Source organism: Amia ocellicauda, chromosome 2, assembly GCF_036373705.1.
Source record: "Amia ocellicauda isolate fAmiCal2 chromosome 2, fAmiCal2.hap1, whole genome shotgun sequence".
In the NCBI taxonomy this organism is placed as follows: Eukaryota; Metazoa; Chordata; class Actinopteri; order Amiiformes; family Amiidae; genus Amia; species Amia ocellicauda.
Genome location: NC_089851.1, coordinates 50,850,459 through 50,955,180, shown reverse-complemented (window position 1 = coordinate 50,955,180; position 104,722 = coordinate 50,850,459). Strand labels below are relative to the sequence as shown.

The 104,722-nt window shown below is 38.9% G+C and overlaps 1 protein-coding gene across 1 annotated transcript; it reads right to left on the bottom strand.

The window, feature by feature from the left end:
• Positions 1-17,255: 17,255 nt before the first annotated feature.
• On the bottom strand, positions 17,256-104,306 carry LOC136711466 (epidermal growth factor receptor). The gene is made up of 28 exons (XM_066687763.1): positions 104,022-104,306; positions 42,279-42,430; positions 41,508-41,718; positions 40,704-40,838; positions 39,220-39,288; positions 38,187-38,305; positions 36,255-36,396; positions 35,818-35,934; positions 35,430-35,556; positions 34,874-34,947; positions 33,956-34,046; positions 33,311-33,510; positions 32,371-32,503; positions 30,819-30,909; positions 30,501-30,658; positions 30,266-30,304; positions 29,395-29,536; positions 28,937-29,059; positions 28,239-28,337; positions 27,273-27,458; positions 25,290-25,445; positions 25,108-25,183; positions 22,370-22,516; positions 22,154-22,251; positions 21,855-22,022; positions 20,350-20,391; positions 19,913-20,006; positions 17,256-19,609 (listed from the first exon to the last, which is right to left on the bottom strand). Exons 1-28 carry the CDS (start codon positions 104,122-104,124, stop codon positions 19,257-19,259), a joined length of 3,645 nt encoding a protein of 1,214 aa, XP_066543860.1. The 5' UTR covers positions 104,125-104,306; the 3' UTR covers positions 17,256-19,256.
• Between the last annotated feature and the right edge of the window lie 416 nt (positions 104,307-104,722).

The following is a 104,722-nucleotide window of genomic DNA, read 5'->3' as shown; positions in this document are numbered from 1 at the left end:
TGCCCAATCCCACCAAATAAAGTCAAGGTAATTGGTATCGTAAATCTAAGGTGCGATTATTGATTTCTACTTTGTTCCTGCAAAATGGTTTCCCAGGTGCTCTGGCAGCGAAGGCAACGTAGACTATATCCTGAAAATAGAATTTACAGGATACGTGAAACTTTATGGATGCTACTGAGCAGCAAATATTATGAAAATACCGATTCAATAAACAGACCATTTTACAAGTATTTGACTTTGTGCACAATGATCTAGAATCACCACCAGAAGTAATCATGCAATTCCTGAATTGGTTATGGACACAACACTACAGTTTTATGCCTATGGGCTGTCACAGACATCTAACCAACAATGTATTTCATAGTCCTCAATATCAAAATATATCAAGATGTATCGTGGAAGTCATGGATACTTTGATTAACCGATTCTGAAATCGGAAAGCAAATGTATGTGTCATTCGGTTCAATAAATTCACTTTCCGATTTCAGACAGATGAAGTAAAGACCCAACGTGAGTTTTACAACATCTGGAATCCCAAAGGTTATAGGATGTACAAACGGGTGACAAATTAAATGAAAAGACAACATAAAGTGTCTCAGTAAGGTGTTGTGCCACCACAAGCCACCAGAACAGCTTCTATGCTCTTGGTACAGAGTCTCTGAACTCTACTGGAGGGATGGAACACCATTCTTCCCAAAGATATTCCCTCATTTGGTGTTTTGATGATGGTGGTGGAGAGCGCTGTCTAACACGTCAGTCCAAAATCTCCCATAGGTTTCCAAATGGGTTGAGATCTGGTGACCGCGAAGGCCATAGCATATGATTCACATCATTTTCATACTCATCAAACCATTCAGTGAGCCCTCGTGCCCTGTGGATGGGGGCATTTTCATCCTGAAAGAGACCACTAAAAGTGGACCCAAACCATGACAGGAAAATGCCCCCCCCCCCCCACAACATAACAGAGCCTCCAGACCCCCTCACTGTAGAGGTCAAGCAGTCAGGCCTATAACGTTCTCTTGGTGTCGCCACACTCGCCCACTTTGTCGAGAACACTAGCCAGTTGAGCAGTCTTTGTGACTGAAACTCCTGTCATTCATGTATCAATAATGCCTCTTTGAAAGTCACTTAGATACTTTCCTCTTGCCATCTTGATCCAAAATCCAGGTCAGCTGGGCTTGCTCTGCATTTTTATACATGCCACAGTATGATAGGATGTTAATTGTATCATGCAGTACACCTGTTTGGAGGCATCTGCATTCATTATGTTCCTCCACTCATTTATTCAGGTTTTTCCTTTAATTTGTCACCATCTGTAAAGTGCCTTGTAAAAGTATTCATCCCCCTTGGCGTTTTTCCAATTTTGTTGCATTACAACCTGTAATTTAAATGGATTTTATTTGGATTTCATGTAATGGACATACACAAAATAGTACAAATTGGTGAAGTGAAATGAAAAAAATTACTTGTTTAAAGAAATTCTAAAAAAAAAAGTAAAAGTGGTGCATGCATATGTATTCACCCCCTTAGCTATGAAGCCCCTAAATAAGATCTGGTGGAACCAATTACCTTCAGAAGTCACATAATTAGTTAAATAAAATCCACCTGTGTGCAATCTAAGTGTCACATGATCTGTCACATGATCTCAGTATATATACACCTGTTCTGAAAGGCTCTAGAGTCTGCAACACCACCAAGCAAGTGGCACCATGAAGACCAAGGAGCTCTCCAAACAGGTCAGGGTCAGGTTATTTAAAAAATAAATAAATAAATAAAAAAATATCCAAAACTTTGAACATCCCACGGAGCACCATTAAATCCATTATTTAAAAATGGAAGGAATATGGTACCACAACAAACCTGCCAAGAGAGGGCCGCCCACCAAAACTCACGGACCAGGCAATGAGAGCATTAATCAGAGAGACAACAAAGAGACCAAAGATAACCCTGAAGGAGCTACAAAGATTGTAGCAAAGAGATTGGAGTATCTGTCCATAGGACCATATTAAGCTGTACATTCCACAGAGCTGGGCTTTATAGAAGAGTGCCAAGAAAAAAAAAACAATGCTTAAAGAAAGTTTGCTGTTCGCCAAAAGGCATGTGGGAGACATATGAAAGAAGGTACTCTGGTCAGATGAGACTAAAGTTGAGCTTTTTAGTCATCAAGGAAAATGCTATGTCTGGTGCAAACCCAACACCTCATCACCCTGAGAACACCATGATGTTTTTCAGGGGTAGGGAGTGGGAAACTGGTCAGAATTCAAGGAATAATAGATGGCGCTAAATACAGGAATATTCTTGAGGGAAACCCGTTTCAGTCTTCCAGAGATTTGAGACTGGGATGGAGGTTCACCTTCACTTTTTCCACATTTTGTTATGTTACAGCCTTATTCCAAAATTGATTAAATTCATTATTTTCCTCAACATTCTACAAAAATACCCCATCATGACAATGTGAAAGAAGTTTGTTTGAAATCTTTGTAAATTTATTAATAAAAAAATAAAAAGGCACATGTACATAAGTATTCACAGCCTTTGCTCAATACTTTGTTGAAGCACCAATTACAGCCTCAAGTCTTTTTGAGTATGATGCTACAAGCTTGGCACTATTTTTGGGCAGTTTCTCCCATTCTTCTTTGCAGGACCTTTCAAGCTCCATCAGGTTGAATGGGGAGCGTCGCTGCACAGCCATTTTCAGATCTCTCCAGAGATGTTCAATCGGGTTCAAGTCTGGGCTCTGGCTGGGCCACTCAAGGATATTCACAGAGTTGTCCTGTAGCCACTCCTTTGTTATCTTGGCTGTGTGCTTAGGGTCATTGTCCTGTTGGAAGGTGAACCTTCGCCCCAGTCTGAGGTCCAGAGCGCTCTGGAGCAGGTTTTCATCAAGGATGTCTCTGTACATTGCTGCATTCATCTTTCCCTCAATCCTGACTAGTCTCCCAGTTCCTGCAGCTGAAAAACATCCCCACAGCATGATGCTGCCACCGCCATGCTTCACTGTAGGGATGGTATTGGCCAGGTGATGAGCGGTGCCTGGTTTCCTCCAGACATGAGTTCAATCTTTGTTTCATCAGACCAGAGAATTTTGTTTCTCATGGTCTGAGAGTCCTTTAGGTACCTTTTGGCAAACTCCAGGTGGACTGTCATGTGCCTTTTACTGAGGAGTGGCTTCCGTCTGGCCACTCTACCATACAGGCCTGATTGGTGGAGTGCTGCAGAGATGGTTGTTCTCCTGGAAGGTTCTCCTCTCTCCACAGAGACACACTGGAGCTCTGTCAGAGTGACCATCGGGTTCTTGGTCACCTCCCTGATTAAGGCCCTTCTCCCCCAATCGCTTAGTTTGGCCGGGCGGCCAGCTCTAGGAAGAGTCCTGGTGGTTCCAAACTTCTTCCATTTACGGATGATGGAGGCCACTGTGCTCATTGGGACCTTCAATGCTGCAGAAATTCTTCTGTACCCTACCCCAAATCTGTGCCTCGATACAATCCTGTCTCGGAGGTCTACAGACAATTCCTTTGACTTCATGGCTTGGTTTGTGCTCTGACATGCACTGTTAACTGTGGGACCTTCCAAATCATGTCCAATCAACTGAATTTACCACAGGTGGACTCCAATCAAGTTGTAGAAACATCTCAAGGATGATCAGTGGAAACAGGATGCACCTGAGCTAAATTTTGAGTGTCATGGCAAAGTCTGTGAATACTTATGTACATGTGCTTTTTTTGTTTTTTATTATTAATAAATTTGCAAAGATTTCAAACAAACTTCTTTCACATTGTCATTATGGGGTATTGTTTGTAGAATTTTGAGGAAAATAATTAATTGAATCCATTTTGGAATAAGGCTGTAAAATAACAAAATGTGGAAAAAGTGAAGCACTGTGAATATTTTCCGGATGCACTATACACTCACCTAAAGGATTATTAGGAACACCTGTTAAATTTCTCATTAATGCAATTATCTAACCAACCAATCACATGGCAGTTGCTTCAATGCATTTAGGGGTGTGGTCCTGGTCAAGACAATCTCCTGAACTCCAAACTGAATGTCTGAATGGGAAGGAAAGGTGATTTAAGCAATTTTGAGCGTGGCATGGTTGTTGGTGCCAGACGGGCTGGTCTGAGTATTTCACAATCTGCTCAGTTACTGGGATTTTCACGCACAACCTTTTCTAGGGTTTACAAAGAATGTTGTGAAAAGGGAAAAACATCCAGTATGCGGCAGTCCTGTGGGCGAAAATGCCTTGTTGATGCTAGAGGTCAGAGGTATGCAGCAAAGCATTTGTGAAGCCACAACACGTACAACCTTGAGGCGGATGGGCTACAACAGCACCGGGTACCACTCTTCTCCACTACAAATAGGAAAAAGAGGCTACAATTTGCACAAGCTCACCAAAATTGGACAGTTGAAGACTGGAAAAATGTTGCCTGGTCTGATGAGTCTCGATTTCTGTTGAGACATTCAGATGGTAGAGTCAGAATTTGGCGTAAACAGAATGAGAACATGGATCCATCATGCCTTGTTACCACTGTGCAGGCTGGTGGTGGTGGTGTAATGGTGTGGGGGATGTTTTCTTGGCACACTTTAGGACCCTTAGTGCCACGGCCTAGCTGAGCATTGTTTCTGACCATGTCCATCCCTTTATGACCACCATGTACCCATCCTCTGATGGCTACTTCCAGCAGGATAATGCACCATGTCACAAAGGTCGAATCATTTCAGATTGGTTTCTTGAACATGACAATGAGTTCACTGTACTAAACTGGCCCCCACAGTCAACAGATCTCAACCCAATAGAGCATCTTTGGGATGTGGAGGAACGGGAGCTTCGTGCCCTGGATGTGCATCCCACAAATCTCCATCAACTGCAAGATGCTATCCTATCAATATGGGCCAACATTTCTAAAGAATGCTTTCAGCACCTTGTTGAATCAATGCCTCGTAGAATTAAGGCAGTTCTGAAGGCGAAAGTGGGTCAAACACAGTATTAGTATGGTGTTCCTAATAATCCTTTAGGTGAGTGTATATATATATATATATATATATATATATAATATATTAATTCCCATCATTAACAGGGTACATTTCCATCATGTTTATCTTGTTACTCATCAATTTTTGATGAGGAGGAGAGGGGGGAGTGTGGTGCTGCATACCCCCTTTAAATCTTGGTTTAAAAAATGCTGACTGAGCATATCTGCATATAATTGCCAATCAGGTGAGAGATGGAGAGCGATTAAGTATATTTGTAATCTCAAGTGTCAGGTTTTTTTCGTTTTTTTATCTTCTCTCCCTTGTGTCACATAAAGTTCTTGGAGATTATAACTGCACTTCTTACTGGGTCCAGCTGATGGAGACAAACACCACAAAATGACATTACCTGTGTTCAAGCACTTCAATGGTATTTAACATTTATCTATGATTTCTTGGTCATACTTATTTTTATTATTTTTATTATTACTAGACTAGAGTCTTTCATTATTATAAGCAATGCTCTCCATTAGAAACACAAAGAAAAATAAATTAGTCTCGAACACAACCACTTATATCTTGAAACTCAAGATATATAATAATAGAATACAAATAAAAAAGTAAAATATAGGTGCTTTTAGCTGTAGTTTGATTAAAGTAATTTCTTTCAGGCTGAATTTATAAGAAAACATTGAATGTTCAACTGTTAATATCATACAAGAAAATGTTATTGTACCACAGGTTGTTAGTCAGTTATATGGTGGAAACATGGAAGAAAAGACCAAGCTTACTGAGTAAGTATCAGAATCTGTGTGAGGTAGTCAAGAGTCTCCTACAATGTGTTTAATTTGTATTAACAGGAAGTAGCTCTGCAACCAGTGTAAACATTTCCACACAACTTTGAATGTGAAAATATCTTTGTTTATAGTAGGTGCATTAGAAAAGTCACATCGAACTCCGTCTCACAAAAACACCACACAGACCAGATCCAGACTAGATCCAGAACCCAGAACAGCTCTTCACAAACTCTTTGACACATAACCACCCATTAAGATCCGTAGCTAGAGCTATATATATAGTACAAGAAATATATCGGTCTCTTCACCTTTGTTTGCTTATGCCCTCATTAAGCTATTATTAGGAGTTCAGTGAAGATCTGATCACATCTGAGGTCAATTCAATGCAGGAATGTAGATCATTCTAAAGCAGGGGTTCCCAAACTGCGTCCCGGGGGCCAAATACAGCCCGCAAGGCTGTTTGGTGTGGCCCCCCAAAGCCAACCTTCAACCCCCCCTTTTCTGAATCTTTACTATATTTTTACACTTTCTGAAAATGTTCTGTTACAAATTGCACATGTAATTTGGGGGAAAGTAATAATACAACAATTAAAGTGCATAAATGTTCCCTAAATGTATAAGAAATAAGAAGGTATGATTTGGGACATATTTCATTTTCATAGATTCATTTTCTACTGTGGCCCCCCATCCCATGCAACCTCCGGAAATTGGCCCTCCTTCACCAGACATTGGGAACCCCTGTTATAAAGGGTTCACAAACTCTTTCACCACTGTAGCTTTACAATATCAGTTTGGCTAATACTATTGTTACCAATTATGTTTAAGTTTAATTAAACATACAGTGCTTGGCAAAAGTATTCGCCCCCAAAGTTTCCACATTGTTTGCGATCATGAAACTCTCCAATAGGATTTCATGTTTAGAATCTACGCAATCTACACCAAACTGATCAAGCTAAAAAAATGCTGACATTATGTAAATAAGTTAGATAAAATTCTTCATAAGTGTTCAACCCCTTTTCTATGGCAAGACTAAATCAGTTCAGGTGCAAAAGATTAGTTTGAAAAAATAAAGTGGTTAAAAGTGGTAGAGAAGAACAGATCAGGAGAAGGTTACAAGAACATTTGAAAGTCAGTGAATATGGTGAAGAACATCATCAAGAAGTGCAATGTGCTTCATACCACCCTGTCACCACCCAGATCAGGCCTCCCGGGAATCAGTGTTCACACATAAACAACATGCCAGTCCCTACACAAATCTCATATGGGGCTTGCAATTTAGCATGTAAATGATACTGCAGTTGTGGCAGAAGGTTTTGTGGTCAGATTAAACAAATTCAAAGCATTCCATTTGGCACAGCACAGAACATCATCCAGTCTCCACACCATCCCAATTGTCAAGCATGGAATCAACAACATGTTATGGGGATGTTTTTCATCAGCAGGGACTAGGAAGCTTGTCAGGATTATGGGGGAAAATGATGGTACAACGTACAGGTGAATCCTAGAGGAAAACCTGCTTGAGTCAGCCAAGAATATAAAACTGGGGAAATTACATTTCAGCACGACAATAACTCGATATACAAGGTCAAAACCACACTGGAATGGTTTTAAAAAGGAGACGGTCAATGTCCTTGACCAATCAAAGTTGAAACTGGAATCCAATAGAACATTTATGGCGAGTTACTTGAAGATTGCAGTACATCAACCATCCCCAAACGAACTTGTCAGAACTGGAACAATTTTGCAAGAACAAAAGGTCAATAATTTCATCATTCCACTGTGCAAAGCTGGTAGAAACCTTTCCAAATTGTTAATATATTTACATTTTTTAATACTTTATTAATATTGTCAATTACCTATTTCATTTGTTTCTGCTTTTCTGGTTCACCCCCCTTATTATGTGTGATAAACTGTTATGTCAGAATTTGAAAGTTTTTCATCCCAGTGCATCAGATGCCAGTGAATTGAAGACATAGATGAAGATTTATTTTTAATAAATTTGTTGTAGGATGTGGATTTTGTTTTTAAGCCATACTTCATAGGCCAGGTCTGAAACCCCTGCAGTGAAGTCTCTTTCTCAGATGATAAGTTATTTAGAGCTTCACAGGAGATCAGGAGTCCACAGAGGAGATTTGTACCTCACACCTGACTTGGATATCTTGATGCTTTTAATTATCAGTTTTATTTTATTTATTTTTTTATTGTATTCTGCTCCTCTACATTCATTTTCCATGTATGCACCTCCATTCTCTATTATCTGAAATCACATTATTTAATAAATCGATTCTGTCGAGTGTAAGCAGTGATTTGACACAGTAATAATGCATGAGGATATTCAGTATTCAATATATTACAGGGTTGGCTAAACCTGGTCCTGGAGGGCTGCAATCCTGCAGGATTTCCAGGTCTCTCTTAATTACCAATCATTGGATACCTTGAACACAGGGACATTTTGCCTAATTAAGACACACAATTGGTTCAATTAAGCAGTTAACGATCTCGATAGAACAAAAGCCTGTAGACCCTGCGGCTCTCCAGGACCAGGGTTAGCCACCCCTGATATATTAGTTTGTCAAGGGTATACACATTTTATGAAGGTAAACTATGTTGCAAGTAAAAAATGAAACAAAAGTAATTCTAGCCTGTTCATTTGTGTTTTAGGTAATTTATTTGCGATTTCCCTCAGAAAAGCATATCACCATTAACCACCACTGATCCTGCTATGTCAACAGCCAGCGCAGCTTCTGGGAGACGTCATCAAGCAGGCAAGGTGGCAGAGTGTGGCAGGGATATATAAGGGAGTGGTGATTTGCAGCTCTGAGAGTTGTAGGAGAGCCGAGTACTAAACGAAACCTGTGTGCAGAGATTGAGAGCCAGCGTGACAAAGGGGGAAAGTGGATGTACCTCTTGTGCTGTTCAATAAAGCCCAGTTTTGATTTTGGAAATCCTCATTTATTTTTGTATTATTTCAACCACAACCTCAAAAGTGGAGGTTGTTACAATATCAAGTATAAAGAAGACATCATCATTTATTTTTTGTGTGCATATGACTATTACTATTGCTCTTATTATGAGTAGTAATAGTAGTAGCATTTAAGCAAAGAAACAGAAAATAAAAACCTCACCCCCATGGGCACAGTTGACTGACTAAGAACTCAACACTGAAAGGGTTAATAGGCCTATCTGCCCCTTTGACGGTATGCAGAGGTGGTGTACTGGCAGAGTGAACTTGAAGCTCTGAATTAGAAACTTGAAACACATTTGTAGACTTTTGATTTTGCAGGAGCGATAAAGGTTTTGATTAGATCTAGTCATGCCAGGTCTAGCTAGCCTGTGACGGGACAGGGCCTGGTGATGATGGCAGGCACTACCAGCTCATTTGCTGCAGCTGTGTCCTCAGCTGACCCACAGCAGCAGGCTGCAGGTTCACGGCTGTTGGGAATGAGCTCTGCTGGTAAGTATGACATCATGACCAGCTGTGCTTCAGTTATTTAACTTATTTTCTCCTTCTGTAGTCGTAGCTATTCTGCAACCCTGACCCCCAGAAGCACCCCTGTTATTCTCCCTACATCCATAAAGAACACTTTTCTACATTGATTATATTAGTTAATTATTTATCATGCAGGTATGATGGTGTGGTATGCTGGGATAAATAAAGGTAGTACTTAATGCAAGTACCCCGATATCTGAGTGGCTCTTCTTTCCTTCTTGTCAGCCATCCACAGGGCTGCACACAGGTTACCAGGTTACTGTTCCTTCCATGCAGTTCAGTTTCCTCCTTGTGGAACATTTACTTCATGTCACAATATCTCTGGGCCCATAAAAGTATTTTGCCTTTGCCGAGTCAAACAGGGATACCAATTAGTAAATCACTCTACGGTCACTTCATATGCAAATAATTACTTTTCCATGTATGCTCCCCAGCTCTCTTTAGATGCAATTTACAATCTTAATGGGGCCTCTTTGAACAGCAAAATGTGGCATTCCAGATAAGGACAAATGTTTGCCCAGTATTTGCATACTTCTTCTAACATGACTAATGCCATACACTATTAACTGAAATATAAATATATATTATAAAAGAAACTTCGAAGGTCCATCCTTAAATAACCAGTGGTTATAACTACACTGACCACACCCTTTTTAAACATTCAATCCCATTCTCTTAGCACAAAGATAACTTTTTATAGTTATAAATTCCTCAAGTTTATATTTCAATAGATCAAAAGCTTCTTATGTGGTATGTATGGTAGTGTGTATACTTGAGGCTGTAACTGACTGGTTGTGCTTGAAGCAAGAGTGATGCTCGATTGAGGTTTCTCTTCCTGATCTGTAGGTTAAAACTCCAAAGTGTTATTTCAGCAGGCTGTACGATAGTGATACACTGTGCTGCTTTACTCATGTCTGCCTGTTGTGTGTCTTCATAAATGTTCTGCTCTGCTTAGTCACAGCTGGCAATATAACAAAAAGTAATGGGAACCCTATTCAGTGATTGATTGGTGGAGAGGTAGGAGATGACTATACTCAATAAAAAAATATAGATTTTTACATTGATATTTGGAAGAAGGGTGTTACTTTACCACATTTAAACATGCAGTAAAATACCTTTTCTTCCAGACGCTGAATAGCCCATGCACCCTTCAGAGGGTAGCCACGCTTTATAGATGTAATATAAAAAAACAAATAAACAAACAAATAAATAAATAAATATGAATAATGCAATAAAATAAACAATTAGAGGCACAGAGGAGAGAAAAACAAAATCTCCTATAGGGTGGCAGAATGTTATTGGAGAAAATTAATCTTTGGGGGTCCATGGCTTAAGGCCGAGGCCTAATTGTTGCCTCCCCTCCAGGCAGTGTAATATAAACACAACCAAGGATCCATTCAATGACCAAGTTATAAGCCATCATTCACCATTTCTACGGATTCCAAGACCTTCTACATTCACAATCAAATTCCCCCAGATGACGGATATCATGGAATTGAAATCCACCTGCTTGTATATACATTTTTCACTGCTGAATAAAGTGTACCAGTGTATTTGGTACTGACTTTAAGAATTTAAATCAGTGTTATACCATAATGAATACACCACAACTTCTGGCCATTCTGCAGATTGTAGTCTCCTCTTTGCAGTTATAGTACACAATAACCAGATGTAACCACAGAAGTAAGGAGAACTAAAATGCAGTAGCTAGCTTCTTTTTTATTTGTATTTGTACACAGCATGCAGAATGACAGTATTTCTCAAATATGGTAGGAAAACATAATGGTTTTCATTTCAAACATGATGTGTATAATATATATATATATATATATATATATATATATATATATATATATATATATATATATATATATATATATATATATATACACACACACACATGAAACAGAATTGACTGAATATGTGCAGCATATGACAGTACAAAAACACTGCACTGGTAGAAGAAAGTCAAGGAAAGGTGCTGGCTTATTGCTAAAAGTTTACTTTCACAAACATATTTTTTAAAACATTACAACAGCTATAGTGAGCCACATGTGTACAGCTCAGACATCAGAGCCTTTCCATTATTTTCTATATTTTACATCTCCCTGTAGACATTCAAATTATCTTCACATATGGTACAGTTAATAAAAACTCCAAACACGTCAGTGTTTACCTAAGTAACAAAGCATTGCTTTTTTTTGATTGCAGACACAATATACAAACACTCTTTTATACGATCTATAAACATTTTGTAAGACTATAATAAACTGTACGTATTTACAAATAGATATTTAGCATTTCATTTTTGAGAAAGTATAAACATCTAATCAATAAACCTTTATCTGCATACTTAAAAAGGCATTATTCCCAAGCTTGCCTGAGGACTTAATGTTTACATTGAATGGACTCAATCTTCAAGAGATCTACAAATTAACTTTAATTTTATCTTGATTCGGCACTTACTTTAGCAGATTTTGGAAGATTTTAATTATACCAAATTCACATAAATGTATCCCAGTTAATATATTTTGGGAGAGCAGAAACTACACTAGAGTGTTCTACATTTTATAATCTTTGGCCAACAATATCTAATTCTGGAAAGTTAAAAAAAAACTTGAGAAAATAGATTGGAATTCAAATTCTGGTGGCAAACAGGCAATTCTGAGATATTGCTGATATCACAAACAGATTGGACATGATGAGTCCAAACATCAAACTAATTAACCCAATCAATAGTGTGTAAATGGTTTAGATATACATCTGTGTATGAAAAGAAAAAAACACAATGCCCAAAAGGTGTTTTTTTTTCCATTAATTGTGAGGTCTGTAATGTCAGGTATAATTTTAGTACAACCAAAAACAGATTCTGAACAACTTTGGTCAAAACTAGCCCAAGAAAAGGGGTTGCATGTATTTAAAGTTATACAATATTTTATAACAAGCAATATAGTTTGTTTGTATATCATACAGATTTGCAAGTAAATGGAAGTAATGACAGTACCTTTACATAAGGATAGATAGAATAGAATAATAGAATAACGGTAGGATAGAATAATAATAATAATAATAATAATAATAATAATAATAATAATAATAATAATAATAATAATTATCTATAACACAACTTTACAGCCTATCCTGTGAATGAGACGCCTAGAACTCATCCACAGTGACCAAACCGTCAGTGGGAGTATTTAACCTTAAGGAAGACTATCCATGCCAGGGACATAATTGCCTGTTTGTTCACTTCAATACAGTAGACTCACCAGAACAAAGGACATATACAACATAACAAGATACATTGTAAGATTATTTTTTTTAGGAATGTAAACAGTAAACAACACAACCATTCTTGCAGGGTAAGAGAGTAGCAAATCTTTCCAATAGTGCTCATAATATGTTCAGGTTAAGGGTCCCTCCCTAAGCTTTTCTGAATGGCTATTCCTAAAACTCAGGACACCAAGACAGGGATGTTTCCTATTCAGTAAAAGGAGTCATTGTACTGTTAAACAAATTATTGTGCATTATTTACAAACCATTAAGCAAATAGCACTCTTTAGTAATTCATGGGTAAGCTGCAGAATATAAACAGTTGGTTTCATAATAATTAGAATTATTTTATTCTACTTAATGACAATTTAATTAAATCATATGAAGTTTTGAAAGCATTCAACTGTACTTGAAAGTTTTGAACCAAACAAGCTATTTACATGTGTCCTTGGGAAAAATGCCTTTTAAGGAATTAGCTAACATTGCTAATAGAAAATGTAATTTTATACAGCTATGGCTAGGTTACAATATTTCACATGTTACTTTACTCTCAGAAACCACAGTTCAGTCTTTAGTTATTTTTTATTAGAATAAAGTCTTTATCCAAATACTATCAGGACATGTGAAGAAGAGGTGGACTGTGAAGATAGGCAGGATGAAAGCGCCACATCAATGGACTGCAGTAATATAGTATCACTGTATTACTATAGAGCAGTATTACATAATCATTGCTGTACAGTATCACTATAGACCAGCAGTCCATATTCATTGTATAATAATATCACTGTATTACTGAATTCCTGGGGTACATTAGTACTGTATACACCAGAACAATATTCTGAGACAGTTAAAGCAATATCAGAGTGGTAAAAGTGTTAGGGGGAAGTATATGCTAGACGAAAAGTTGAACAAAAGATTGTATTGTAAACGGTCTCATTCACAATTACATGGGGGACAGTGGGAAAGTTACATTGCCATTTTTAAATGGCTTTTTGGCTGGTTTGACTATTTAAGTGAAGTTCTAGAAACTGTTTGTGGGTGTGAGATTCATACCATATGTACAGTTATGTAGACACTTTCAGTTATTTAGACCTTTATGTCTGACATTGATTGTATTAGAAATGAAAATATTGTTCATGTAAAACCCCCATGACAAACACTTTTGGGGGGAAATGTGGGTAGCATAAATAAGATTTTTGTTTTTTTTGTTGTACAAACAAGCTGATCAAGAAATATGACAGAATAAACTGTGGATTGCATCACCCAGAAGCTCTCAGATAAAACCAACTTTTTTATTTATGGAAAAAGTGCAAAAACAGGACAGCGCTAACGGGTTTATGTATGTATCTCACAACACATTTTGGATGCAGTTGTAGAGTGTTGTTTGTCTTTGTTTCATTGGTGACTTTTAAGGATCTGAATCTGTAGCAGAAAAGGGGTGCACCTGAAGGAAAATAACTTCTATTGGAATATCTTCTGGTGCAGGAATTGCTCCTTGTTTATAGGTAATGAACGGCAGTCGCAAATAGGGCAAATCCTGGACAAGCCTGCCTACAAAATCAACGTCTAACTCCAGTGGTCCACAGAAAGAGTGGTATCAAAGATGTTTAAAAGTTATGTTACTGCAAAGGAAGTCATATTATTCATAGAGGGGGCTAATACTTGGAATAGAACACTCTGAAAGGATTTTGTTGACATATTTGTAATTTACATTCAATCCACTGTCAGCTAAACAGTGGGCAGCTGGAGCTGAAGATCTCCAAGAGTATACACAAGAGACAGGACAACTTGAGCCAAGATCCGGACAAGACACAGACAAAGAGAACCCCTGCACTTCCCCCCCCACACACACACGTACACGTACACACACGCATACACACGCATACACACACATACAACAAGTTGGGAAATTCAGTACAGTTTTGTGACTGTGATCTACAAAGTCTTTGGTTTATACAGAATTTTTAAAAATGAGGTACATTAATGTCTGCTACTGTGTATTTACAGGAATAACTTTGAACACAAAAAACAAAATAAAGCACATATATTTATCAGACCATTTAAACTTACTGCAATAAAATGTGTGAATAATTAAATTAGAGTATTTACTCGTGTTCAGACTACAAACAGGATTGTTGCTCATTTCAAATTGGTCTCTACTGGGTGTTTTACTGCTTTTGGTGTCTTGATGCCATGGCATCATCGCTTGACATTGTGCAATCTTGCCTTACAAACAGCAAGAACACCTTCTGAATGGTACCTCCCCAGGATCCATAGCTATCAACTATCCAGAATTCCCTTTATTCTTGGGTGAACCTCACTTAGGTAAAGAAAGACCCAGATCCACGGAATCCCCAGACATTGGTAAGTATGAATCCCATGCATGACACTCAAGCCCTGACAGCACAGCAGTATTCAATATGTGCCAACGTAATCATTTGTAAGATCTCTCAGCTTATGCCACTGAACCTGTGGATAATTAACCTCGCCTGTGGAACACACTGTCCAGTGTCAGCAATCCTGGTCAGACACTGGTCTCTGTTGTCACTGAGCTCTCAGTAAAATAATTGACCTTTTAAACAAATAACTGTATCTTACTATTTTGCAATGCTTTTCGGGCTTTAAAAATTAAAACAAATGTTAAGATACTTAATTATTATTATTATTATTATGGATGGATGGATTGAATAATAATAATACATTAATACTACTGTTACTACTACTACTACTAAAAAGAAGAAAGGTTTAAGATGTACGGCACCATGTATGGCACAACAGTATAGTTTATAATTGAGTGTTTGAATTTTTTCTTAATTTTCTTTCCCCTAAAGAAATCGTTCTCATCATTTAAATTTAACTTTCATTTTACAGTAAAGAAACCTAATAAAGATAGAACTTGTATGCTAAATGTTTTTTATTGTAACTGTAGTGATGTTAAATTAATTGATGCCCTTTATTGTAAAGTGTTACATATAAAGTAATACAAATACACCTAGAGCTGGAAGGTTTTTAGGCAGTAGTTTGTTTCTTCATGCAAATTATCATGATCAGCATTTAATTACATATTCACCAGAATGTACTAATGTGTTTCTCCAACAAAACAAAACTTAACTGATTGAGGTGCTACTGTGCTATAGTGAAAGCAGCACAAATACAGCCTAATAATATCTAAGTATCAACCCATTTAAAACACAGAGAGAACAGGAATCAGAGATTCCAGAGACACAGCATATCTGTTCCTTGTGAAGTGAAAGACAGGATGCATGCTCTCATTCTACAGTAAGCTGCCAATTTCACACTCATTTTAACTTCTGCGGGAACGGCCCACTCCTTCCTTGAACACTGCCCCTTCTGTGTTTAATCACTCCTGCGTTGTCATATTGATGCTGCCTAAATGCAAATTGTTAAAAGAAAGCTACTAGTCTGCACAAAATTAAAACACTGCTGTGCTAGATCGTGTTTAATAGATCAGAGATTTAAACATATAACATCCCACAGGATCATGAGTTGAAACTTCCTGCAATATTAATATATGAGTAACCTTAGCTGACACTACAATAAACACAACAAACTCATTTAAAAATAAAATACTACATAAAAAATATATTTTTTAGAAAGCTTTCCATCTTGATGCTCTTGTTCTGCATCTATATACAGTGTGTTTGTACTAGTATAAATTACAAAGGTTCTGGCTTGCATGATGGCAATTTTTCTGAATACTCTTAAAACCATCTTGCCCTGGAGACACAAAAATAATAGAAAAGGAAAATAAACAATACAGAGAAATCTGTGGGTCCATCTCTCCCATTAGCCACAAGTACAAGGGAGATTTGGCAGAGACTATCAACGGTCTAACCAAAAACCAAGTTTATATAGTTCAGTTACCTTAGAAGGCAATTTCATAGTCAGTGCTGTCCAACTGAAATGAATTATTCTTGGAGGACAATGCACACATCCAAGCAAAAAAAAAAAAACACAATAGTACCTACAGTGAGGGAAAAAAGTATTTGATCCCCTGCTGATTTTGTACGTTTGCCCACTGACAAAGAAATGATCAGTCTATAATTTTAATGGTAGGTGTATTTTAACAGTGAGAGACAGAATAACAACAAACAAATCCAGAAAAAGGCATTTCAAAAAAGTTATAAATTGATTTGCATGTTAATGAGGGAAATAAGTATTTGATCCCCTATCAATCAGCAAGATTTCTGGCTCCCAGGTGTCTTTTATACAGGTAACGAGCTGAGATTAGGAGCACTCTCTTAAAGGGAGTGCTCCTAATCTCAGCTCGTTACCTGTATAAAAGACACCTGTCCACAGAAACAATCAATCAATCAGATTCCAAACTCTCCACCATGGCCAAGAGCAAAGAGCTGTCCAAGGATGTCAGAGACAAGATTGTAGACCTACACAAGGCTGGAATGGGCTACAAGACCATCGCCAAGCAGCTTGGTGAGAAGGTGACAACAGTTGGTGCGATTATTCGCAAATGGAATAAACACAAAATAACTGTCAGTCTCCCTCGGTCTGGGGCTCCAAGCAAGATTCCCTCGGTCTGGGGCTCCAAGCAAGATCTCACCTCGTGGAGTTTCAATGATCATGAGAACGGTGAGGAATCAGCCCAGAACTACACGGGAGGATCTTGTTAATGATCTCAAGGCAGCTGGGACCATAGTCACCAAGAAAACAATTGGTAACACACTATGCCGTGAAGGACTGAAATCCTGCAGCGCCCGCAAGGCCCCCCTGCTCAAGAAAGCACATGTACAGGCCCGTCTGAAGTTTGCCATCATCTGAATGATTCAGAGGAGAACTGGGTGAAAGTGTTGTGGTCAGATGAGACCAAAATCAAGCTCTTTGGCATCAACTCAACTCGCCGTGTTTGGAGGAGGAGGAATGACCCCAAGAACACCATCCCCACCGTCAAACATGGAGGTGGAAACATTAGGCTTTGGTGGTGTTTTTCTGCTAAGGGGACAGGACAACAGCACCGCATCAAAGGGATGATGGACGGGGCCATGTACCATCAAATCTTAGGTGAGAACCTCCTTCCCTCAGCCAGGGCATTGAAAATGGGTCGTGGATGGGTATGACAATGACCCAAAACACACAGCCAAGGCAACAAAGGAGTGGCTCAAGAAGAAGCACATTAAGGTCCTGGAGTGGCCTAGCCAGTCTCCAGACCTTAATCCCATAGAAAATCTGTGGAGGGAGCTGAAGGTTCGAGTTGCCAAACAGCCTCGAAACCTTAATGACTTGGAGAGGATCTGCAAAGAGGAGTGGGACAAAATCCCTCCTGAGATGTGTGCAAACCTGGTGGCCAACTACAAGAAACGTCTGACCTCTGTGATTGCCAACAAGGGTTTTGCCACCAAGTACTAAGTCGAAGGGGTCAAATACGTATTTCCCTCATTAACAAGCAAATCAATTTATAACTTTTTTGAAATGCGTTTTTCTGGATTGTTTTGTTGTTATTCTGTCTCTCACTGTTAAAATACACCTACCATTAAAATTATAGACTGATCATTTCTTTGTCGTGGGCAAACATACAAAATCAGCAGGGGATCAAATACTTTTTTCACTCACTGTATGTGATAAATAAATACACATAAAATCGGTTCACAACCATTATCATCAACCAGCTTAAAAGCTTGTCCACCACAGGGCTTCTGAAACCACATTCTATCAAGCTTTCCAGTCAGTTCACCAAAAACCAAAAGCTCAAGGTCTTAAGCGCTTCCTGGACTGAACGGCATTCAACCTCAGAGATAAGATCCAAAATAAATTATAATGGCAGCCCCAGTGTAATATCCCAGAAGCATGTCTGAGACGGCGTTACTGCAGGGCGGAATGTGGTAGCTCCAAATTGCACTCTTCGGATAGATTTGGTCTAAAAATCAAAAAATACAAACAAATGACCCTGTATGTCTTTAAAAACAGAAATGAACATCTGTAAATAAACAAACGCAATTAACAATGTTGCTGTACCATTAGACAAATACAAGAGCAGCCTTTTGCCTTTGTTGCCCGCCATATCTTCCTTTACAAAAACTTTAATCTTGCACTGGCAGGAAATTTTCAGGACAAGCCTCCTTCGATTGCTTCTTCTTATGTCATGATCTGCACTTTCACATTATGTGGTAATACGTCTCCAGTGACAGAAAGGGTCCTGTCTTCAACTGAAGCCTGTTTTTCAGGTCACACAGGATGAATATGAAAACATAAAACAAACATCTGGGTTCTGATCAATACTGTACTGTGAGCATTGAAGAGAAAAAGAGTATTCCCGGAACTGAATGCTTCATATTGTTGAAATACCTGGTCTGAATCTTAACATGCTGAAATCTCCCTTCAATGTCCCAATAATTATGGCTTAAAGAAGGATTCAAAATGAGTTGCAATGCTCTGTTATTCCTACGAATCTCAGTCTTTCATGCTTTCTTTATTTTCGGTCCATGAATAATGAGGGGGGGCGGAGGGGGGGGCATTGGTCTTAAGACATTGTAGTGGAATACATTTAGGGAAAGAGGATAAGCTCCTTTTTTGTTATGTTTTGTGTTGCAGCCCTCATGTCACTCCATGCCGCTCAGTCAGGAAAGAAAGCTAAAGCTGCTTTTGGCACTGCTTTCATTCTCTTGCCAGTTTCATTAGCAATACCACAATGTCAGGGCCGCAGCTCAGAGAGCCCTGAGGAGCAGGACTCTGCATTTTCAATAAAGTGGTGACTAGTGAACCTCAGCTTGTGCTGCCAGACCCAAGTACTCTGTGTTCTCGGCCGCTGGAAAGTATCCGTTGGACTTTGACTTGATAGGAAAGAAGTCCTGCTGGTAGTCAGGATTGTCCAGGCTGGTGTGCTGGCTGAATTTTTGGTCGCAGTAACGCGGATTGTCAAACCGGGGCCGAGGCAGGCCTGGCTGGCTGGTGTTGAGGTACTCTGGGTCGTCCGCAGGGCTGCAGAAGGAGTTCAAGTACTGAGAGTCTGAGTCCGGAGCACTGGCTGCCTCTCTGCGACGGGGGGGGTCCTGGTACACAGGGTTCATCACATCCGATACTGTGCTCCCGATTTGGTTCATGTACTCTGCAAGATGCAATCACAGTATTAAAAAGGAATATATTACGACTAAGTGACAGATGTATGGTGAAAATCAGTAACCAAAAAACAAATATTGTGACACAATAAAGTCATATTTATCATTGTTTGAAGAGTACTTTGCCCCCACATTATGGGGTAAGAGGACATAATCTAACTAGTCTCTGTTAGTCACTATAATAATGTATACTATATTGGTAAAGGCTGCAAATATTAGCTCAATCCAGCTTTGATATGAAACACTTTATATGCTTTGCTATGGGTGGAGTGTGGCCATGCAGAGGGTCTTGCCTGGTGCAGGCTGGAAGTCCTTCTCCAAAGTCCCATCTGTGGGGTCTGTGATGTAGCGCAGGATTAAGCTGTCTTCCCTCATCGGATGTCCCACCTGAGCAGGACACAAACACGTAGGTAGGGTTTACAAACAAACCAACTTGCACTACATATTAATAACATATTGATGTAATAGGGGGTTTATTCTAATGTGTTTTAACAGTTGATCAATCAAATGGAAATAATCTCTTCCCCACATGAATGCCACTGCTGCTCCACCACAGAGCTCGGAGTCTGTAGCTCTGTGTCAGCGGCTCCATGGTGGGGCTCTCAGGCCGTGGCACTGGGAGGCGCCGGCCTGCTGGGCAGCTTGCCATGCTCGGCACTGAGTAAGGGGTAAAGCATGATCAGGGAATTGTTCAAGCACGAGAGAGAGTCCTGAAATTAGTACCACTTACCCCATTTCTGTTGCTGCAGGTCCCCATGGAGCTAGTATTGCTCTGCAACATAACAAAGACACAGGAAAACTAACATTAGGCTTCATCTAACAGATACTGCAGTGAGAAGCTTCATTCTCTACTGACTTGACTAAAGAGATATGTCAGACGCTTATCCTGCTGAGCCCTTTGATGCCCCACTACTTCCTATTTGAAAAAAGTCCTGCAAAATATATATTATACTCTACTGCCATCTGCTGCTCAAAATGTATATTTCTGTCAATTGTGGTGGAGTTTTGAGTCTGTGTATTCTAGTCATATTGTGAATAACAACGCACTGCAGTGAGGAGGTAAGTAGTTGCACAATAAAAAGGGAATAACGTTTAGATAGAACGGAAAAGCTCTGTACGCATATGAAGTAATATCAGGCTTCTGTATAAGGACTAGCCTGCTGAGTTGCCAGATATGTTGTATTAGTCAAGGCTGCTAATTTTAATACTCAATTTATTTAAATGCTCTTAGAAATCTTGGGTTGTTCTTGCTCATTCAACGACTGAATGATGAAGGAAATGGCTTATTACGGCTTATTGCCACTGCAGGAAGCATGCTAAAATGATGGACTGTATTAACAATTAACAAAAAAGCTACAATAAATATTCTATGGCAGGTCCTATGACAACCAGTGGTATTTGCTTTAATCTCTGACACACGCAGAGCTGTATTTTCCTTGCAACATGGAAAAGAGTTTGGGGTTGTCTCTGGAGTCCAGTTAGTAACCGTTCAGACACCGACACTCAGGAAGAGGGCTCACCGCCCACAGGCAAGTCTCTCAGCTGTTTGGCAGCCAGGTAAACACAAGTCCAGATATCCTCTTTCAGTCATGTTTAAAACCTAATGTACTTTCCCTTCACCTCATTTCCCCCATGCCTGCCTACATCGCGATTCTCCAGCCTTGTCTCCTTGGCAAAGAAGCTGCTCATCAGCCAAGTAGGAGAGAGCCAAAACACAGTACTGCCTCTCCAGCAAACCTCTGATTTACACACACAACCCTGGTGCAGGGCTGCATGAGCCTCTGTTACATCTGCACACAAACACAGCCTTCCAGCACCCTGCTGATTACATCAGGAACTAGGAAGCAGATACGGAGGGTTCATGATAAAGTATTAAATAACAGATGTTCTATTAATCTGTAATGTTCGCATCTTGACTGATGTTTAATTATCATTCTGATACCAAAGTTTGCATAGCCTCAGCAAAGGAGAGAACGCAAAAAGTGACAAACAATGATTCTGATTATTGGGTGATGAAGATAGATGTTAAGCAAATGTACACAGCTCTGTGTTGGTGTTGAAAGCGCAAAGGACTGTACACCTGGTGTTCATAGTTATATATGAGAGGGTGTTCGGAGAAAAAGACTTTCACAGAGAGGTGGTTATAATGTCGCTAAGCCAAGATTGCATCAGAAACAAAACTAGCATTTTGTAATCCTCCCTTTCTAGCCCCACATGAGCGGTTAATTTCCTTACCATGGAGTGGAGAAGCTGTGTGCGGGAAGTGCTAGGGCTGTGAAAGAAGCCTTGGTAGGGAACCAGGTACTCTTCCGCATCCACCACATCCACCATGTCGTCTCCGTCGATCAACGTTCGGTAGAACTTGGAGTCCGTCGGGCTTGGCAAGTGCATCCGCTCATCTCCCTGTTCAACAGAAGGGCGGCTCAGTGTCCACATTCTCTCATAGATAGAGGAATGAAAAACAAGATAAGAGCAAGGATATTCTATGCTGAAGGTTTGCTTTAGGAAGAATCCATGCTGTGTTTTTTTTTTACCTGAATGACAAGATAGCGAGAGGGATCTCGAGCCATTTTTGAGAACTCGGCAATAAGCTCCCGGAAGCGGGGTCTGCTGTCTGCATCAATCATCCAGCCTGATTGAGACACATCAAGGATAGAGAGTTAACGCTTCAATGTCAATTCAGCTGGAAAAACAGTTCATTGTAACTGAAAATGCCACACACGGACGCCTTAAACATGATGAGCACCTACACTTGACCATGATCATGTAGACGTCTATGGTGCAGATTGGCGGCTGGGGGAGTCGCTCCCCTTTCTCCAGCACCCCTGCGATCTCACTGGCAGGAATCCCATCGTACGGCTTCGATCCAAATGTCATCAGCTCCCAGACTGTCACACCTGTGAAGATCATCAGGATTTAGGAAAAACTGGTGAAACTCAGAACATCTGCCCCGGATCACATAAACGTGATAAGTCTTTTAAATTATTCATAAAATAACCAAAAAGAACAAGTTATAGCCAACAAGAAACTTCTCAAATGACATAGGATTGTGTTGTGACAATGGCATGGTGAATAATATGATAATATAAAATGTGCTCTGAGTGTGTGCGCTTCGGCCGTTATTCCGGAAAGCCGAGAAGTGAATGAGTAATTTTATAAAAGGGTCTGTTAACAGTTCCAAACAAAAAAAAGGGTATAGGGCAGAACGATATTCTTTCTGACATGATTTAATATAATACAACACTTTCTGTATAAAAAAGCATGCAAATACTGCCCAGAAGAGATATCAGTTAATTAAGTTGGCCCATGTGTTTTCCATTCCAGATAATTTGTGACTTTTACTTACCCATGATCCTCAGTCTGGGATTAAGAAGAGTGAAGTGTTTATTTATTTATTTATTTTAATATACAGCTTTTCATTGTGACACTCTTACATCTTATTAAACTTTCTCCCAGGAGATTTGTTTTGATCTGATATTTCAGCTACCACAACGAATACTTTCCCCCATTATTCACCAAGTAGGTAGAAACCTATTATCTGTGCAATCGCAACATGTACGGTGTCCATTTTAGGACATCCTCATGCATCGGTCGTCCTTGAGTCAAGTATCAAACATCACCCACTCAAGTCTCCAGTATCAGGATCATTACTCACCCCTCCCTCAGTCAATCGCCATTTGCTCCTCCTCACACCTCCTTATCCTCAGCCTCAGTACTCCGACCTCCTCCTCAGGCATCTGGCATCGGGCATCGTGCATCAGGTATCAAGGATCACTTCTCCTCCTCACACCTCACTGCTGTTTTTTTTTTGTCTTTGTTTGCTTGTTTTTATGTTACGAAATTACACATCACCCACTGAGCCAATCAATCTTCACTTAAATAAGGAACAGGTCTTAGTGATGCAGGTGGGTCACTGCACTGTTGTGTGGGAGACCCGCGTTCAAATCCTACTTTAGGAATCTTTGATACAATACAATGGTTTTTACCTTTCTTAATTAATAGAAACGAATCTTTACGACAATTAAATGTGCTGTGTTTATGTAACAACCTTGTGATCTGTTTAAATTACTGTATTGATTATTCCTTCAAATATTTTGAAGAATAGGGGATGGAAATCCAAGACAAATAGTAATTGCTCATTTAACAGAAATAATGTTATATGTCAACATATGTATACGTGTATACCCCCCCCTTCTACACTACTGCGTGCGTTTTTATTACAAAATTTCTTTGCACAGTTACTATTTGTCTTTCAAAGATAGTCTTAGATTTCCAGTAATTGCTCATTCATCCTAGGAATTTGAAAACCTTTACTGTTATGTATTGCTATATTTTAAATCAAAATTTGTGTCAGTACTGATGGTTAAACTGAGACTTGTTCACCCTTCTATTATTACGTAAATGCAACCGGATGATAATTATGTTAAATATAATTTAAACTTGACTCATTATGTCCAGGTGGCAAATATAAGTATATTGAAAGTAAATCACATTTGTTTGTGTTAATTAAGAAAGGTAAAAAACTATGTATTGTATCAAAGATTCCTACAGCAGGATTTTAATGCGGGTCTCCCACACTACAGTGCAGTGACCCACCCGCACCAATAAGACCTGCTCCTTATGTGTGATTTCGTAATATAAAAACAAACAAACAAAGAAAAAAAAAAAAAAAAAAAAAAGAAGTGAGGCGTGAGAAGGAGATATAATGTCCGATGCCTGATGCCCGATGCCTGAGGAGGAGGCGTGATGTCGGAGCACTGAGGCTGAGGAGGAGCAATGATGATTGACTGAGGGAGGGGTGAGTAATGATCCTGATACCGGAGACTTGAGTGGGTGATGCTTGAAACTTGACTCGAGGTCGACCGATGCGTGAGGATGTCCTAAAATGGACACTGTAAACATGGAAAAGTGACAGCCTCACAGCAGCTCTGGGGATCTCCCCTGGATATTATTGTACACCAGGGAATGTATCAACCAAAGAGAACCAACAACTGCTCTATCTGATTGTTAGGCCCTCATTCGCAGGAACCACCGCCTGCTGCTGTACGGGGCTGGAAACATCTGCCTAGGCACTCACAGGTTACTTAAAGAGCAGACTGTTTGAGAAAAAGAAGGATCTATTTCTTCAGCCACAGTCTGGTAATCTATTTTCCAGTAAAAGAAAGGCTGTGATTACCTCTGGGAGCTTTGCAGATATACAGTAAGGGGCTTGTTATTGCAAGTAGATGCAGAAGCGGAGCCACGAGGCCTGCCTCTGCAAAGAATTACTCTCCAAGTCCAAGTCAAGGCTTCACAGAAAAGTATTTTATGTCTTACAAGTGTTGAGTGCTCTTTATCCCTTGTAAGCGTGAACTGGAGATATACTTCCCACCTGTAATCCAGGCTTTTTGAGAAGTGTTCTGAATTATTCTAATTGGAACCTACAAATAACATGATCCCTGCGCCTCCGACATGCGACAGTGACATACTGAATTTGCCATTGACTTACCGTAGCTCCAGACATCGCTCTGGTGTGTATAGATTCTATGCAGAATTGATTCCAATGCCATCCATTTGATTGGCACCTAGTAACAAAGGACCAAATGTAAAGAACTTTTAAAGCATTTCTCTGTCACTATGCCTGTTTGAAATTCTGAACTACAGTGAGTTTTGTGAGAAGCTTTCAGGTACCTTCCCTCCATCAGCATGGTATTCCTTTTCGTCTGCATTGAGGAGCTTGGCCAGGCCGAAGTCTGTAATCTTGACATGTTGAGGGGTCTTCACCAGGACGTTCCGGGCTGCCAGGTCACGGTGAACCAGGTGTCTCTCCTCCAAATAGCTCATCCCCTGCAAAGGACCAACACAGCTCTATTAAACTGGACCACTGTGGGACAATGCAGGAAGAAAAGCAGGAGGAGAAAAATAATACCATGTGAAGCTTTAGGAAGAAATGCTTAGCAGTTTGCCGGATCCAGGGATATCCTGAGACACACTGGACCTGGCCATGGGAAATACTGTAATTTGATTGGTTTTGTTGCTTTTAGTTTAAACTACATACACATTTCTGTAGTTCAGAGTGTTTTAGCAGATTTGAGCAAATGGTTGACCTTGATCAAGAAGTAGTTATAAAGAGAGATGTTGTCAGTACATTTATTGTTGAACTATTATTTGAACAGCAGAGTATGTAAGACACACCCTTAGCACATTTAATAAAAAAATACTGTACCACTGTACTGAACTGTACTTCAAGTTATGTAAATACTATAAGTTAATTATGTCATACTTAGCTGGAGGCCAGCCATAAAAGTCTACACGTTGTGCAGCAGATAAGAATGATTAAGCCTACCTAAACCTAGCCCACTACAGAATAAATACAATTGGTGCACAATGCTTCTAAAATCAACAGCATTTAACTTTAACAGCATTTTACCCCAAATCTTTATCACATCTCTATCTCTGTTCTCTGTAACGGGAAATGTCCATGAGTCTATTGGTATGAACAAACTCTTTTGCTCTGCACACACTTGTTTAACTTGGCAGTTGTCATCTAAGACATTCCTTAACCAAGTCACTTCCTGACTTCACTGCCTTCTTTCATTACTTCACAGTGTCCTGCTGGCTTTTTGTCCCAGTGAAATCAATTCTGCTCCCTGACTTAAATATTAACTCTCTCAGGTTCATTTACTCAAGACTGAAGATGAATACAGTACATTGGACAGTTCTAACATCTCTAATTCTCTAGATCCACAAACCAACTTTATTTTCTTGTAGTTTTCATTGTTACATGTTATTGTATTTAAGTGCATTATATGGGTACCTATCGGTCTTAAACAAGTGATCTGCGGAATGAAAAAATAAAATATAAAATTCCTGGGGAGGAATTCATTAACTTTTGTTTTGTAACATATAGCAATTTTCTGGAATATTTGCCAAATATTTGCTTTCTACAAATAAAATACCCTCAGAGCTTTTCAAATCAACACACACATTTCTGTTAATACATGACAACGAACTTTACACAACCTTCATTTTAACAAGAGGTGAAAGCCTCTAGAAAGACAATAGATATCAGTGTATGCATCTCTTAAAAAATCAAGCCAGGAGCACTAAGGGGATAAAGCAGCTCATCTTTTTATGTACAATGTATTGTATAATCAATCTCTAATCCCTTTGAAGCTTGTATCATTCATATCTGCTGAGAATAGCCTAAGGCAAGGTCAAAGCAGACAAGACTGAAAAGTGTGAAGCGCTGCAAAAATAACAATAAAAATCCTCCTTTACTTTCCGGCTAACAGGAACAAAGAAGAAGGTGGGTACTTTTGTCCTTGGCCGTCTGCTTTACTTAGCAAAGACACAGCGTAGAAACATTCTTACATAATTAAATATCAGCCATCTGATTTGACTGTCAGATGATCTACCTTTGAGTCAGGGGCTCCAAGAACAGGACTGACCATGCTAAGCACTCTTCATGCTGATAAAGAATGTGAGCCAGCCCAAGCCAGTCTCCACAACAAAGTCCAATATCCAGTTCATTGTGCCCCAGATGTCTCCTCCTTGCTTCACGCAGTAGGCACTGCTGATGGTTCTGTTTTGGTGATTACTCTAAAGATTGATGCATTAGACAAAGACAGAATCTGGATGTATTAGTTATTGATGTAACCATGTGTTAATTACCTTGGCTATCTGGACACACCAGTTAAGGAGGTATTGGGAGCCAATGTTGTCCTTGTTTTCTTTGACGTAGTCTAGAAGGCAGCCATAGGGCATGAGTTGGGTGATCAGCTGAACTGTAGAGGTCAGGCAGATTCCCAACAGGCGGCACACATGAGGGTTGTCAACACTGGCCATCACATATGCTTCCTGCATCAGGAAATTAGAAGAGAACCTTTATTTCAAATCGCTATAATTAAACTAAACTAAACACAAAAAACACAAGGTGTTTATTCCCCTGTCCATAGTGCCTGTTTTCTGTTCCCACACAAAAAGCTCTCTCTAAATATCATCGTTCAATGTGAAGTAATCATGGTGTCAAATGTCTCGGTCAATTAGGAAGAAGAGTGTGCACTGGAACATCCCTGTACTTGACTTACAGAAATGTGTTGAAATTGTCTTGCTGTTGAAACCACAGATACTGAATTTGTGGTTATGAGATGCACACAGTGGCATCACAATCAAGAACACAGCTTCCTGTGACTTTGGAGACGGTGAAAGCGCTGGTAAGCTTCAAACTCTGATGTTTTCCTGTACAGTCTACATTTTTGTATATTGTGCATTTCTCCTGTAGACAGGGATTTAATCATCTCCTGCAGGACTCCGTGACCTCAAAGCTCAGCTTTCTGTGGCGCCATATTCCCCTGAGTGTGCAGTGGATATCCAACAGACCAACACAGGCTGCACTGTGTATCTATGTCAAACAACTGAAGTCTAGATAACACAGACACCACAAGTAACTTATATGCACACTTGATAACATATAAAAGGGTAAAACATTCATAAGGTAAAGGCTGTATCAAACAGAAGACACAACTCTGTCCTCCCTTCATAAACAAAATCTTAAAGTATTTAGTTGAACAAAATTGAAAGTGCAGTGTTGTGCTTTTGCTTATATCTTCTGTTTGGGGAAAAAAAAAAAAATCTTACATCCAAGATCTCTTTGTTGGCTTTTGGAGATGTTGCTTCTCTCAAGACTTTAATGGCAACAGGAATCTTCACATCCTCTCCTTCAGGGATCCATAGGCCCTGTCAGAGGAACACTCATGAAAACACACGTTTCTACTGCAGGTAACAGACTTGCTGCTAGAGACAAGTGGTGGGATTATGCAGTAGCTTGTGTGTATCTTTTGTTATGAAAGTCCAGTCACTCAAGTATGGAAATCTGAACAGCTAAAACAATAACTTTTACTGATCTATGGCCAAAGCTTTAACCATACAGAACAAATATATACACATATATATATATATATATATATATATATATATATATATATATATATATATATATATATATATATTTTTTTTTTTAAAAAATAAGGTAGAAATTGTCCTCTTTTTCCTATATTAAAAATATATGGGAGGTATGTGAAAAATATTTTAGTTATAATCCATATTTATTTTAAAGGTTGAAATTCTATGGTGAGGTTAATTAAAAAAAAAGTCAAATATATCCCACATATTTTGAATATACAAGTATTTCTTTATGTGACTTCTTACAAAAAAAAGAATGACCTTGAAAATGGGCTAATGTTGTAGTGAGGTAAAAAGGCAGTAACTTGAAACAGGGAGTTCATGGGAGTTTTTCATCTATAATCATCATGTCCTGCACTCCTGTGAGTGTTTACCTTATAGACGGTGCCAAATGCCCCCGAGCCCAGGACCTTGATCTTCTTAAACTCGGTCTCTTTCAGGATGCGTAGCAGGGCCTGGTTTGGGGCCTCACCACTAGGGGTCAGAGGCTCAACCAGCTACAAGGAGAAACACAGGGAGTTTACAGATGCATCTAGAAAGACCAACACAAGGATCTCACCCGCACTGAGACATCTCTGTGGCATCTATAGGTGGTGGCGGTGAAATATCTGCTTCATCCCATGAGTTCAGCACATCAATTACAAATTTAAAAAGGCAAGAACTACGATGGTTGTTCATAGAGAACGATTTCATGATCACTTTACAAGAACTCTACAGTATCTATTTGCTTTACCTGAGATAGACCAAAGTATACATCTCCGTTCAGAGTTCGGCAGTGTCTAGTGTAACTAGAATGTTCTGGATGCAATTCAGAATCACGGGCTGCACACACCTCTCTTTCCTGCAGCAGCCTGCGAAGCGTCCTCTTTCTCTTGATGTAGCGCCTGCGTGTGAAGATGAATATGCCCAGGGCAATGATGACAAAGACCAGCAGACCACCAACCACACCAGCAGCTATTGAGGACAGGCGAGAGCTGGAAAGCAAACACGACATTTGGATAACTTCACTTTGCCATTAAACAGTTTTCATTATGAATCAGTACATAATATGTGAGTCTGTATACATACACATACACATACATATACATATATTGCCAAGTGCTGTATTTTAAAAAACAAAAAACAAAATAAACAAATAAACAAATATGTACAACTGTATTTTCTATCTAAGCGATGGAAATTGTTCTTAAAGCGACATCGCTCACCTGCAGTGTGGAAACTCTTATTGAAAACTGGCCAGGTCTAAAATTAGATTTTTAGATTCTTACGTAGGAAGTGCAGATACAATCTTACTCAACCTCCCATGGTGCTCACAATAAACATGTTACCTATTGATAGTATTCACTGTGCTGTACCTGTTAATAAATTGTTAATGCAGATGGGTATACCCAATCCAAGAATTACATTACACTTTCTGAATATATAAAAGTGTTCAGAACCATCTAAACATTCCAGAAAGTGAATGGTGGAAACAGATAATCTTCATAGATGTTGTATTAAGCCATGGTATATATGGTACAGTCAAATCAACAAATGTCAATTAAAATATGAGAACAATTATGACTATGTATGATTACATATTTTGCGAGTATTTGGACAATCTAGGTTCAAACATAATAACAAACAAAATGAACGAAGGAAAAAACTATGAATAAAGCACTCAATAAATCTTTATTTAATATAGCAAATTATAACTGCCTTACATCTTATGATCACAGCCATCCAGACCAGGCCCGGTACACCTGCACAGAAGAAGAATCATCACTACAAGCTGGTCCTTTCTGAACTTTACAAAGCACAATTAAATGTATTGGTGTGTGAAAATAGTATGAAGTCAAAGACATCTCCGCATGCATTCACTGCAAAGAATTGGCAACTATACCCTTGACAATGCTTCAGATGGGTAGTGTGGATAATGTGTCAGACAGATTGACTCACCCTTGGGTACAGTTGGGATGGCACAGCTGGCACACTTTCTTATCATCTGCGTATTTCCAGACAAAGGTGTCATTCTCTCCTGGGACTCCATGGGGGCACTTATGCACGCAATGTGGGCCATCCATGAAATTGGCACACATAACACACTTATCTGGACCCTGGGGCCAGAAAACAGTACACCAAAATAATTTTCCAGAGGAAGAATAACTGAAAATTTCATTGAAGAATGTGGTGCTAATGATCAAGGATGTACACTAGTGACACCAGACAGATACAATCAAACAGATTTAGAGGACAGGAGAAGGCAAGTGCACATACCGGGCCTGAGCAGGTCTGGCTCTTGTTCTGTGGCTGGCACTCAGAGTCACACTGCAGACACCTATTCTCCTCCACAAATTCTCTGGGCTCCCTACGGACATTAGGAAGGGTACACAATATGTTGCGTTGCTATAACAATAACTCAATTCAGACCTCACAGTTTTTTCTGTAAAATGCATTTACTGATGTCAACATGCACAATTTCATCTTCACTTTTCCCTCTGTGTTTTATAGACCTAGACTGTTTCACTTCACACCAGAGGAATCGAACCTCAGGATGTTGCCAAGTCAAAGTTTAGCATCAAGGTGCTTTCCTGCCATTGTGATTCTTTCTGTGGGCGTTCAGTACGATTCTATGTTGTTGTTTTTGGGGGATTACTGTGTGCCACACTAAATAATTATTTTCAAATCTGGAAGAAAGGAAATTACACTGAAAAATGATACATTCATGAACAATAGCTCTTTAGCAACTGGGGAACAAAACTCACTATCACTAATTGCTTCTTTTGTATTCTACTTGGCATTAAGCTTGAGGAACTGTTCTGAGAAGTTATTTTTGGAAAATTTTGTTGGAATATCATCCAGCAAGAAACACACAACACCTTTAATATGGCCTGCTTCAGTTAAGAATAGAAGTCTCTTCAAAACATTGTGTGAAATACATGACTCCTGTGAAAGGCCTCCGGTGGGCTTCAGACAGTGCCCTACTCAGTCTCTGGTAAAGTGAGATTAGATTACCACTTGACTTTCTATCTGTATAAACCTGGAATCATTAGGTTTGTTTATGCTCTCTGAGGGTCCTACGTGTTTTGTTTCTCCTAATACTTTCATTGCAAAAATACCTTTATTCAGAAAATGAGTTTGTGCAATTTATACTTCCACTGTGATTCACTGCACTGTTGAAAAACAGCACTCCATTGTCCCCGTAACATGTTAATGTAAACTATCTTGCTCTTTGATATAATCCAGGAGGCTTTATTTTATGAAAAGAGACCAGTGAGAGAGAAGAGACCTTTTCCTTTAATAAAAGATGGACAAATAAAATAAGTATGGTGCTGGAAATTTGCTTTTCTATAAATCACACTGTTAATTCTGTTTTTAACGGTCTTGACAGTGTCAGGAGCCATTGGACCTTCTCTTTACTGTTGAAGGTTTCTCTCAGAATGTGAGCACACATGAGCTGAGTTCACAGTTAACTGACCACAACCATAGCTCAGGGGGTTGTAATTAATAAGAGTTCAAGCCAACAACTTTTAATTGTTAAGTCATTTATAACATTTGAGATAAGGACAGGAACCTAGCAAGGTTGTTTCTCATTTAATTTGTTTGTTTCAGCTCTTTCTCCAGCATTGCTAAAGCTGTAGTGATCTTAAAATGAAGTCCTGCCCAGTGGGTTGCTAAACTTGGGATACAGTATTATCAGCTGGGGAACATTCAGATATATGTATATTTTCTCAGAGTGATAATTATCCTCAGACCCCAAAAGAAACTCTCCCCTGGGTAAATGGCAACCCCACACAGACCAATTAGTGTGAAATAATGTTGGACTCACCCCTCCAAGACATTGCAGGCTTTTACACACTGCTGCTGCCGAATAAAGAACTGACAGGAGAAGCACATGTTGGGTCCAGGGCCCCAACAGCCTTCATGAGTACATAGAGCATCACAAATCTGGTTCCTGGCAGCTACAAAACAAAGCAAAAAAAAACCAAAATAAACACAGAAGACATCCTTTATTCACCTCTTATGCATTTGCTCTCTATTCAGTTTTCTAGTTTGTTTAAAATTGTGTAGTTTCTTTCATTACATTTTCACTCGCTTTTTCCATCTTTTGGAAAAAGTGTCTGCATTAATTTACTTGGGGTATTGTTATAAAGGCATATCGCAACAGGAACACACAAACACACTGTTTGAAGGTAACAGAACTGCATTATTCCAGGGATTTGAAGTTTTACTGCCTGCGTCTGCGCCCAATGTAGGCATGCACACATAACGTAAATAATTAACCCCTGAGGTTACCACAGGTATAAAAACAAGAAATGATCCAAAGAAAAGGTGTGAATGGTATTGGGTTAATTGACTTGAGATGCTGCAAAGATTTTGTTCTTGAGCTCTGCAAAATAGTCAGCAAACTGTATTACACACATTACTGCAATGTATTGAGCTGACAATTATAATTTTGTTGTGCTTCTTAGTTAATTTCACTTGACTATAAGAAATAAGAAACAATACAACATATTTACTAGAATAAGCAAATACCTCACTAGTCACAATAAAATGAAGTGGGTTTGACTGGATTCCTCTGAAAGTTAATTTGAAATTGAAGATTCTACCCTCTCTGTTTGGTAATGTTTTTATTTTTGTATTACAGGGCAATACTTTTTGTTTGTTTGTTTCTAAGTAGATACTTGGTCATACATTTTTCCTCAAATCATGGCACCAAATTCCAGTGTTATACCTGTGACCCTCAGACAGGAGGCAACTGTACTCACCGCACTGACTAGGGACTTCATTGTCAGAAACCCGAGCATTCTGCTTGCTGGACTTGAAGAACATCTTCCACTGCTCCTGGTTGGTGTAGCACAGGTTTTGGTTGTTCTTGATGACCACATCGCCATCGCTGATCTCTCGCAGAGAGTGCAGCCCCAGTGAAGTGATTTTAAGGTTCACAGCAGCCAGCGTCACTGTCCCGCTGCGGCAACGAGAGAGAGATAAAGAGATCACAGCCTGGGCATTGAAACTAGCTGCCACAAAAACTGTGTGGATCCCAAACAAAATAAGCCGAGGCTGTCACTGTAACCTGGGAGATGTCAAACTGTTCCTGTAAATTTGAAGAGGGAAGAGGGTGTATAGGATTAGGGAGGGAAAGCAAGGGATTTAAGGGAGTGTCCTCTGGTGCTTTAAAATGTGGTTTAAAATGTCTCCTAAAAATATATTGTTGCAAAGCTTTTAAGAAAACACAAAAGTGGAACCAATAGATTTGTCTTCAGATTTGTTCCATATTAAAACAGATTTTTTTTTTTCCATGATTAATATCTCTGACTGACATATGCTGTTGTTAGCATAGGCAGAATTATTACATTGAAGATGTCTCTCAACCTTCATAGACTCTAGCAAAGCTACTCTTATCCACTTACTGTTGTTTTGTCCTTCCACGAATTATTTCCAAATTTTCAAATGGACTTAGGGAACTCATGTTTGCAGGCCACTCCTGTATCAGCAAAAAACCTGAATAAGAAAGAAATAAGGAGCATTGGACACAACGGCAGAGTTTTCTCCCGTGAGAGCGTGGGGAGGGTTGGGTGCGGCAGAGGTTTCTCCCGTGAGAGCGGGGGGGGTGGGGTGTGCGGCGGAACTTTTCCAATTTGGGGGGCCCCCCCAGCCCGGGGCCCCAGGCAATTGCCTGGGATGCCTACCCTCCTGCGACGCCCCTGATTGGACAACAACTCCACACCTTAGCACATCTACTGATGTTGAATAGCATTAAAGATGGCATTAAAGCATGTATTCAAGTCCCTGGAGTTCAGGGGCTTTTGACCCTTTCTGAAAATTTCAGCCTTATAGATTCAACAGAACAGGACTTGCTGGATAAAGATATGAACATGGGTGTGAACCATTACTCTATCCTGTCTTTCCCATGTACTGAAAAATATGATAAATTTGATTCTCAGTTTTCGTTTTTTATATCGTGATTCGTATGCCTGTTATAGAACCAGACCTTTTGTCTGTTTTCTCCATATGTTATACATTAATTGAAATTCAGGAGATTGGACAATCCAAATATGCATATTGTAGAAGATGAATAGAGTCGATTTCAGACTAGACTTGCCTGACTGAAGGAATGAAAACTTGGCCGTGAGGATGAGGCGATCAGAACACCCCCCACTAATCTGAATGAGTCAGGATGTTGCTGCAAAGGTGGTGTTTGGAGTCGGAGGAGGGATGCAAAGCAATTCATGTTTGTTACCAGTTACTTTTGCTTGGGTAGGTGGAAGTCAAACATGTGATTTGGGTTGACCTCTTCCCTTAAAACACCTTTTACTCATTTGCCTTACCAGTAATTTCTTTAACGGTCTTAAAGATATCCAACTGAGAGGGATGCAGAGCAGGGGTCTTTGTGAACCGGTCCCTGAAACAGAGCAGCACAAACAACACTTATACGTTTACATGGGAGCAATTGTGTCAGCACATCTATATTTAGTGGGGCAGTTGCACAATAACATATTGAGTAAGAAGAGCTTGTTAAGAAACACTTATCTTTATAAATATGAAAGACACTCTGAAGCAGAATGATGCTCTATTGTCCTTATTAGATGACTTGACATATTAATGAGGTATATCACCTACTGTAGGGTATGGGAAGAGCTGCCCACACACAGTCCTGGAAGGATACCTATTAAACAAGGGGCTGGGCTCAGCCGATTGCCACACATGAACTCCACTGAGCATGTGTGAGATGTCTTCCACCAATCCCTGAGAAAGTGTTATAGTAAACACGGTTCTCTTCCACAAACAGATTAATTTGTGTTTAACTTTGAAGGACTATTGGGACAGGTCCAATGAAAGCATCTACAGTCCATATGAATGAAGGTAATGAACCTCATAACTTACCCCCGAAAAGTCACAGGGAGGATAGAAACGTCCCCATTGATTTTGGTACAGTCTCTGAAGGACTCGATGTTTGAGCCATTGATAGACAAAGTATGTAAGAGATTCCCCATGCCTAATCCATTGCAAGCTAGATAAAACAAGACACATTATTCAAATAATACAGAAATATCTTTTCACTAATTTGATGATAATGATACAATAATTTAAGGCACTGTGATATTTTCTATATTATCTCAGTAGTAATAAACATTGAAAAGTCATTTAAATATTCTTCCTACACAAAGGCAAAATCTAAAAGAGACTCTAGGACTTGAAGTTCACTAGGCCCTGATTTGAATTGATCACAGGAATATCTTTAACAGTTGAGTAATGTACAGTATGTAGCTACCTTTTGGACAGACTCCTTCACACTTCTTGCACTTCCGGACTCCACTCTCATCCACTTCAAAGGTGTTGGCGCTGCATGTTCGCACGCAAGAGCCATAATCTGTCACTACATAGTTATCTGGAGGAGACAGGAGGCATGTGTTCACACAGAGCAACACCCAGCACTCCTGCTAAGGTGCAAATGCAGGCAGGTATTAGTTCACCTCAGTTAATGTGACCCAGTCAGAAAAAACAAGGAGGGGCCTTTTCTGTAACTTCTGCTCACAATACTGTAAAGGTAAAGGTCACAGTCACTTAATTATATTTGTTTTTACACTGATCCCTCTGGCTGCTTAAACTCATCACCCCACCCATCCCCAGCCTACTCTACTGCACTGTCACCTAAAATATTCATTAAGGTTAGTTCAGGCTATGCAAGAACTATGAAGGCAGGCTTACGGGGACAGGTTTTCACGCAGGTGGCTCCAAAGTTGTACTTTCCGTCGGGATTCGTCTCCAGCTGGTGGGTGTTGGGGTTATACAGCATCAGCTGTGGACAAGAATGTTTGCAAGTCCCCTCATCCTGAAAAGACCGACAGGCCTGCGCAGGAAAATACATTACAAAATAAGTAGACAAAATTATGAAGCACTTCCTATACAGTGAGGGAAAAAAGTATTTGATCCCCTGCTGATTTTGTACGTTTGCCCACTGACAAAGTGACATCAGTCTATAATTTTAATGGTAGGTGTATTTTAATCAGCAAGATTTCTGGCTCCCAGGTGTCTTTTATACAGGTAACGAGCTGAAATTAGGAGCAGGGAGTGCTCCTAATCTCAGCTAGTTACCTGTATAAAAGACACCTGTCCACAGAAACAATCAATCAATCAGATTCCAAACTCTCCACCATGGCCAAAACCAAACCAAAAGGATGTCAGGGACAAGATTGTAGACCTACACAAGGCTGGAATGTGCTACAAGTCCATTGCCAAGCAGCTTGGTGAGAAGGTGACAACAGTTGGTGCGATTATTCGCAAATGGAAGAAACACAAAATAACTGTCAGTCTCCCTCGGTCTGGGGCTCCATGCAAGATCTCACCTCGTGGAGTTTCAATGATCAAGAGAACGGTGAGGAATCAGCCCAGAACTACAAGGGAGAATCTTGTTAATGATCTCAAGGCAGCTGGGACCATCGTCACCAAGAAAACAATTGGTAACACACTACACCGTGAAGGACTGAAGTCCTGCAGCGCCCGCAAGGTCCCCCTGCTCAAGAAAGCACATGTACAGGCCCGTCTGAAGTTTGCCAATGAACATCTGAATGATTCAGAGGAGAACTGTGTGAAAGTGTTGTGGTCAGATGAGACCAAAATCGAGCTCTTTGGCATCAACTCAACTCGCCGTGTTTGGAGGAGGAGGAATGACCCCAAGAACACCATCCCCACCATCAAACATGGAGGTGGAAACATTATGCTTTGGGGGTGTTTTTCTGCTAAGGGGACAGGACAACTGCACCGCATCAAAGGGACGATGGACGGGGGCCATATACCGTCAAATCTTGTGTGAGAACCTCCTTCCCTCAGCCAGGGCATTGAAAATGGGTCGTGGATGGGTATTCCAGCACGACAATGACCCAAAACACACAGCAATGGCAACAAAGAAGTGGCTCAAGAAGAAGCACATTAAGGTCCTGGAGTGGCCTAGCCAGTCTCCAGACCTTAATCCCATAGAAAATCTGTGGAGGGAGCTGAAGGTTGGAGTTGCCAAACGTCAGCCTTTAAACCTTAATGACTTGGAGAGGATCTGCAAAGAGGAGTGGGATAAAATCCCTCCTGAGATGTGTGCAAACCTGGTGGCCAACTACAAGAAACGTCTGACCTCTGTGATTGCCAACAAGGGTTTTGCTAAGTACTAAGTCGAAGGGGTCAAATACGTATTTCCCTCATTAACAAGCAAATCAATTTATAACTTTTTTGAAATGCGTTTTTCTGGATTGTTTTGTTGTTATTCTGTCTCTCACTGTTAAAATACACCTACCATTAAAATTATAGACTGATCATTTCTTTGTCAGTGGGCAAACGTACAAAATCAGCAGGGGATCAAATACTTTTTTCCTTCACTGTAAATGACATAAGAAGTTCATAGTTGGAATGATAACAGTACATTTCTGGTATTACTACTGAGGTTATCATCATAGCTTCATGTACAGTTCTTCCACAGTTAAGATTCTAATTTAATAATATAATAATTGTTGTTCATTGGATTGGAATGGTTCTATTTAGCTGAAATGATCCTTTCTGACAGAATTAAAGTGGGTGATTTCCTTAGTGGGACACGTGTGAGAGGACACTGTGGGCTTTCCTCCGTCTGCCGTGAGAGTCACTCTTTCTTACCAAACAGTCAGTGGGTCTGGGTCCTGTGCAGCCAGCGGCACAGTGTTCATTGCAACAGTCGCTGGGCTTGGGTCCCTTACATCGCTGGGAGCACTGCTCAGCACAGTTCAGCTTGGTCACTTCAGAAAAGGGAGAAATACTTGACGCATTACCTCATGCAAAGTCCAGGCAGTCCCCCACTCTTGACAGTATACAAAATTATATTTAATGTAAGTCACAGCTACATCAAAGCCTAGCCACAACACAGTCTACAAAAGTATGTGTTCTGCACATCGATCACAGTAATAACACATACACTCAAGCACTCTTGCCCCCAGAACAGTCTGTACACTCTATTCTCAGCCTGTCCAGTGGAAGCCCTGTTATTCATGCACTGCCAGAAAAAGGAGGCAGGTTTAAAACATACCTTAAACCTGACAAGCACAGCATTGGATTGAATGAGTGACCTGTGTGGTGCACATTAGTAATACTTGGAAAAGTATCATCAAGTGGGTGAGTAGCAGTGGAATAATCCTGGAGGTGGTGATTGTGTATTGCATGAGGTTGACTTTGTGTAATTTGTTAGCTTCAAAAGTGGTATCAGAATGAAAACTAACATCAAAGAGACATGCCCAGAAGATAATCACTGATAATAAAACCTTTTTACTAGTGAACACTTTAATACTGACTGAGCTCTAGCTGCCTTGTCTGTTGTCTTCCAAATGACAGCTGGTTTAAATGGTACTTAGGAAGTACAAATCAGGATATTGAAATAAATACCATCCCTTAGCTCTATTAGGATTCATAATAATTGGAAATCAGGGTGTACCCACACTTTTAGGAATTAAAATATGAACTTAGACTTTCTAACCACCTGGGAATTCAACATTTCAACTGCAACTACAGAGGCAGGAAAACTGAACTGAACTGAGCATAGGCAGGAGATGCAAATTGTTATAATTGTCCTATTATTCTTTATGAACTAAGGTTGCCCAGTGTGTTTAATGTCTAGTTTGGGATTAATATTAGAAAAGATGGATTGCTTTGCACGTACAGGTTTGACAGTTCTTCGGACCTGGTCCCCAGCATGATCCATTGGAGCAAGATGGATCACATTTCTTACCTTAAAAGATTAAATAAAAAATAAAAACACAAATCAGTTTATAACAATGCACCCTACTGTCTGTATGCCCCTAATCTTCCCGTTATGTACTGTATATAATATAATGAAGGCACATTCTATGAACTGTGATCCCATCTTTTCATCATGCACTTTTCATCACCAGTGAAAATTCATCACCAGCGACACATCGACAATTTGTATATTCCTCATACATTTGCATACTCACTTACAAATTACATATAAACTGTCTCTTTTGATTTAGACTGAATATTTCTTAATGTCCTACCATTCCAAAACAGCCTTTTATTAAATCCTTCAGTTCTTCGTGGCAGTTGTAGTCGGTTTAGTCATCCTTGCATCTGCACTTTGCTACTTTGATATTGGACAGTTGCCTTGTTGTATGTAAATTACGATCTTGTATCCTACCAACCCAGTGTTTTTGTTAAATTGTTTTTAATGTTACTGTCTGCTCGTTTTATCTGCTCCATTTATTCATTGTATTATATTGTGCGAATAAACTGCTCTTTGGGGCAGATTTTTGAATTACACATCAATATTATTCCTTTAAGCAAAGGTGACTTTGTGGGGTAGTTTCAGAATGTGTTAAGTGCTCTATTTCCCTTATATACAACATTGAATATGGGTTGCGTAGTCTACTTATACTCTGGGCTATTAGATCAGATAACACAGTCTGATATAGATTGACAGAGCCTTGGCCCGGGTTACATTTGGCTTTCAAGTCAGTGACCAGGTTTTATTTACTAAATTGAATACATACTTCTAAAAAACTACTACAACTGCCATGGGTAACTGTAGGATTTAAAAGGCTGGTGAGGAAAAGTGCGTGATGAAATGTCGTAGACCTATAAGTTTGCAATAGCTATGTGGATTCACTGGTTACCAAAACAACAAATAATAAGAGAGAATCGGGGGTGCAAACAATAGTTTTAATTCATAGACAGCTTTACAGGAAGAGCACTGTTATCAATCTAAACTATTTCTCTCCCCGCAGGAACCAGGGCACCCTATATATCTCCTTGCCCCCATGATCAGCTCCTACCAAATCACCGTGCCCCTGCTGTTCCTGCGTGGGGCTAACCTTTGACCCTGGAAACTACAACAATTTCCCTCAATACATCAAATACCCAAATGATCTGCCCCACCCCCAACACAGATACTGACAATACAAACACACACACTGGAGTCCCTCCATCCCACATAATAATAGTCCCAGATCACTACAACATATGTATGTATGTATGTATCATTGTATCATTGTATCATGCATGATTACTGAAGACCTTGGTTGGAGTCTTTTTATCTACCAAAAAGTCCATTGCACTCTCATAGTGTCCTGTCATACTTTAGTAGAGAAATAAATTCACAGAAACAGTTGTTGTAGGTGTGATACTCACATTTAAAGTTCTTGCTTGGCGGCATCAGATTAATGGCTGGGCTAGTGGTCTTGTCCACGATATCATACCACTGTATGGTCTCCACATTACAAAGCAGTGGGTTGTTGGCGAATTTCACACCCCCTTTAAGAATTTCTGTTAAAAGGAGAGAGGAGCCATTAATCTCACACTACCTATAATACCTACCTCCCTGTATCAGGTGAAATACCCTTCTTTCAGGCTACTCCACAAATGTCAGTTTGAACACAGCAACAATGCCTTCTTGAGAGAACAACTGTAAACAGCGGCTGTGAGATATGTTTTTTACTGCAGTGTTTGGGCTTAGAATAATAGAATTAAGCACACGCATGCAGCTGAAGAGGGTAAGGGTTTAATCCATACTGTGTGTGTGGGCGTGTGCATTGCGTACAGGACCAAGGAACTAAACTGCTGTCTCAGCTTCATCTCTGAGCACCTGAGCATCAAACAATCAATAAACTGGCTGCACAACAGGCTGCTAAAACCTTATGTTCCTTTCAAGGTACACATACACAAAAAATGTATCATCTAACGGACCTAATTATAGTAAACCTAAAACTGATAGGAACGAATGTAGGTAACTAGGGCTAGTCATGCTTCATGCTTGAATCGAGAGATTCTCAAAAACAGGCTGATCCAGTCACCTTCATATATATATATATATATATATATATATATAGTAAAGGGGGTGGGCTGTGCTTTACATTTAAAGTAAGACATTCAAACATGAGGTTTATATTTTCATGTCAGTTATGTGACATTACAGCAATAATGCAGTTGTCTCACCTGTGAGACTCCTCAGAGACATCTCATTCACTCCAAAGGTTGAGTTTAGATTTTTCTTGTGAGTGGAGTTAGTGTCGTAGTTGGACAAGACAGCCAGAGCGAATTTGCCATCGTAAAGCGAGTGGCCTCTGATAATCCGTAGGTTCTCCAGGGGGACAGTGGCTACCTTGTTGAAGGCAATCAGCACATACCCCCCAACCTCATGGATAGACTGTGGAGACAGGGAGCAAAAGTCTGATTATAGGATAAAACTTTCAAACAAAACTCGTGGTTACCCATTGCGTTCACACCGAATGTGTATCAATTAAGTAATGGAAGTGTTATGGATGCTGGTTACAAAATAAGTTTACAAACAAACAGTTTAACCTTTGTAAAAAAAAAAACATAATATTTTGTAAGTATAAGTATTCCTTATTCTGCCTGTACAATCCTGTAACCTCAAAACAACAAGAAGTTGTGCTCCAATATCTATATATCATTATCTATAAGACATCTACCTAGATGTTTAAACTTAGGATGTATTATCAGCAAAAGTCATTAAACATGAAATTATCCAAGGAATGTTACTACTAGTGTCTCTCACCTGTTGTCGCTTTAAATATATGGAGGTATTCAATTAACAATGCAATCAGCATTTCTTATTTAGCAGTTCATAAGTCCATTCAGGTAAATGATATTGACATAAATGGCAGGCTAAATCTACCATTCACTAATTGTGAAGTGGGCCCCCTGTAAGTGGGGATACACCCGCCCTAGATACCAGTTAGTTACCTTCAGGAAAGAAAGGTCATGATACTCTTCTGCATAGGTGATTTCCAGGTTTTCCAGCACCACAGTACAGTTACTGTACATCCTCACAAGATTTGTGTAATGGTTGTCAGGTGATCCCAGAAGTGTCAGCTTGTTGCTTATTCCTTGACAGACTTTAAATAAGAAAGAAGAGAACTGTGAGAACAAACAAAAGAGTGTGACAACCCTCACAAACTGCGGCTTTTGTCAATTTGTCAACCACCTATATTTTAACGAGCTACAGATTTTTGCATCAATATTTAGAAACCACACAGAAGAGAAACTAAATTACATTATGAATTCACAGTAACACATATGTTGCATGTCTCTTTTTAAAAATAAACTAATTTAAAAAAAAAACAGATTTAAGTCACAAAAATACACTACATGGCCAAAAGTATATTGGCACCCCTTCTAATTCGTGGATTTGGCTATTTCAGCCACACCTATTGCTGACAGGTATATACAATCAAGCACACAGCCATGCAATCTCCATAGACAAACATTGGCAGTAAAATAGACCATACTGAAGAGCTCAGTGACTTTCAACGTGGCTCCATCATAGGATGCCACCTTTCCAACAAGTCAGTTCGTCAAATTTCTGCTCTGCTAGAGCTGCCCCTGTCAACTGTAAGTGCTGTTATTGTGTAGTGGAAACGTCTAGTAGTAACAGCAGCTCAGCCGCGGAGTGGACGGCCACACAAGCTCACAGAATGGGACTGCCGAGTGCTAATGGACGTAGCGCGTAGCATGTAGTACGTAAAAATCATCTGTCCTCGGTTGCAACAATCACTCCGAGTTCCAAACTGCCTCTGGAAGCAACGTCAGCACAAGAACTGTTTGTCTGGAGCTTCATGAAATGGGTTTCCATGGCCAAGCAGCTGCACACAAGCCTAAGATCACCATGCATAATGTCAAGCATCAGCTGGAGTGGTGTAAAGCTCTACGCTATTGGACTCTGGAGCAGTGGAAATACGTTTCCACTAGAATAAGTGCATAAGTAACTAATTAATAAATGTATTTATTTATCACTTATCTTATAGCTATATGATGTGACGATCTGCTTTCAATAGGTGCTTCATTCCAGTCATAAGCATGCCTTAAACAGTGTTCACAGATTCACTCAAATAAACATGTAAAATGGAGAAGGAAAGAGCAGACAAGAGCAGAAAGAAACCTGCATTGGTTTCTCAAGATGGTTTTATTATTTGCAATTAGAAAGATATAAAACTATCATTGAACACGTCCACCCCGATTCCACATACGCAGACAAATACAAAATATAGATAGTGACTAATGCTTTTAACTGGTAACCCTCTATTGACCAATACAGAAACATTAAGGCAAGCAGGTACAAGTCATAATGGATTAACCAAACCTTTGTGAATTAATGTTTTTAAATATCCCCCCTCCACCCCAAAAAAATATGTTTATATACAAATATGTTTTAAACAGCCTGGGAATATTTAATGATTACTGGGAGCTTGTTAACAATTACATGTATTCTCTAAATCTTTACACCCAAGTTGTGACACTTATTGAATACAATTCTAACTGCATTGTACAAAATGTTTTTTGTTTTGTTTTTTTACTTTCTATCAGTAACTCATTTATCACTACTATCTCTGCCACTAAGCTAATGAACTACAATAACTTCCAGTCAGTAATTATACATGGCTAAACTTGCCCTGCAAAGGACCCCTGCAGCACTGATATACAGCGCACAGTTCCTGGGATGCATTGATATAATATATTAAAGACAAAGAGAAAGGTTAAGAAAGAAAGCTATATATCTTCATTAGCAAGGCTGACGTTGTAATTTAGACATTATCCAAAAGCCTTTTTCTGTAATAAATGTCAGAAATAGAAAGTATTTAAATATTGCTGTAACAGCTCCCCAGAGATATTCTACAAATGCTTTGCTGCATTCTATAGAACTTTGCAATTTACATTATTCAAGGTTTTATGGATATGTTTTCATAAAACATTGTGCATCATCACTAAGATATTAGCATCTGAGTAGATGTACTTTAAAGTAGGTGTACTTTTCCACATGCTCAAACTCTAAATAATATTTATTAATTCATATTTCTCAGCCTCAGCACTTCAGACCTGCTTCTGAGAGATCTGACATGCTCTTTAACAGGCGATTTGTATTGCTTATAACCTTGATGTATTCTTGATAAGTGAAGAAGAAGAAGAAGAAGAATTGGTATTAAAAAATCTAATCATATATGTAATGCTTAATGCTGGAGTTCTTCAGCTGAATATAGAATGAACATTATACAGGGATATAATAATAATAATAATAATAATAATAATAATAATAATAATAATAATAATAATAATATTCTTGAAGAGACACACATAGCCTGCTGTCAAAGCAAAGGAGTAATGTGACATATTCCAGCTTGTATATTTGTGCTTGTCTAAAAAAGAGCAAGATCACGTGACCAATGAAGAGTCATGCATAATTTCATATAGCTGTAATGTTAAATATGTAATCTAATTTAAAGTTTATTTGGAAAATGTCCACCTCATAAATGCCCATTTGTCTAATACTGCATCTAATACAGTGTTTCAGGAGTCTGGAAGAGGAAGGGATATGTGAGGTTTTGCAAAAAGCATTACACAATAATCCAGCCCTGCCCTTTCTTGAAAGCATGTAGTCATCCTTTGCCACAAGTTGATCAATCAGGTGTTTGGCTTCCGGAGACACGAGTTATGAAAAAAGAAAACCAGGCTTGCCTTGCTTTGACTTGATCTCTGAAGTGTGACTAGCACTAAACACATTCATAAATGGAAAGATTGAGAATTCCATTGAATGTACATGACCAAAATTATATTTGCTAAAAATTGAATCCCTCATCTCATCACAATATAGTTAAGACAATGCCACCTTTGTAAGATAGTAAAAAAAAAAAAAAACTTTTTTAACACCCATGCAATGCTCATGTGTGAATTAATTAATAAAATGCATGTCAGTAAACAACTTCAACCCATCAATCAATCTGTACAGCTCTTTATTGCTAATTATTATATTATAAATGTGTTAATCCACAGAAAATCCATCAATATATTTCCAGTAGAAGGAGAATTATTCTGCCTGGGACACCTATTCTGTGATGACATCACCCTCTATGAAGAAGACATCCATGTTGTTCAGTTCAGCACAGCTCTACTTCTACAATCTACTGACATCCCACAGAGGGGCAAAGGTGTTCCTGAATTTCATAACCTGTTCTTTAAAAGCTGGATGAAGACAAATAAGGGGTTAGCATGTCAAGACTGCTTCTCCCTATCTCTGACAGTCAATCCGAGAATGACAGTCTTACTTTCCGACAGTGCTTTGGCAAAAACTCATCGCTGTTCATTCATTTTGGTACTGTTTGCCTGTGGGAAGAAAATACCTTAGAGACATGCTTTTTAACTCTCAGTAGGTTATATTTCATAAACTGGCTGGCCCAAATTAGGTTCTAAGATAGACCAATAACTTGTGAGTAAATATTTGTGGTCTCCCTTGCTTTGTTAATTTCTTTAGAAACGATGTTGAAGTGGCCAGCATGAAGGAAAGAGAGGTTTTGGAAACAATTTAGCAGTAGCTCAAATCTCCCTCATTGTGTATCTGTTCCTATTTACAGAGAGGAGCTGCCCACACTTGCTGGCTGCGTCACTCACTTTGCTGTGCTTTAACTGCCTCCAGCGTAGCACCAGCAATACACTTAGGAACATCCTTCATCGAGTCACAGGGCAGGACCCTACTTAGCAGTCACACATTAACCCTTTACTCACCATGGGATTCTAGAGTTATCCCTCTAGAGAAATGAAATCAAACTCCAGTCCTGGAGGACCAGAGTTTCTTCAGTGTCTAGCTGCCTAATTCAACAAATTATTAATTTAACTGCAATCATTACACATTTCCCAGTTTTTAAGGTGGTGATGATTCAGAAAAATCTATCAAATTTGCTGGACTGTGCCACCCAAGACTGGAATGTATGTACTATTGTTGTAGAGTGAATATTATGCTTGAAATATAATGGTGTATCATTAATGTTGTCCTTAAAGCTCAATACTAGTATAGCTCAATAATACATTACCTGCATTATTTTTTTTATAGTATTTTTTGTTCATGTTTATCAAGGGTGTGAACAATTTTGGTGGGTACTGTATATTAAAGTAATAAAGAGATCTAAAGATCGGTGTATATAATTACCGCCTGAGCTGCTTAATTATGAGGATCCTTCTTCCTAAATGTCAGGCAGTGATACTGTGTCTTTACTGACCAGGTACAGACTGCACAACATTTCACACACTTCTGTAAAGTAACAAAAGGTTCTACTTCACATGGAAACCACTGGCAAAGGCAACTAAAGCATGCAGAAATGTCGAGTGCCACAACCAAACAAGTACTTTTGGTTGGACCAGCTCAGCTCACATTTCTAACAGGTTGGACAGGTTGTGAGTGAGATAGATCAGAATGTTCAGAGACGTAAAAACTCTGGTGAAGACAAGCGTTCTGTTTCACGATTAGAGGCTGCAGGCTACAGAATTTCCTCAGAATCATCAGGCAAGATCCCTTGCAGCTTGAGGGCAAGTGGTTTCCAAATAATCCCATTTGACTTGCAAAATGCATATTAACTTGATGGAATGCAAACAGCCCGACTTTCATTGGGTGCGTACTGCCATCAGAATCTTCTAAGCTCAATCACTTCAAGGCTTTGAGACAAACACAATACACTTTCTTAAAAGTAGATGGTATACATTGCCCTCAGTCTGCACACAAGAAATACACATCTCTCCAAAGAACATCAAAGTGAAGAAACATTTGGGAATTTGGGTTATTGTAAAATGGGTCACACTTTATAATAAGGGGCTGTGTTTCCTCATAAATTATGAATACCACAGGGTAAACAAATGAAAATGCCTAGCACTTAATCTGAGATCTTATGTTAATCATATGTATAACACGGTTAGGGTTAGGTTTTAGGGTTAGACTTAAGGATAGGGTTCATGTGCTCAACATCAGAACTCAGATGATGTTCATGAGGTATTGATGTTTAAATCCTGTGGTATTAATATATTAATTAATTAGGAATCACACCACCTTATTATAAAGCATTACCATAAAATGCATACCTCTGTGATAATGTTACAAAAGCAATGCAGGACACTCAAACATATTTATTTTCCATTCATAATTATTTTCTACTGAAAGTTCTAATGTATTAATTAGCCATTAATTCGTATTTGAACAGCCACATTAATTGCAATCCATCTTATGTCAGGGTGACATTCTGTAGGCTATGTTCTGTAGGTGTTCTGTAAATGTGATTGCTTAAGATGATTCTTGGTAAGAACTATTATGGGTTTTTGCATGTTTTGTGGGTTTTCAAAGCAATATGGTTGTTTTTAGAATTTAAAAATAAGAAAATGATTCAGTGTTTCAAAATTGGTATAGTAGAGTATTTAACACATTCATGGTTAACATCACTGAAACATTGTCAAGACCGGAATGGAAAAACAATGGAAACTGTTGTTTGTTATGGAGCTCACAACAATATTTCTGTCATGAGCTTTAACCTTTAATGTAATTGACACTGTGCAAATCAATCAATGAAAATACTGAAGGAAAACTTCACAAGTGAATGAAAGACAAAGAGAAACTAATAAATATCAGCTGAGGTCTGTAGTAAGACTATGAGTTTCTTCAATGAAACTGCTAATCTTGGTGCACAAATGTGATTGAAAACTGTCAGAAATGGTTACATCAAAGAAAGGAATGTCAATGGGAAAATATTTGTCATATTAAGTGAAAGAATACAAACCCTGGTCTCCATGGTAGAATTTGAATTAACTGGAAAAAAATGTGGACATGATGTGCCTGCAAATTGCAGAGACATTTCTGTTTATAACAAGCTCAATAGTTTATTAGTAGTTTTGGTTTTGACAGAATGCAATCTACATTTCAACGGACCAGCAATTCTAAATTTTTCCCAAAACAGACTTAAGCCTTGTTATTAATTCTGGAGTAAATAGAAGCCCTTACATCCATATGGCTGGACATTCACACTTTGAGCTCTTCCGAATCTCTGGAGGATTTCTCTATCAGAAACAGCAGATTAAGAGGGAAGGCCAGCAGACTCATTTCAATTAGCTGCTCAGAGCACAATCGTTAAGATTCACCAGCTTTTATTTTAACCCTTTTTGACATGTAGCACTGTTGAATCTCTGCTGACCAAAGATTAATAATCAACCCAGGGCAACTTGTTCTACACATCCCCCTAGTCAGAGTGACTGTTCAGAGCCGACGTGCAAAATATCTTAGTTAATCCAATCTTTTGTAAAGGTGTACGGCACAAGGAAGGTGAAACTAGGGTAATTTCAAATATTTAAGAAAACAAAGCAAAAATGTACATCCTGTTTGTCTTTTAAAAACAAATTTAGCAGCAAGTGGGCACATTGACCTCTTGTTTCTGTTCACATTAACTGGCAAAGCAGAACTCATCAAAATGAATGAAAAATTGAACTACAATTCATAAACATTTCAGAACATTTTGGATTACAATGACCACACTATATTGCCTGCCACAGATATAAAAAGAAGTAGCTGCCAAAGCATAATATAAAATATGAATCATCATAAAACCTCCACATTCATACACATTTTAAGACACTCAAAACCAAACCAGAATAAAGGATATGGGTACAGCGTGAGGGACTATATGTTAACTAGTGCCTGTGGAGAGCCACACGGTTATTAAAAAAGGATTGCACTCAATCTGCCTGTCAGACTGCTAGATCCCCTGCTGACTGAACCCATTAAGCCAGCAACTTGGCTGAACCAGACAGGGCTAGCAGCCAGCACAGTCACCACAGAGACCATGACAAGTGCCACAGCTCAGCCTAACTGGTCACCACTAGAATGGATGTGCCCATACCAACTCAACGTACTGCCGGTCACCCAACAAGAGTGTGATTCAAGCTCCTCAAATATACAAAGAAAACAATGGGAAGAAAAAAACAAAACGTGTCTTGATGTATTGCAAGATGTAGCGTGTGAAGCACGATGGGCGATTATGTTGATTTACTCACGGTAGAACATCTCGAGATGCACAATGTGAAGGGTAAAGATGCGCCATCTGTTATGCCGCATATGGAGAAATTACCATCCGTGTGCAATGGTTAGCAGTCATTTTGTTTACATATACATCCAACTCATGAGAAATAATATAAAACTCAAATACAAGAAAGAAGTGAGTGAATTTTTAAAAATAATTCAAAAGGTCCTTCTTCAGAAATTAGCTGACGTGTAAGGCAGAGAGTCAAAAACAAAAACAAAAATCGCAGACAGCTATATACAGTGAGGGAAAAAAGTATTTGATCCCCTGCTGATTTTGTACGTTTGCCCACTGACAAAGAAATGATCAGTCTATAATTGTAATGGTAGGTGTATTTTAACAGTGAGAGACAGAATAACAGCAAAAAATCCAGAAAAACTCATTTCAAAAAAGTTATAAATTGATTTGCATGTTAATGAGGGAAATAAGTATTTGATCCCCTATCAATCAGCAAGATTTCTGGCTCCCAGGTGTCTTTTTTTATACAGGTAACGAGCTGAGATTAGGAGCACTCTCTTAAAGGGAGTGCTCCTAATCTCAGCTCGTTACCTGTATAAAAGACACCTGTCCACAGAAGCAATCAATCAATCAGATTCCAAACTCTCCAACACGGCCAAGACCAAACCAAAAGGATGTCAGGGACAAGATTGTAGACCTACACAAGGCTGGAATGTGCTACAAGTCCATTGCCAAGCAGCTTGGTGAGAAGGTGACAACAGTTGGTGCGATTATTTGCAAATGGAAGAAACACAAAATAACTGTCAGTCTCCCTCGGTCTGGGGCTCCATGCAAGATCTCACCTCGTGGAGTTTCAATGATCATGAGAACGGTGAGGAATCAGCCCAGAACTACATGGGAGGATCTTGTTAATGATCTCAAGGCAGCTGGGACCATAGTCACCAAGAAAACAATTGGTAACACACTACGCCGTGAAGGACTGAAATCCTGCAGCGCCCGCAAGGTCCCCCTGCTCAAGATAGCACATGTACAGGCCCGTCTGAAGTTTGCCAATGAACATCTGAATGATTCAGAGGAGAACTGGGTAATAGTGTTGTGGTCAGATGAGACCAGAATCGAGCTCTTTGGCATCAACTCAACTCGCCGTGTTTGGAGGAGGAGGAATGACCCCAAGAATACCATCCCCACCATCAAACATGGAGGTGGAAACATTATGCTTTGGGGGTGTTTTTCTGCTAAGAGGACAGGACAACTGCACCGTATCAAAGGGACGATGGACGGGGCCATGTACCATCAAATCTTGGGTGAGAAACTCCTTCCCTCAGCCAGGGCATTGAAAATGGGTCGTGGATGGGTATTCCAGCATGACAATGACCCAAAACACAAAGCCAAGGCAACAAAGGAGTGGCTCAAGAAGAAGCACATTAAGGTCCTGGAGTGGCCTAGCCAGTCTCCAGACCTTAATCCCATAGAAAATCTGTGGAGGGAGCTGAAGGTTGGAGTTGCCAAACGTCAGCCTTGAAACCTTAATGACTTGGAGAGGATCTGCAAAGAGGAGTGGGACAAAATCCCTCCTGAGATGTGTGCAAACCTGATGGCCAACTACAAGAAACGTCTGACCTCTGTGATTGCCAACAAGGGTTTTGCCACCAAGTACTAAGTCGAAGGGGTCAAATACTTATTTCCCTCATTAACATGCAAATCAATTTATAACTTTTTTGAAATGCATTTTTCTGGATTTTTTTGTTGTTATTCTGTCTCTCACTGTTAAAATACACCTACCATTAAAATTATAGACTGATCATTTCTTTGTCAGTGGGCAAACGTACAAAATCAGCAGGGGATCAAATACTTTTTTCCCCCACTGTATATGAACATGATACAATAACAAGGTTACCTATTGACAGAGTTAAATTCACTGCTACATGGCTCATTGTTTCTGCAACTGCTTGGAAAGTTATTTCCAGATAATTGATAATAGTCACATTATTATGTTGTATTAATTGACTAAGAGGGTGTGCCTAAGGGCAAACCTCTATTAAACAGTTACCCATGTGAAAATAATGATATTCAGAATTTGTATGATGAACCACCAGAGCAGAGTGGCAGCTTCTCGCTTTTGTATTGTAAAGGCAGATGCTGTTGCCCACACAAAGTGAGAAGAGAATGGCATAAAGCAGCAGGCAGGGGAATAGTCGGTGTCCCGGCCTAATTTATCATGGGAGGTACTACAGACTCCCCACCCTGCGCACCTGTGTTAAGATATCCACACTGAACAAAGACCCATACCCAAGGCAGACAAATTATTGTTTCAAACATACCTTTATGCTTAGCAATGCATTTTGACATCACAATACTTTTCCTTTGCACCTTGCTGAAGTCTAAAAAAACTATCTAAAAAAATGACTCTAATCAAACACTTATTGTTAGTGTATTACAGGAAATCGGCTGCTAAAACCAAAATGTAAGCTTTTGCCTTCATGACAATATTAAAACACGCACACACCTGCTTATGAACCACAATTGATCATTGTTTCTAATGAAGTCATAAATAAATGGTAACAATAAATAAGACTTAACAGGCAAACAGTTGAACAATATTATTACAAAATAATGCACTACTTTATTGTGTCTCATGGAAGTGGTTAAAAAAAAGATCATAATGTAAAACACAGTAGCTGAAAAATGTAAGCAGCAGCGACTTCAAAGACTGAAGATCAATGAGGTACTGAAGGAGAAACAGAATATAAACTCTGTCTGGTGTCACTTTTCTCCCAGACTACGTGCACAAAAGAGAATGAGTGCTGTCATGTTATCGTAACATGACTGCAATATCCTCACTTTTCATTTGGCACAAACCATGGATGGCAGACAATAGCTCACTGACATCACATAGTAAACGCAGTTCAAATTGTACAGGGACTCAATAGATGGGCAAAAGGCTGTATGTACATTTGGGAATGGCAAGCAAACACAAAAACAAAAACAACATGACATGGTTCAGGTTTTTTTAAAATTTATATTTCAAATTCAGTTATTTATAAAACAAATTGTTTGCAGAAGTATAATTAACATATTTACCAGTCTAAATCTAATTTGGTTTTAATTAACTGGATTCTAACTAATTTGACTTGAATGCATACAGCAGGACCTAAAGGCAATGACTGGCAGTGAAGCTGATTGCAGACAGGATTTAATTAGGTTTTATTAGCACCCAGAGAACATTTTGGCTGTAAGGCAAGATACACAATAGGATTCATATTGGTTCAGTTTCTGTATTTTTTAACAAAAATATAGACAATAAAGCCAATTTGAGAGATATAAGTTTCTCTGAATTGTATTATTATACATGTGTCTGTTAACTAAAAGTAGATTGAGTGCAAGGTTTACTCTTGATACAGCAGTAGGCCTAATGAATACTATCTCTTTTTTATTATATAATGTTCTCTTTCTATGACATGTTGTAAATGAATCACCAGAAGTCTCAATGATTATGATGTGTTACTCAGCACACTAGGACACTTGGTAAAACAGGATCAAATCAAAGTATGCAAACACCCCAAGTGTGCCATCGCTTTTCAGTCAGTAATATCCAGCCTTCATACATAATGTCAGATTTTATACCAATCTACCTCTTTCTTTCACTTTTCCTTAATTCCCCCCCCTCAGAATTATAGTGCTAGAAAAGTTCCTTTGAAGAAAAGATAACTATTGGCAGGAAAGTATATTATTTTCTATGATCCTTTACACAAAGGCTGTAATGAAGCTGCTAACCTGGCAAGACAAGAAATATAATTCAGTTCAGATGCTAAAATGAATGGTTCCTGTGACAGGGTTAACATGTCAGGATTGTATTTGTAGGTTTCTCCTTATCTTAAGTAAATATAGTTAAGATGTTATTCATTTCTGGTCTTGATTTTATGGAGGTTAAGTACGGGGCTTCCAGTGTAGTGTAATATCCTGCTGAAACAAAGCAGGAGCACGCCCTCTGAGTATGGCTTTACATGCACAATCGGCTCAGCAATTACGCTAGGCAGTGTGCAAACACTGTAAACCCTGGTAGCTATCTGTATGTGCCGTAATTACAACACTGGGGATTTGGCCGCTGAAAATAATACATGACTGATTTGATCATGCTGAAGAGGTCGATTCTGAAGAAAACACTAGTTTTATCTTGTTTCATTATTAATTATACCCAGAACAGCTTAGTGTTAAGAAAACAATAATTAACCATCTTCCCTTAAAAGTGGATACTGCAAACAAGGGGGTAAAAATGATGGGATTTCATAGTCAGAGTAGATTATTGTGCCATTTGATAATAGAATGGAATAAGGAATATGGAGGAATATAGAATCAGGATTTAAATGTATTAATTAGGATTTATAAATCATTATCATACAGCTGTAAAGTACATTGGTTTAGGAGGGTTAGGTTTCAGGTGCAGAGTGGGATTCTTCTTACATATTATGTAGCCCTAGTGCTCGTGCTCCTGGGGGAAGTTCTGGGAGGTTAGAGGCAAAGAGGGGTCATCTCATGCTAATCGTAATGTCATGATATGTACACTAGGCATCACCAGACAGATACAAAAACTCTGATAATGAGTTTAAACAAATACAGTGTTAATCTCAGTAGGTCAGTCTAATTAAAATGGATTGCATGTCAAAGGTATTTGTAAGGAAGTGGAATGCATATGTAAATAACTGTGTAGCAGAAATAGTATGATAATATTGTAGTGTTTCACCTTAACCATTAAAAATAGTGACAATATACTTATTATTGGACAGAGTATCCTTTCAGAAATACAAATGCAATTTGCAAGAAAAAGGTACAGTACATTATGAAAACTCCCACTCCCAAATAATCTTCAGTGTAATGAAATGAACGATTGTATGTGTGCTGATGGAGTGTGAGTACTTGACAATTGTTTTTAATACAATGGTAATTGGTGAGTTGTAAAGGATACAACTAACACATTTATCAAATGGCTTAAATAAGTAAAAAAATAAGAATAAATAACTATAAATGTTTATATTTTATAAAATATGTAATTATCCTACATTCTGAATATATCAAATATCCATTGCTTTAATGAAGAATTAATAAACTTAAAACATGCATTTTCTACACACTAAGAAATAATGTTTTGAGCAACAGAAATGTGCCCTTTGATAACAGTTAGCTCTGGATCACACACACACACATTCACACAAACTATAATCAAGCAAGACTAGCACTACTTAAATCAGCTGTATCAAATTCAATACTCTATTGAGTAAGAAAGACATCCAAGTATAGATTAAAAATAAGCCCAGAAAATGTGCTGCATGTTAACATTTGATTAGATTTTTCTGGACTTGCCGGTATGAATGTTGTATGAATGCCATGCTTAAAGTATTGTATGTGTGGTGCACATATCTATGTGATATAACTGATTTATTTTTATATTATTTTCTTCCTCCTACACATGGTTATTATATATGTTTGCACAAACAGCCTTTGTCGGTAATTAACTACCACTTTCTTGTGCTGTGCTATGGGAATACAACATAACTCTTCAGAACAGAAGTGTTGCTGCTTTATCCTAATAAAGATTTGGAACAGGTTTTGGAACAGAAACAGTGAAAATGAAAAGCTCTACATATCAAATGCATAGCAGTAGTCAATACTTAAGTTGCAGCAGCTCGTTCAATGTTCATTCTCATACTATTTTCACAGAAACTATGAAAAACAGAGTGACACTGTTGACGTTTTTCCTGAGGAATAATTTAATTAGAAGGTACTGAATAACCGTATGCTTCCAAAGTGCTTGTTGGAGTCATTACATTGATTCTTTATTACCCCTGTGCTTTTGCTTCCTTGCTGTAATGGCTCTCATTTAAACACTTTTTCCACATATTTCACTCCCTGTGTTCTGGAGTCAAGGATGTGAATGGAAATCTTCCCTATCTGACAACTGCTCAGGCATGAAGAAAAATTCAGTTTGAACACTCCTGGTGCTTTTCCAGCTCAGTGAAGATCGGTCTGCTTCAATTAAGCTAACATTTGGTTTTATTAACAGCACTTAAGTCATTTTATTTGTATATTTATCAAAAAGGGTTTTGGTGCATTTGGTTTTATTTTTATGGATCTGCTTTTAAAAATATGCAGTACTACTGATATATTTGCCCTATACAGTATGAACGTGAATATGTTTTGGGATTTTTAACATAACTGTTCCAGTCCTCTTTTGGAGACTGAGAGTTATATTGACTTTTTTTCTACAGGCTGGAAAAGGATCATATTGGTACTTCTCAACATCATGCACAACGTCATGCACCGGTACAAAGAAACTATACAATAAGTGAAAACGATCTTCACTTTGCATTCATGTTGGCTGACTAGGGCCAAGCATTGAGCAAGAGGACAGTCCATGAGAACTGTGAAAGTGAAACAGACTAAAAACATATCATATAACTATATCAAATGCATAGATATGTAGCAAAGAGGTTTCCTGGAAAAAATGTAATTCATAGTTTAAATTCTCTTGTGATTCAGGACAATTAATATCAGGTATGAACGCTCTGCAAATAAGTCATGGAAACTCGAATATCTCACAATGTCGGAAATTAGATTTGACACAAAAACATCTGCCTGTCAGTGTTTGTTTAAAAAGGGTTGTGGGTGCATGAGCATGGAGTAACATCACGTTCATTTAAAGTTTATTCAGAAATTAGAACTTCATTTTATTAAGTTCCCTGTAGACCATGCTTCATAGTTTTCTTAGAGACTGACATGTTCATCTTTCAAAGGCCACGGAGAGTAAACGAGGAAAAACATTTCTAAAAAGGGCCTATTGTTGAATCTCTATCGTCATCGACTGAACTCAACAGATTGTTGATTTGTGCCCCCTGAAGAGACGTGAGAGCTCTGGCTTTATTCTACAGCTGTGCAGCATGTGTGGCAATGCATTCTCACCTCCCAGAGACTGTAGGTGCACTTTGACCATGTGTTGACCTGGAGTCGGTTCTGAGGTAAATATGAATAGACAGTTGTGGAATCTTCTACAAAAAACTCTGTTCCCACTGTGAGAGAGTCTGGGGCCCGAGTTGTACAGTGTCAATATATCTACAGCTCTGGCTTTGCTGCATGAAACAATTTCCTCAGCAGTTGCAGGGCATGTAAATATGAATTAAGTTGATCTCCAACTCAAACCAAGTTTAATGATATAACCGAGAAAAACTGTGCTTCTCTACTGAATAGCCTAGCATGGTAGATAAAGTGTTAAAAGGTAGCAACATGTTCAATTCTAAAAGAAACTGTTCTTTGGATCTCATCCAAACTAAACTGGGAGACTAAACACTGAACACTAAACATTAAACACACACAGCACAATGAAAACAATTCTAAGAAAATTAAATAATGTCCCTCCTTGTTCCGAAGGCTTAGCACATACAGTATTACCCTTAATATGAGTAGAAAACTAATAATTTCCATTAAAAGCAGTCCATACCAAGTGTATGGCACCACAGAGATGGTCAAAAGTAACCTGATATGCTGTTGTGCAATGTCTTCAGTTATGCTGGTCATAAAGAATAATAGTGCTGTGCAGGTCTGGTTCCTCTCACTCAGTAACTCCAATGCAATTACTGCTTGGCCGGATTGGACTAATTGTATAATTGGAATATGATTCAAAATGTATAGAGGAAAGCTTCTCCCTGCATCTGATTCATACTCACTGCTTTATATGCTAATATAAACCATACCATTATTATTTATTTTCTGTTCTGTTCAACCTGTAGTAAACTTAATTGAACTACACAGTGTAATTAGTATTCCTATATTGACTTAATTGATTTAAAATGAAGAATTTCTCATGTACAGCGATGATGAAACACAGCTGTAGCTACTGAAACTAAAGTGTTCCACTGGAACCACGAGCACCTGAAGGAGAGGAATGAGGGTTTTTCTCTTGACCCAGCGTGTCAGACACCAGCCTGTGACTGCTGACTTACGCAAAGCTGCCCAATGTCTGTTTAACTTTCCTAAATGCCGCTGCCCTGCTTTGTGAAATTCCCTCGAGACAGGAGAAAGTCTAAACTCTGCTTGAATCTGGCACCATTCATTCTGCTTCTCCTGCAGCTGTAAATCTAGTCTGAGATGACTACAACTTGGATGTCAACAGCATTTTATTCCAATGTGGCTGGCTTTAATTAGGCTTTGATTTCTTTTAATAATGCCTCATATCCATTTCACTTATTCAGCTTCTTGGATAATGGTGCTTTTAGTTGACATTATTAAAAAAATGCTTACTCCTCAACCAAAAATGAACAGGTTTATCAGGGCAGATTAATTTCACACAGTGATATATCCTGATTCCTGTTACATGCAAGTGATACACTCTCAAGAACTGACTACTAAATGTTGTAGTCTATATGTTCATTGTATGCAGAACTGAAGTCTTCCTTTCGTTTGCAACTCAAAGAACGGCTATTATTAAAGTCTGCTAGTGAGAGGCTATCTGCTATGTGCCTGGAGATCAGAAAAATCTCCAGGGTCCTTGTCAGTCAACAGGGGAACTCAAATATTTCCTATATACATCCGCTGATTGGACTGCTGCTTCCTCACTTTCCGTTCCAGTGCATCAACTGTGATCTTACAGTTACTACTTCTGGACAGCCAACAGTCACAGAGCACAGGCACACAGGATGCCAGCGTTCAAAAATGCATTTGAACTCCCATTTGCATTGCTAGCATAAACAAACACTTATTTGAAGCTGTCGTGCAAATAGGCAGTGAAAGGGGAATCATTTTGAAATGTAGTTATTCAGAGAAATATGGCCCACATTCCCCCCTTTGTATGAAAGATATGCAAAAAAAAACATTTTTTTTCAAAACTTGGCAATTCAAACACCTCCATTTCTAGAGTATCTTATATTCCTGCAAACTGGGTAAAGAAACATGTTGTGACAAAGGAACACTGTCATGGCCACATTCTGTCCCATCTGTCTCTCTGCATACACCTGCACTCAGGTGATACAGCAGCAGGAAACAAACTGCAGGATTTTGAAAGACAGGGTTATTCCTAACTAGATGCATAGGCTATAGAAAAACTAAAATGAAGGGCCTTTTGCACTTGTGATATTCCCCTCGTCAATCGTTCCTCCCCTGCTGTTCCCACGGGGTGTTAATCTGTGACCCCGGAAGCCACCATGATTCCCCTCAATAACGGGGGGGAGGAGTCTCCAAAATGCCCTCCCACAAATACACAGAACTGACGGACACAGACAGACATACACAGAAAGACTGCAGCCCTTCCAATTAGCATAATGCACTCCTGAAGGGTCCCAGATTACATTATTATTATATTATTAGAAGAATTATTAAATAAGACTAAAATTCCTGGGAGCCCAATAAACTGGTTTGAACCAGTGTTTTACTATTTCTCCCATATATAACTGCAAATAAAGTGAAATGAATAGGCCTTCAGGCAGTTGCTCTAACAACAGTGTCTCATCAGAGGTAATGACCTCTGTTCATATGTTATTGAAACAAACAACCCTAAAGTCCACTGGGTCAGATAAGGCAATCAGGCTCTTTCCTTTTCTTGTATCTGTGCAACACCCCCACCCCTCCCCAAAAAAAAAAGATTTTCACTGTGCTTTCCAAGATCAACTCGTCAACTCAAAGGTCTTCCTTTGTTCGGTGAACTTTAGAGCTCGTTCTGAGTTTGGGGTAGGAGGGGGAGGGGTGGTGTGGATTGGGAGGGGGGTTCGGCTGGTAGATGTATTAAGGAAGCAAGAGTCATCCAGTTTCAGGAAGTTACTTGTACAGAGTCCAACACTGTGGGAAAAGCTAACATATTAACCCAGATGTTTTATCCCCTAGGCACTACAGAGAAAAAAAGAAAATGAAAGCAGGGTTGCAGTAGTGAGACACAGTGTAGCCAGTTACAGATGTTGAAGCATTTCTTATCCCTCTGAGCCTGATGTGCTTTCAAGGCCCAATTTAATTATATTATTACGTCTCCAGAACAGAGGCTGCCAGCATACACCCTGACAGAAAGGAAAAGAGGAAAGAAAACAACAACTGGCAGCTGTGTCCGTGGCTGGTATCTCAGTAAGAGGCAAAGATATATGCATTGGAACCTTGGTAAAGTTCTTTGGTACATTGCTGAAACTCAAGAAAATAGTATTACTTGTCCTTAATTGTCCCCTGCAGTCGTTTTTTTTTTTTTTTTTCCATCCAGAACAATACTACTAATCCAAACACTTACACTGAACTAAACAGGCACAAAACAATCCATTATGATATGCCCCCATTTACTAGAAAGTTAAACATTTCAAGTTCAAGTTAACTCTCTTAGACAAGGCTGTGTCTCCCTGTTTGATCTCACTAGAATGAAGCACAAGTGTTTAAACCTAGAATCTCAAAATACAATTTGCATAATTTAATCAACCTGTTACAAAGATTAATAGCAAAGTGATAATGTTTAACTTGAGCAGCGACACAGACCAAGTACAGTAACTTTTAATGAAGACTATCTTACTGCTACACAATAAACGTCCCTTTTAAACTTAAAACAAGATGGGTCAATTGTGTTCATATCTATTTCTTTGACCATGTTAAAACTATAGCAGAGCAACATCCGTAAAGGGAAGGAACATTAACAATAAAACATCAGGGCAGAAGTTGCAAGTCTGCTTTATTCATCACATAACAGTTCTCACAGATTTCCTCCCACAAATCATTGCATTTCAGGAGTAGTAGTTCTTCCTTGCAGCAAAGGAAACAATTTTGCCATTATAGGAGATTGCAGATGATTCAATGAATCCTCAATCAGGTGTTCAGACAGTGAGGCAATGAGTAAGCCGGATGCTTGCCGTTATAGCATGTGCTAGAGATCTTGAATAAATACCCCACTGAGCAGAGGCTGGCAACAGCTGGACATTCAAAAGACTACTAGGCAGGAATTGAAGGTTCCCTAATGTGCTTTTACAGACTGAGTGAGAGTAATTTGAATAGGAAAATGCCAATTTATTGTATTCCCTGTAAGAATGGAAGTGGATGTCGATATCTGAGAACACAATCCTCACCTGTTTGCAATTTGTAAATTAATCCACACTTCTGGGTGAGAGATCTCACACCAAGACTTGGGTGACTTAGTTTATGAGGATGTGCTGTCTGGTATGTGCTGGGTGGACATGGTAGGTTATCTGAGGTTAAGATAAGTTATCCTGTTGATAAAAACTATCAGCCCTGCAAGTACAACATAAATAAATAAGAGACCACTAAAGTGCCAGGTACATTTTTCTAAAAGACTGTTAAATCCAGTTTAGTCTCAGGGTTATTAATATCTGGCCATGTTTTATTCTGCATGGTCGAATACAGCCGTACTTCTTTACTTGTAAAAAGCATTTCTGGAAAGACTTGTTTGTACTATCTTGGTTAAACATCCCTCAACAAACAAAGACAGCTCGAACATCAAATAAATGTGCTTTTGGTATCCAAGAAGTATATTGCACTAGACCAAAATTTGGGATACTGGGGTTTTTCCACAAAGGCCCACCAAGCTTTAGGAGAGCATGGCAAACTAAAATGGCAGCCGCCTCCTCCAACTTCATAAATCCATCATCTAGGTCCCATGATATTAACATTTTGGAACTATTGAGATTTGTTTTCACAGGCTTCTGTTATGATTTGGATGTGGAACACAAAAATAATTATTTTTTAATTAGAATGTGTCCTTGTCTTTTGAGTTCAGTATTAAATAGCATGAAATAATGATTTTCTAGATGCTTTCTCTTAGTTAGAAAGCAACAGAAAATGCAGGGTTTATCTTTACATACTAATTATGATTTGTTTTAGTATTCTGAAACAAATCAATTGTGTCTGGATATTTGTACTCTTGGGAGGGCTGATTCAGACAGCAAGTGGTATAATGTTACAGCAGTGGACACACACAATTACATAACAAGTATCTACCAGTCTGCAGGGGGTACTACTATAATCTAACTCATATCAGCTCGCATTTGTGTGTATTAGGTGTCAGATCCGGAGTTAATAGTAAACGGTGGTTAATATACAAACACCCACAATCACAGATGTATTCTTTTAAAGCATTCCATACAAAATGCACAGAGAGCTGTTCTAGCCGCTGCAATCTAACCCTCCTTTTTCTTTGCAATATGTCCTTCTCAATTAACACCCTACTGAACAGGCCAGGCTTCTACAACACAAACCAGCAATACTATCAAAAACATTTGATTGCTCTCATGTCTGCGTGTGTCATGTTTTTCAGTTGCATTTTTCAGCACCTGAACGGTTATGTGTGAAATACATCCCACTGCGGATGTCTAGAGCAACTGTCTACAGCTAGGATGAGACTCCAAATGACAAAATAGTTTTGACATTATCACTGTACATGTACATATTATATTATTATATAGTCTAATATTATACTTGATTTTATAGCACCATCTTCTTCAGGGTCCAGTATTTGTAACTCAACATACATTGGATTGTTGATAGTGTTGATACTGATAGGTACTGATTTTCCTATAAAGATCAGCATGTTCTACTAACACCCCCACCACAACACACACACCCCCGCCATTAGCATTGTGTGAAATGTCATGTGTACATGCTGAGGGGAGCATTCTCCCCACAACTCCAAACCAGCAAGGCAAGTTCACTCTACACGCTCTGACCCAAGATAAGGGCCCCTTTATTGTCCAGTAGGATACCCTGAATGGTCTGTCAGACAAGAGGTATACATTTATTTTCAGAAACCGAGCCATCCGCCCCCATAGACTAAAAAAAAAAACACCACACACACACACCTACACGCGCACACACACACACACACACATACACACACAGGCCTCTGTCTCATTCTCACAGGAAAGGCAAAGCAGGATGAACTGAAAGTGCGTGGGCAGGCTAACACACTGATGAGTTTTAAAAAAAGATATATTTTTGAAAGCTGCCGTTCTATCCAGCCAGTTGAAGAAAAATAAAAAACTCAATTGTGAGCGGAATAACCCACACATTTCACACATCATTCCCTCGCAGGCCGCCAGCTGCGCCCAAAATCCCCCGCTGCACAGCACATTCCTGCATCCTTCCCAGCTCAGCCCTAGCAGCCACTTACACACGGCAAACAGTGAAACTGCAGCAGCGAATGCAGCACACAAGAGCTCGTCTCTCAGGGTATTAATAGACTCACCAAAGCATGGCTGTAATGTTTGTTTACTTGATATGTGTGGGTTAAAAACAAGAAAACGGTTTCCTTGTCTAAACAATGAACTTTGGGAGTAAGGGGGGGGGTTAGTCAACCACTTAGTGAGAACAATTAAGCCATTTATAAGGACCGTAAGCCATTCTGATTACCTTTCAGACAATATTGCCAAGCAGAGGGATAAGAGGAACGCAGTAGGACGCAGAAGCCTGGAGAGCAAAAGAAAGGGCTCTTGCTGTAACATAGCAGGACAAGAGCTTTACTGGTCTTATTAGAAGCAGATACAGTATGATTTCTTTGTCTGATTGTGTGCTTTTGTCCTTCTGGGAAAACTACTATAAAACTTACAAAAGTTAAAAGTCTACTGTTATAATTCTCATCCTGGGATTATGTTTTTCTGCATGTATTGAGTTCAGGAAAACAATATAGTATAGTTCAGAGAAATGTTAAATGGAAGTGAATAAAAATGGTTTTAATTATTGGGTTGCTTGTATCACCCGGGTGCAATTCTGTGCTAAAACACTGTCCAGAAACTCGGATTTGTTTGATTCCTTTGGCTGCATGTCTGTTTTCTGTTCCCTATGTTATGTCACTCATCAAGGACACGGGGACTTGGCATCCCTGAGACTTCTTCCCCCTCCCGCTGCTGCACTCGCGCCAGATGTCCTATGTAAGCATTTAGGCTTTGGATCGTTTATTACATTTAAACTGAAATATGTAAAAAAAACACAATGCAAAAACCACTCATTAGAAATGGCAGAACAAGTGTTAACACCGCCTCTCTCCTACCTCTTAGTGGAAGATGTAATTGCCTAGGAAAAAAGTAAGTATTTGAAAGTTGTAACTAAAGAATATAAGAACATAAGAAAGTTTACAAAGGAAAGGATTCCATTTGACCCATCATGCTCGTTTGGTGTCCATTAATAACTAAGTGATACAAGGATACAACCACATCGCTCCTGTTTTCCGTCTTGAATGCCTTGAAGCCTAATTTCCATTTGTGTCCCCTGATCCGTGTGTCCCTGCTGATCTGGAAAGCTTCTCTGGTTTGATGTGGTCGATGCCTTTCATGATTTTGAAGACTTGAATCAAGTCCCACGTAGTCTCCTCTGTTCCAGGGTGAAAAGGTTCAGTTCCTCAGTCTCTCAGAAGGACATTCCCTTCAAACCTGGAATAAGTCTGGTTGATCTCCTCTGAACTGCCTCTAGAGCAGTGATATCTTTCTTGAAGTGTGGAGCCCAGAACTGTACACAGTATTCCAGATGAGCTCTAACTAGTGCATTGTACAGTCTGAACATTACTGCCCCTGTTTTAAATTCTACACTTTTGACAATATACCCTAGCATTCTGTTTGCCTTTTTATTGCTTCCCCACATTGTTTGGATGGAGAAAGTGAGGAGTCCACGTAGACTCCTAGGTCTTTCTCATGTGTTACTTCATCAAGTTCTATTTCTCCCATAGTGGATTTTTCAACTTATTGAAAAATCAAATCAAACTGCAGTGTAGTGCAAACCTGTCCCTTTAAGCCTAAACTCATTAATACTTGTTAAATGTACAGACACGCATTAAATGGAAGATTAAGAAAGAACGAAGCATAAAATACTGTCCGTCTGTGGTTAACTACAATACCTCAAAGTGAAGCCTTTATAAAACTGTATGTGTTGACACATCATTCCACAGAAAATAATATTTCTCTGTAAAGTCTCTGCTGGAAAAGCAACTCAAACTATCAGTGAAAAGAGTTTTAAAAGCCTTAAAATAAAGCCTGAGGCAGAGGTAAGGAGAAGGTGTGGTTCCAGCGCTAGCCCACAGAGGTGTGATGTCAAATTGCGGTTCAATTAATCCCTGCACCTCCTCATCTTATTTACACACCAAAATACTTAAATGGGCCTGATTTCCATTTCCCCAGGGCACGTGCCACCCTTTGAACAGGTTTGATCCACTCACAGCTCCAACCTGCCCCACAGGTTCAATATGCAGGTCCTCTGACTCCCAGGCCCAAGCTGGGATCTGTCTCACAGGAACGACAGCTCAACTGATTGGACTGCATATGGTTGGGAGGCCGGCACTGAGAGGCTATATAAGAATAATACGGTATGTCTTTTGATTTGCAATAAAGTAAAAACTCATCTGCAGCTGACAGATTCCAAAATGAATTCGTAATGTGTGTTTTGGCTAAGACCTGGGTGGTCTGTAGCTTCATCAAAGAAAGGCCTGAAGCACAGAATTTAATTATCTTACAAGTGTATTAGTAGCTCCGATATAGGCCACAAGAAGCCCTGTGCTGTTGCTTACAGTATGCTAGCAGACCCATATGCGTTATAAGTAACTAGAGGTCAAATACACCTTTCGTTGTAAACTAATTAGTATGTCATATACTAAAAACAGAGTAGACAAGAAATGCTTTTGGAAAATGAATTAACGAAATAACGAAAAATGAATTAATCTGGATGTACAAATGACATTTAACAAATCCACAAGAACTTAAACGTTATTTTATGGTATTTGTGAGCACAGCAAGTGTTTATTACAATAAACACATGTGTTCAATCTGAAAGTATACCACTGTGGTATACACAGCCACTCCTCTGATTTGTGTTGACAGCACTGCACAGCACAGCACAACACATAGCCTATGACGGGAGGCTTTTTGTGCAGATGTCCACAAAAGTGCAAGCTGCTGTTACTTAACACTGGCCTTCCTCACTGTGCTCTGCATGGTATTAAGATCAGATGATGTCTATGGTAAGTAATCGTAAATCCAAATTTGATTTCATTATGCTTTTTCCAGGCGGGGAGCTTGTTAATGAGAAACACAATCCAATGGCAGGGACTGCAAAGCGCTGACAGCTTGTCAGTGTCTCGTTACTGATGGGCACAGAGCCCCGGTACCCACGCTAAATTCATCTGTAGGTGTTTAGTTTGCTTTGGCTTTTTAGTTTTCCAGACTAATGGTGAGCCACTCAGTCTTACAGGGCCTGGCAATCCTACTCTCCCATGTGAAAGAAGAATACACCAAGCTGATGCACCCCCAACACAGACAAAGGGTTCGAGAGGGGTGGTGTGAAGGTGGCTCAAAATCTGCAGGATCGGGAGCATCAGGGATGAGAAAAAAAGCTGCCCTCCTACAACTACGAAAGCTGTCTATGCAGGATGATCTTGACACAGTAAAACAGGCGAAAGCCACAAGAGGTTACTAGCAGGGAAATTCAAGTGAAATTAGCAGACAAGACAAAACATTTAACTAAAGTGTACAGAACAATTAAGGTACTGTTTGTGCAGGCATTTAATGAGGTACTATTGAGTAAACAGATTTTGCAACTTAGGTTAAGTGTCACAACATATTTTTTTAAGCATTTAGTGCATAAAATTGTTTTTTCTTGTTAAAGAAAATTAAGTTCTAATAACATTACTATTCAACTGAAGACACTGTTAATAACTTACTACTGCAGAATGATACAGACAACTAAACAAGTAATTTACAAAATGTGTCTCACAGATCGCGAATATAAACACTAGGAATGATGGAGGGAATCTTAAAATGTAAATGCATGTTATATGTGCATTAATGAGCACAATTTGTTCTTGCAAGATTTTCTTATGAGACTCACTGCTGGAGGAAAACCATTCAAAAGCCTTCAGTAGAGAGCTGTGATCTGTCAAAGCAGTTTCAACAGGAATGCAGTTTCTCAGGTTACCAGTACCTGATTATTTATCTCGGTTGCAGAGAGGCAGTGGGACAGGATGCAGGGGGGAAATTAAAATGGTTTAAACCTGTCTAGGGAGAGAGCAGTTCAATCAAACCAAAGTCGACACAAATCCCTTATTTCTCATTCCTCCAATGTTAAAATATGACTGTACTCAACAGAATGATGATTTAGTCTTATGAGTATGATCTATGTCATCTAGCATTTGCTGCTCCATGTACATATAAGGTGTGCTTCTCAGGAGCTGTCTGAACTAGCCTATTTCTTTGCAAAGCTCTTTTACATTGGAGAGAAGAAATAAACCTTTTCTTCTTACAGTTTGCCAAAGCATATCCTACCACAGTTCTTTCCTAACAGAAAATGTAAATTCCTCCTTCAGGGTTGAGCTTCTCTGGGTGCAAACGTTCACAAGCTCGACATAAGGTATTATGTTTAAAGGAAATCACTCCATGAGGTATTTTAATAGGTTATACAAACACTTTTTGTCTAAAGTACTTAACATAATTAACAGTAATAGGCTATATTCACCCAATATCAATAATAAGTGCTTCTTCCAGTATAGAGTAACGGTGGGCTAGAGACTTACCAGGCAGGCACAGGGCGCAAGACACTAACCAATGCACCATGGTGCTGTCCCTACGAATACAATAATTGTTAATTGTTAATTAAGCAGATCACAAGTATAGCACAAGCTGCATAGATAGAGGTGGGGTGGGGTGGGGTACCGTTTTAGAGCATGATAGTGCATTTGTACTGTGTCCTCATTCCTAAAAACAGGTCCCACAGGAATTTAAACAACCAGATATGGTTGTATGAAACAGTTAAGGTCTGTTTCACAAGATCACAAGTGACAGGGATGATACTCGTTTGTTATCACTGTCCTGCACTGGACCATACAGCTCACGGAGACTCTGGGGCATAACGAGTAAGGGACAGGTTCCATTAGTCACTGTGATTAGGCGACACATACATTTTATTTTCATACTACACAAGAAGGCAGCTGGGTTACATCAACACAATAATGTAGGGTGGTACAGATGTGTGCTCCATGACAAACATACTTTGCAGATGTGTTCGCATTTCTCATGCACAATTTTTAATGTTCGTTTTTCATCAGTAGGCCATTTGGTGCAGAAACAGAGCCAGGGACATTTCCTAGCTCAGGGTCATGAACATAACACAACGCATTCCCAGTTCTGAGGCACCAGTAATCACTAGGCTTACCAAATTCCCAAATTAGTACGGTTCATATTCCATGGTAAAAGCCTGGAATAAATAAGAGGATAAGACAAAATGCTAAGGCCCACAGGAGAGAATTAAGGCCAAGTAAGGATAAAATATTGAATTACTATGCAGACTTAGCAGTGCAATTAAACATGTAGAATGGTTTTAAAAATAAGTCTGAGCCAAATATGAGAAAATATCAGAAAGTCAATTCTACTCCCCTTTATACATTTTATTATAATGCAACCTTTTTAACACTACAAACAATGAGTGTATAATGAATAATTATTCCAGTCCTGACATTTCAACACAGAGGTATCAGTAATGTTAAATAATGCAAAAAACATCTTATACAGAATTTTCTAGTTGCAGGATTTCCTTCAAGTGGTTTGCAATACAAATCAAAAGCCTTGAGCTCTTCCACTGGTCTCATGTCTCATACTACTATGCTTGTTCAGGATCCAGTAAAGGTATCTGTTTGCAGAAAATTCACTGACTGATTGACTGTCCAGTCAGTGTTCCTATTTCATCAATTTCATGCTTCTCAACAATAAGTTAAAACCTGAATTACACGCGCTGCCTGGCTTTGGTCATGGTTCAGCTTGTAACAGAATCATTGCTCAGCGGGATTTTTTGGTCTTGTCTTTCAGTGGAGTATGAAATCCTCAGAGGTCTTGGCAAACAGCAGGACAGTCAAATTCCAGTCATTATGAGTTCAAATACAATTTATTCAGATGCTCTATAACATCATAACCTAGAGTTGTTTTCTTTGTATTTATTTTATTTTTCTTTGAATGTAAGATTTCTTCTTTGAAATGCAATCAAGGCATGGGTCTGAGGTGAGACAGCTTGGCTACGCTGAAAAACTAGAAAAGCGAGCCCTTCACACAGACTCATTCATTCTTGTAAAACAGATCATGATAGATCAGGACAATCTGAAAAAACTGTGTAGAGCATGTAAAACACGTACAAAAAAATCAGCAAACTCCCCTATCCTTACAACACTGCTGTAAATAAACTGTGGTCACGTAGTTTCCTGAGCTCCTCAGATCCAGCAGTTTATTAATTGCACAGCTGGACAAATTAATCAACTTTAACATACTTCCTCCTCGGTCCTCCCCACTCCCAGCCCCATGTATCTTGGCCATCTCTGTTCCCCTGCTACAATATTATGTAGTTCTGGATGTAGTCATAAATTAACTTGATCCAGGAGATCTCAGATATGGTCAATAAAATCAATCCCAGGAGTGATTCTGTATCATTGGCATATTTACTTAATGCTCTTAAAAATATAGAAATATAGAGCAGTCTATAGGGAAATAAAATCATGATTAATGTATTTTATTTTATGAAAAAAATATGATATCACATTTTACAAAAGCACAAATATTATAGCAAACCATTTGAAAACAATCATGCAAATGCAGTATTTTGTTGTAGTGTACAGTACAGTGATTTGCATATTTAAAAAAAGTATTATAGTATTCTGTTTCTTTTAGAGTGCAACCTAAGACTCTGGACATTAAGAAATATTGATTTAACCAAGAAAAACACAAGGAGAGAAGTTTGCAAAGAGAATATATTGAGATCCTAAATTAACAAATTAAATGCAATAGACGGACGTCTGATTTAGGCTTCGATTCCAGCTGCCTCTGCCACATTCATTATTATCCAACATGATTAGTTCAGGTTTCTATTAACTTGAAATCAAGAGGAACTCTGGGAATAAAGTGGAAAAACTGAGTCAGGCCTGCTTCTTGACCACTGTGGATTGCCACTCTCTTAATTGCATCAGAAAGACAAACACCTGAGGATTAAATGAACCAGAACTAGAGGCTCGTGTGCACCATCTGTCCCATTACCTCATCTAATTCAAATAGTGAATTGAGAATCATATGGGGAGCACCAGTGACTGTGCGGTCATGTACCCACTCGTGAAACAGAAATGTCACTTCTCCAGCAGCAACAGACAACAAACAAAGAAACATCCTTGTGTTGCACATGTTTGCTTTAAGCTGTGTGGACTTAAAGCAGATTCCAAGGGCATCTTTCACAAGACAAAATGTAAGTTGCTATCAAGCCATAAAGTTGTTTGCATTTCTAACGTCTATTTTCCATGACTTTCAGGATTGCAATAACCTGCTCTGAAGCCCTGTGCAATAGCTAGAAAGTTAATGACTGTCGTGGGGATTTTAAAAGAATCTCAAATCACATATGGAAACTGCGTGCATTCAAAACATTAATGTTACACCTTGAGATGTATCCTGTCTCTTCCCAGCGGCCCGTTCACTGTCTCTGCAAGGTTACTATACTGTCCATGCAGTCTCACTTAGTATTACTCCCCTGCTAAGCTCTTCGCCTTATTTTATTCTGTCTTTAGACAATAATTCTATTCAACATATTACATTTTAAAAGACAATAAATAACAGGTGAATTATATGAAACGAATGCACAAGCGTCTAATCCTCTTAGTGAAAAGCTGCCTAAGTAGATTCTTCCCTTTTTATTTATTTTTTAAGAGATTTATCTGCAGGATAAGTGGGTGAAACCGATTAATTCTGGTTTTCTAAACTAGATAATTTCTTAGGGCTTCCTCAGTTTCAGAAAATAGGCCCCAAACTGCTCAATTAAGGTGGGGGCCATTGAAGTAATGGTAGAGAAAAGTCTCCCAGGATGGAGTAACCTGATACAGAGACCTCTTCCTACACCAACAAATCATGCCAAAGGTTTAAGACAATACCATCTTTAATTTAAATCTTTTTTACACAAGAGCTACATTAACCAATCAGCAGGTCATCCCTCAGAGGTCATCCCTCCGATGGAATAGTTTAATTTAGTGAATCATCAGGAATTTGTTTCCTTAATAAATAAAATGAAAACCACTACCTATGCACTAGACCCTCTACCTACAAAATTACTTTCTGCCATTACTTATCCACCATACCATATTATTAACATCTCTCTATCCTCAGGCACTGTACCTGAATCCTTTAAAACTGCAGTAATTAAACCACTCCTTAAAAATTCTAATACTGACCCTAATTCACATAAACATTACTGACCTATTTCAAATCTTCCCTTCCTGACTAATGTTTTAGAGAAAGTATCTTGATCCCAGTGAGCTACAGGATAGATTTCAAAGTCTTCCTATTAGCATTTAATGCACTAAGGGACTGGCACCTCCCTACTTAAAATATCTCCTTATTGAACACACTCTAGGTCGGCTGCTGAGATCCCAGGAAGCCAGTAACTTAGTGATCCCTTAAATACACAAGAAAACACAAGGTGTTAGAGCATTTATGCACAGTTTCCACTGGTGGATGCTCAAGTTTTCTGGACGTAGGCACGGACGCTTCGGCAGTGGAAGCGAGACATATAGTTATAGGATCCCAAAACTGTGGAATGATCTTCCAACCTGTGTAAGAGATGCCCCTTCTGTCTCAGTCTTTAAATCACGGCTGAAGATATTGCATTGATTGATTTGCCAACACATATTTTCTTGGGTTATCTATGTGTAGTTAGAGTAGCCAAAGACTAGCCCAAGATCTAGCCAGGGTTTACTGAACAAGCTCTTTGTCACACATTCCTTTTCCCTTTTCTAACTGAGTCAAGCAATTCTTCAGACTCCCAAATCTGCTCCCTCAGTAAAGAGAATAGAAATGTATGGGCTAATGAATCACATGTCTCTCAGCCTTCTAGGTGAATATTAAAGTACCAGATGAACAAGATTCTTCAGTCTTGCATTTCATTTTTAAGTACAGCCAGTGATGCGGTCTAGGCTTGCAAAATAGACACAGAACTAAATAATGTATAGGACACAGGAGCACATGCTGTTACACACAGTGATAATTATTTAGTGATTGGTATTGACAACAGCTTGCCAGCTTCTCTCATATAGTACCTCAGAGTAAAGCAAAGCCAGCGAGAGGGACTTTATGGTAGCAATAACTGTCAAATAATTGAGCAATTTAGTGATTATGGGACACCCGTCACACACATTCCATAATTTATTACATTATTTAGAAGTAGTGATGTAATGGAGAATATTTCCATTGTGACTGTGGGTCCAACAGGCTGTAAGCTGTAAGCAAAGTCTGTGGCATTTAAATGTGTGACTCCATTCCCCATATTTCTACCTTCTTGAAATGAAAAACAACATATTAACACTATGGCATTTTAATCAAACACCCAGCTCACTTTCTGACCTTACATAAACTGAATTTCCCATAAGTAGCAGCTTCTTCAGAGCTAACATGTTAAGGAAGCATGCCTTAGTAAATACAAATTGAAATAAACATTTATCTGTTCTCCTAATGTTTGACAGCAGAATATGAAAAAGGTCTTCTTCATAAAGCCTTTAATTCTTCAGTTATTTATGGAATGTGTGGAAGTCTGTCTGCTACTTGTTCTTCCAAATAGGCCTATAACCTGATCTTAATTAAGTGTGTTATCTTAAGTATGTTATGGATTACTACAAATTATTTACTGTTACATGTTTATAAGTAAGACTTAACTTTTTAAGTATATGTATATAAAAAAATATTTAGGCCTATTATTGAATACTAGACATTTCTAAATGTAAACAATGTACATTGCACTAGCTAAAAATAGTAGCTCTAAGAAGACATTTGCAAGTCTTGCGATGATATAAACCTCTGTGTCATCTATTTGTATAATGGCTATAATAGGGCATTAGACTATAAATTATCTGGTTCTCTGAAGGAAGTCTTTCCAACTAATTGGAATAATGTCCTCAATTACTGTTTTCTATTTCTGCTTTTCCTCAAAAGCCAAAGCACATTGATCACCATGAAAAAACAAAAACAGAGAACTGGTATTTATTTTCTTTGTGGTCAAAGGTCCACACAGAAAGCAAATACATGGACATAAGTTTTAAAAAGAAATAATGTATATTATTATTATTATTATTATTATTATTATTATTATTATTAGTAGTAGTAGTAGTAGTAGTAGTAGTAGTAGTAGTAGTAGTAGTAAAATAATAATAATAATAATAATAATAATAATAATAATAATAATAATAATAATAATAATAATATGCTTTTCTGGACAGAAACAACAAGTTGGATTAAGCATTACAATTTGTAAACTGCAATCTTTGATTGATTTAATAAAAACAGACCTAGGCCTAACTGAAGCATGACTTCCAGAGAAAAGGGGGAAAAACAGCACACTGTATTAAACTCCTTTAGTGTTCTCCTGTACATTTGTAAGAAACATTCTTCTATTTCAAAATATGCCAACTGTCATCCAATTATTTATGTTTCAACAGCCAGGCTTTGCAAAGTATTCTAAACATAAAGAAATTGCAAAAGATTTTATCTGCTCACAGTTCAAAAGCTAGAAAAATGTCAGAGGGATAAACGTAAATATACAATAACATTTTGGACCAATGTAGGCATTCCTTTAACAAATAATGGGAAAAAAACTGCAGAGTCAATGCCCATGTTTGAGCAATCAGTGCACTATAAGATCTCATTTCGGAAGAAGCAATATGACACAGTAAGAATAATGTAATGCAGCTTTGTCATTATCTTTTAGTTTATGAAAAAGCAAATATTTTGTATTATACTAAATAGGGCCTATATCATCATTGCTCTCCTCCTGTCCAGGGGTTTGCAGGCAGTGTGTACATACAGAGTGCTGGCTCAACTCAGGTTCTGGTCTGCACAGCTGGGAGAGCAGGGTCTTGCCCCTAGGTCCTAAATCCGCTGGAGACAACCCAGCGGGTTCTCATTCATTCAGTCACAGCAACACTCAGCACTGTGGCATTTCAATGCTTTGATTCTGAGTTGCCAAAGATTATGAGTCCTGCTTCCTGTGTGTGAGGAATGCTGATGAGGGCAGCCCGAGACAAGACAAGGTGCTTCTTTTCTGTTCCTGCGCAGCTAGACGTACCAGGCAGCTCGAAAGCACCCTGGCTTTCAATGTACACACATACATGGGCTGCTTCGGCTGTGACCCAGAGACACACAGCACAGGCTCTAGTGAAACTCGGAGAGACAGGGAGTGCTTTCAGGTCTGTTGTGAATCAAACTTATTCACCATTCATCATCGACTGCAAGTCACTTCAAAGTGCTTTTGGAACTAATTGACAGCTTCCTTAACAGGGTTGAGAAATAAAAACATCATCTTTAGAAACGCACATGTACTGTAAAGTATAGAGCATACAATTATTGTTATATTTCTTTCAACAGTCACTATAAAAGACATTGTAAGACAAATATAAAAGACATTGTAAGACCTTTAGCTCAGAAATGCCAGTTGTTCTGATAAAAGGAACACTGTGGTACTGACTGGGGGCTGTGCTTCTTATTTCGCTATGTTTGAGTAAAACAGCCTTTCGTAGTTTTGGCTTTACTGTGCCTTATGTTTTAATATATATATATATATATATATATATATATATATATATATATATATACCGATCAGCCATAACATTATGACCACCTGACTAATATTGTGTAGGTCCCCCTTTTGCTGCCAAAACAGCCCTGACCCGTCGTGGCATGGACTCCACTAGACCTCTGAAGGTGTGCTGTGGTATCTGGCACCAAGACGTTAGCAGTAGATCCTTTAAGCCCTGTAAGTTGCGAGGTGGGGCCTCCATGGATCGGACTTGTTTGTCCAGCACATCCCACAGATGCTCGATTGGATTGAGATCTGGGGAATTTGGAGGCCAAGTCAACACCTTGAACTCGTGATTCATCAGACCAGGTCACCTTCTTCCATTGCTCCGTGGTCCAGTTCTGATGCTCATGTGCCCATTGTAGGTGCTTTCGGCAGTGGACAGGGGTCAGCATGGGCACCCTGACTGGTCTGCGGCTACGCAGCCCAATACAAGACAAACTGACACCTTTCTATCAGAACCAGCATTAACTTTTTCAGCAATTTGAGCTACAGTAGCTCGTCTGTTGGATCGGACCAGCCTTCTCTCCCCACGTGCATCAATGAGCCTTAGCCGCCCATGACCCTGTCGCCAGATCACCGCTTTTCCTACCTTGGACCACTTTTGATAGGTACTGACCACTGCCGACCGGGAACACCCCACAAGAGCTGCAGTTTTGGAGATGCTCTAACCCTGTCATCTAGCCATCACAATTTGGCCCTTGTCAAAGTCAAAGTATATATATATATATATTTTTTTTTTGTGTGTGTGCGAATTATGAACTTGCCTTTGAGTCTCCTGTAATCTGATGGCATCTTGGACACAGAACGTGGTTCACTGTTTTAAAAACACATACACACTCAAAAGCTCAAAAGCCATTACTACCAACCTCATTACAAAAAAAACAGGATGGCTTGCTATAAAAGACAACTCCAAATAAAAGTCACAGTATATTTACTTAAAATAAATATATATTTAGATGTCATTCCTATGTAAACAATATAAGTTACAATAAAATGAAATACGTCGTGACTGGCCTATTTAAATCTGTAATAATTACTTTCCGGAGTGCGGTCATTTCTTCTAAGCTGTCTTAAAAACCACTGCGTAGCAACCAAGAAACAATCAAATCTTGGCTGTCAGAAATGGTTCTGCACTTGCAGCTCTGAAGAGTACGTTCTGTGCAGTAAAGTCAGCGTTGTTGCATGAGTTTGGGTGTGCCCTCTTGCACACACAGCCTTCTTGCTGAACAGAAAGAACAGATACAACATGTTATTACAGGCAGAGACACAAGGAAGCCTTACCAAATCATGTACTCCTCCACCCTCAACAGCCAACAATTAAAACTGTATTTTACACTGAAAACTAATTTAATGCATATTTTCATAGTTTCTGTAATCATTTAGACATTGTTGCATTTCAGATTGTCTTGTAGTCTTTCAGATTTAATATGCTGAATTGAATTTTGCTATAAGAACAAGCTACATATTTGTACTACGTATTCAGGTATCTTTTGAAACTTTTAGTACAAACATATATATGCAAAATTGGAAACATTCCTTTCTAATGCTTCAGAATAGGAAAGAAAGACCCTTGGGGAATCATTTTAGATAACTACCATGCCTCAGGTAGATGTTCTTGTTTGATTATTGGCATTGAATTGAAATTTGCCTGCCCAATTTATTTATTTCGTTTTTCAAAGGTAAAACTGTCAAGCAAAACGTGTAAAGCTGCACGCATGACGGATCCTGAAAAACTGGAAGGGCACATTTGAGCTGCTAACAGCACAGTGAGTTCAATATTAAACAGCAGAGAACAGGACCAATTTCAAACAAACATTCTGGGCAAAACATTGACAAGTTCAAGGGACCCTGCTAAGAGTAAATAGAGTGATCTGTAATTGTTTTACTTTAACTTGTAATGTTCATAAAAACAATACATATTTATTTTACCTTAAGTTCTCTGACATCTCTCCCCCGTTTTCTCAATGAACACACTGAACTTACTGATTGGTTCAATTACAATCTGAAAATGCATAGACCTGCATTATTTCGCCGTTAAATTCTGCATGTTACTAATGGCAATTGCAAATAGAAATTGATAAGGGAATTCCATTTTGTGTCTTGAATAAAGCCTCTGATGGCTGAAGTGAAATTTGCTGAGCGCACTGTGCACAGCAATCTTTCTCAGGCTCCGATTGCTCCCGAAACATTAATCAAACCATTATCGCTTCTTAACAACACTTCATCCTTGTAATCAGTGACACTAGGCAATACCTTAGCAAAAGATTCTCATTAAAAACATTCTACTGAGAGAATGCATTATGTAAAGGTCATTGGAAGCTTAGCAGGTGAACATGTCATGCATTTAACACTGGGACAGCAAGCAGGGCTTAAGAGGAACTCATTAGCATTTTAATCTGGGGTTAAAGGAAGGGGAAGGTAACTGACCCCTTTTACCAAAAACATTTCTGTTGACATCTCTGTATCTCTGTTAATAAATACCACAGAGTATATCTTCAGTATTCTACAGCCACATTCCAGTGTTCTATCTTACCTGCTTTTGATTTGTATATATTCTTTACAGCAAAATACCACAGAATGTTTTTACACTACATTACTAAAACCCTCATTTTCTGGTAAAGAAGTGAGCATTTGGAAGCAAAGTTAAGGTTTTCTATATTACAGAAAGAGTTATTTTCTATGTATATATCTGGGGGATTGTTTGCTGAATTGCATTTTAATAATATAATGAAATATCAAGCCATTTTTCATAACATGGTGCATTTTACCATAGGAATTGAAAATCATGAATTTAGTCCATGGTAAAATACACTTTTATGTCTTCCCTAGGTGGTATAATGGATAATGACTGAGTTGGTATGACAGTGATTTCTAATCCTAGCCAGCCCATGTGGTTCCAACACCTAATATATTTGTAAATTGGGCTATGATAAAATAAAATAAAATACTGAGTTGCCAAGGGGAGTCAGAAATGTGTGAATGATTCAAAAATAATCCTAACTGGTCTGTGCATCTATACAGCAACAAGAATTAAATTACCCTTTCCAGATTTTAATGTAGTGGGCTAGAACAGTTACAGTAAACACACGGTACTGTAACATTTACAGTATGACCACCTACAGGTACTCCCAGGTTACTGTGATAATTACAGTAACTTACCGGAAACCACTCCAAATGTGCCAAAGGCGATAATACTGTAATATGTATCCACTTTTTACCTCATTCAACTAGGATGTTTTTTATTTTTACTGATTGTCTTAGTGTACTAGTGTAAACTGAAAGCCGCCCTGGGTAAGGGTGTCTGCTAAGAAATAATAATCATTATTTATATATATATATATATATATATATATATATATATATACACACTCACCTAAAGGATTATTAGGAACACCATACTAATACTGTGTTTGACCCCCTTTCGCCTTCAGAACTGCCTTAATTCTACGTGGCATTGATTCAACAAGGTGCTGAAAGCATTCTTTAGAAATGTTGGCCCATATTGATAGGATAGCATCTTGCAGTTGATGGAGATTTGTGGGATGCACATCCAGGGCACGAAGCTCCCGTTTCACCACATCCCAAAGATGCTCTATTGGGTTGAGATCTGGTGACTGTGGGGGCCAGTTTAGTACAGTGAACTCATTGTCATGTTCAAGAAACCAATTTGAAATGATTCGACCTTTGTGACATGGTGCATTATCCTGCTGGAAGTAGCCATCAGAGGATGGGTACATGGTGGTCATAAAGGGATGGACATGGTCAGAAACAATGCTCAGGTAGGCCGTGGCATTTAAACGATGCCCAATTGGCACTAAGGGGCCTAAAGTGTGCCAAGAAAACATCCGCCACACCATTACACCACCACCACCAGCCTGCACAGTGGTAACAAGGCATGATGGATCCATGTTCTCATTCTGTTTACGCCAAATTCGGACTCTACCATCTGAATGTCTCAACAGAAATCGAGACTCATCAGACCAGGCAACATTTTTCCAGTCTTCAACTGTCCAATTTTGGTGAGCTTGTGCAAATTGTAGCCTCTTTTTCCTATTTGTAGTGGAGATGAGTGGTACCCGGTGGGGTCTTCTGCTGTTGTAGCCCATCCGCCTCAAGGTTGTACGTGTTGTGGCTTCACAAATGCTTTGCTGCATATCTCGGTTGTAACGAGTGGTTATTTCAGTCAAAGTTGCTCTTCTATCAGCTTGAATCAGTCGGCCCATTCTCCTCTGACCTCTAGCATCAACAAGGCATTTTCGCCCACAGGACTTCCGCATACTGGATGTTTTTCCCTTTTCACACCATTCTTTGTAAACCCTAGAAATGGTTGTGCGTGAAAATCCCAGTAACTGAGCAGATTGTGAAATACTCAGACCGGCCCGTCTGGCACCAACAACCATGCCACGCTCAAAATTGCTTAAATCACCTTTCTTTCCCATTCAGACATTCAGTTTGGAGTTCAGGAGATTGTCTTGACCAGGACCACACCCCTAAATGCATTGAAGCAACTGCCATGTGATTGGTTGGTTAGATAATTGCATTAATGAGAAATTGAACAGGTGTTCCTAATAATCCTTTAGGTGAGTGTGTGTATATATATATATATATATATATATATTATAGGAGAGTATGTTTATCTGAGTTACTGTAACATAGTTACAGCATATCTTTTCCCTCAAAATGTTTATCTTCATTTAACTTATCTTAATTTGAAAAGATGCTGCTGTACTTTCTAATGAGTAAATTATTTACCAACTGTGGAGTATCAGATCCATAGTGCAAGTATGCATATGAATGATCAGGTAACTCTTCTCTGTCTCTGGTTGCAAGGCTATGTTATTGTCACTGTTTCACAACCTCCAGTTGTGCAGAATACACTGTGTTCCCATAGTTATTTGAAAGACAGACTCCCACCAGTTTACTCTGCTTAATCTCTATCAGGTTGATGATCTCCACATCAACACAGAATGGACGGCACCGAAAAAATATGAAGAAAAAAGTGTTGCCAACAAATCGTGAAAAAAAAAGAAAGCACTAAAAAGAAGCTGGTTTCCAAAGTGGACTAATGCACATGGCCAGCTGAGTTTGGATTCCCTGTAATGTTAATTGTGTTCATTGTGATAATGTATTAATCAGATTGTTTCCCTTGTATTTTAGTTTCATTCCCTGAGTGCAATGCTGTGTGTTTGTGATGTTCACACACCTTTACAGGAAGCACCACCAGCTGTACAGCAGCAGGTACCTCGCTCATTTTTCTCAGACCTAGACTTAAAGAATATGAATAAAGTATGAAATAATTCTGCATTTTAAAATGTTTCATTAAAATATGTGGTGACCTTTTCTCCATTACTGTTCACTTACATCAGCTACAGCAGTGCTCAGTTATTTATGATGTGGAGTAATTCCCTACAGGGAACATACTGAAAATATATTTCACTTCTGACCCACTCTCAGGCCTGAATGGCCTCATAACCCATGTTCATTTTTCTATGCTTTTCAATACAACAAAAATAAATACCTAGGCTTAGCCATAGATTCAATGTATAGGCTATTTCTAATAAGGATATGACTAATAGTTGAAAAAGAGGATGTGGTTTGATTCTCCCTATAGGTATGTGTTAGGTGTTTCATATGTTATTTTGGTTAAACTCTGTTGAAAAATATGTTGGCTAAATGCATTTTGTATATATGCCGTTTAAATATGCTGGTTTCGTAGATCCGTTTAGCCTCTGAGGCTGATCTGTCCCCAAAGCAGCTTTTCCTCTGCTCCTTACTCCTTATTTCTGCCACTAAAATCAAGAGTAACATCTATTAAATTTGCCAGCAAGAGGAGCATTTTATACCTCCTACCATAAATGGAACCATGTCAAGGGCAAAACTATCCTGGAGACAGATCTGCCTTGATGGCCAGTCTCAATAGCAGAAATTGGCATGAGCTTCCAAAGCTCAACAGTTACTCATGACTCTCCACTGAATCCAACTCAACTTCACTGATGTCCAAATTCATCAGTCACTTATACTGGAAGCACTATGTTGGACACTGCATGTGTTAGCAAGAACTATGAAGCAGAACATGGGGCATGGTGGACACAACCTGAAGGAGGACTGTGTGGTTGTTTGGTTCTGTGGTGCATCTAAGAATAATACAGAGTTAAATGGGTCAAAATGCATTCTTCCATGGTGTCCTTGTACAGAGTTTAAAGTGTTTTCCTCCTCCTTTTCATATGATATTACACCAGACAAAACAAGAAGAAAACAAATTCGAGACCAGAGTTTTGACTGTCATAGTTTGTGCAAGACAATAGCTAATCCATGGGCCCAAACGTAATCAGCACTATCATACATGCTAAACAAGTTATATTAGTTTTGTATAAGAATTAATATTTGATGATTTTGTAAATTATTCCTTCACAATATATATTTAATTTACATTCATTTTCTTAAATCTGGAACTAATCCATTACCAATCCAGATATATTTAATGTGAATTAGATATTAAGCACATATCCACTGTAATTACATATTATTATTATTATTATTATTATTATTATTATTATTATTATTATTATTATCATTAGTTAATTAATTTAGAAGACACCCTTATGCAGGGGAACTTACACTTTACAGATTATAAAAAACTATTATTTTAGTTCAGAGTGTGTTTTTCTCTGCTAGCAAAATTCAGTTTTGGATTGGGGATTCATATTTATTCTTAGGCAGATCATTACTCTGGGGTGTCCTAGGAAGCCTACTCAACTTCATATGGTACAACTTTATGTTAACATCAACAAATGATCACAGAAACATCATAATGTTGCAACAACATTTTACACTCAATTTACCAGAGTTCCATAAACAGAGTAAACAGACAGTTGCACTCAAAGTCTGATAAGAGTGGAAAGGGGCTCTCCAAGCTTTCTTGGTAGTTGTTTACTTGCCAGAACTAAAAATCATGAAGTGTTGATAATACTGCCCTTGACAGCTTGGTGTACTGTAAATATAAATACCGTAATGCACTGAAATATTAAAAACACAGAATTATTGAAAGGTTTTTAGAATTAGCCTGGGGGGGAATATCTGCTAATGCTCTTGCCATTTATTATGAAACACTAACCGGTAAGGAAAAAATAAAGGACAAAAGCAGGTTTTCCCCTTGTGTCCTACATTTCTAGGCAGTGTGTCAATACAGTGTGACCTTATGGAGAAGTTTGGCAAATAACCTGCCTGGCTGTTTCAGTAATGGACGTCAGTTGTGCACGGAATTGTGAAAGTGAAGCACATTTACAGATTCAAAAGCCATTTCTACTGCATACCTCTGAGCTGTTCGCCATTGATTTGTAAGTTCATCAATGGCATTTGCAGGGATTATTGATAACCCTGAGGGTTCACCACTTAACTTTCTTATTGTTATCAATTTTAAAGTTAAAAAGTAATTGTGTGCGTTTAACCTGTCTTCTACAAGACCTAGTAAAGTGCAGTATTTGCATTGCAGCTTTTTGCCGCTAAAGCACTTAAGCAAATCTCTAATCCCAATATCAGTCTTCCAGGGTTATACCAGTGCCAAAAGTCATCAGTAAGGTCTGTTCACCAGAAATAATAAAACAAATATATATTATTAAGTTTCTCGAGGGCAAGTTTTGCTCCTCTGTTTTCTGAAAGGAAATAGAGTTTTTTAAATGTGCAAATTTAGGTGTATGATACTTAGAACTACAGCAAAACCATTTACAAGTGACCAGGTAAGTGTGCTTGTTTAAGTGTAGTATATCTTCATTTTCCTGCACAGTGCTGTGTGCAATATTAAAATAACACATTTTATATGCAAATAACTAAACAAAACAAAGCTAATCATGTAAACAAAGCCGTAGTATGATAGGCAACACTCCTCTGGCTTCAGAACCTCACCTGATTTGTTGAATTGCATGTCTTTCTACCAAAGCAAAAACATTGCTGTGCCACACTTAAAAATGTTCATGTTTCTTCTCAAGGTGTCTAAGACAACGTGATTAATGAAAGTGTTAAAATCAGAAGTAATATGTCTAATTGGTATTGAACAAAGAGAGCTATTGCAATGAATACCTGATCTGTGAAGAACAAACATAACTTAAAACTTTTTATTTTAATTTTAAAATAAGAACTCTTTCACTAAAATCAGGTGTAATGTACCCCACCCACATTAATCAGACGTAACCAAATTAACTGAATAATGATTTGCTCCTCGAGCACAAAGCTTGCCTGTGAATGCTACATCAATTTCTGATGCAGGTATCTATGTAAGGATATTATAGGATAGTATTTTAAAACTGAGAGAGATAACACATAGAGATTAATAACTTCAACATTTCTGATTATTTAGGTTGGTGATTAACAGATGCTGGAACCTTTCACTTATTATCTATGTGGAGTATTTTTTCTCCGGGCAGCTCTGGGCCTTGATAAGTGGCATTTTGGATATGAAAAGGCAGTATATCAGTATATATACTTTAATTATTGCAAGTACGTCTGGATTCATTCTGCTTTTTAACAGCTCATTATTAGAAGAAGAAGGATCATTCATCTGTGATTTATAGGATATTTAATGAGAACTGATTCACAGATACAGAACGTTTAGTTTAAAGGTCAGGAGGCTGTTTTATAGAGGCCAATTAAAGATTATTGTTTAGGAATTAGGTCTAGTCTCTGGTTATTAATTTAAGTAGGCTACAATTCCAACCCACGCTGGGAATGAACCAGCACATGGAGGATAATTCCTTATTCTACGAGAAGTTGTCTTGGGATCTGAAGCAGCAAGGGAGCAGAGGAATGGACTGGGAGTACAGAGTAACATGCAGACCTTCAGAGGGAAAAGCCAGAGATGCAGATTGTAGGCGGTCTAGAGACAAGTTAGACTCTTAACGCCAACAACCGGAACCACATCTTTCTCCACAGCAGTTTTCCTTCAACATCAGTTAAGTCTTGTGACAGCATCATTTCTGTTCACAGTGCCAATATGTTTTTTTTTCCCTTGAAGGAATACATGGCAGAAATACAAGCAAACATCCTGCTTTCATTAACTTCAGTTTCTGCCTCCCTGGCTTACATGTTGGGTAGAAACACTGATTGGGAGGATCTGGCAGTGCCATTGAGACACATGGCCTGCTGCATTCCCTCCAGTAACTGGAAACCCTGAGTGGACCGAGATCTGTTAAGACTATGACTTCATAGTCTGGAGGAAAAAGCTCCTGAGAGGTGGGGACGCTTCAGGGAATTCACCACAAACACAGCCTTCCTGAATCACAGTGCTGAAGTCAGGTGTTTTGTGGTCAGGTCAGCAGGTGTCTGTGTTTGTCTGTAGCCTGATGCCACAGCTGTAGAAGAGCAACCATCCTACAATGTTTTACATGGTGTGGTGTGAGGGCTATCAGAACTTTACAAACTAAAGATGGGGCTTTAGTTTACAGTCCACTCAATCTAATTATTACTGAAACCCTCTTTTTTGACGTATCCTGCACAGATTATTTCAAACTTTCTGCTCTAGCCCTGCTAGTACTATAGGCTTCCACAATAAATTCCCAACCTTTAATTATTTCCCTCTAAATTAGTCCACAACATTCCAGGGAATCCAAATAAACATTATAAGCCATCAAAGCCTTGCAACTACACCAGAATAAAATGACATTAAAAATCTTAATCATGAATAAAAAAAAGAAACAAAAAACAGCAGATGTCGAGGTAAAAAAAAAAAGACAAAGCCAGAATAATCATAATGCTAAGATTGCCAGTAAACGTCTTCCAAGTGTTAAAACGGTAACCTTGAAAGGATCAGTTTGCATAAAGTGAAAAGTATGCATGTTCCTTTGCATAAACGTGTAAAGGTTGGAAGGCCAGATTGTTGATCTGCCTCAGGCTTTCTAGATCAGTGCCACTTGCTTCACAGGAGGAATTTCTCACCGTGTCATTTGCATCAGTCAACACCGCTTTTTTCAATGGCTTGCAATCAGATACATGGCAGTGTCTCCTGTGAAATGGGGGAGACTGCAATCCACCCTGTGAGGAGGGATCAGGTCACAGTCAAGATTAAACAACAGAGAACCATGGCAGGTGAGTGCATGAGACTGTGAGACTTTCCTCTTTATAGGCGGTGCTGTTGTGCTTAGAGATAACATGCCTGATTCTACTCCCATAACTAACACTATCACCCACCGACAAGATGTATTGTGTCTCACATACAAGGAAGAGGTTCCAGAAACCAGCATCCATAAATTACACAACATTGATATTCATGATATGATATATGACACACGATGGTACGTTGGCTGTGGAACTGTGTGGCATGCAAGCCAAAAGCATGTATGTCATTAAGTTGACAGTTTATGGTTTCAGTAACCCATCTAAGCTTACCACAGTACATTTTCACAGTAATTTTTCAGTTTTCCCCAAGGTTTTATCATTGTTAGCCTATACTTTACCATCATTTATTATACTGCACCTGTCCAATTTTATATTAGCCTATTATAAAAGTATATCTAACTTCTGAAAAACACATGTATGGCAGAGGCTTTCAGTGAATTTGTACTGTCATGTCTTAATTTGTCATGCAAAACCTGTGTATTGTACAGTACAGATTTGCATAAACCCCTCCCTCTAAGATGATGCATGCAAACAAGATTATCCTAAAGAATGAAATCAGTGAATTAATAAAGTTAGCAGTGACATAGGTACTATAATCATCCTCCATTCCAGTCCATTAGGCCTTGGAAAGTATTCTAGTGGTTTCAGCCTAAACAACTGATAACTTTGTATGTGTACAATAGCATAAAATGTACTACTAAAATTGTTGAGTCCTTTAGTTAGCTTTTATATCTAAGACCAGAGTTCATGTCCAGCCAGGAAACAGATGAGATAAAAACTTAACCTGGAGTGCAGACAAAGGAAAGTCCCATTTTTGACATATAAGACACACGACACACTTTAATTTTCTATAAAAATGACCTGTGAGCATTTTAAAACACATACTGATGATGCTGTCCATTGAAAGGTTTGTTTCTAGAACAGTAGCTGTTTTCTGCTATGTTTTTCCACAAATTCACCAGTGGCATTAAATAGACACTGGTTAAAAGCAAATTCTGCCTACAAGGAAAATGTTTACACATTATGAATGCATTAAAATACATTGCTAAATTGTTATCCTGTACTTTCTTTATGAAAACACTCTGGAATTCAGACTGATGTTCTGACAAAATCACATGGGTACCAATAAATGGAAATTACTGATGAAGTGTGGGGAATCATATTAGTGATACACAGGCTTCAGCATATGCTGGTTTAGGCATGCATCCCAATCCATTCCTTCCTCCCTTTAGTAGAACCCCTTTATCCAACTCAACCCGGAACCAGGCTGGCATGGTGCGGCATGTTACCCACTGGTAATTTAGACAACCCTGAACCAGGCCGTGAATCTTCAGCCCTGCTCTTTACCTAGTGCTGGCCTAGAGCCGAGAAGCTGAGGGCCAGGGGGATGAGTTAACTTAAGTTGTCATCACGTAGCATTAGTCTATCCTATTACTACATTTAAATACATTACAAATACTTAATACATTCATAAAATGCATTATAAACCCTTAAACACTACTACTGCTATGTATATACTGGTAAAACTGGTTTAAATACAATTATTTGTTGTGGTCATTTCGAGCGATAGCCCTTCTCAATCTGTATGTTTTTTTAAACTCATTCACTCACGCGTTTTTTATACAGTAAAAGCTGATAGCTTTTTTATTAAAAATTAAACCATGGTAACAAGGATTAATCCAAACATTTAGATGTTGCAACACAGCTTTTAAAATAGGTAAGCTTGTGATGTCACTGACCTCAGCTCGGGTAGTGCAGTGGAAAAACACCGACCCCTCTACGTTCCAGCTTGGTTCAGGAATGGGTCGGATGTGCCGGTGGAAAAAGGGCAAAAGTGTACACACTGAGTGATGTTCTACTGATGTCATGGAGTGTGCACTTGAGTGAGCGAGGGAGTAGGGTATAGGAAGGAGCGGAAAATGCTCAATTGGACACCCTTGAACTATCACTCCCAGTCCATCTTCTCAGTCCTTCTTTTCCCCATGAACATGGCATCATTTGCCGCACACAGCTGATAATAAAACTCTTCCGCACAAGTGTACTCTTTTGCTTTTGTGCACTCTGTTGAATGGTACATAGGAGGGCACATGCAGCTCCCTTCACTCATTCCATAAGGAATTGGGACACCCCTTAAGAAAGCAAGTATACTACTTCTGCTCTGTAAAGAAAGGTAAAAAGGAAGAAATCGAGCGGTTTGGCATGCAGACTAGAAGCCGACTATAAAGCTGTGTGACACTGATTTGCTTCCTCAAACACCTCCCACATCTGAGCTGTATTGTAATAAACTATTATTCCTGGAGTTCTTAATTGGTGTACAAAAAGTAGCCTAGGAAAACAGGAACAGAGACTCTAATAGAAATCAAAGATTTAGAAAGGAAGCAAGTGATCAAAAATTAAATAGAAGGAAATGGCAGCTGACACAAACTTCTCTCTGATGGACTGATAGGTCAGTGTCTGTTGCTGGAGTTGCTGTCAAGGCTCTGGTGAGGGATTTCAAATGCTCACAGGGACTGTAGGATCATCAGCTCGACTATACCAGGAAGATATGCAATCTGAGCCAGCACGTGATTGTCGCCGGGTTAGCAAATCTGCTTCCTGGTGCTGCTCTCAAACTGATTACAACATTCTCTCTTCGTCTGTGATTCTCTGCCTTCTAACACGAAGGAGAGAAAGTAGACACACCCTGCCAGTGCCAGGCAGGCACAAGGTGTTCTATACCATCATGTTAAAAAAGTAGGTAGAGTACAGACATGACGCTAATGCCTCACGGCAGAACTGGAAACGCTGTACTCTAGCAATACATTGAAAATTCTGCACAGTGCATGCATGGTGTGTCATGCACAAAGTAGTATATATTGGAAATATTCGGTGTGCATGTGTTTTAATAATCCTAACATAGCAGTGCCAAAGCAACTCCTCACTGAACAAATTATTGTTCATATGTATCGGTGTATGCAAACAAATTTAAAACAATTGACTATTCTGAATTGCCTAATATATGTAAAATATGTTTATTTTACATATAAAACCCATTATTATCACCTTCTTTTGTTAGATGATAGTTCAGAGTGAGTAGTTAACCAGGCGATCAATTAGGTACCTTAACAGCTCGTCTTTTCAAACTGTAGAAAACTAACAGTTCAGATCAGTTCTCTAAATTGCACATATAAATAATTTGATTAATCCTCATAGGAAAAGAGGTAAAGACCTTTTCTTTTTCATACATACACACTTTATTATTATAATTTTCTGTCACTGGAAAGACATGAAGTTTTATGCAGAAAACCATGCCCCTTTTAGAGGTTAGTCCAGATTTTCAGAGTTAATAATATAAAAACTTAATTACCAGGTCAAGAAACATGAAAAGTAGGAAAGTGGGAAAAACATCTGGTTTAAGATCTTAGAGTAAATCCAGAACAGCACATTATTGCAAAGCCCTCCTTTAGTGCCAGGTACCTCTTCCAGTAGTCGTTTACTGTTCTCTATTTTGCATAATATAGCAATAATTTCGCAGATTGTTTTATGTTCTCTTCTCTTTCCTTCTCTGTTCAAAATTGACAAAAATCTAAAGCTTTTTTCTTCAGTGAAATAAAGAAGCAACAACTAACAAGTTGTTAGATATATACAGGTTTCAGTCAATGTACAGGGGAGATCAAGGAGACTGTTTTCATAGTATTTTCTATAATCACAAGCTCTACTCCTTACTGACAGTAGCCTGCATTGTCGAAGGATAACATCTTGATATAAGGCAATGGAGCAACTGGGTTTATTTGTCATATAACTGCTGTTAAATATTTACTTACCCTGGAATATTTACAGTACTTGGTAGGTAGGTGTGTGTATGTGACTTTGTGCTTCTCGTTTAATTAACTTAAGCTGTGTGTACACATGCACTATAAGTACACCTGTACTATAGACACATATCTTTTACATTTAAGATATTTTTTATGATATACACAAATACATAAAATGTGGTGGAGGGCTGATAGAAATAGCGATATAGTAAATGCTTGCTTCAATGAAATTAACAAAAGGTTGAGTCCAATACTATACTATTCTGACTCATACTACACTGAAAACCACAGTACAAGAACAGATTTTCAGATAGTCATTTCTTTTTCCAGCCTGAATCACCATGGCGTTTCCCCTAGCCTCTTTCCACATCGGATTCATAGCAGTAAGTTCAACCCATTTGTTAATGGAAAAGCTATAAAACTCTTCTTGAACTTTTTTCCTCTCCATATCTTACCCTAGGAGCTATTTTGAGGCCCCAGTAAGATAAACACCAGAGAGAAACCTGACAGAAACTATAGAACGGCATTTTGAGAAGTAGAACAGCTCCGTACAGTGACAAAATTAAAGACTACCCTCAGGATGGTACATTGAGAGGCACAGTGCTGTTATTTGATTGAGAAGCCTAACAAAGATATCTAGACTCCAGCACAGTTTTGTTTGTGTCTGCCACCTTATACACACAGTTTTATAGAAAACTGTCAGACAGAAAAAAATTACTGAGTAATGTGTTTTAATAAAAAAAAAAAAAAAACAGAAATAACCAAAAAGGGCGGCCTTAGCACAATCCTACGGGGTCTGTGTTGTTCTACAGCAGCGATGTAGCATAACAGTACTCCAATGTTGCTACTGAAATGCAGCCAGGCTATTCCTATAAGATAATTCTCACTAGACCAGCACCCTGCAATACAGTATATAAACAGAGCCTAACACAAAACGCACTGATAACAAAGCAGAGCGCTTTTCGGCTCTTCCATCATCATCCATAAGTGCCGTGAGCCAACAGACAACCCAGGGCCGGTACGGTGGAGCCTCCAGGCATCCAATCAGTCTGTATCAGATCACGGCCCTTGATGGGAGTGACACCGTGCAAATGGGTATTCTTCGTACACACAATCAACTCCGAAGCCAGGGCCAGAGGAGACTGTCAGATGAGTACATGTAAGGAAATATTGATGTTTTTGACAGGAATCAGTTATATGTGTTAAGAATAGAATACAAAATTAAGTGCATTTTTATTGTCTATTAAAATTGACTGTACTAACATTGTCCTTCCAGTCAATTGCTTTTGGAGTGCTATATAAAACCTGCCCTTTCCAGACTACTTTAGCATTGACCTATCTGTAAGCCTTTACAACTGTTCTGCAATGTTTTTGTGCTGGTGTATTAACATGAGTGTAAAGAGGAGCTTAACTATATTTTAGACACTGTATTCATCTTTTGCTGGTTTGTTTTGAAGAAATAAAATTACTAAGAAATAGTGACAATCAACTGTTTAAATGTATTTGTATTATTAATTTTATTATAATTAGTGTTGGAATTGTATTATTGTATCTAAACTTGATGGCCCTCTTGTTACAACATACTTAAAGCAGTAACCTGAGCAGATGTCATGTTTCCCTTGAGTGCTCCATTGTATTACATTTTCTTAATGACCGATTCCTCCAAGCAATGAAAGATCCAGAAAAAGCTGTTTCTTTTTAACAACATTAAGTGGAAGGGAAAAGTGGAACAACAAGGTGGTTAGAACCCCAGGCAAATATGGTTTACTTTAATATCTAAAAACAAAATATTCAGACATGCAGTGACAGCTTCTGACTTGCACTGCGTTAAGATAAATGCCTGTACTGGACTACCCTTTTTTTTCTTTCTTTTTTCTCCAACCATGAACTGTCGGGATCTTCTCCTATACACCTTTTTCTTCCTTACACACTGTGCTTGTTGCAGCTGCCAACGTTATTGTTTTAAGCAGCTTTCGGCTACCTTGTTAAAGACAAGTTTCCGCATGAAATTTTGGTTGATTCTGAAATATTTACAATCCAAATACATATATTTTTTTCCAAACACCACTGACTGAGTAAACTGAAATCCTTTGTATAAACTTTGGTCACATTTTCCTGGAATCCACGTACGCAGGCACACTCACGCACAAGCACACACACACATACTTCAGGTTACTGTGCAAACTCACAAAATGTTCCAGGACTACCATGACATAGTTACCATTTATTAGGCTTCAAAACCAGAAGATATCGATAATGTTGAATTACAACACAATTAGGCAGAACAGAGGATCCTAGAAAAATACTAATATTGGACTATCAAAGGTTTGGTTGAATCTTTGCTGAACAAGAACAAGAACCTTTATAGTCCAATATTTCAGTATCTTGGAGTCATCCCTAAAACTGGGAGGTTGAACCAAATAGGTTATAGTTTGGTTATAGGACAGATACGAGCCTGTGTGAAAATAAGTGTTAGGAGTATCCAAACATTCTGACCCAGTCAGGGGTAAGGTGATCAAAGTCAGTATCACTGTTTCGCTGAAAAACTACAAATGGCTCATAGGCACGAACAGCGCTGCTCTTGTCTGGTTACAGGATAGTGCTACCATTGTGATGTCTGCTCATATTTTTCAGCCAACGCAGTGCTGCTAAATCATAGCTGTTTTTCCTGTCCTGCAGGTACTGTTCAGCAATTTATCATGACAGGAAGAGTCTGCTTGCCTGGCAGTTATCATATCCTCACTCCCCTTTCAAGAGCTAATATAGCCATGCCGTGACTCTAAGTAAAAGACAAGTTGCTTGAATCTGTAAAGCCGATTGGCTGGGGGTGGCGGGGGAAATAGCAGGAAATAGCAGGTTTCAAATGAAACATGCAGATATTCCAGCAAAACCCAACAACTACAGGCAGAAGAGAACAATTGAAATGGGCCTTTGGGGACCTCCCCAGACCCAGTGAGTGGGTTTTATAAAGGCACAGTCCTTTTAAACTTGAAGCAAACTTCTGAGATACCAAGACCTCACTTATGGGATCCAACGCAGAGGCGTAGGAAAGGAATTTATGATCAGGGAAGTTGCCTTTGGTAGAAAAAGGATGAGTGGCAATGGTATGAATTTTGGTGGTGTACGAGGCTCTTGTTAAATTAAATTCTAAAAAATCTAGTATGATAGACTTGCAAGTCAAATCTTAAAAAACATTCAGTTTTAAAAGTATTCATTAAAATATTTTAATAGTGTTTAACTGTACCATTTATAACATATAGCCCCAGCACTCAAAACGCCTTAAAGAGCCTCATCTTGCTGTTGAAATGTTACTGCAGAAATAATGGTCACAAAATTAACAACAGACACTGCTTTGATTTATGCTTATCCAACCACCAGTCATTTATAATTGTAAAACTGCCTAGTTGATAAAGATCACATGGGAGCACCTCAATTTGTCCCCAGAAATTCGTCCCGCGACAATTCGTCCCCAACCATTCGCCCTGGCGATAATTGGTCCCGCTTATAATCAGTCCCCACGGCAATTGGTTCCGCTGATAATCGGTCCCCACGGCAATTCGTCCCCATCATACGTTCTCCACATGAGCATTTGTAACTATGAGTGCATTCACTTATTGTAGAGCCATCGAACATACAAACATTACATTTATATATATATATACACTCACCTAAAGGATTATTAGGAACACCATACTAATACTGTGTTTGACCCACTTTCGCCTTCAGAACTGCCTTAATTCTACGTGGCATTGATTCAACAAGGTGCTGAAAGCATTCTTTAGAAATGTTGGCCCATATTGATAGGATAGCATCTTGCAGTTGATGGAGATTTGTGGGATGCACATCCAGGGCACGAAGCTCCCGTTTCACCACATCCCAAAGATGCTCTATTGGGTTGAGATCTGGTGACTGTGGGGGCCAGTTTAGTACAGTGAACTCATTGTTATGTTCAAGAAACCAATTTGAAATGATTCGACCTTTGTGACATGGTGCATTATCCTGCTGGAAGTAGCCATCAGAGGATGGGTACATGGTGGTCATAAAGGGATGGACATGGTCAGAAACAATGCTCAGGTAGGCCGTGGCATTTAAACGATGCCCAATTGGCACTAAGTGTGCCAAGAAAACATCCCCCACACCATTACACCACCACCACCAGCCTGCACAGTGGTAACAAGGCATGATGGATCCATGTTCTCATTCTGTTTACGCCAAATTCTGACTCTACCATCTGAACAGAAATCGAGACTCATCAGACCAGGCAACATTTTTCCAGTCTTCAACTGTCCAATTTAGGTGAGCTTGTGCAAATTGTAGCCTCTTTTTCCTATTTGTAGTGGAGATGAGTGGTACCCAGTGGGGTCTTCTGCTGTTGTAGCCCATCCGCCTCAAGGTTGTACGTGTTGTGGCTTCACAAATGCTTTGCTGCATACCTCGGTTGTAACGAGTGGTTATTTCAGTCAAAGTTGCTCTTCTATCAGCTTGAATCAGTCGGCCCATTCTCCTCTGACCTCTAGCATCAACAAGGCATTTTCGCCCACAGGACTGCTGCATACTGGATGTTTTTCCCTTTTCACACCATTCTTTGTAAACCCTAGAAATGATTGTGCGTGAAAATCCCAGTAACTGAGCAGATTGTGAAATACTCAGACCGGCCCGTCTGGCACCAACAACCATGCCACGCTCAAAATTGCTTAAATCACCTTTCTTTCCCATTCAGACATTCAGTTTGGAGTTCAGGAGATTGTCTTGACCAGGACCACACCCCTAAATGCATTGAAGCAACTGCCATGTGATTGGTTGGTTAGATAATTGCATTAATGAGAAATTGAACAGGTGTTCCTAATAATCCTTTAGGTGAGTGTATATATATATATAAATATATATAGCCTATATACACACACATACATACATACAATTTATTTGATACTAACACCAATACTTCTAATCATAAATAACCAATCTGGACAGTTGGCTAAAGTAGTATACTACTTGTTTCACAGTTAAGCTAAGATGTCTTGTGCCGTAGTGGTTAAAGTAATGTGTTATAAGCCAAGTGTTGCGAGTTCGAATCCAGGCTTTTAGTGTGGTATCATGTAGCAGGTTTATACAATATTTTATGTTAATAGCTTACTCACGTAAATCGGTAAGGCAAAATTTAGTAGGTGATTATTACAAACCTGCTAATACAGGAAACCTGCTACATGATACCACACTAAAAGTATCGAGGAGGCTGGATACTGGAAGATGTATTTTTTATTTTATTGTTTTAGGTAGGCTAAGCATTTGTATTCAATTCAGTTTAAATTTGGATTATTATTATTATTATTATTATTATTATTATTATTATTATTATTATTATTATTATTATTATTATTATTGATATTTGTTATGTTTGTTATTGTTGTAATATAATCCTAATTTAAGATGAGGCATAAAAGCCTTAATAATTGCCTTGTACATATAATTGTTCGTTCTATTCAGATACTGTTCAAATAAAAAAAATAAAAAACACATTTTGAAGTTATAACTTTTAATATGTGAGTGAAATACATTTAAACATTTAGGGTTCATATCTAATTAAATAAAAAAATAAAAAATAATAATAAAAAAAATAAACCTACCTGAAAACCTAACACAAAAAATAGCAGCCCCTCGCCTGGATTCGAACTCGCAACACTTGGCTTATAGCATATTACTTTAAACACTACACCACAAGACATCTCAGCTTAACTGTGAAACAAGTAGTATACTACTTTAGCCAACTGTCCAGATTGGTTATTTATGAAATGGGAGATATAATGGCAATATAGGCTATATAAAATACTTGATCATATGACCTGATCATACACACACACACACGTGTGTATATATATATATATATATATATATACACATATACACACACTCACCTAAAGGATTATTAGGAACACCTGTTCAATTTCTCATTAATGCAATTATCTAACCAACCAATCACATGGCAGTTGCTTCAATGCATTTAGGGGTGTGGTCCTGGTCAAGACAATCTCCTGAACTCCAAACTGAATGTCTGAATGGGAAAGAAAGGTGATTTAAGCAATTTTGAGCGTGGCATGGTTGTTGGTGCCAGACGGGCCGGTCTGAGTATTTCACAATCTGCTCAGTTACTGGGATTTTCACGCACAACCATTTCTAGGGTTTACAAAGAATGGTGTGAAAAGGGAAAAACATCCAGTATGCGGCAGTCCTGTGGGCGAAAATGCCTTGTTGATGCTAGAGGTCAGAGGAGAATGGGCCGACTGATTCAAGCTGTTAGAAAGCAACTTTGACTGAAATAACCACTCGTTACAACCAAGGTATGCAGCAAAGCATTTGTGAAGCCACAACACGTACAACCTTGAGGCGGATGGGCTACAACAGCAGAAGACCCCACCGGGTACCACTCATCTCCACTACAAATAGGAAAAAGAGGCTACAATTTGCACAAGCTCACCAAAATTGGACAGTTGAAGACTGGAAAAATGTTGCCTGGTCTGATGAGTCTCGATTTCTGTTGAGACATTCAGATGGTAGAGTCAGAATTTGGCGTAAACAGAATGAGAACATGGATCCATCATGCCTTGTTACCACTGTGCAGGCTGGTGGTGGTGGTGTAATGGTGTGGGGGATGTTTTCTTGGCACACTTTAGGCCCCTTAGTGCCAATTGGGCATCGTTTAAATGCCACGGCCTACCTGAGCATTGTTTCTGACCATGTCCATCCCTTTATGACCACCATGTACCCATCCTCTGATGGCTACTTCAGCAGGATAATGCACCATGTCACAAAGGTCGAATCATTTCAAATTGGTTTCTTGAACATGACAATGAGTTCACTGTACTAAACTGGCCCCCACAGTCACCAGATCTCAACCCAATAGAGCATCTTTGGGATGTGGTGGAACGGAAGCTTCGTGCCCTGGATGTGCATCCCACAAATCTCCATCAACTGCAAGATGCTATCCTATCAATATGGGCCAACATTTCTAAAGAATGCTTTCAGCACCTTGTTGAATCAATGCCACGTAGAATTAAGGCAGTTCTGAAGGCGAAAGGGGGTCAAACACAGTATTAGTATGGTGTTCCTAATAATCCTTTAGGTGAGTGTGTGTGTATAATATATATATATATATATATATATACACACACACACACACGTGTGTGTGTGTGTGTGTGTGTGTGTGTGTGTATGTATGTGTGTGTATATAGGCTATATATATATATATGTTTGTATGTTCGATGGCTCTACAATAAGTGAATGCACTCATGGTTACAAATGCTCATGTGGAGAACGTATGATGGGGACGAATTGCCGTGGGGACCGATTATCAGCGGGACCAATTGCCGTGGGGACTGAATATCAGCAGGACCAATTATCGTGGGGACCGATTATCAGCGGGACCAATTATCGCCGGGGCGAATGGCCGGGGACGAATTGACGCGGGACGAATTGCCGGGGACGAATTGTCATGGACCCAGATTACATTGACCAAGAGTCATATAGTATACAAATGCATCACCCTTTTTCAGACAAGGTCATATGATCAAGTATTTTATATAGCCTATATTGCCATTATATCTCCCATTTCAATGTTTACATTACAAAGACTGTCTGGAGCTGAACAGGTTCACAGGCCTCACAAAGCACCTTCAGTGCCTGCAGCTCAGTATTCAGTAAGATCAGAGACAGCTTCCCCAGTCAGGGGGATCCTGACATATTAAGTGATTGATTAGAAACTAACGTTGTGTTTCTGAAAGGAGCATCCACCTAACCAATATGGTTCTGCATGTCTTGGCATAGACCAAAAGCCAAGCATAAACTGTCACAGTGTCAGGTACCTGTTAACACCCAATTTAATGGTGGGTGTCTGCTTTCTGAAGCATTAAATCAATACATTATTAATGAGGTGGCTGAAACTGCAATGCTCCTGCATGGATTGAATCTCCTGAGCCCCAGCCCATCTCCGTTTCGTGTGTTTTGAGGCTTTAAGCATTATTTAAATTGATCAAGTGGAAAGATATGGGTAAAAATAAGGATGAGATTAGAATTGGGCATTCCCAAGAGATTCAGCTACTGTCGAATTACTTCAGAAAATAAAGACCTGTCACAACGTATTGTATTTGGCATTTCTGTAAACCTTACATTTAGCTTTCAAGAGCCAATCAAAAATAATGAAAGAGCACACCATTGTATACCTCAAGTCTGGTGGTGGGTTCAAATGCTACCCTTTCACATGAATCCAGAACAGGAACACGAATGTGATCTTATATCTGTGGGGATGGAATAATTGCTGTAATTTAAGTCCAAAATTATTTTTCAAGATGGAGTGGAGAAAATATATATAGCTTTGTTCAGGGAGTGATTCCTTTTCCATTCAAGACTATAACTTTGCCAAAACTTTCACTTAATGCATTTTACAAAGATTTTTTTTTCAAATCCCCATGGATTACGTAAATGGATGGCCTTTTGTTCTCTTTGCCATAAAAAAGGAAAGCCGAGAAGACTTTAAGTTCTGCAGGCCTTGCTTCACTGCCTCAGAGGAAACAAGAAAATTGCCCCTGGTTTTGTATCACTGTGATTTATTTTTTTAAATGTTTTTTTACATTATTATTTTACCTCAGTGTAAATGTAATAGGATTACTGACCTCAAAGCTGATTAAAGGCATTTTAAACGTGAACTCGTCTTCAAGATTCAGTGGAGTTATTACAAAAGGGAATGTAGGCTCATTTACTTGAGGACAGTGTTTCTCCAACAGGATAATTAGATGCTGTCAGAGTCAGCTTCATTGAGGAGTGGTTGGGAAATCATTTATAGAAAGCATAACATTTTTCATATCAGGATTCAAATGTGAAAATCACAGTTTTCTGCTTTGATTGTCCTCAAGAGTACCACTCTGGTATTCCACTCCATTCATCAAAAGACAACACGAGTGACTGAAATTAATATTTTTTGGGTTCACTGAGAACATACAATACTTTTAATCAAGGCTCCTGCATACAAAGTTGACTTAAAATCTGTCAGGATACAGCAGGAAAGTCTGTATGACAGCCTTACAAAAAAACATGCATGTACTTTCCTGTCAGCAATGAAAATGTTGGCTGCACTATATAAACAGAGGCGCCCAAAAACCATCATGTGAATTGTATACAAATTAGACACCTCAAAAGTACCATGCCTGGAAAGTGTGACCTTTATCTGCATTGTTTTGATGAGATTTATGCAAGTATCTCAAGCTTGTAATAAGAGTAATTGCTATAAACACTTCTGCAGGGCTTTGAAAATGGATGGTTTGTATTACAGTCACTCTGAGAAGCTGACATGTTGCTGGGATTGCACTGGAACAGAAACAAAACTCATGAGAGGATCTCCTAGCAAATGACCTGCTTCCTAACGCTGTGAAGAACAGCCCAGTATATTCGCCACAGATTCAACACAGACAGGAATTTAACTCTGCACTTCACAACCTAATTTACATTTTAATTAAAAAATAGCTACCTCATTATGCATGATCAATTGCATCTTAAAAGGGCACAAAAATACCTGCCTGTACAGCCCAACCCTGAAGAGACATGCCCTGGGGGCCAACAGGTTCAGTCCAGGGAGAGAACAGCCTGTTGTCTTTAGGCTCTCCAGTGTACAGAACGCATGGTCCAAACATCACACGCACAGCATGTTGGAAAAGGCATTGATCACACTGCAATTAAAACACAATTAACAACAACACACGGTAATTAAACAACTGGGGGGAGGACATGGTTGCTTGCACATCCAAACTGCTGCTGTTCTTGTGCAGGCAGTCCCCAGACTGAAACAGGCCCTGAGCAGTGAGCTAATCACACCAGTAGGTTATCGCTTCTCTGACGATTTTAGCCTGGTACAAGCTTGTGCTGATTGTCTTTCCACAGCCTCCAATGAAACGAGTTACCACCCAGCTCCTAATGGATCAGACAATGTGCGCATTAAACGTACAGCAACTTATAAAATAACTGAGAGCTTTAACATGTCCCCCCCTCCATGCCTTCTGTGCCTCCTAGGATCCTACACTGATTAGCAGATACGCTTTGCACTTCATTCCAACACAAAAAAACATCAGCCTAGCCTGACCGACATGATTCCTATGAAAAGTTGTTGAAAAAGATCAATGTTTACCAATTAGTTTCACAAATTGCGTCATTGCAGTGATGCAGACGTTCTAACTCTCTAGAATTTCTGGAATTTGTATGATTTGTAAAAGGGATTATGTGTCTATGTGCCAATTGATCACAGCTGACAGGTTGAAATATTTCCAGCTCCAAGCTTTGCTTTTTCCTGGACGGTTGTATAGGATGGTTAATTGAAATTGAAATGTGCTGCCTTTTTCCCCAGGTATATACTAGTGCTAAAACCAACAGATTTTGTTTTATTTTTTTACCTTTGGATGCGTTTACCATTTCTGGAGTATTTAAGAAATATGTCTCTGTTTCACAAACACAGCTGACTTGTTATTGCTAGAGCAATGCTGATGGAGAGCTGAGCCCCAGACCTCCGTTTTTTACCTCTCACACAGTCATGGGGGCCCTAATTAGGGGGATACAGATTCCTTGCCTGTTTTATTGAACTATGATCCACTCATCACTGGAAAGAGGCTAAACCTTAAACCCGTATTATTCTATTGAATGTCAGGAATATGTTGAAAAGAGGTCATGTGGCTTTGTCTCTTTTTGGTCAAAGTACTGAATATGAGCTTTCCAAACTGATTATAAATCAAGTACAATTTACTGTACTTAACCTTGGTTGATACTTTCTCTCCATCAGTGGAGATGCAAGATATCTATGGACACTCATATTATAAACTAATACACATCTTTTTAGCCATTTGAAATAATTAATTTAATAATTTGTTTACCATTACAAAGTCTGGTCTAATCTACAAGTGCGCAGTTCAGAATATTTAAGAAATCACACTGAAACCAGCACTGGGTGCTACAACAGTTCAATCATAAATATTATAGCATGTGATTATCGTAGATTTCCAAATTTCTATTTTCCCCTGGAGCTTACATCTCTGCAGAGTACATCTGGTGTATGGTTAGAAGAATTGGCCCTGCCTTTTTAACAGCTGTTGTGAGCAGCAATGAAAACTGAAGACATGCATTACAAAACCTGATATGTTTCCTCACTTATGTAAATGTTTAGTACTTTTATTCAGTATTTCAAAGCAGCTAGTATGGTAAGTTTAAAAAGCATTATGTACATATTTACCTTTAGTTTCCAGTGCTATGGGGTAATATAAACAGACAGATATCCTTCAACTATTTTGTTCCTATCTCACTACCGAGCCTATTTGCTTAGACAGAGTGTCTTCTAACATAAATAAATGAAAGATGAGCCCATCACATTGCAATGTCTTATCTATTAGGTTTAATTTGATTTGCCATTGATTTCACTTAATTGTTTGTGCAGCATGGTTTCTTAAGTGGCAAAAAGTGGTATTTACAGTATTTAACGTAAATGCCATGTAAAAGTATGCTCTTAAACTATTACTGTAAACATTTTATATTGAATACATCACTCCCCTGTTAACTACACTCCTTTTGTTGACAGTGTAATTCCCTACAGGAAGTTACAATACTTATGACTCCCTTAATCCAGACATCTAGGGATTGAATCCGCCATAAAAACATGAGCCACATAGAAACTGAAATTGTGGGATTAGATTAATTATTGAATTGAATAGGAAAAAAAAAATGGAAAAGGAAGCAAATTATGGACACTGGGGCTGATTTCAAGTCTGGACTGTCGTTCTCCAATAGGCACTCCTACGCAAGTCATGATGGTCAGCATTAAAGCTTTTTCATTTAGTTTTTTCCATGTTTTGTGTTCAGTTTAAAGGCAGCAATAGGGATTATCAAAACAAAAAGCTTGCAGAGTTGTAAGTAGTAACAGGCTGTACCCACCATTTCAGAGAACAACACCTTTTGTGAAAACTTGACAGCATATCATATAACACAGTCTGTAGAGCCCTGGCTACATCTCCAATTGCCTTTAGCATTATTAATTCACAAGGCTCATAACTTCCACTGCAGCCAAATTGCCATGATTAACAGTCACTTATTTCCTTTTGACATAAAATCCCACAGCCCAGTTCTGCCCACAAGAAGGTTACCACATTGTACCATATAGCCTAGGCAATACACAGTGGTTAATCCCAATAAAGAATCAATTAGGGCCTACACCAAGCGAACCCTTTGACCCACACACTGATGGCAAATTACAGTTCCAAAGCTTGAGGGTTGCTTTGTAGGAGACAGAGCTTTCTTCAGCCTATATTTTTCATTTGCAATTGGCAGGTGGGTTGAAGTCTTTGGGGAAACAAACTCCGCCAGCAATTGGCGAATGTGGGGCATCAGGAATGGATTCTTTAAGATCTTAAATATACCAATTCCAGTCAAAGTCAGTCAGCAGAGAATATTATCTCAGGTGACAGTTTAATCAATCCTTGAGCTATCTGAGAGGAATACTATTTCTCACCTTCAGACCACTATGGAAGTTGAAGTTAGCTGTCTGACACCTCTGCTTGCTTACAGTTCAGTAGCCTAGACAATCCCTATAGAAGTAGGTGGAAGAAGTAGTGATAGAAGGTATGGAGTTATTTTGGACTTAACCCACTTGGCTGAAAGATCAACAGTCTGGTCATGAGGACGAGGCCATCGGAAGCCCCCCACGTATTGGATGGAGACAAGGAGCTGCTGCAAAGGCAGAAACTGGGGAGTTGCAGCGATGTTGTTCTGAGTTTAAACATGAGGGAATGTGGTTGTGGCACTATGGGAGCTACTGATGCAGGGGAAAGGAACTTTTTTGCGTGGTATCTATGTCATAGAGTATCTCATTGGTTGAGCATGGAGCAGAGTGAAGCGGAATTGGGGGCTGCCTTCTTCCTGAACTTCAGTTTTAAACTCGTTAGTGAACTATACACTCCCCTTGGCAGAAGTTAGAATTTTAACTGAGCTGCTCTATAATGATGCAATAATAGTATATTGTTATGGTGTGGCTACAGGCTTTCAACTTAAACAGAAAGGTATACATAGTAAGCCTTTACAACGCTGTAGTTAAAAAATAACTTCCACAAAAGATATCACCAGTGTTTTGCACCTAACACTCATCTGTGCAAAGAGGGTCTTTTGCAAGGCTTGCTCCTGAACTGTGAATTTTACTACCATGTAGTTGAGGACAATAGACCTGCGCTGGGGTTGAATCTGTTGGTCAGAGCGATGTAAAAAGGAAACTGATAACACAGAGGGGTTGATTAGTTTGTCCACTGCACTAGGGCTCTTCAGCTATATAAGTCAATTTGCTTGTTTTCTTGCTGGGTGTCGGCTATGGTTTCACTGAGTGTTTGACAGAGCTATTTGAATAATTGCCTTATATTTACACTTCTTCAAAGCTATTGTTTACTGTATTGACTTGGCAGGGCTTTGTGGGGCTTGATAGAAATTGATGTCTTAAACCAAACACTTGTATTCCTTTTTGCTACTTAATAAATCTCAAGTTCTGCCCAGGCCTGTAACGTAGTTTCAACAGACAGGCTTAGAAAAATGAACTAGATTTGTTTTCATGGATTACTGATAACACTAATAAAATAATTGTATTGTATGTTTTTATTGAAGGGGAATGACGTTCTGCTTTTAAGGGATGGATCTTTCCTAGAATTGATGTATCTGAATTAAGGAAGAATCCCTAAAAGAGGATGTATTATTTTTCCAGAATACATTGTGTGTGTGTGAGTTCAAACCTTGTTCATACAGTGACCTGTTAGGGACCTGACAGCGACCTGACAGAGTATAGGCTAAACCTTGTTTATACAGTGACCAGGTAAAGAGAGTGACTGTCGCAAGCAACAACCCACCTCGCTAACCAGAGAAATGGGTGTATGAAACTACAAGAAAAATAAAGGAGACGTATAAAAGCTTTCATTTTCTGATGGCAGTTTTCCAGGCTTTAAGAGAAACTCACAGGTCTGCCAAGTAACCAGACAGACAGAAGGTCCAGCTGACAACTTACTTTACACTACTTTACACTACTGCCTGGGGGAACAAGGCTCTTTTCTGAGGGAAATAGTCTTGTGACTGCTATCTGTCCAGGCTGGCAACTACAGCAGGGTGCAACAGCCATTAGACACACATATAGCACACTGTCACCGGTGAAGAACAGGAACAACCTGGAAGACCACTAACAATCTAGGTTTTAATTTTAGTTAAAAAATATGGTCTTACAAATATGCATTGCCCAATGTGCAAATCACAGCATAACTCTAATTGGTTACAATGTCCGTTGTCAAATAAAATCTCACTGCATGAAAACAGGCAAGCAAATAAATAAATACATGAGAAAGTGAAACAGAAAGCCTTTCTATTAAACAAAAAAATAATAATGTTCCATTTACCACACTATGTTTTCTGACTTACAAAGGTCATATTAAATTATTCATTCTGCCATTTGATAGTTTATAATTAGTTATGCCATTATTTTACTTTCAGAAGTGTGGCATAAATAATTGAAAAAGTACAACTAACTTGAATTGTACTGCATTATTAGCCAACTGTGCAATTTTCATAAGTGAAAAATAAATTGTTTTGGTAAATTATAATTCAAATACAATTTTATGTTGAAGCTCTAATAGTAAAACGAAAAATAATGTTAAACTAAAATTAAATGTTGTACAGTAGAGACTTATCCCTTTCCAAAATGATGTTTCACATCAGCTGAGCTCAAACAGGATATATATTGTTACACACACATTTCAGTTTAAGAGGAGGGGTGGCAAAAATAAACTGGGGAAACTAGCATTACAAAATATGAATATAAGAAATTACTAATATTATATATAGGCCTACCACATGGATAACACATCCATTCTTTATGCACTTTATCTGAGTTCTAGTGTTATTCACATGTATAACAAAGTTAAGGGATAGGGTTTCATACTAGGTTTAGGGTTAGGGCTTAGACATGTGATAGACTCAGTAGAAGTGCATGGGACATTCATGTTATTCCTGTGGGATTCAGAAATTTATTCATAAATAATTGGTGCCTATTACTGTAAAGTGTTACAGTTACCATATATATATATATATATATATATATATATATATATATATATAGAGAGAGAGAGAGAGAGAGAGAGAGTTTTGATTTATTTTTCAGAGTGCGGTCTACATGTTCAACTTAATAGCCAATGCACCTCACAAGCTCCAACTTGTATCAGAACGGAACTGATCCGGTTTTCTTTCAAAGCGCTTAGATTCACAGGCAGCTTGTAAAGGTGAACTACAGAGGAACATTTCCACTCGATGTTTACTTACATGAACAAACTGAGAAATCAACATTCATTGTAGATACAGTTCATTGTAACGGGACCATTTAACAAGGCAAGCTGAGTATAATACCTTCTTTCATTATTTGTTTTTATTTTTTTAATGAAAAGCATGATTTTCCCTTTTCTTTAAATTCAACATCTGCCACTCAGCTCTAATTTGATTCCGGTGGATGTATAATGGATCCTTGCATTACAGATTGCCATCCCCTCGCAGCGGATTTGCAGTTTTTCATTAACACATTTAGTTTAAATTGATCAATTGGTAACAGTGTTTTCTTTACCACAGACACCTATCTGTGCAACGCAATCAATAGGTATGCAAATACTTGAAGTAAACAGGAAAAAGTTTGATCAACTATTCCTCCCCTCCTTAAACAGAATGCCAGCGCTGTGGACTGGTGATATGTATGCATGTATGCATGTATGCATGTATGCATGTATAAGCTAAGCTGTTCACAGAATCCGTGAAATTGCCAATTCCGTCTCCTATCCCAACGATCACCCGCATCTGTCACTTCAAGACCACTGCGCTAAGATCAGCGCACGTTTTCGAAAGATCCCGATAGCATTTCCCCTCCTGTAGGGAATGGGACTGGAAAGTACATTTGAAGGTACGAAGTAGTATCCACACTGTTGTCCTAGTATTGCACTAACCAGGAAGCATGCTATGTACTTTTCCCACGCTGCCAGCGCGGTTGCCCCAGTGCGAGCTGTAACACTGCTGGAGCGAAACGCAGACCCGCCGCGCAGTCTCAGTCCGGCCCTCACAGCGGTTCTGTTGGGTTCTGCTCTTACCTTTCTTGTCCTGGGGCAAAACGCAGCACCCGGGCGCCAGCAGAGCAGCCAGGACGATCCCCAGCCCCAGTCGCATGGCTACGCTTTCCCTGGAACTCTTCATTTTTTCTCTTTTCTGCTGGAAATAGTTTTATTCCATACTGGTACTGCCAAAGCGTCGGTGGTGAATCGGATCCCTTTCTTCCCTCTTGCTGTCAGATGGAAAGAACAGGAAATGTGGGACGGCGGCTCTGGTGTTACTTGGACTTAGCAGTGAAACTTTGACAGCTCCTCCTTCCCTCTCCAGGACTGTCGGCAGGAGTAAGGACTTCACTGGAATCCCCGCAGCCAGAGCCGGGCGTGACGTCAGCGCTGGGGGAGGCCGGCGGTGCGCTGCGGAATCTCATTAACAGGTACGGGAGGCCGGCGGCCTGGAAGGCGTGAAAGCCGGTTCCCACTCCGGCCATGATTCACAGCGTGTGCTCATGCAGTACACCAAGAAGCCAGGTACAGATTGTGACATTTCAATCGAGATACACTTCCAAGTGTTAGAAATGTGGAGTATCCTGTGTTATTCATACTTCGAGCACCCGTCTTGATCACTTTCTCTCTTATTTATTGTTACTATTTTCTTTTTTTATTTTAGCAACCTTAACACATTGTAAAGAAATAAAGAGGTCTGATAATAACCTTCAGTGTAATAAAGAATACATTTTGGTATG

Excerpts from the sequence above, each read along its gene's own strand:
- LOC136711466 (XM_066687763.1), bottom strand. The coding sequence starts at position 104,124 with ATGAAGAGTTCCAGGGAAAGCGTAGCCATGCGACTGGGGCTGGGGATC. Across the intron at positions 35,935-36,254 it reads CTGCGTGAAAACCTGTCCCC|ATAACTATGTAGTGACAGAT; the intron begins GTAAGCCTGCCT and ends TGTCTCCTCCAG. Across the intron at positions 29,537-30,265 it reads GATGGCTGTGATCATAAGAT|CTCTCGCCTGTCCTCAATAG; the intron begins GTAAGGCAGTTA and ends TTTGCTTTCCAG.